This window comes from Amblyraja radiata, chromosome 19, assembly GCF_010909765.2.
Source record: "Amblyraja radiata isolate CabotCenter1 chromosome 19, sAmbRad1.1.pri, whole genome shotgun sequence".
Taxonomy (NCBI): Eukaryota; Metazoa; Chordata; class Chondrichthyes; order Rajiformes; family Rajidae; genus Amblyraja; species Amblyraja radiata.
In genome coordinates this window covers 1,144,459-1,282,988 of record NC_045974.1, presented here as the reverse complement: position 1 = coordinate 1,282,988, position 138,530 = coordinate 1,144,459, and the positions used below count along the sequence as shown (strand labels likewise).

Below are 138,530 nucleotides of genomic sequence, written 5' to 3'. Positions count from 1 at the left end.
AGGGCTGAATGGCCAACTCCTGCACCTATTTTCTATGTTTCTATGTTATGCAGTCATAGCAGCTGCAACATACACACACGCGCAACTTAAAGCAGAGAGAGTGTGAGACCATTGACAACTCCAGGCGTGTACACAAGAGCGCACCAAGAGTGTCTGTGTGAAGAGCGGGTCATGTGGGTCCAATCAGCACCGACCCACGGCCAGGAAGGACCACGAACGCCTCGGTTTTGCAGCGAATTGTGTAACTGAGAGCTGTCCATGGTGACTACTAGACTAGTTCTCTCGGCAAAATTAAAACATCATTGACTAAAACAATAACAAAAAAACAACTGCCTTACAATGGTACTTATGGAACTTCGGAGAGACAATGCTTTTTAGCGATTCTCTGAATAAGGACATCACAATGAAGAAATAAAGAACTGCAGATGCCGGTTTACGCCAAAGATAGACACAGAGTGCTGGAGTAACTGAGTGGGACATGCAGCATCTGTGGTGAACATGGATAGGTGACGTTTCGAATCGGGACTCTGTCTGAAGAAGGATCCCAACCCGAAACGTCACCTATCCATATTCTCCACAGATGCTGCCTGACCCGCTGAGTTACTCCAGCACTCTGTGTTGCCGTCTACTGTCAATTATTTCTGTCTAGACATTGACCCTTTTTTTAAACTGCGCTGTGAACATATATAATGACTGTAAAATGCAATCTATCTCGATTAATTTAACAAAACATACAATCACCCAACTACCCCGTAACGACCTGATTATTAATTTATACAATGTAAGGCATGCTCATAATTGACATATTGACTGGTTATCGATGCTTGGTCTCTCTGGCCCACTACTACAGGAAAGAGATCATAGAAACATAGAAACATAGAAATTAGGTGCAGAAGTAGGCCATTCGGCCCTTCGAGCCTGCACCGCCATTCAATATGATCATGGCTGATCATCCAACTCAGTATCCCGTACCTGCCTTCTCTCCATACCCTCTGATCCCCTTAGCCACAAGGGCCACACCTAACTCCCTCTTAAATATAGCCAATGAACTGGCCTCGACTACCCTCTGTGGCAGAGAGTTCCAGAGATTTACTACTCTCTGTGTGAAAAAAGTTCTTCTCATCTCGGTTTTAAAGGATTTCCCCCTTATCCTTAAGCTGTGACCCCTTGTCCTGGACTTCCCCAACATCGGGAGCAATCTTCCTGCATCTAGCCTGTCCAACCCCTTAAGAATTTTGTAAGTTTCTATAAGATCCCCTCTCAATCTCCTAAATTCTAGAGAATATAAACCAAGTCTATCCAGTCTTTCTTCATAAGACAGTCCTGACATCCCAGGAATCAGTCTGGTGAACCTTCTCTGCACTCCCTCTATGGCAATAATGTCCTTCCTCAGATTTGGAGACCAAAACTGTACACAATACTCCAGGTGTGGTCTCACCAAGACCCTGTACAACTGCAGTAGAACCTCCCTGCTCCTATACTCAAATCCTTTTGCTATGAAAGCTAACATACCATTCGCTTTCTTCACTGCCTGCTGCACCTACATGCCCACTTTCAATGACTGGTGTACCATGACACCCAGGTCTCGCTGCATCTCCCCTTTTCCTAGTCGGCCACCATTTAGATAATAGTCTGCTTTCCTGTTTTTGCCACCAAAATGGATAACCTCACATTTATCCACATTATACTGCATCTGCCAAACATTTGCCCACTCACCCAGCCTATCCAAGTCACCTTGCAGTCTCCTAGCATCCTCCTCACAGCTAACACTGCCCCCCAGCTTAGTGTCATCCGCAAACTTGGAGATATTGCCTTCAATTCCCTCATCCAGATCATTAATATATATTGTAAATAGCTGGGGTCCCAGCACTGAGCCTTGCGGTACCCCACTAGTCACTGCCTGCCATTGTGAAAAGGACCCGTTTACTCCTACTCTTTGCTTCCTGTTTGCCAGCCAGTTCTCTATCCACATCAATACTGAACCCCCAATGCCGTGTGCTTTAAGTTTGTATACTAATCTCTTATGTGGGACCTTGTCGAAAGCCTTCTGGAAGTCCAGATACACCACATCCACTGGTTCTCCCCTATCCACGCTACTAGTTACATCCTCGAAAAATTCTATAAGATTCGTCAGACATGATTTACCTTTTGTAAATCCATGCTGACTTTGTCCAATGATTTCACCACTTTCCAAATGTGCTGCTATCCCATCTTTAATAACTGACTCTAGCAGTTTCCCCACTACCGATGTTAGACTAACTGGTCTGTAATTCCCCGTTTTCTCTCTCCCTCCCTTCTTAAAAAGTGGGGTTACGTTTGCTACCCGCCAATCCTCAGGATCTACTCCAGATCATCATGCTAGGTGTAACACTGAACCCAGACTTTAATTTGAGTGAGATCTTGAGATGGGAGAATGCTGGAAACACTCTGTGGCGAGAGGAAACAGAAGCGGAGCCAAACACAAAGTGCTGCAGGACCTCTGCGGGCTAGGCAGCATCTACGGAGGGAATGGACTTTCAGAGTTGGGAACCAGGAAATGATATCATTGTGGCAGGTTTATGATCTTTCATCAAAACGATTCCGTTTTTTTTGTACATGTTGACTTCATAGACTAGTCTCCAATCCCATCAGGCACAGGTTGGTTGGCTGACTTATCCTTGAGGTTTGTTGCAACGTTACAATAGGAGAAGGCTGAGCGAACAGAGGTGGGGTGGGGTGGGGTGTGTGTGTGTGTGTGGGGGGGGGGGGGGGGGGGGGGGGGTAGAGGTCGGGGCCACTCTTGCAGTGTTCAGCAAAGTGGTCGCTCAATGTGTGCTCGGGTTCACGGATGTAAGAGACGACAGTGAGGTCCTGCCGTGTTTACTGTGTACCGCTGCACCGTGCGGTCATTTTGAAACCAATTTTTCAATTGGCAATTGCCAACACCAACCCACCAACATTTTCCTCGTGGGTTTCAGAAACAAACCACCAGAGGTTAGGAGGCATTTCACAACCCGGTGTCATTTTGTGAACCAGGGTGTTATTTTGTCTTAGAGCTCTGTCCAAATAACCTCCAGTGCTGAAGGGCTTATTTTGTCAGTAGCTGGTGTTACGAGGGTTTTGGAGATGTGCTCCTGACATCAGCTGCGATGCGTTGTTGCTGTTTAATGCATGGAGTGCGCGGCGGCGCCAGCGGTGGCCGAATATTGTTAGCCACAAAATGCTGGAGTAACTCAGCGGCAACTCTGGAGAGAAGGAATGGATGACGTTTCGGGTCGAGACCTGAATCTGGCCGGCAGTGGTGGGATATGTAGGTACAAGATGGTACAGGCTGATGTTTATGTTGAACAGGAAGAGCCATCCTCGTGTATCTGGCTCCCCCCGTGGTTCCATGAATGCAAACTTGGCGCATTTGCTGAGCTTGGCCACATCCGGAGTGGCTCTTCTTGGAAACTGTGTTTGGATGGTTGTTGCTGTTGTTGCCAGATGCTGTTGCGTGAGACCAAGGGGCAGCGGGTTGGCCAACATCACTGAGTTACCATGTAAAGCCAAGGACAGCGTAGTTTTCTCCTGCCTGCCTGGAATCGCATTAACCTGGCCACAAAGATACTTGTATTTAGTTCTATACATGCACAGCACTCCCGGCCGCAGCACCAATACTTGCACGTTCTGGATTTAGATCCACCGTGAATGGCTTCACAAGATCCCTAGCGACCTTCTGGTGTTGCAATATTTCACGTTGATGAGAATTCGAGCACACTTTACTTGCGTGAGCGGGTTCTGAGGTTACAATAGTGAGTGACATGAATGGAATGCGCGTGTTTTTCCACAATCTCTCGGATAGTTTACTCTGCAAGGCCGGAAGTTGAGGAGGGATATGAATATATAAAATGACGCGTTTAGATAAGGTAGATAGTCAGGACCTTTTGTTTCCTCCCAGGATGGAAATGTCTAATACTAGAGGTCAATAGGTGCAGGAGTAGGCCATTCGGCCCTTCGCGCCAGCACCGCCACTCACTGTGATCATGGCTGATCATCCACAATCAGTACCCCGTTCCTGCCTTATCCCCATATCCCCCGACTCCGCTATCTTTAAGAGCTCTCTCTAACTCTATCTAAGTAGCACTGTTGAAGTTGAGAGGTGTAGAGCTTAAAGAATATGTGGGGGTCAAGTTGATTTTTTACACAGAGGGTGGTGGGTGCATGGAACGAGCTGCCAGGGGTGGTGGTGGAGGCAGGTGCGATAGTGGTGTTTCAGAACCGTTTAGATAGCGACATGGCTATGCAGTGACTGAAGGGTTCTGGATAATGTGTAGGAGAGGAGTTTAGTTGAACTGGGCATGACGTTCTGTACGGACATTATGTGCCGAAGGGCCTGCTCCTGTCCGCTACTGATTATTGTATATATTTATGCAGCACTGGAGACGATAGACCAAGGAAAGGCTTTGTTAAAATTGGAGAATTTCATCAAAGATCTGTGAATATGAAACGACTGAGCTTCATCGCAGAGTAAGTCCCAGACCATTCTACCTGGGCACCGGGCGACTGGTGGACAGCACAGACCCGCTCTCTTTCTCGCCATCCGTGGTATTTGTGGTCATTTCGATGGGGGAACATGAAACCGTTCGCACAGTAGTTTCTCGATACGACGAGTGTTTCTGGTCTCCCACCGGTTGCTGAGTTCCGGAAACATGTAAACCTCAGGGTGAATATTTATCGTCGGAGCCCCTGAAATTCCTCAACCAATAACTCTATTCGCCCGGCTGAGTTACTGATATACTTGCTGAAGGGAATACTTCCTCCCAGCCCACTCTGCCAAGAGTCCTCGTGATTTTACACGTCTCCATTGAATATCTCCTTACGTTCCTCTGGTCCAAAGAAAATAATCCCTGCACGACCAATCTTTCTTGAGGAATTCCATCTTCACAGAATCAGCGTGAATGAATGAGTGTGGCGTGTCAGTGACTGCCCGGTGGGATTTATCAACACGTTCTGGCCCTTTGGCTCGGAACCCACATTCTATGGTCATTCGCGTGAATGTATTGACAGTAGAATCTCCAGATAAGGCTAAGTAAGACTTTCCATTCATTAAAAAAAACTCGAGCTCCATCTCAATGGAAGGCAAGTTGGTTTTACCAGGTGAATTCAGTGGCAGGGTGGGTAGAGACAGAACCATCTGGCAAAGCGAGGGGTGAGAAGGCCAACTACAATGCTGTCCCGATCTTACAAAAGTCATTCTAGCATGGTCTTGTCATTATACATAAGGTAGACACAAAAAGCCGGAGTAACTCGGCGGGACAGGCAGCATTTCTGGAGAAACGGAATGGGTGACGTTTCGGGTCGAGACCCTTCTTCAGACTGAGAGTCAGGTGAGAGGGAACGAGAGATATGAAAAAGTACATAGTACATTAATGGATATACAGAAAGACATGTTACAGCCAGTACCGATAATAAAGGAACGTTGGAGCCCACAATGATTTAATGCTGGCTATGGGGAAGGTGATAACGAGTGATACAAACATTGAACAACGTCTTAAGGGAAGGCTTGGCTGGAAGAGGAGGAGCAGTGAATGCTATAAGTATGTGGAATGGAAGCAACGTGCTAATGGTGCTTGCATTCTTGTCCGCTCACCAGCAAGTCCAAGCCATTGCTGACTTTCATATGGAAGCTTTCAAGCGGACTGGCCTGCGTCAACATCCACAAGTCAGGGACCCTCTCCCAACTTGCCCCTTCCCCAGCGCTAACACAAGCGCAACTGTCATTGACGTACACGAAACTCAGACGAGGAAAAACGTTTTCACCCAGAGAGTTGTGAATCTGTGGAATTCCCTGTCACAGAAGGCAGTGGAGACCAATTCACCGGAATGTATTCAAGAGTGAGTTAGATATAGCGGTTAGGGCGAACGGAATCAAGGGATATGGGGAGAAAGCAGGAATGGAGCACTGATTTTGGATGATCAGTCATGACCATATTGAATGGCCTACTCCTGCACCTATTTTCAATGTTTCTAATAATCATAATCTAGACCAAGCCATCCTGGCCACGCTCTAATTTCACTGACCATCAGGAAACTACGACCACCATGTTCAAGAGCAGATCCTTCCCAACAACCACCAAGCTCTTGAACAGACCCTCTCTCTAGCTCGCCATCGGTGGTATTTGTGCTCATGGAACGAGCTGTCAGAGGTAACTGAGGCAGGTTCTATAACATAATTTAAAAGGAATTTGAACAGGTACCTGGATAGAAATAGTTTGAGGGAAATGGGCCAAATGCGGACACGTGCAACTGTTGTAGATGGATCGTCTTGGTCAGCATGGGCAAGTTGGCTGAATGGCCTGTTTCCGTGCTGTATGATGCTATGACTAATCCCAACTATGAACTTCAACTGTTTTTGGTTGCACTAAAGACTTTGTTTTTTGTTATTCGCTCTAGTATCGTCGTTATTAATTTATTGATTTTTTGTTCATTGTGTTCCATTCACAGGTCTGTTATATTGCTGCAAGTAAGAATGTCATTGTTCCGTTGTCGGTACATCTGATAGTAAATCGCTTTTGAGATTCTAACATCTATTGACACTTGTATGTTCTGTCTGAGTTCTAGTTGCTCCCGTTTGGTGTGAGAATGTCTTGCTAACTCTTCCTCGTGAATTATACCCGGAAAGTTTCAACAAAATGTGCCCGTGTATCTGCAAAGTTGCAACAACAAACATAAAATAAATCCCAACACAACTGCAGTACTTATTTAGATATTAGATCAGAAAGAGAAGGCGGTCGCTCTTAATTTCCACGTTGCTGCCAATATACAAATAAAAGGAGCAAGTGTATAGGAAGGAACTGCAGATGCTGGTTTAGATCGAAGACAGACACAAAATGCTGGAGTAACTCAGCGGGACAGGCAGCATCTCGACCCGAAACGACACCCATTCCATCTCTCCAGAGATGCTGCCTGTCCCGCTGAGTTACTCCAGCATTTTGTGTCCTAAAGGAGCAAGTTCCTGGCTGATAGATTTTTCATGTCACTAGTCATGACGGGTGACTGCTTCAAACCGCAGCTTGGTCATGGGTGATTTCAATATGCAGATAGACTGGGTAAATTAGGTTGGTACTGGACTCCAAGAAAGGGAATTTGTAGAATACCTCCGAGATGGCTTCTTAGAGCAGCTTGTAGTGGAGCCTACCAGGGAAAATGCAATTCTGGATTTAGTGTTGTGTAATGAACCGGATTTGATAAGGGAACTCGAGGTAAATGAACCATTAGGAGGTAGCGACCACAACGTGATAATTCTAATCTGCAATTTGAGAGGGAGGAGGTGAACTCGGATGTGTCGGTATTGCAGCTGACCAAAGGGGTTTACAGAGGCATGAGGGAGGAGGTGGCCAAAGTTGACTAGAAAGGGACCCTAGCAGGGGTGATGGTGGAACAGCAATGGCAGGTATTTCTGGGAATAATCCAGAAGATGCAAGATATTTTAATTCCAAAGGGGAAGAAAGATTCTAGGGGGAGAAAGAGGCGACCATGGCTGACAAGGAAAGTCAAGGAGAGTATAAAACTAAAAGAGAAGGCAGATGACATAGCTAAGATTAGTGGGAAACCAGAGGATTGGGAAGCTTTTAAAGAACAACAGAAAGTAACTACAAAGGCAATTCGGGGAGAAAAGATGAAATACGAAGGAAAGCTAGCCTATAATATAAAAGAGGATAGCAAGAGTTTCTTCAGTTATATAAAGAGTAAGAAAGAGGCAAGAGTGAAAGATGGGCCACAGGAGGTGATAATGGGGAATGAAGAACAGTTTTCACAGTGGAAGTCACCAGCAACGTGCCTGAAATTCAAGAGAGTCAGGGGGTGGAAGTTAGTGGAGTGGCTATTACTTGGGAGAATGTACTTGGGAAGCTGAAAGATCTGAAGATGGATAAGTCACCTGGACCAGATGGACTGCACCCCAGAGTTCTGAAAGAGATTGTGGAGGCATTGATAGTGATATTTCAAGAATCACTAGACAGGAGATGTCCCAGATGATTGGAAAATTGTCAATATTACCCCGCTGCACAAGAAGGGAGCAAAGCAGAATAGTGGGAACTATAGGCCGGTTAGTCTGACTTCGGTGCTTGGTAAGATTTGAGTCCATTATAAAGGATGAGGCCAAAGTCAGCGTGGCTTTTTGAAGGGGAGGTCTTGCTTGATTGGCGGTGCTGGCTTGAAGGGCCGAATGGCCTACTCCTACACCTATTGTATATTGTCTATTGAGATGAGGTGAAATGTCTTTAGTCAGAGGGTGGTGAACCTGTGGAATTCTTTGCCACAGAAGGCTGTGGACGCCAAGTCAGTGGATATTTGTAAGGCAGAGATAGATAGATTTTTGATTCGTACAGGTGTCAGAGGTTATGGGGAGAAGGCAGGAGAATGGGGTTAGTAGGGATAGATCAGCCATGATTGAATGGTGGAGTAGACTTGATGGGTCGAATGGCCTAATTCTACTCCAATCAAATGATCTTATGACCTTCTTCTTCTTCTTGCGTATGGCGTGCACAGCCTAAAGTTGTAAGACAACTTGTTCTGTTTGATCTTCTGTTTGTGCATGCCAGGTTGATTGCATTTGTTGAAACAGGGTGGACCACGTGAAGGTTGCAATCTCCCACCCCATCTTATGACCTTGAGTCACTGTTACAGATCTCAAAAGCTGCACTTTAACGATGTTATCTCAACAGCGCTCATTAAAAGTAACCTACTCCGGAAAAAATTGGTTTAGTTCTGAAAATATAGCATTTAAAAACGCTTAAGGATTTATTCATGGAGAATAATTGCAAGAGTAATTGTGTGGTAAAATAAAATAACTGGTTAAAGGCTTGTTGGCTTCTTGCAAAACACTTATTGCTACAAATCCACGCGTTTCTCCCCTCCCCTCTTCCACTACCACCCAATAATAGTTATCATTTTAATACTGAAATCAAAACCATGAAATCTATTTTAGAGCTGCTGTTAATGTTTTGCTAAAGTAGTAAAGAACTGATTGTAGCTGAGGGGCACATGTGCACTTCACACTGTCAGTTCACCCGCGGCACTTGAGAACCTTCTCAGTTCCCATGAAGTGTGTTCTGTTGCAAGGGTTGTGTGCAAGTGACCATAAGATAGCTGCCTATAATCTTCTCACTGTGAGATAGATAACAATGAGAAACATTAAAAAAAAAAGAAAATGGGTGCAGGAGTAGGCCATTTGGCCCTTCGAGCCAGCACCGACATTCAATATGATCATGGCTGATCATCCAAAATCAGTACCCCATTCCTGCTTTCTCCCCATATCCCTTGATTCCATTAACCCCAAGAGCTAAATCTAACTCTCTTGAATACATCCAGTGAATTGGCCTCCACTGCCTTATTTGGCAGAGAATCCCACAGATTCACAACTCTCTGGGTGAAAAAGTTTTTCTTCATCTCAGTCCTAAATGGCCTTACCCTTATTCTTAAACTGTGACCCCTGGTTCTGGACTCCCCCAACATCAGGAGCATTTTCCCTGCATCTAGTCTGTCCAATCCCTTAAGAATTTTATATGTTTCTATAAGATCCCCTCTCATCCGTCTAAATTCCAGTGAATATCAGCCCAGTCGATCCATTATAGGCTTCTGTCTCCGTTCTATTCTTGCTTAGTCAAGATGGCCAAAAAAGATTTGTTACTGCACGTGGCTCTGCAGATGCTAGAATCCAGTGTAGAACCCAAAGGGTCAGGCAGCATCTCTGGAGGACATAGATAGGTGATGTTTCAGGTCAGGACCCTTCTTCAGACTCAGACTGTTTGCGGCAAAACAAATGGCCAGATTAGGTTGAAATTTCTCATCATCTGCTTTCTTCAGACATTCTTCAGAAAACAGTCAGAAGGGTTGCGACCCGAAACGTCACCTATCCATGTTCTCCCTGAATCGCTGAGTTACTCCGCTACTTTCTGCCTCTTTTTGTAAACCAGTAGTTCCTTCTGTCTCCATTCATCAGACATCACATGGATAGTCCCAAATAAAGTACTTCAACAGCACCATACGTGGTGTTATCTTCTGCTCATTGTGATGGTCAAACATGTTGGTTGAACTATTTGGCAGCTTAATAAAGAGTAAGGGGTAACGTGAATGTTTCCTCTATTCCGTTACCTCAGTGGATGTTAGCTGGGAGAAGCTAACAACAAAGCAAACAGAGATAAAATGTAGTCGGAGGCAGTGGGACTGGCCAGAGAACTGGGAAGAGGGAGGGGATGGAGAGAGAGGGAAAGCAAGGGCTATCTGAAGTTAGAGAAGTCAATGTTCATACAATGTTGGGTGTAAGCTACCCAAGCGAAACATGAGGTGCTGTTCCTCCAATTTGCGCTGGGCCTCACTCTGGCAATGGAGGAGGCCCAGGACAGAAAGGTCAGATTGGGAATGGGAGGGGAAGTTAGTGTTTAGTAAGCTGGAAATCAGGTAGGTTTAGGTGGACCGAGCGGAGGTGTTCAGCGAAATAATTGCCGAGCCTGCTCTTGGTCTCGCCGATATATAGGAGTCCATTCCTGGAACAGCGGATACAATAGATGAGGTTGGAAGTGCAAGTGAAACTCTGCCTCACCTGGATAGACTGTCGGGGTCCTTGGACGGAGTCAAGGGGAGAGGTATAGGGACAGGTGTTGAATCTCCTGCGATTGCAGGGGAAAGTACCTGGGGAGGGGGTGGTGTTGTTACAGGAACAGAGTCGCCCTAGTCCTCACCTTCCACCCCATCAGCATCGCATACAGCACATCATCCTTCGACATTTTTGCCACCTCCAACTGGATCCCACCACTACCCACATCTTCCCATCTCCACCCCTTTCCGCTGAGACCATTCCCTCCGCAACTCCCTGGTCAACTCGTCCCTTCCCACCCAAACCACCCTTACACAAATGTTCCCAGTTTGAGATTGCTCCCACCCAATTCCCAGCCCGCACCAATATTATGTTGGCTTCTAGACATTTACTTCATATTTATGGGAAAAAATCCTATCTAGACAGAGCAGGACTGTGTTTCAGAGAGAGGGATACTATATAAGCTGGACATTAATATTAGTGAGGAATGGGAACTGTCACCAAGCACAAACAGTGGAGCGATTAGGAAGGGTACAATCCTGCGTAAGAAAAGTGATAGAACATCCAGGATGTTATTAAGTACACCATTAACTGTTCAAACAGTTTCCTAAAACATACTACTACTTATGCTTTTATAGCTGGTTATTGTGGGGACAGGGAATATTAAGAGAGTTGAGTGAGCAAGAAATAATTCATACGTTTCAAGTTTCCAGTTAGGTTTTGCTTCTATTAGTTTCCTTTCTGATTTTTTGAAAAAGTCTACAACAACCCATACCGTGTTTGCTGGACAGCAGTGCAGTTGATAGAGCTTCTGCCTCACGGCCCCAAAGACCCAGGTTCGATCCTGACCTCGGGTGCTGTCTGTGTGGAGTTTGCATGTTCTCCCTGTGATCGCATGGGTTTACTCCAGGTGCTCTGGTTTCCTCCCACATCCCAAAGATGAGCGGGTTTGTAGGTTAATCGGCCTATGTAATTTGCCCCAGTTTGTAGGGAATGGATGAGAAAGTTAGACAACATAGCACAAGTATGAATAGGTCATTGATGTGAACTCAGTGGGCCGAAGGACCTATTTCCATGCTATATTTTTCAATGAAATCGATCAATAAAGGTATGGGCTCATAATAAAATCCACGGCAAGGAACTGTTCTTAGAGAAGCTGAGATCATGATTGGGTCTACAAGGAACAAAATCAAGGATGTTTAGGTACAATGGTGCCCAGAAAGCGTAGGCCTCATTAACTCTTCCTGTTTTGTAAAAATAAATTAGAATTTAGCTATATAAATTAAGGCCATGGAGCATGCTTTCAAAACGTTTTAAATGGGAAGTTTATATTAATGAACAGGAATGGCAAATCATCGTGGAGAGAGAACCAGCGTTGGAGAATGATGGGGACTGTTGGTACCAAGAGGAAATCCAATAGCCAACTAAACATTTAAGAACTTGTGTTGAACAGAAATGGAAGCAGGAAACAGGATACCTCCACAGCGCAGCATTCCCGCTTAGCTTGTTCAGACCTCTGGACGTGAATTCACATGTTTCTGGCTCAAAGCTGGAGACCACTGGGGCAATGCCAACACATCAATGAAATACTTTAAGAAGCCAGGACATAATGTTGAATTTGCTTTCTCAGAAATTGAATGGTATGTAGTTTGGTAGTTGCGCAAGGCATTCATGCATTTCATAGAGTATGTTAATGTTACAGATATCTTTCTTCACCATATTGTGACTTAAATTTTTTTTTAAAGCACCATTTGAATTTGAAGTTAGTCAATTATCTAACCAGAATTTATCTGAAAAAGTATCCAGCTGTTCCTATTCATATCTGTTGAATCTGCTGCATCCAAGTGTCTGAAAAAGGGTCTCGGCCCGAAGCATCACCCATTTTACTCCAACAGTTACTCCAGCATTTTGTATCTATATTCGGCGTAAACCAGCAATTGGAGTTCCTTCCTACACATCTATGTGTTAGCCATACATACAACTATTTTTTATTGAATTTGGACAGATCCTACCAGACTATGTCTCCCATCATTAGATAGTGGCAGAGCGATTTACACAGCTGAATTCACCTCGCAGAGGCACCAGTTTCATCCCAGACTTTTGGTGCAGTCTATGTACAGTTTGCAGGTTCTCTTTGTGATTGCATGACATTTTCCTAGGCACGCTGGCTTTTTCTCACATGCTAAAAGAGGTACCAGTTGGAAGGTTAGCTGGTTACTGTAAACTGGATCAAGTAAATTGGATGTAAGCATAGATGGATGGTTACTAAGTTTGCAAATGACACCAAGATTGCTGGGGCCTCGGACTGTGAGGAAGGCTGTCCAAGTATACAGCGGGATATAGATCAGTAACGCGAATCGTTTTCCTACTCTCATCCAAGTTGGCTAGTCCGAAAGGAAAGAAAAAAGAAATGTGTTTGATGCCAAGTTGACCAGAGGAGCTGGTGACAGGAAGATCTTCAGTCTACCATTCTTGTTGGAGCCTACTTCAAGATTGGTTGCCAACGCATGCTGAAGATCCCAGTCCATTGTAGAATTGCATTTGCATTTTTGGTCACATTATTTCCAGCCCTCCAAGTGGCTTTTCTGCCAGAATATTTGGCAACATTTAGGAGAAATGGCAGATGGTGTTTAATCTGAGCAAATATGAGGTGTTGCTCTTCAGGAAGTCAAATCTAAGGGGAACATGTACGATTGATTTAATGGCATGACCCTTACTGGCATTGACGTAGAGTGGAATCTCGGCGTCCAAGTCCATAACTCCCTGAAAGTGGCAACACAAGTAAATACCGTGGTAAAGAAAGCATGTGATATGGTTGGGGCTTTGAGTACAAGAGTCGGGATGCAGCTTTATTGGTCTCTGGCCAGTCGTATTGCATGCAATTCTGGTCATCCAATTACAGGAAGGATTTGGAGACTTTGGAAATGGTGCAGAGGTATTTAATAGACTTTTGGAAATGCACATGGATATGCAAGGATTGCCAGGGATATGGATTATGTACAGGCAAATAAGAGTTGGTCTTGGGATCATGTTTGGCACAGATACTGTGGGCCAAAGGGACTGTTCTTGAGGTGTACTCTTTCATGTTCTATGTAAGTGTATGTGGACCGCAGAGCAATTGGGGGATGAAGGGTGGAGTTGATGGGAAGTGTAGAGGAAAGGTGGGATTAACACAGTTGGGTGCTTGATGGCCAACATTAATTTAGTGGGTCTATTATTGTCCTCTATTATTCTGTGACATAGTTGGCACTCCCTGCCAATATCAAAGCTGAATATGGAAAAACTGTAACCTAAATGTTGCCAAATATTCTGGCAGAAAAGCCACTTGGAGGGCTGGAAATAATGTGACCAAAAATGCAAATGCAATTCTACAATGGACTGGGATCTTCAGCATGCATTGGCAACCAATCTTGAAGTAGACTCCAACAAGAATGATAGACTGAAGATCTTCCTGTCACCACCTCCTCTGGTCAACTTGGCATCAAGCACATTTCTTTTTTCTTTCCTTTGGGACTAGCCAACTTGGATGAGAGTAGGAAAACGATACACTAACAATTTGAATATCTCCATATCAGGTGCCAGCCACGCGCTGATACACAGATGCCAACCAAACTACAAAAAATTGGAAAGTCTTTCAGAGTCTCAACACATCGTAACATCTCAAAAGCAGCCTCAATTTCACATAAGATATAGAAAACATTGTGAGAAAATACATTCATAACATCATCTAATCAATGTAAGAATCTGTTAATATTAATAAACTTAGCACCCCTGAATAAATCACAGTGATTACATCTTCTCGCAATTAATCTTGGCCAGAATTATACTTTAGGCACAAACCAAAACATTTCCTATGAAATAGTATGATTCAACCATTTGTACGATTCAACCCGATTGGATCTTCATAGTGTGAATGTAAAGTTGGCACTGTAGATCACCTCCAGTTATGGAAAGTACCAAAGTTCCCTTATTATTCAAATCTGATAGAAAAGTGTTACGTGTACTATTAACTCTTGCTATACTTTATTGAAATGTAATGGGATGGAAGTTTTCTGATATCTGCCTTGTTTTCGCAAACAATTTAATGTCCAGTAAACAGCAGTGCCAATGTAGTTAGTAAAGAAATAAGTTTCTCTGTTTAATACAAAATATTTTAAATTAACGTGAAATGAACATAATTCTATAAATCAAATTCACATGATTTACAATCTTTGCTTTTAATTTTAATTGTGGTTATCTATTATTACTAAAATCTTTATTTTTAGTAGTTGTGATGTGAATCTAAATGTACTTATTATAAAAACATTTAGACAGAGTGAGTCATCATTTCCTGAGGGAGTCCATTGTAAATGTTTATTGTCACTGAACTTAAGTTATATTTAAAACAGTTTACTGAAGCATACAATTGAACATATTGAACTGGCAGCATTTAATATTTATTAGTTTAAAAATATAATTGGAAATGGGGAGGGTGAAATGCCCCAAGATATTATGTGGAAAAAAACTTAATAGAACTATTTTTTCCCTATAAAACCAAGGTGCAGTTTTAACCATAGCACAAAGTTTCCATCTGCTATGCACCTGTCTTACAGTACATTCATTTATGGTGTGTCACAATAGCAATAACATCACTTACATTATTGTGAGCAGGTCTAAGAAGTGAAAGGGTAAGCCTGTCAAAGGTAGATACAAAATGCTGGAGTAACTCAGCGGGTGAGGCAGCATCTCTGGAGAGAAGGAATGTGCGACGTTTCGGGTCGAGACCATTCTTCCTGACAGGGTAAGCCAGTCAGTTTGAAGAAGGGTCCCGTCCAGAAATGTCACCTATCCATGTCCTCCAGAGGTACTGCCTAAGGTACCGCAGAGTTACTCCAGCAATGTGTTTTTAAAGTGAAAGGATAAGTTCCTTAGTTCTTTTCTCAGCTTCTTATGCAGCAGGCTGTCCTAATTTCCACTGTGACTATTCGAGCTTTATTTAATACGTTTTTTTATATTTCTAAATTAAACGTTGTAATTGTGCCAGCTGAGCCAGAGGCCATGCAATGATGTTCACACTGTCACATTTGTTTTGATTTTGTACAATTAAAGTTAATGTAATAGAGAAATACTCTCACTGCATATTGCAGAGAAGAAACAATCATACTTTTAATTTAAAAAAGGTCAGGGATTTACACGCAATATTTGGTAACATTTGAAGATATTGACTTAATTGGTCTGCGTGGTAGCTGTTTTTCAGTGTAATCCAGTGGCTAATGATTAGAAAGGAGATCTGAAGGCAGATACATTTTTTTGATGTGGAGAATGACATGATGGTAGAGATTAGTGTGCTATCTAATGACTGCTAGATGCTAGGATGGTACAGTGCACAGCTGGGAGAGTGCTGATGCAATATATGGTCACCTTGCAATGTACCCAGCTGTATGATAGTTGTTGTGTTGAAACAGAGAAAGAATACAACTGGGTAGACCACCCAAACTGCTCCTTGAAACACACCAGGGCCCCAATTTCCCATTCTCTCTTTAAACTCACCGGAGCCCAGGTTTCCCCACACCCTTGAAGCTCCCCTGGTTGTTTTCCCATTGCCACTTGAAACTGTCCAGCTTTTTCCCCACATTCCTTTTTAACATAGGAAGCACTGGAACATGTCTAATTCTGTTGTGTAACATCTAAAAAATGGTGAATTATACAATGTGCATTGGAGTATTGTTAGGAATAACATCGTCTAGAACATCCGCCTGTACACCAACAAAGTCCCCAGCATGATGCAACATGAGGGACAACACACATACAACCTCAATCTCACCAATTTACCCTTGACAGGTGCACTTGCCCATGTCAATATTGTTGGAGATGGACGCTGCAATGTGTTATTGAGACAAAGTCCCATCTTCTCACCAAGGATCCCTGCAAAATGCTGTCTGGCACTACCATTATGTTGAATGGGACTGGCTCAGTCTGGCAGTCTAAATTGGGCGTCCGTGAGGGATTATGGACCACAAGCAACAGCAAAAAACGCTCACCAATTTCTAACTTCATATACCTCATCCTATGATCACTTACAAGCCGGGGGATCACCATCATCACAGAAGCCAGTCTGATTCATTTCAAGGGAAGCAGTAGTTGCTGTGGGATTAGACAACATTACGGTTGTAGTATTGAAGTCCTGTGCTGCTCTGGGACACTTACAACATGGCATCTGTATGACAATGTGGAAGATTTCCCAGGTATGTTCTGGTCAAAACTGTAGAGTAAATCCAAACCAGCTAATTACTGCCCAATTAGTCTACTTCCACTGGCTGTGCTATCAAGCAGCACACACTCTCTCAGAACTTGATCACTGATGTCCTGCCAGGAATACACGGCTTCAGACCTCCATACTGTCTTGGAACAAAGAGCTGAATTCCAGAGTTGAGAGTGGCTCCCCTGACATCAAGGTAGTGTTTATCCAAATGTGGCATCAATCAGCCCTGGAAAAACTGAAGTCAATGTAAACCAAGGGGAAAACAGTATAACGGTTGGAGACACCTGTTACTCAAAGGAATGACGTTGATATTTGGAAGTCCCAGGGTGTCCGTGTATTCCTTAGGGCAGTGTCCTCAGCTGGGGCATTTTCAGCTGCTCAATAAACCAGATTTGATAAGAGAACTTGAGGTAAAGGAGCCATTAGGAGATAGTGACCAGAATATGATAAATTGTAATCTCCAATTACAGTTGACCAAAGGGGACTATGAAGCCATGAGGGAGGGGCTGGCCAAAGTTGACTGGAAAGATACCCTAGTCAAGTCAAGTTTATTTGTCACATACACATACGAGATGTGCAGTGAAATGAAAGTGGCAATGCTCGCGGACTTTTGTGCAAAAGACAAACAACCAAACAAACTATAAACACAATCATAACACACATATTCTTTTACATAATAAATAATGGAAGGAAAAACGTTCAGTAGAGTTAGTCCCTGGTGAGATAGGCGTTTACAGTCCGAATGGCCTCTGGGAAGAAACTCCTTCTCAACCTCTCCGTTCTCACCGCATGGCAACGGAGGCGTTTGCCTGACCGTAGCAGCTGGAACAGTCCGTTGAAGGGGTGGAAGGGGTCTCTCATGATATTGTTGGCTCTGGAGTTGCACCTCCTGATGTATAGTTCCTGCAGGGGGGCAAGTGAAGTTCCCATAGTGCGTTCGGCCGAAAGCACTACTCTCTGCAGAGCCTTCTTGTCCTTGGCAGAGCAATTCCCAAACCAGATGGTAATGTTCCCGGACAATATGCTTTCCACCGCCGCTGCGTAGAAGCACTGGAGGATCCTCGGAGACACTCTGAATTTCCTCAATTGCCTGAGGTGGTAGAGGCGCTGCCTTGCCTTACTCACGAGTGCTGAGGCGTGTGATGCCCATGTCATATCCTCGGAGATGTGGACTCCCAGATATTTAAAACAGTTCACCCTATCCACAGGATCCCCATTTATCCTCAATGGAGTGTACGTCCTCGGATCCCTGGGTCCCTGTCACACGGGAGGCTTGGTCCCCCTCGCAACCTGTTCCCCCAACGCAATATTCCACCACTCACCCATAGCCCCCACGGGAGGCCTGGTCCCCCAACGCAACCCGTTACCCAACGCAATATTCCACCACTCACCCATAGCCCCCATGGGAGGCCTGGTCCCCCCTCGCAACCTGTTCCCCCAACGCAATATTCCACCACTCACCCGTAGCCCCCACGGGAGGCCTGGTCCCCCAACACAGCCCATTACCCAACCCAATATTCCACCACTCACCCATAGCCCCCAACTACGCAGGGACGGCTCATTTCCCCTCATCACCCAGCACTCCCTCCCCCTCCTCTTCACCCCCCTTGTTAAACTTTAAAAAAATCAAATTCCCTTGCCCTGCCCCTGTCCATTACAATGTTTCAAATGTAATGGGCAGGGGCAGGTCAAGAGAAATTGATTTTTTAAAAGTGAGAAGTTAAATTTTTTAAGTTTAAAATGTGAATAACGTAAAATATACCATCAATCTGAATGCAACTTGATGAAAACACACCACAGGACAATGGTGAGTAGGGTGGTCCAAAAATTGTAGCGTTATTGTGTACCGTTTTGGCGTAGTTCCGGGAGTACCACACAAACACTCACAGATATAGATACAAAAAAGATGAGAGTTTTGTATACATATATAGAGAGATACATAAGACAAAAACCATATATGCATAAAACATATGTATGAATTGATAGAACTGATTTATCAATATTGACATCGTAACTGACATTTAAAGCCACATTTTCACAACGCCAAAGAATTTTGAAAAGTCAACCCTATTTTTAAATCCATTTTGGATGCCCCTCTTTGGCCAAAATTTATGTTATCTCTACATTTCTCTGCAATCGTATGGCACTGGTTTCTTCTGAAAAGTTATCTTCAGCAATCCAAGGGTTCTGGAATGGTCTTCCAAAAACTTATTCTCCTCCTTCAAAATGTCTGTTGAAACATGTCACTTTACTTCTCCCATGCCTGGATTAGAATATTAATTTGATTGAAAAAATTAATCTGGGAATGCAAATGAATGTATTTTGATGAAGGTAGTGTTACTGGTCACAGTAGTTCCATTGGCATTCACTTGGTTGAATCCTGATTGTCTTCTGACACACTAGCAAGTTGAGATAAATAAAGTTGGGCGAAGAATCCGGGACTGGTCACTGATACTGACAGAATGAATCACCTTGGCTTATTGGCCATTTTTACCTGATTGTAATATAAATAGCATTAAGGCAGGATAAACATGCACGGAGGTGAGTTACTTCTTCTTATCGAGTCCACACACAAGATTAAAAGTTGTTCAGCCAGAGCTGAATACACTTCTCGGCATCTGCACACAATGGTGTCTATCTTGTCGCTTCTTGTGCGTGGTGGTGGAAAGATTGGTGGACACAAGGCCGCGACGTGAATGCTCTTTCCTTGACCCGGTGAGTTCCTCACTAGAATACCCAGCCTCTGATCTGTTCTTGTAGCCACACTTCATGTGGCCCGTCCAATTGAATTTCTAGTCAATGCTGATCTCTCACGATGAAGGGATATTTGCAATTATAATGCTACTTAATGTCAAGAACAGATGTAAGATTCTGTTTGGAAATGGTCATTATCAGGCACTTTAATGGTGAGACTAGCCCATGCTTGAATTCTGCTTTGGTCTTTCTGCATGCCAGCATGGATTGCTCATTTGCTGAAGAGTTGTAAATAGAATTGAACCTTGTCAATCATCAGCAAATATCCCAACTCTATCATTGATCTTGGAACAAAGATCCACCCCTGCAACGGACTGTTCCAGCTGCTACGGTCAGGCAAACGCCTCCGTTGCCATGCGGTGAGAACGGAGAGGTTGAGAAGGAGTTTCTTCCCAGAGGCCATTCGGACTGTAAACGCCTATCTCACCAGGGACTAACTCTACTGAACGTTTTTCCTTCCATTATTTATTATGTAAAAGAATATGTGTGTTATGATTGTGTTTATAGTTTGTTTGGTTGTTTGTCTTTTGCACAAAAGTCCGCGAGCATTGCCACTTTCATTTCACTGCACATCTCGTATGTGTATGTGACAAATAAACTTGACTTGACTAGGGTATCTTTCCAGTCAACTTTGGCCAGCCCCTCCCTCATGGCTCCATAGTCCCCTTTGGTCAACTGTAATTGGAGATTACAATTTATCATATTCTGGTCACTATCTCCTAATGGCTCCTTTACCTCGAGTTCTCTTATCAAATCTGGTTCATTACACAACACTAAATCCAGAATTGCCTTCTCCCTGGTAGGCTCCAGTACAAGCTGCTCTAAGAATCCATCTCGGAGCCACTCCACAAACTCCCTTTCTTGGGGTCAAGTACCAACCTGATTTTCCCAGTCTACCTGCATGTTGAAATCTCCCATAACCACCGTAGCATTACCTTTGCTACATGTCAATTTTAACTCTTGATTCAATTTGCACCCTATATCCAGGCTACTGTTTGGGGGCCTGTAGATAACTCCCTAGGATCGTTTTACCATTACAATTCCTCAGTTCTATCCATATTGACCATCCATAATCTCCTGATTCTATGTCACCCCTTTCAAGGGACTGAATTTCATTCCTTACTAACAGAGCTACCCCACCCCCTCTGCCCTCCTGTCTGTCTTTTCGATAAGACTTATACCCCTGAATATTCAGTTCCCAGCCCTGGTCCTCTTGTAGCCATGTCTCTGTAATTCCCACAACATCATACTTGCCAATTTCTCATTGAGCCTCAAGCTCATCCACTTTATTTGTCATACTTCGCGCATTCATATACAACACCTTGACTTCGGTATTCACCTTCACTTCACTGCTCCTGCCCTTACTCTCTTATCCTTTTTAGAACTTTCCTTCCCATTAATTTGGGAGTCTTTTGTAACTTTTCCTATTTCACTGCACATCTCGTATGTGTATGTGACAAATAAACTTGACTTGACTTGGTCTAGTATAGTCTAAATTTCATGTGGGTCATTGAAAACACAAAAAAATTGATAGTAACAAAGAAAATTCTGCATTTAAATGCCGGCTTAATGCATTTTATTTGCAGTGCATTTAGAACTACCTGACTGGGATGTCTAGTATCAGAGGTTACTGTTTCAAAAGAAATGTTTAGCCATTCAGGTTAGAGTTAAGATTTTTTCAAAGGGCAGTGAATCTTTGGAAGTTTGGAGTTTGAGGCTCAGTCGCTGTGCATTTTTAGGCTGAAGATTAAACATTTGGGGAATCAAGGGATTTTAGGGTGATTGCAGGAGGGTGACAATAAATAATATGTGCATGATTGTATAGTCGAGAAGGCACAGGGGTCGAGGTGGCCGACGACTAATGTTCTAATTATTTTTTTCATCAGAATTTGTTTGTTTGGTTCATCAACAGAATGGAGCAATTAAATAAAAATGAGTACATGATGAATTTAGCTTTTGCACATCCACTTTAAAATTATCGGATGACCACAGAAACTTTTAGCACAGAAGTAACACAGCTGATAGAGCTGCTGCTTCACAGCGCCAGATATACGGGCTCGATCCTGACCTTGGGTGCTGTCTGTGTAGAGTTTGCACGTGCTCCCCATGACTGCGTGGGTTTCCTCCGGGTGTTCTGGTTTGCTCCCACATCCCAAAGACATGTAGATTTGTAGGATAATTGGCCTTTGTAAATTGAACCCAGTGAGTACAGGTGTGGACAGGTGTGAACAGGTGTGGATTTGATCACTTGTTCACACTTATTCTATGTTATCCACTTTTGCAACCGTTCCCTACATACTCGGGGCACTTTACAAGGATCCATGCTGCAGCTCTAAACCAAAATAAGGAATCCTTTTAGCCTGTCATACCTATGTTGGTTCTTTTAAACGATGTTGCCCCACATCCCAGCATTTTATTTGTATATTAAATAATAAACTTGATGAAGGATTTTTAATGAAATTGTTATTTGATGATACAATTAGTTCCTACTATTAAGTCCATGGCAGAAAGATTAATTTAATGTCAAAGAATGATATTGAAACATAAAGAAAGCATTAATTTTATTACCATTCTGCATAATTCTTCTTTAATATTGCATTTAAATTGTTTCTGTAAAATAACTAACAACCACCTTGATTAAAAAAAGTTATAAACACATGCTCTGTCAAGCACAAGAATGTACCATTCAATGATTCTTTTAAAAAGTTATATGAAGCTTATTTTCTGCAAGGTTGCACAACCAATCGTCAGTGAGGTTTGCCAACCATAAGGCCTAAGTTGCTCTAGGATGAGGGAAAAGCTAATTTAGTGTAATACAAATATCACCTTAGGGGTAACTTTGGACAAATAGTTCTGCTAATAGTAATTTGAAATGTAATTTGCTTCTAGTGTGGACCTGAATTTTCTAGTATGTTGGATGCCCAAAGTAACCGGGCAAATCAGGTCACCATTGATCATGGAAGAAAGAGGGTGAAATTCAACATTAGTAGTAATGTCAAACCCGATAGAGAATTATTATCACATATTACACCCCACTAGATTTTTGTTTTCATTGATTAATGTGCAAATGACATGCTGATTTACTGTCATATTTCACCCCAAAGATTAAGAATTGTTTATAAACATGTCTTTACTTTGTAAGTTTTCATTTTTGAAAAATCATTCCTGTTTCTCAGTAACAACATCCTTCGCAAGTTTTGTTTTTTGATTGAATTTTTTGTAGAATAATTGTTTTCCATCATGACACCATCACTGATCCTGAATTTAATCAGCTGTCCCTTGACATGTTGGCAGCTTTGATCTATCAATTAAACAAATGATATTTTGCTGGGAAGGAGGAGAAATTAAGCATCATTAACATGTGCAGTTTAAATTAAAACTTAAAATAACTATTACTGTAGAGCAAATTAAAACTCCTCTGCTCAATTGCATTTTCTCTTCAGGTATCACAGATCTTGTCCTGCCAAAATTCCATCCAAAGAACAGGGATTTTCATAGGATGTCCCACCAATAGCCAAAATGAGAGAAATGATGACCCAAATTGGATTATTGTATCTTATAGGAAAGGTAATCTGAATAGAATAAAAACTTTTAACAAATGGGACATGGAAACAGGAGCACACTATTTAGCCCTTGAGACTATTTTGCCACAATATCAATGTCACAGATCAATGTGATCTGCTTTTTAATTCCTACATCTACTTGGTTTGGCTCCATATCATTTTAAATCCTTAACTTTCAAAAATCCATTGATTTTGCTCAAAAAAATTATTATAGTGCAGGTATCACCAGATTTTGTTGTTTAACAGAGAACATGTACCAGTTCAGCACTGGATCGGGCCTTTCACCTAACAATGTCCATGCCAAACAGGATGTCAAATTAAACTAATCCCCTAAGGCTGCACATGATCCATATCCATTATACCCTGCATATCCATATGCCTATCTAAAAGCCTCTTAAATGCCACTATCGTATCAGCTTCCATTACTACTGCTGGCAGCGTGCTCAAGGTATCCATCTCTGTTTGTGGAAAAAATCCTGCCTCGCACATCTCTTTTAAACATTCTCTCTATGATCTTTATGGCCCTCTAATTATTGAGAATCCACCCTGAAAAAAAAAGGTTCTGATTGTCTACTCTATCTATATATTTCTATCAGGTCTCCCTTCAGCATCTGACACTCCGGTAAAATCAATCCAAGTTTGTCCAACCTCTCCTTAAAGCTAATACTCTCTAATCCTCACAGGATTCTGGATAACCTCTTCTGTACACCGACCCGTCTCCACATTATTTCTGTATTGGGGTGACCAGAACAGCACAAAATACTCCCCCAAACACAACCTAACCAAACTTTTATAAAGATACAACATCACTTCCTGACTCTTACACTCAATGCCCGACCAATATGCCATATGCCTTTGGCTGCAGAACGGATGACAATGCAGGACATTTAACTTTAGGCTTAAGGGATGATAATATGGGACATAGAACATAGGTGTAGGAGTAGGCCATTCAGCCCTTCGAGCCAGCACCGCCATTCAATGTGATAATGGCTGATCATCTACAATCAGTACCCCGTTCCTGCCTTCTCCCCATATCCCTTGATTCCCTTAGCTAAGAGCTAAATCTAACTCTCTCTTGAAAACATTTACATTCAGGCTGAAGAAAGAAGGGATGACAATGATGGGGATGGGGGGGCATTGAGGAAGTGTCCCGACCCGAACCGTCGTCAAACTATCTCCCCCAGAGCTGCTGCCCGACCCCCAGTTACTCCAGAACCTTGTGCCTTGTTTTGTGGAGCAGCAACTGGAGAACCTTGTGTTTACGGTGAATTCTAGCGTTAGTTTCCTCACCGTTGTGTTTTACCACAGGGTGCCGAGGACAGCGTGCACTTCCGGGTCAGAGGGCGGGCCGAGTGCGGGAGGGCGAGCGCATGCGCGGACCGGCAAGTGGCTCGAGCGCAGGTTGTTGTCGATCGGCCGCTCGGCGCAGGTGAGGCGGGGACAGTGGGGACAGTGGGGACAGTGGGGACAGTGGGGTCAGTGGGGACAGTGGGGACAGTGGGGACAGTGGGGACAGTGGGGACAGTGGGCAGCACAGGCGAGGCCGGGACAGTGGGGTCAGTGGGGTCAGTGGGGACAGTGGGGACAGTGGGGACAGTGGGGACAGTGGGGACAGTACAGGTGAGGCGGGGACAGTGGGGACAGTGGGGACAGTGGGGTCAGTGGGGACAGTGGGGTCAGTGGGGACAGTGGGGACAGTGGGGACAGTGGGGACAGCGGGGACAGCGGGGACAGCGGGGACAGCGGGGACAGTGGGCAGCACAGGTGAGGCGGGGACAGTGGGGACAGTGGGGACAGTGGGACAGTGGGGTCAGTGGGGACAGTGGGGACAGTGGGGACAGTGGGGACAGTGGGCAGCACAGGTGAGGCGGGGACAGTGGGGACAGTGGGGACAGTGGGGACAGTGGGACAGTGGGGACAGTGGGACAGTGGGGACAGCGGGGACAGCGGGGACAGTGGGGACAGTGGGGACAGTGGGCAGCACAGGTGAGGCGGGGACAGTGGGGACAGTGGGACAGTGGGGTCAGTGGGGACAGTGGGGACAGTGGGGACAGTGGGGACAGTGGGACAGTGGGGTCAGTGGGGTCAGTGGGGACAGTGGGGACAGCGGGGACAGCGGGGACAGCGGGGACAGCGGGGACAGTGGGGACAGCGGGGACAGCGGGGACAGCGGGGACAGCGGGGTCAGCGGGGACAGTGGGGACAGTGGGCAGCACAGGTGAGGCGGGGACAGTGGGGACAGTACAGGTGAGGCGGGGACAGTGGGACAGTGGGGACAGTGCAGGTGAGGGTGGGGACAGTGGGGACAGTACAGGTGAGGCGGGGACAGTGGGACAGTGGGGACAGTGGGGACAGTGGGGACAGCGGGGACAGTGGGGACAGTGGGGACAGTGGGGACAGCGGGGACAGTGGGGACAGTGGGGACAGTGGGGACAGTACAGGTGAGGCGGGGACAGTGGGGACAGTACAGGTGAGGCGGGGACAGTGGGACAGTGGGGACAGTGGGGACAGCGGGGACAGTGGGGACAGTGGGGGCAGTGGGGACAGTGGGGACAGTGGGGACAGTGGGGAGCACAGGTGAGGCGGGGACAGTGGGGACAGTGGGGACAGCGGGGACAGCGGGGACAGCGGGGACAGTGGGGTCAGTGGGGACAGTGGGGACAGTGGGCAGCACAGGTGAGGCGGGGACAGTGGGGACAGTACAGGTGAGGCGGGGACAGTGGGACAGTGGGGACAGTGGGGACAGTGGGGACAGTGGGGACAGTGCAGGTGAGGGTGGGGACAGTGGGGACAGTACAGGTGAGGCGGGGACAGTGGGACAGTGGGGACAGTGGGGACAGTGGGGACAGTGGGGACAGTGGGGACAGTGCAGGTGAGGGTGGGGACAGTGGGGACAGTACAGGTGAGGCGGGGACAGTGGGACAGTGGGGACAGTGGGGACAGTGGGGACAGTGGGGACAGTGGGGACAGTACAGGTGAGGCGGGGACAGTGGGGACAGTACAGGTGAGGCGGGGACAGTGGGACAGTGGGGACAGTGGGGACAGCGGGGACAGTGGGGACAGTGGGGACAGTGGGGGCAGTGGGGACAGTGGGGACAGTGGGGAGCACAGGTGAGGCGGGGACAGTGGGGACAGTGGGGACAGCGGGGACAGCGGGGACAGCGGGGACAGTGGGGTCAGTGGGGTCAGTGGGGACAGTACAGGTGAGGCCGGGACAGTGGGGACAGTGGGGACAGTGGGGACAGTGGGGACAGTGGGGACAGTACAGGTGAGGCCGGGACAGTGGGGACAGTGGGGACAGTGGGGACAGTGGGGACAGTGGGGTCAGTGGGGTCAGTGGGGACAGTGGGGACAGTGGGACAGTGGGGACAGTGGGGACAGTACAGGTGAGGTGGGGACAGTGGGGACAGTGGGGACAGTGGGGTCAGTGGGGTCAGTGGGGACAGTGGGGACAGTGGGACAGTGGGGACAGTGGGGTCAGTGGGGACAGTGGGGTCAGTGGGGTCAGTGGGGACAGTGGGACAGTGGGGACAGTGGGGACAGTACAGGTGAGGCTGGGACAGTGGGACAGTGGGGACAGTACAGGTGAGGTGGGGACAGTGGGGACAGTGGGGACAGTGGGGACAGTGGGGAGCACAGGTGAGGCGGGGACAGTGGGGACAGTGGGGTCAGTGGGGACAGTGGGGACAGTGGGGACAGTACAGGTGAGGCGGGGACAGTGGGACAGTGGGACAGTGGGGACAGTGGGACAGTGGGGACAGTGGGGACAGTACAGGTGAGGCGGGGACAGTGGGGACAGTGGGGACAGTGGGGACAGTGGGGACAGTACAGGTGAGGCGGGGACAGTGGGACAGTGGGGACAGTGGGGACAGTGGGGACAGTGGGCAGTGCAGGTGAGGCCGGGACAGTGGGGACAGTGGGGACAGTGGACAGTGCAGGTGAGGCCGGGACAGTGGGGACAGTGGGGACAGTGGGGACAGTGGGGACAGTACAGGTGAGGCGGGGACAGTGGGACAGTGGGGACAGTGGGGACAGTACAGGTGAGGCCGGGACAGTGGGGACAGTGGGGACAGTGGGACAGTGGGGACAGTGGGGACAGTGGGGACAGTACAGGTGAGGCGGGGACAGTGGGACAGTGGGACAGTGGGACAGTGGGGACAGTGGGACAGTGGGGACAGTGGGACAGTGGGACAGTGGGACAGTGGGGACAGTGGGGACAGTGGGACAGTGGGGACAGTGGGGACAGTACAGGTGAGGCGGGGACAGTGGGACAGTGGGACAGTGGGACAGTGGGGACAGTGGGGACAGTGGGACAGTGGGGACAGTGGGGACAGTACAGGTGAGGCGGGGACAGTGGGACAGTGGGACAGTGGGACAGTGGGGACAGTGGGACAGGGGGACAGTGGGGACAGGGGGGACAGGGGGGACAGTGGGGACAGTGGGGACAGTACAGGTGAGGCGGGGACAGTGGGGACAGTGGGGACAGTGGGGACAGTGGGGACAGTACAGGTGAGGCGGGGACAGTGGGACAGTGGGGACAGCGCAGGTGAGGCCGGGACAGTGGGACAGTGGGGACAGTGGGGACAGTGCAAGTGAGGCGGGGACAGTGGGGACAGTGGGACAGTGGAGGTGAGGCCGGGACAGTGCAGGTGAAGCCGGGACAGTGGGGACAGTGGGACAGTGGAGGTGAGGCCGGGACAGTGGGGACAGTGGGACAGTGGAGGTGAGGCCGGGACAGTGGGGACAGTGGGACAGTGGAGGTGAGGCCGGGACAGTGCAGGTGAAGCCGGGACAGTGGGGACAGTGGGACAGTGGAGGTGAGGCCGGGACAGTGGAGGTGAGGCCGGGACAGTGCAGGTGAAGCCGGGACAGTGCAGGTGAGGCCGGGACAGTGCAGGTGAGGCCGGGACAGTGCAGGTGAGGCCGGGACAGTGGGACAGTGGGGACAGTGCAAGTGAGGCGGGGACAGTGGGCAGCGCAGGTGAGGCTGGGACAGTGCAGGTGAGGCCGGGACAGTGGGACAGTGCAGGTGAGGCCGGGACAGTGGGACAGCGCGGGTGGGACAGTGGTGCAGTGCAGGTGAGGCCGGGACAGTGGGCAGTGCAGGTGAGGCCGGGACAGTGGGCAGTGCAGGTGAGGCCGGGACAGTGGGACAGTGCAGGTGAGGCCGGGACAGTGGGACAGTGCAGGTGAGGGTGGGACAGTGGGACAGTGGGCAGTGCAGGTGAGGCCGGGACAGTGGGACAGTGCAGGTGAGGCCGGGACAGTGGGACAGTGGACAGTGCAGGTGAGGCCGGGACAGTGGGCAGCACAGGTGAGGCCGGGACAGTGGGCAGCGCAGGTGAAGCCGGGACAGTGGGACAGTGGACAGTGCAGGTGAGGCCGGGACAGTGGGACAGCGCAGGTGAGGCCGGGACAGTGGGACAGTGGGCAGCACAGGTGAGGCCGGGACAGTGGGCAGCACAGGTGAGGCCGGGACAGTGGGACAGTGGGCAGCACAGGTGAGGCCGGGACAGTGGGACAGCGCAGGTGAGGCCGGGACAGTGGGACAGTGGACAGTGCAGGTGAGGCCGGGACAGTGGGACAGCACAGGTGAGGCCGGGACAGTGGGACAGTGGGCAGCACAGGTGAGGCCGGGACAGTGGGCAGCACAGGTGAGGCCGGGACAGTGGGCAGCACAGGTGAGGCCGGGACAGTGGGCAGCACAGGTGAGGCCGGGACAGTGGGCAGCGCAGGTGAAGCCGGGACAGTGGGACAGTGGACAGTGCAGGTGAGGCCGGGACAGTGGGCAGCGCAGGTGAGGGTGGGACAGTGGGACAGTGCAGGTGAGGCCGGGACAGTGGGACAGCGCAGGTGAGGCCGGGACAGTGGGACAGCGCGGGACAGCGCGGGTGGGACAGTGGGACAGTGCAGGTGAGGCCGGGACAGTGGGCAGCGCAGGTGAGGGTGGGACAGTGGGACAGTGCAGGTGAGGCCAGGACAGTGGGCAGCACAGGTGAGGACGGGACAGTGGGACAGTGCAGGTGAGGCCGGGACAGTGCAGGTGAGGCCGGGACAGTGCAGGTGAGGGTGGGACAGTGCAGGTGAGGCCGGGACAGTGGGACAGTGCAGGTGAGGCCGGGACAGTGGGACAGTGCAGGTGAGGCGGGGACAGTGGGCAGTGCAAGTGAGGCCGGGACAGTGCAGGTGAGGCCAGGACAGTGGGACAGTGCTGGTGAGGCGGGGACAGTGGGCAGTGCAAGTGAGGCCGGGACAGTGCAGGTGAGGCCGGGACAGTGCAGGTGAGGCCGGGGACAGAACAAGTGAGGCGGGGACAGAGGGCAGCACAGGTGAGGCGGGGACAGAGGGCAGCACAGGTGAGGCCAGGACAGAACAGGTGAGGCTGGGACAGTCAGAACCCCTGCCATCCTGGGCCAGTCACTGCCTGAGGGTCTAAGCAGCTGTCAGCCTCCATCCAGTAGGGAGGGGTGGGAGCGCAGTATGGGTAGGTAGATAATGGGTAGGTAGATAATGGGTAGGTAGATAACGTTAGGTAAATAATGGTCTTTGCTTTGGAGTGTGAGACCCAGTGTTAAGTCTGAAGAAGGGTCTCGACCTGAAAAGTCACCCATTCCTTCTCTCCAGAGATGCTGCCTGTCCCGCTGAGTTACTCCAGCTTTTTGTGTCTATCTTTGGCCCTCAGTGTCTGGTGTCCTCTAATGTCAAGACAGTAAACATGACTAACATGCTGAAAAGATGCACAATGCTAGAGTAATTCAGGGGGTCAGGTAGCATCTCTGGTGAACATGTGTAGGTGACTTTTTGGGTCGGGACCCTTTTTTAGCCTGATGTGTTGGGTTACTCCAGCATTTTGTGTCTTTTTTTGTAAACCAGTATTTGCAGTTCCTGGGTAGACACAAAATGTTGGAGTAACTCAGCGGGACTACAGCAGCATCTCTGGAGAGAAGGAATGGGTGATGTTTCGGGTTGAGACACTTCTTCAGACAGATCATTCTACAGTTCCTGTCTACTGAGTAATATGATGGGCTGTTGAATGTTCTGCTTATGTTTTTCTATCAATATGCCAAGAACATAGAACAGTACAGCAAAGGAACAAGTCCTTGAGGTCACAATGTCCATGCTGAAAATGATGCGAAGGTGACCTAAACTCTGCCTGCACGTGATCCATATCCCTCCCTAAATGTGCTCCACACATCTAAACTTTGCCTCTCTCATCTTAAATCTATGCCTTCTAGTCTTTGGTAGTTCCACTGCCCTTAAAAGTTCCGAACTGTGTAGCTTAACTATGCCTCTGTTGTGATGCAAATTAAAATTTCTAATTTACTTAAACTTTATTTAAGCTTTAAGCAACTCATTTCTGTAATACACATCTTCAAAGCGCCTGGAAATTATCGCTGATTCTGCAGGCCTTGCCGGCCCGAGGCCCCGCACATGCGCACGCTTCAGACTCTAAATTTTTTTATACTTTCATCAAGTCTCCCCTCGGTCTCTGACGCTCCAGAGAAAACAATCGAAGCTTGTCCAACTTCATCTCATTGAGTATTAGAAATAACAAAGTAATTGAACATTTCACTTCTAACTACAATTCACTGTATTTTCTGGAGGACTGATTTACAATGCCTTTGAATCCAGAAGCAAAGGGTTGCGCTATGATTCGGCATTAATTTGCAATAAGACATTAATCTCCGTTTAATCAGTTTAGTTTATTGTCACGTGTACCGATGTACAGTGAAAAGCTTTTGCATGCTATCCAGTCAGCTGAAAGACAATACATGATTACAATCAGGCCATTTACAGTGTATAGATACATGGTAAGGAAATAACGTTTAGTGCAAGGTAAAGCTAGCAAAGTCCGAAAAGGATAGTACGAGGGTCACCAATGAGATCGATAGTAGTTCAAGACTGCTCTCTGGTTGTGGTAGGATGACTCGGCTGCCTGTTAACAGCTGGGAAGAAACTGTCCCTGAATATGGAGGTGTGCGTTTTCACACTTCTTTATCTTTTGCCTGATGGGAGAGGAGGGAAGAGGGAGTGGCCTGGGTGCGACCCGTCCTTGATTATGCTGTTGGCCTTGCCGAGGCAGCGTGAGGAATAAATGGAGTCAATAAAAGGGAGGTTAGTTTGTGTGATGGTCTGGGCTGTGTCCACAATTCGCTGCAATTTCTTGCAGTCTTGGATGGAGCAGTTCCCAAACCAAACTGTGATGCATCCTGATAAACTGCTTTCTACGGTGCATCTGTAGAAGTTGGTGAAAGTTGTGGTGGACTTGCCAAACTTCCTAAGCCTTCTAAGGAAGTAGAAGTCTTAAGTTCTAAGGTCTGAAGAAGTGTCTTGATCCGAAACGTTACCTATTCCTTTTCTCCAGAGATATTGCCTGATCCGCTGAGTTACTCCAGCTTTTTGTGTCTGCCTTAGGTATATAAACACGGTGTTCAGTAGATACCATAATAAACAATAGAAAGTATTTCAGTAAATTTTAAAAATCAATATAGTGCAAAAACAAAGTCCATAATCCCTAGGTACACAAAAATGCTGGAGAAACTCAGCGGGTGCAGCAGCATCTATGGAGCGAAGGAGATAGGCAATGTTTCGGGCCGAAACCCTTCATCAGACTCATAATCCCTAGTGCAATCAAGGCAGTTCGTAGTTGCTGTTACTCAGTTTGCCTGTACCATTTCCTTTGGCGGTTTGCCCATAGAGCAACCACCCTCTGTGTGAAAAATATTCTCCTCTGATCTCCTTTAAATTTCTCAACTTAAAGATGTGGCCTTCAGTATTGGACTCCACAACATGAAGAAAAACAGTACCTACACATTTCACAACTTTATAAAACAGTGTTAAGGTCAACCCTCATCTCCCACGTTCCAGTGAGAATAAACACAGTCTATCCCTTATTTTTAAGGCGGAGATTGATAGATTCTTGATTAGTAAAGTTGTCAGGGGTTATGGGGAGAAGGCTGGAAAATGGGGTTGAGAGGGAAAGATAGATCAGCCATGATTGAATGGCAGAGTAGACTTGATGGGTCAAATGACCTAATTCTGCTCCTAGAACTTTTCCCATATCCCCTTGTAAATTAAGCCCACTATTCCAGGTAACATCCTGGTGAATCTCTTCTGCACCATTTCTTATGCTACCACATCCTCCTTGAAGTGTGACAACCTGAACTCCGAGCCTGACCAACGCTTTGTACAGCTGCAACATGATATCCCTACTCTTATACTTAGTGTGTCGGCCGATGGAGGCAAGCATGTCAAATGCCCTTTTCACTGCCCTTTCTACCTGTGTTGTCATTTTTAGGGAGCTCTGAACTTGCACTCTGAGGTCCCTCTGTATATTAACACTGAATGAAGTCTTCAATGCGTTGGTAGTTGTGGGAATGAATGGTTGGAGTTGTGATGGAACATCCATTAATGATCTCTTTCGTCTTGGATGATGTTGGGGCTGCAGTTCTCTAGGCAAGTAGGTAGTATTTCACATTCTTTATAGATGTTATAAGGTATCTGCAGGATGCCCAATGTCTGTATGATGATGATGATGATTGTGATGATACTTATACCGAGCTCGAGGCTCTGACCTGACCTCATCCGCGGTGGTGCTGATTCTACCCTGGAGATCCGCCCCACCGCTGGGACTTTAACCACTCGCTCTGCACCGGCTTCTTCATAGGCTGCGGCGCACTGTGCAGCAAGTCCTCCTCTGTCATTCGACTGCGGCAGTCGAGTTGGACCTGCTCGCTGGGATTGTCCCGGCCCCGCAGCTCAATGGGAATATAGACTATTTTCTAACTGGGGAGAAAATCCAGAAATCAGAGGTGCAAAGGGACTTGGAAGTGCTGGTGCAGGAATCCCAAAAAGTCAATTAGAAGTTGAATGGATGTGGGGGGGATGTTTCCAATAGTGGGAGAGTGTAGAACTAGAGGTCATAGGCTCAGAATTAAAGGGTGTTCTTTTAGGAAGGAGTTGAGGAGAATTTTTTTTAGTCAAAGGTTGGTGAATCTGTGGAATTCTTTGCCACAGAAGGCTGTAGATGCCGTCAATTGATATTTTTAAGGCAGAGATAGATAGATTCTTGATTAATTCATGTGTCAGAGATGGGGAGAATGCAGGAGAATGAGGTTAGGAGAGAGATAGATCAGCCATGATTGAATGGCAGAGTAGACTTGATGGGTCGAATTCCTTATGACCTTATGAATCGGTAGCAAGGAAGGCAAGTGCAATGATAGCATTTATTTCCAAGAAAACTAGAATACAAAAACAGGGATGTAATGCTGAGGCTCTAGAAGGTACTGGTCAGGCCCCACGGAGTATTGTAAGCACTTTTGGGCCCCATATCTGAGGGAGGATGTGCTGACTCTGAAGATCCAGAGAAGGTTTACTAGAATGATCCCAGGGATGTATGAGTTAGCATATGATCAGCGTTTGACGGCACTGGGCTTGTACTCGCTGGCGTTTAGAAGGATGAGGGGGGGACCTCATTGAAACTTATCGAATAGTGAAAGGCTTGGGTAGAGTCAAGAGTGTTTTATTGTCATATGTCCCAGATCGAACGATGAAATTCTTACTTGCTGCAGCACAACAGAATATGCAAACATAGTATGATATGACAAACGCGAGAGAAAAAAGAAAAGCTCAGTGTGTAGATATACACATACTCACAACGTACCCATATACACACACACACACACACACACACACACACACACACACACACACACACACACACACACACACACACACACACACACAAACACACACACACACACACACACACACATTATATATATATATATATATTTATATATATATATACACATACGCACATACTCAAAAAAACAAACAGAACAGTGTAACAATAATAATAATAGCCTATTGTAGTTCAGAGCCTATATGAGGTTGTAGTGTTAATAGCCCGATGGCTGTAGGGAAGAAGATGTTCATGAATCTGGAGGTTTCAGGTTCCTGTACCTCCTTCCCGATGGCAGTGGTGAAATGTGTGTGAGGCCAGGGTGGTGTGGGTCTCTGATGCTGGCTGCCTTTTTGAGGCAGCGACTCCGATAAATCCCTTCGATTGTGGGGAGGTCAGAGCGGGTGATGGACTGGGCAGTGTTTACAACTTTTTACAGTGTTTCGCGCTCCCAGACATACAAGTTGCTGAACCAGACAATGATGCAACCAGTCAATATGCTCTCTACTGTACACCTATAGAAGTTCAAGAGAATCCTCTTTGACATACTGAATCTCCGTAGTCTTCTCAGGAAGTAGAGGCGCTGATGTGCTTTTCTTATAATTGCATCAGTGTTCTGGGTCCAGGAAAGATCTTCGGAAATATGCACGCCCAGGAATTTGAAGTTTTTGACTCCCTCCACCATTGATATAAACATGATTTGGGGTCCTCATCCTTCCACTTCCAAAGTCCACAATCAGTTCCTTGGTTTTACTGATATTGAGAGTCAGGTTGTTGTGCTGGCACCATTTGGTCAATCGGTCGATCTCACAACGGTGGTGTCGTCACTGAACTTCCTCCAGCTTTGAGCGGAAGTCCCTTTTGGGTTTTTTTTATGGCCTTGCCATGGTCATATTTGGACTTCTTATAGACCTCTGCGTCACCAGACCGGAATGCCAGGGATCTGGTCTTAGATTAGATTAGATTAGATTATTTAATGACCACACAGTCAAGGTGGTGGAATTCAGGTTCAGTACAGGATGTTACAAGGTAGGCTGATTCCCGTCAAACATAACATAAAACACAACATCATACAGTATACAGTACATGCATGGGGAGGATATGTGCTGTTGTCATAGTGTGTTCAGAATTCGTATTGCGTGTGGGTAAGAACTGTTTTTAAATCGAGATGTCTTGGCGGGCAGTGAGCTGTAGCGCCTTCCTGATGGCAGCAGGTGGAAGATGTGGTGAGCTGGGTGGGAGGGATCAGAGATGATTTTCTTCACCCTTGACACGGACCGTTTGTGATGGAGTGATTCTATTGATGGAAGGGGAGTGCTGATGATTTTGGATGCTTTGTTAACTATGCGCTGTAATTTATTACGTGAGTGAGTGTCTAATCTGCTGAACCAGACTGTAATTGATGAAGTGAGCATGCTTTGGATGATGGCTGTGTAGAATCGGATTAGGAGGTGTTTCCTTACTCTAAACTTCTTGAGCTGGCGGAGGAAGAAGAGTCTTTGGTTGGCTTTTTTTATAGATGTGATTTGAATTGATTTTCTATTTGAGGTTATTGCTTATGTGAGTGCCAAGAAATTTGAATGAGTCAGTGGTGGATATGGGTTCGCCTGAGATGAGTAGGGGGGTCTTGGGTTGTGCCTTACGTCTGAGATCAATAATGAGTTCGTGTGTTTTTGATGTGTTGAGTAAGAGTCTTCAGAAGAATGTGGATAGACAATAGGTGCAGGAGTAGGCCATACGGCCCTTCAAGCCAGCACCGCCATTCAATGTGATAGAAACATAGAAAATAGGTGCTGGAGGAGGCCATTCGGCCCTTCAAGCCAGCACTGCTATTCATTGTGATCATGGCTGATCATCCCAAATTAGTACCCCGTTCCTGCCTTCTCCCCATATCCCCTGACTCCGCTATCTTCAAGAGCCCCATCTAGCTCTCTCTTGAAAGTTTCCTGAGAACCGGCCTCCACCGCCTTCTGAGGCAGAGAATTCCACAGACTCACAACTCTCTGGGTGAAAAGAATCTCCTGATTCATCCAAGGCTTCTGGTTAGGAAACACTCGGAAGGTTTTTGTAGGAACACAGTCCTCCACACATTTCCTTATGAAGTTTGTAACAGCTGTGGCAAATTCATCAGGTCTGTTGCCGAGTCCTTAAACATTGCCCAGTGGACGTGGAGAGGATGTTTCCATTAGTGGGAGAGTCTAGGACCAGAGGTCACAGCCTCAGAATTAAAGGTTGTTCCTTTAAGAAGGAGATAAGGAGGAATTTCTTTAGTCAGAGGGTGGTGAATCTGTGGAATTTGTTGCCACAGTAGGTTGTGGAGACCAAGTAAATGGATATTTTTAAGGCAGAGATAGAGAGATTCTTGATTTGTATGGGTGTCAGGGGTAATGGGGAGAAGGCAGGAGAATTGGGTTAGGAGGGAGAGATAGATCAGCCATCATTGAATGGCACAGTAGACGATGGGCGAATGGCCAAATTCTGCTCCTATCCTTTCTGACTTTATGAGTGTCACGGCTCGCTGCTTGCTGGGTTTGTGTGATGTGGTTTTTACGTGCTGCGTGTTCTTTGAGTAGATGGGAAAGTGGTTGAACATTGTGCGGTCATCAGTGGGATCTCCTCACATCTCAATTTATGATGGGGGGAGGTTCATTGATGAAGCAACTTAAGTTGTGTAGAATGGGCTGGTGATTTTAATTTGTGAACAGATAGGATGAATAAGAAGGACCCCTCACCATTGCTGCACCCAGTGCTTTGTAGTGGAGGCATCAAGAAAAACTCCAGCGATTATCCTCGAGGCATTCCTGGTAAAAGATTCAGTACTATGGAATTTCTCAATTATTATTGAGGTGCAGATTTTCTTCTTGTTTCCTCTCATGAGCTGTTTACTTGTTCATATTTCTGTTCTAATGTTTGGATTAGTGCATTTGAAAAAAGAGCATAACCAGAATTTCTTTTTGGAAACATTTAGAAAATTCAAAATAACTTTTTAATGGTTTAATTAGCTCTGATTATCCTTGTGGGTTGATTAATTTGATAGTGGATGAAACCAAACAGTTGAGTACTTGTTCAAGTTAAATAAATTTCAGTGCCACAATCAGTTCAAAACAAATGAAACATTGTCAATGAGGCATGGGGGATTGAACATTTTAATTAATATTTTTAACTGGCATCGCTTATAAGAAAAAAAAAGTTTATGATACTGTAATAAACCAAATCAATTTGACCATTGCCACTGTGAAATAAGGCCAAAATCTTTGAGTACATTAGAGAAATGCATTGTCATGTCTTTACAAAACACAATGCCTTCTCATAGTTTGTTTAGTTTAGAGATACAGCACGGACACAGGCCCTTCGGCCCACTGAGTCCGTGCCAACTAGCGATCCCCGCACACTAACATTATACTACACACACTAGGGATAATTTGCGATTATACCAAGCTAATTAACCTACAAACCTGTACGTCTTTAGAGTGTGGGAGGAAACCGGAGCACCTGTACTGCTACGCCACCATTTAGTTTTTTGTGGCATTATTGTAAATATTATTGTAAACGTGATGTTTTGATTACTGTAGGTGCAAGGTGAAGGATGGACGATGATGAATTCGGAGGATTTGAGGTACGTGTTAAAATATGCAGTTCTATATTGAACCTTTTTCTTTGGTTCGGCATTGGGAGTGTACCTTTAATAATGGGTGGTACATTGTGGTAGAGTACTGTGATTTGGTTTTGGAATTGTGTTTTAAATTCAATTCGGACAGATGGGAATAAAAATCTCAACTAGCTTAAGGCCATGAAGATTTAAATATGATTTTGGCAGTCTGACTGCAGTTCTCAGAAGAAACTGGTACACAGAATTGCTTTCACATTTGCTAGAAAGGACCTCTTTGGCTGTATCCAGGACCAGGTGAATGGTAATTTCTTAGGGAGTGCTTATAAAGACAAACAAATGTTTTTTTATCATGTTTCTTATATGTAAGAATGTTCCTGATACTATATGATGTGCTTCTTAGCTGGTCTTGATGTGAACTACTTTTCTTTGCTTATCAAAGGACCCTGGGGAATGAAAACCATTTCTCTTTTATTGAATGCTGTTGGCATTAGTGTGCAGCAGTTCAAAAAGAGCATTGTTAAAATCTTTCTTCCTCTGATACAATGACATCATTACAATCCCATTCTCTTGTGTCTTGTTCTGGAATCTTTTGTTTCTTGTTTGCAAATATTAACTACCAGGTTAAATCTCTAGTTTTTAGACAATTTTAGTGTGGCTCATACATAATTGTAATTAGCTGAAAATGTCCAAATTTAATTTCTAGAGAGAAGAACCCTTCATTCGTTTAGATTTGTCTGGATTCTAAACTTGGTTTCAAGGAGAAAAGGAGAATATGCCAAAATATACAGCATATTTACAAGAAAAGTAGCTTTTTCATCAACCCCTCATGTGCATTGTAGAGGCCCTTGTTGGAACTTGGACTTGGAACAGAGCTTTTCACAGAGCTTGCTGAAACAGTACCAGCACCTGACCAATCAGGTTCAACTTTCTGGCATTCACTGTGCATTTAATTTATTTACTGAAAGCTCAAAACAAGACTGATGGCTTTTGTGAGCATGAATAAATTGTTCTTGAGTTTTATCCTAGAGTCCATAGTCTCCTTGTATAGTTGTACCTTGCATTTGAATAATATGCTCAGATTAAACTTTATCATTTACTATTGGAATGTAAAATAAATAAATCTAGTCGATGGAAGCATTAGCTTTTCAGAAGTGCTTCATGGACTGGGGACTTTGCAGATGTTTCTTCTTTTCCTCTCCATTCTAAGAAGCTGGTTAATTGTCAAGGCCAACTCAGCTTACACCTATTAACAATGTACAGACCACAGACTAACTGTAGTCTTATTGGCTTTCATGGCTCAATGCAACATTTCGCAATTAAACTACCAGGTACTATTTCTATTCTGCACGGCCTCAAGCTTTGAATATATGTGTTAAAAATAGTGTGGCATGAAAATGTAACCATTAAAGTGCAAGACTAAAGTACCTCTCAGTGCTTTTTGCATTGTTGAATGTTCATTTCTTGGGATACTAAGATCTGTTCTGAGAAGCTGCTTGGAGGTTGGGTTGGAAGCTATACTTTCTCTTGCGGTTGGAAGGGTAGAAGGTTTGTTTCATAATGACTAATGAGCAACTCTGTTCAAGGATGAAACATCCCATCAAGATATGACTTCAGAACATTTCTATGCCCAACACTATTCAGATGGACATTTTTATAAAATAGGTTCCAAGTCGGCCCCAAGCTTGCTTCAACCAACACTTTCTCATCTTTCATTTGGATTTGCCTTTTTATTCTTCACAAATTCTGATGACTATTCATTCTTTTATTAAATATATTTAGGAAATAAGTTAGTACTGCCAAATTAAACTCTGCTTTTTTAAACAAAATAAATGCTCAGGCAGCAGAGAACTTTGAAGATGGTGAAACGGGAACACAGTCAGTCTCCCCAGCCATTCCTTGGGCAGCATTTACTGCAGGTAAATAAAACCTATTGATCCATTAACTCTGATTTGGAAATCTGTTTCAAATAGAATGTGAATTTCTTTCTTTCTTGGAAAATGGGAAGCTGAGTAACTTTCTTGGTAAAATATATATGAAATGTGAAAGAAGGGTTCATTAGATTTAAAGTGGGCAATCTGTCAGATGTATGTAATTAGTGTTAAAATATAGCTTGTGTTATCTTATAGAACAATACAGCACTGGAACAGGCAGTTTTGGCCCACAATGTCTGTGTCGAACATGATGCCAAGTTAAACTAATCTCCTTTGCCAACACGTGATCCATGTTCCCTCATTCCCTGCATATCCATTTCTGTATCTAAAAGCCTCTTAAACACCACTATCGTATCTGCCTCCACTACCACCATTGGCAACATGATCTAGGCACCCATCGCCTCACATGTCCCTTTTAAACTTCCTCCCTCTGACCTTAAAGCTATGGCCTCACGTCTTAGACATTTTCCCCCTCTGAAAAAGGTTATGTCTGCCTACCCTATCTATGCCTCTCCTAATTTTATATACTTTACCAGGTCTCCTCAATGTTAGATGCTGCAGTGCAAAATAATCTCAAGTGTGTCCAACCTCCACATGTAGCTAATACCCTCCAATCCAGGTAAATCTCGCTGCACCCTCTCCAAAGGCTCCACATCCTTCCCCCAGTAACCAACTTCACTTAATTCTCCAAATGCGGCCTAACAATAGACAATAGGTGCAGGAGTAGGCCATTCGGCCCTTCGAGCCAGCACCGCCATTCAATGTGATCATGGCTGATCATCTCCAATCATTACCCCGTTCCTACCTTCTCCCCATATCCTCTGACTCCGCTACCTTTAAGAGCCCTATCTAGTTCTCTCTTGAAAGTATCCAGAGAACTGGCCTCCACCGTCCTCCGAGGCAGAGAATTCCATAGATTCACCACTCTCTGTGAGAAAAAGTGTTTCCTCGTCTCTGTTCTGAATGGCTGACCCCTTATTCGTAAACTGTGACCCTGGTTCTGGACTCCGCCAACATCGGGAACATGTTTCCTGCCTCTAGCATGTCCAAACCCTTAACAATCTTATATATTTCAATAAGATCCCCTCTCAACCTTCTAAACTCCAGAGTGTACAAGCCCAGCTGTTCCATTCTCTCCGCATATGACAGTCCCATCATCCCGGGAATTAACCTTGTAAACCTACGCTGCACTCCCTCAATAGCAAGAATGTCCTTCCTCAAATTAGGGGAAACTGCACACAATACTCCAGGTGTGGTCTCACTAGGGCTCTGTACAACTGCAGAAGGACCTATTTGCTCCTATACTTGACTCCACTTGTTATAAAGGCCAACATGCCATTCGCTTTCTTCACTGCCTGCTGTACCTGCATGCTTACTTTCATAGACTGATGAACAAGGACCCCCCCAGATCCCGTTTTACTTCCCCTTTTCCCAACTTGACGCCATTTAGATAATAATCTGCCTTCCTGTTTTTGCTACCAAAGTGGATAACCTCACATTTATCCACATTAAACGTCATCTGCCATGATGCATCTGCCCACTCCCCCAACCTGTCCAAGTCACCCTGCATTCTCATAGCATCCTCGTCACACTGCCACCCAGCTTTGTGTCATCTGCAAATTTGCTAATGTTACTTTGAATCCCTTCATCCAAATCATTGATGTATATTGTAAATAGCTGCGGTCCCAGCACCGAGCCTTGCGGTACACCACTAGTCACTGCCTGCCATTCTGAAAGGGACCCGTTAATCCCTACTCTTTGTTTCCTGTTTGCCAACCAATTTTCGATCCATGTCAGCACTCTACCCCCAATACCATGTGCCCTAATTTTCCCACTAATCTCCTATGTGGGACCTTATCAAATGCTTTCTGAAAGTCCAGATACCCTACGTCCACTGACTCTCCCTTGTCCATTTTCCTAGATACATCCTCAAAAGATTCCATAAGATTAGTCGAGCACGATTTCCCTTTCGTAAATCCATGCTGACTCGGACCGATCCTGTTACTGCTAACCTAAGTTTTATAAAGCTGCATTGTAACTTCCTGCCTCTTAAACTCAATGTTCCAACCATTCAAGGCAAACAAACCATATGCCTTATTTTCCACTCTATTTACTTGTGTTGCCACATTCAGGGAGAAATGCACTTGGACCCCAAGATCCCTCTGTACATCAATGCTGTTGAGGGTCTGACTATTATCTGTATATTTCTTCCTTACATTCAACCTCCCAAAGTGCAACACATTACCCCTTGCTCGGATTAAACCCCATCTGCAATTTCAGTGAAACAACTGCACTAGATGTTCCTAGTCTTACTACTCAAGATAAAAATCATATTGTTCATGGTTCTGTGCAGTTATGCATGCATATGTCTATTTGCTCACATTTCCTTGTTTACATGTTGATAAGTGGGGAATGTTTCTGTTTTTTTTTAATTGATTGCTAGGTGCCTGCAGCTAGTTTTAATCTATTTTGCACATGGGAATCGCGAACTACAGTTTGTATGTATTGATGTGGACACTTTTACCGTTATCAAATTGACCCATTTCTCAGGATTAAAAGTGAAGAATTAAAAAAGTGTTTAGAAATTGCCAAAATACGTTATGTAAATGTGAATATTACTTGGCGTGCCTAGATAAATCACTATGCTAATTAAGGTATCGAACTGTTTAATTGATCTACTAACTGAGAATGACAGTTTAAGTAAGTCCTCGGAAAGATGTTGTCAAGCGGGAAAGGGTACAGAGAATATTTGCGAGGATGTTGCCAGGACTAGAGGATCTGAGTTATGGGGAGAGGTTAAGTAGGCTGGGACTCTATTCCTTGGAGAGCAGGAGGATGAGGGGGTAATCTTATAGAGATGTATAAAATCATGAGAGGAATAGATCGGGTAGATGCACAGAGTCTCTTGCCCAGAGTAGGTGATTAGACGACCAGAGGACATAGGTTTAAGGTGAAGGGGAAAAGATTTAATCGGAATCCGTGGGGTAACATTTTCACACAAAGGGTGGTGGGTGTATGGAACAAGCTGCCAGAGGAGGTAGTTGAGGCAGGAACTATCCCAATGATTAAGAAACAGTTAGACAAGTACATGGATAGGACAGGTTTGGGAGGGATATGGACCAAATGCAGACAGGTGGGACTAGTGTAGCTGGGACATGTTGGCCGGTGTGGGTATGTTGGACTGAAGGGCCTGTTTCCACACTGTATCGCTCTATGACTAAGAAGGTTCGCAGATATGAGTTCAAGGGTTCGTTTGTGTGATGAAGTATGGATTAGTTTGGCTATATTTAATACTGGTGTCAATGTTGAAATTAATGTTTAATGTTAAAGAAAAGCCTATCTAGTTATCCGCCTCAAGAAGCATGGCATGGGTCAAAATTAAATTAATGAAGAATATTGCAATGAATGTTGTTGATACTGTGGGCTGAAATAGTTATTATTGGAACAATTTCAGATATTACTGAGTGAATACTTATTTTCAGCATGAGCAATTTTATGCTGACTTTGTATCATTTGAAAATACAGGTATCAAGCAAACTTGGCATTGGATTTTTTTTGTAAGTAATGATATATTCCAAAAGTTAACTTGTACAAACAGTGAACAGGATATTTTGATCGAGTATCAGCAATATTGAATTCCAATGAAAAATGCTCCAGGGTTGCATGTGCTTAGTTTAGATTTATGTAATATGTAGATCTTTAGGAGTTGATTTGATTTACTCACAGGGGGAAAAGGAACATGAATTTTGAATGGAGATATTGAAGAGTTGAATTCTGGAGTTGTCACCTGTGTAGGTTTGTGGCTTGACTGCGATTTGAGATGTTGTGCAGGGAAGCATAATTAAATAAAGCTGGAAAGAGTGCAGAGAAGATTTACGAGGATGTTGCCGGGACTCAAGGGCCTGAGCTATAGCGAAAGGTTAGGCAGGCTAGAATTTATTCCTTGGAGCGCAGGAGCCTGCGGAGTGATCTTATAGAAGTGTATAAAATCATGAGAGGAATAGATACGGCAAATGCACCAAGTCTTTTGCATCAAGAACTAAAGGGCTGAGGTTTAAGGTGAGGGGCAAGAGTTAATAGGAACCTGATGGGCAGCTTTTTCACTGAATGGATGTTGGACATATAGAGTAGGCTGCCAGAGGAGGTAGTTGAGGCAGGAATTACAACAGCATTTAAAACACATTTGGACAAGAACATGGAGAGGAAAGGTTTAAAAGGATATGGGCCAAATTTGTGCGAATGGCACTAGCCTAAATGTGGCATCTTGTTCAGCACTGATGAATTGGGCCGCAGGACCTATTCCTGTGGTGTATGACTCCAGGTCTAAATGTATTCCTATAATATTGGTCTGTTGGTTTTTATTTAGCAACGTGAGTTTATTGATTACATAAGAGCATGCTGTGAATGAGCTTGTTGGATTTCACTTCATTCCGTGATCCAGGACCCACAGTCTTCCACATACTTTTGGATGAGATTTTCTCGATAAGCCATTGCAATTAAAGGACGTGCGAAACTCTATTTATTTGCTGCTGTTTAGTTGTAGTTTTGTAGTAGTTTTAATGTTGTAACAATATATGTTTTTATCTCTCTTTTATATTATTTCAGTATTCTTCCTCCATTGATGTAAATCCTCTTATATCCTTACAATTGATAATCCATTCTTAAATAGATTTCAGACATGGTAACAAGTAAAGTTTTGCACTCTTGCCTGAAACAGTCTTTCCATGTTAAATGTTCCTTGGAGATCATAGCTTTAACCCATAGTGTAATGTATGTTGAATGAATATAAACAAATCAGTTGGATCATGTGTTAGCTGTAGTTGAAATAACAGTTAGGAGTTCCAGGGTGAGGAAAGTTTGACCAGTAACCTTTCATGATCTTTTATTCGCTCCACATTGAGATCCGGGATGTGGCATCAAACCCAGTTTCCCAGGGTTCATATTCTTCATAACTGCTCCTGGACGTAGTTATGTGGTGTATCCATCACAAGATAGCAGGCAGGCAGGCAGAAAATAGGGACATTTACAATCAACCTTCCTGAAAGTAAACCTGTGGAAAGCAACTAGGACCTGCGAGGACCAGCTAGCAGGAGTATTCTTTAACCTCTCTCTACTCCAGTCTAAGGTTCCTATCTGCTTTAAAAAGACCACCGTCATCATAGTGTCAAGGAAAAGCAAGGTAGCATGCCTTAATGACTTCCGTCTGGTAGCTCTGCCATCCACCAGCATGACATTAATCTGAAGAAGGGACCTAAACCAAAGTGTACCTGTCCATTCCCTCCACAGATGCTGCCTGATCTACTGAGTTCCTCCAGCACTTTTTGTTTTTTCAAGATTTTAGCATTTGCAGTTCCTTGTGTTCCAACTTCTGTACTCCTGACTAATGAAGGCCATCGTGCCAGAAGCAGCCTTCATCATGCTAAATGTCTGCAAGGAGGCTTTCAGGGAACTATGTACTTGTACTCCAAAATCCCTCAGCTGTCCAACACTCCCCAGGGCCCCACTGTTCACTTTGAACACTAAACTAATGGCCCATAGCATATTGATTTCAGCCAAAAGCATTGTATCCATTGCCTGTGTTATTGTGTTCTATGGATAAATGCCATTTATATGCAGGAAATTGATATTAGAACACTTTTATCATTTTATTGTCATCCAGGTAAATTGCCATACTGCTCAACTAATATGTTTGTCACACAGTGGCTCTTTGCTTGGTACATGAACTTCATAGGTGGAATACACATTCTGATAGTCAAATAGTTCAAGGAATTTTGTAATATTAATATTAAAGCATCAAACATTTACTTATATAAAATATACAAATACTTCAGCACAGAGATATTATAGAATTGCTTATTCCGTTACTTTAAAACAAATTTCCGCAAAGATGCAATGATGAGAAAATAGTTTTCTGGAGAGGGGTTTCTGTTCAGTTTATAGGTTACCAAGTGGGCAGTTTTATTTGAGTAACTGATCATTGTTAATTGAAGTAAAACATATAAATTGAATACTGGTTAGGCTCGGAAAGTGCGAAGAGAAACAATTGCTGAGCTTTACTTACCTATTGACATTACAATTTTGCATTTCCAGCAACTGTAATATTGCATTGAGTTTTTGTCTGAGTTTATTTATAATAATAATAATAATAATAATAATAATAATAATAATAATAATAATAATAATACTTTATTGATCCCCTCAGGGAAATTCAGAAATTCAGAATTCAAAGCAAAATAGTTGATGTTACAGCTGCAGATACAGTAACTGGTTTTCTTTGGTTGCAAGATCAACTCCATAGTCCTAATGATGTCAAGGGAAGTAGATGCAGGAACTGTCGGGGGAAATTGATAATAGAATAGCAATTCATATTTTTTGCTATCCTTGTTGCATCAGTATCCGTGTTCTTCACAGAAAAAGAAACGATGCCAGTCCAGTCATAGTATATGATAGGGCTATCCGGTAGCCTGCTCAGGAGTGTGCTCGCTCTCTCCTGCTTTGTGCTAGAGATCATCACCTAATATCACACATATGGGTGATCACATATAGTATAAAAATATCTCACAATGTCCTATTGTGGCAGCAGTATAAATGTGCTTCTAAACAAACGATACAAATATTTTGCGCAAAGTACCTGCTCCTTCCCAACCCACTCTAGATAAGGAGTGTAAAAACTCAGCTTGGCTCAGGTGGTGGTAGACATTAGACTTTGGAGATGCAGCGCAGAAACTGGCCCTTCGGGCCATCGAGTCCTCGCTGACCAGTGATTACCCCATACACCAGCACCATCCTACACACTGGGGACAATTCACAATTTTATCAAAGCTAATTAACCTATAAACCTGTATGTCTTTGGAGTGTGGGAGGAAACCGGAGCACCCGGTCACAGGGAGAACGTACAAACTCTGTACAGGCAGCACCCGTAGTGAAGATCGAACCCGGGTCTCTGGTGCTGTAAGGCAGCATCTGTACCATTGTGCCGCCCCTTGTACTTGTGCCTAGAGTTAGAACACTTTGTTTCAATCCCCTCTCCAATGCAGAAATACTTAATCTTGACTGATACATCAGTGAAATATTGACTGTAAGAAGCTCTGTTTGAATTTGAAACATTAAACCAAAATCCAATGTGCTGGTTCAGTTGGAAATAAATAATTTGATGGTGCTGTTTTAAAAAGAGCAGGGACAACTGGTATTATAGCCAACCTTCATTCAACAAATGCTACCGACTATTTCGCCGTCATTGGAGTTCATGGAACAGCGGTGTGTGCTTTGGGATATCCCAAGGGGATGTGAGGTGCTAGTTCTTTCGTGTATCAAATTATTTTCTAGATTTTCTTGTCCCTTGCAGTCAATTTAGAATGAGGATCATGGAATAACACACTCTGATCCTATTTCACTACTTCTCTTGAGACTTACTCGAGGAGAGGTCTTGGCTAAGGATTGAGGCTGTGTTGGCTTCAATTTAAGAACTGGATTTGAAACAGCTGCCTGGAATATTCATTTTGCTGTGCATTTAAAAACTCTCATTGTTGTATGTGTATGAAATATGTGTGTGAATTTGACTCTTCAGTCAGCATGCCAGCTTCTGTACATGGATTTGATATATCCGTGCTCATTATCCTTCCTGCATATAAAGTATTCCCTTTCCCTTTGAACCGCATTGTTTGTTTTCACTGTTTGAATGTGCAGTAAGATAATCTACCCCGTGTAAGTTAGATTGTTGCAAAGCAACCCTCTGGATCATGACCCCAGCAGTGAACATCAGTCCGTACTGACTCTCTGGGCAAGAGAACTCCCAGACACTGACCTAATTTCCTCTGACAATCTTGGCAATCAATGCTGCTCCCTGCTCTCATTAAAAGCTTGATATTCAACAGCTTTGATGTCATCTTCCACCCTACTTGCATTTTCACGTGACCTATGTATGATTCTTCCCTTTCTCAACTTCCTCAGGGGAGCAGTTAATGATCAATTATAGGCTTTCAGACTTCCCCAGCTCTCATGATTGTACCTCCCTGTGTCTCTAACTCTGTCAGATCTGATGATAGTCTCAGCACTAGTGTTTCCGAGATGTTTTCATTCTACCTTAACTCTGGTTATCCCTTTCAATATACCTTCTTTCACTGTCGTTTCTCTTGCCCAGAACATGCTGAGCTTGTCTTTGTCATCAGCTTCTGATTCCCCGCATCGACTGTGAGCATCATCTATTAAATTAGATGAGTTACATATGTTCTACTTTCTGTCATCACCAGACACATCCCTTCCCATTTCAAAAATGATTCTCTTGTTCACCCTTCCACCTTCTCCCTTTGTCAATGCACTTTCTAGTGAAACTACAGCGCTTGCACTTTTATCTCTCCCCTCTCACCATCCAGGAACCCATCCCTCTTTCCAGATAAGGTGTATGTAACTTGTACCTCATTCAATTTAAAATACAGCTTAGGAATGAGTGGTGGTGTTCTAAGTGGATGTGATTAACTGTGAGCTGTGTATTAAAACAGATGAGGTGTAGAGGTTCTGCTTTAATTCTCTCTCATACCCACTCTGGCCACTCACACTGTTTCATTGAAGCCCAATGTAAGCTTGAGCAACAGTCTCTCATCTTCCGATTTGGCACGTTCCACAACCTCAGGACTTGACATTGGATTCAGCAGTTTTGGATAACCAACCTTTCCAGTTTGTATCAGAACTGGCAAACAGTTCCTTTCTCCACAGATTCTGGCTGACCTGATTTTTACAGCTTGCGGCAAATTTGATGCAGAAACAGTACCTTCAAAACTTTGTTTCTCCGAGGTGTATTTCTTTTTCTTCCATTTTCATTTGTCATTTCCTCTTCACACGTCCAACTAGATCAGCTGTGATAAGCAAGTCTTGGCACTGCCATATCTTGTGTCATACAGTCTCTCTTAATTTCAACCCCATCACAGATGTTCCCTTTGTTCTCTTCACATCTTTCCCCCTGTTCTGTAATTTTAATAGATTCATAGAGAGTCATGGAGTCATACAGCACAGAAACAGGCCCTTCGGCCCAACTCCTCCACGCCAACCAAGATGTCCCATCTAAGCTAGTCCCATTTGTCCACGTTTGGCCCATATCCCTTTAAACCTTTCCGATCCATGTACCTATCCCAGTGTATTTTGAATGCTGTTTTAGTACCTGCCTCAACTACCTCTGGCAGCTTGTTCCAAATAGTTGCCCATCAGGTTTCTATTAAATTTTACCCCTAAATTCCCTGGTGTAATAGACTATGCATTCACCCAATCTATTGTATATACCTCTGTACGATCATCCCTCAGCTCACTGCATTCCAAGGGATAAAGTCCTAAGCCTGCCCAACTTCTCCCTATAACTCAGAATCCTGGTTGCATAGTCATTAATCTTCTCTGCACTCTTTTCAGCTTATATAATAATACATAAATAATTTATTACTTTTCCCAAATCTGATGAAAGTCATCAACCTGGAATGCTGACTTTTTATTTAAATCTCCACAGGAACTGCTTGATCTATTTTTCAGTTTTTTATTTAAGCATGTTAGATTGTTATGCTTAGTATTTTCACATTTGTAGTAACTTGAAATATGGAACAAAAGTCCTATTTCTTGCTAATTTCCACCATGTAGATTTAACTGTAATTAGCGGAGATTTTCAAGTGGGCCTCTGATTCTGTACATTTTGAGAAACAGGTGACTGAATTATCAGTCAATTTTGAAGTTTATGGACATAGAAAAGACGTGGTAGTGTTCCATGTTGTCCTCTGTGGAGCCCTTGGCTAATGTTAGAATCTTTAGTTAACATCCGTCAGCAGGCTCACTGTTGCCTGGAACAAACTAAAATCTACCTTGGAGAAGGACATGAAGACTGGGGAATTTAAAAGGTGAACAGTGATATCCTGTAACATTTTTTCATTATGAAAGAGGAGTTGTTGGCTCTGTGGAGGCACATGAAGAAGGATAAATCCCTCGGGTCTATCCATATATACCCTCAAATATTGTGGGAAACAAGGAAGAACTTGAACAGAAGAGTCAGGAAGTCATGGTGCAGCTTTATAGCTTAGTTCTATTGGCACTTGTACTGAGGTACAGTGCAAAGCTTTTGTTTGTGTGGTATCCAGTCAATGAAAAGATTATACATGATTACAATCAAGCCGTCCCCAGTGTACAGATAAAGAAAAAGGATTTTGGTTAGCCCGCATTTGGAGCATTGCATGCAGTTTTGGCTGCCCCAATACAGGCTTTGGAAAGAGTGTAGAGGAGGTTTAGCAGAATGATGCCTAGATTAGGGGATATTAGCTAATGGGAGCAGTTGGGCAGACTTGGATTGTTTTCACTGGAACGCTGGAGGTTGCGAGGAGACCTGATAGAAGTATATAACGTTAGAGGCATAGATACGGAGGACAGACAGAACCTTATTCCCAGAATGGAAAAATCAAATACTACAGGGCATAACTTTAATGTAAGAAGGACAAAGTTTAAAGGTGATGTGGGTGGCAAGTTTTTTTTTACACAAACGGTGGTGGGTACCTGGAACATGCTGCTGGCGTGGTGATGGTGGTAGATGTGAGTGTGGCATTTAAGAGATTTTGGATAGGCACATGGATTTGCAGGGAATGGAGAAATATATATAATGTGCAGGCAGCTTAGAGTTGATCTTGGCATCATGCATGGCACAGACATTGTGGGCCGAAGGACCTGTTCTTGTCCAGTGCTAAATTGCACGAACCCTGGCAGAAATGTTTGTATCTTCCATAGCTCTGGGTGAGGTAGCAAAAGCAGGGAGTGGCATTATCGACATGGACGAGCAAAGGGCCTATTTCTGCTGTAATTATTATGGCTCTAAGAAATAGCATGAAAAAGATTGTCTGTTTTACAACTGTTAGTATTTAGAAGATAGGTTAGAGAGAATGAGTGTGACCTTTTTTGCATCAAAAATATCACCCAAGTATTAAACACAAATGTAGCTGTTGCAATGCTTTGGTGCCTTACATCATGCCTGGACAGATGAACCATTCCAAGAAATCATTAGGAAAGGATGAAATGTTAACTTTCATCACTCTATTTGATATATTGCTTGCCCACTGGGATATGATGTAATGGACTTGTTATCAAGTTACATTTTGACACTGGAGCAAATCTTTTAAATTGGAACTTCAATAAAATCTACTCAATGCTTCAATTATGTACAGACAAGGTTATGTTGCCTGTAGCCGCTTATGTGTGAAATATCAGATGCCAATGTGCTTAGCGATTTTAGTTGCATTCATTAGGTTATTTTATTTTAATTTATCTGAGGCTTTACAATGTCACTGGATATATTTTTGTCTTAGGGCCAGGAGTGGAGTTGGGCCAAAGAAATCCTCCAGAAATCCTCATCAACCAGACAACACAATCATCTGGAAAGAACACTTCAGAACCTGCCCTCTTTCCAGATATTGAGCCTTACTCCGATTTAAGAGTTGAGTCAATGGAAAACGCCACAGCAGAACAAATTTCATCACCAGAAAAGGTAGAGTGTTTAAACTACTACTGAATATATGACTGAATATATAACTTCTCAATTATAATTTTTTTCTCAGTTTCTGGATCTCATCGTTCAGTGATATTCAAGTGGCAGATTGAAAGACTGAGTAGGATAGAGGGATACATGGCATCCTCTTTTTCTCATGTCATCAATTTGCGCCAATGTTTGTTTTTAGATTATCACTGCATTGTAAAAGAAAATGTAGGGCTTCAAGGTAGTGAGTACTGAGTACATATGTTTAAACATACCACCTAGAACAGTGCATTCAGTCCACTATGTCCATGCTGAATGTGATGTCAAGATAAACAATCTCATCTGCCTGCTCATGAACCGTATCCCTCTGTTCCCTGCTTATCCACGTGACTGTCCAAAATACACCACAATACTTGGTAGTGCGTTCCAGGCACCCACCACCCTCTGTGTGTAAAAGAAAAATAAATTTGCCCCACACACCACCTTTAAACCTTGCCCCTTTCCTTTAAAGATGTGCCTTCTAGACTTTGACATTCTTCTCTCATTATTTTATATACCTATCAGATCTCACCTCGACGTCTGGCAGCTAGCAGAGGAAATACTCCAAGTTTGTCCAATCTCTTCTGATAGCTAATACTTACTTATCCAGGCAGCATTCTGGTAAACCTCTTCTGTACCATCCCCAAAGCCTCCACATCTCCTTATAATGGGTAGTCCAGAACTGCACGCAATACTACATGATAATTCTAGAGGCATTTATTTAAACTAAAAGTGTAAGTGGTAATACCATTTCAGCATTTGTCAGTGAATTTAAAAAAAATTTAAATTATTACTATGTGGTTTGTATTTTAAGTTGACTATTAAAATAGTTTTTAAACTTGTATCGCAGGTTCAGCCAACGTCTCAACCACCACTTGATACTGTTGAGGCATCAGCAAATTTGCAGAAAAAGGATCCTCGACAATCTACAGATAATCTTGCAGAACACACAGTGCCCATAGAAACACATAAAATTGAAGTTAATTCAAAAGAAACACTGGAAAATATGGAGCAAAAGCTTTCAGCTGCTGAGAATGAAAAGCTTGAAATGAAAAAGGTACTTTAATGTGCATTGTGTGTTTTTAAAGTGATTGGCACAGTTTATTTGCAATATTTCCATCGCTAAATAGATTTTGTTTTACACAGGGAATATGTCTGACCTTTCATTGACTTGTTATGTGTTCCAAAGATTTAATGCAGGATATATAAACGGAAATATAGAAAATAGGTGCAGGAGGAGGCCATTTGGCTCCATCGAGCCTGCACTGCCATTCATTGTGATCATGGCTGATTATCCACAATCAGTAATCTGTGCCTGCCTTCTCCCCAAATCCCTTGATTCCACTAGCCCCTAGAGCTCTATCTAACTCTCTTTTAAATTCATCCACAAATTCACCACTCTGGGTGAAAACTTTTTTTCTCATCTCAGTTTTAAATGGCCTCCTCTTTATTCTTTGACTGTGGCTCCTGGTTCTGGACTCCCCCAACATTGGGAACATTTTTCCTGTATCTAGCTTGTCCAGTCCTTTTATAATTCTATATGTTTCTATAAGATAACCTCTCATCCTCTAAATTCCAGTGAATACAAGCCCAGTCTTTCCAATCTTTCCTCATATGACAGTCCCGCCATCCCGGGGATTAACCTCATGAACCTACGCTGCACTGCCTCAATAGCAAGACTATCCTTCCTCAAATTAGGAGACCAAAACTGCACACAATACTCCAGATGTGGCCTCACCAGGGCCCTGTACAACTGCAGAAGGGCCTCTTTACTCCTATACTCAAATTATCCTTATGAAGGCCAACATGCCATTAGCCTATCTTGTGTAGCCTGTGCTATTATGTGCAAATAATATGTGCCTGTTAATGATATGGTATATATTCATTACTTTTCCCACATACAACCACAAATTATATTCTTGTATTTTAATCAGAAGTTTTATCAGCAGACCCAATGTGAATCTGAATATCACTACCTTTTCAGGGTTGGCTGCTGCAGGCGTGGTGTTTATCTACACAAATGTAATTATTTTGTGATCGGACTATTAATTAAGGTTGGACACCATCCAAATTCCTTGACTGGCTGCAAAATGAAGTGATTTAGTTTTGTTTTGTTTATTGTCATGTGTCCGGAGGTACAGTGAAAAACTTTTGTTGCGTGCTATCCAATCAGCAGAAAGACAATACATAATTACAATCGAGCCATTTACAGCGTACAGATACATGATAAGGGAATAACGTTTAATGCAAGATAAAGCCAGTAAAGTCCGATCAAAGATAGTCCGAGGGTCTCCAAAGAGCTAGATAGTAGTACAGCACTGTTCTCTGGTAGGATGATTCAGTTGGCTGATAACAGCTGGGAAGAAACTGTCCCTGAATCTGCGTTTTCATACCTTTTGATAAGTGATGTTAATGCTGTGCTCCTAGTTTAATGAAGCCAACAATTTGTAATTGTAATTGACAGTGTTTGCAAATGACAGTGTTTGCATATTAAGGTCAAATTTGATCAACCATGTTAGTCATGTTGGTACAATGGAGAACATTGTGATCAAACGAGGCTTTAATTCCAAAAGGACTGTAAACAAATTTCAGAAGGCATTAATGGAATCATGCCTATATTGTCTCACCTATTTGATGTATTACTTTAACAAACATAAAATAAGTAAACTAATTTTCATTTATTTTATGCAAAATATTTTTAATGTTCTCATTTACCAAATTACTTCAACTTTTCAAAGGCATTAGCAGAGATGTTTGGGAAGTACTCAAAATTAGAGGAAGATTATTTACAAGAGAAAAAGGCAGACGAAGTTTCATACCAAGACGACTACAATCAACTCCAGGTAATTGATTGTTTGAGTTTACCCATAATGTTGAAATTGTAAACGTATGCAGTTTGTACCGTATGGACAAGTCCGACATTTATCATGATGCATGCAGATTATCCTTGCTGTTGCTTTGGCATTTCAAAATGGTATTTGCCAACTAGAGGAAATGTTTCAGCTAGGTAGGTGCGTACAACTTTTCAATTTGTGTGTTTTATATATACAAACATATATATATATCCCCGAACACAATATTCCACCTTTCCACCAATTCCAATATTGGTGGCCTGGGGGGGTGGGCTTTCTGGAGCGCTAGTATGAGTGCTGTGGGCTGAAGGGACTGGTTTCCAGAGGGCTAGTATGGACATTGTGGGCTGAATGGATTCTTGGGCTGGCGGCTCAGTCACTCAAGCCTGTTGTGCTGGCAGCTCACTCACTCACGGCTGGTGGGTTGGCAGTTGACTCACGGCTATTCCTTGAAATTCCATTTCAAGCAGGGTGCAAGGCCACTAAAGACAGCGAGTCGTGACCTCTCCCTCCTTCATCTTGCAGAGACTGAGCCACACCCACACTTCTGGGTTTTATAGTCCCACCAGAAGGGGCGTGGCCTTCATGGCATGATTGACAGGAGAGAGAATCTCAACATTTTTTAAACACTAATAACTCTTTTATTTTTCATCGATGGGAAAAATCCTCGGCACCTGATGAGCGGAGGGGGACTCAGAGTAAGATGGCCACAAATCACAGACGTACGTGGTAGGGTTTTTTCTAAAATCAATATGAAGCGCAAACTTTTTCAAACAAAAAAATCAAACTTTTCACTTTAAAACTTGCCCTGCTTGTTGCAATGTTACCAAATGACAGAACACCCAGCGCAATGAGAGATTTGTTACATTGTTGGGGAGTGGGATAGGAGAGGAGGGGGGTATGGAGGCGAGAGGGGTTATGGAGGGAGTGACTGAGGGCAGGGGAAAGGGGAGGGGAGGAAGAGAGGGGAAAGAAGAGGGAGGGGGAGGGGAGTGCTGGTGGATGAGGGGAAATGAGCCGCGCCTGCGCAGTTGGGGGCTATGGGTGAGTGGTGGAATATTGGGTTGGGGGAACGGGTTGCGTTGGGGGAATGGGTGAGTGGTGGAATGTTGCGTTGGGGGAACGGGGCCCAACGGGTCCCTCTTGGTCTAGTTATTAATAAAAAGGATGATATGAAAGGTACCTGAAGTACCATAAGAATGAGGTAACTATAACAGTTGTTGATTTTACCAAATGATATTCTATTTTAAAACAATCCACTTTGCCATTGTTTCCAGGTATTAGAATAGCAAAGCTAATTTCTGCTGCATAAGGAGGCATTTGGTTTGCATGCTTTATCGTGGCTGTGTATATTCAATCACTGCGAGCAGAGAGCTCCTTTCCCTCGGCATTTAGCCTACAAATACCTCTGTAGAACAAGTCTTTTGGCAAACACCTATCGTACCTCCGCATTAGACATTAGTATAATTTTGTTGACAGCAGGGATACAACACTTTTTCACTGCCACTGTTCCTTCTACAAATAGGCAGTGCTGCTCCAGTCCTGACTATAGCAGTTTTGTCTTCATATACAAAAGCAAAAAGCAAGGAAAATAACATTTGATGCATCATTTCTGAGAATTTCAAATTTCTATTCCGCGGTTATCAACTGCTGTCTCATTAAAACTGCATGCAAACTTTGTGAATTTCTATGCCTTGTTTCCAAGTTACTCCATCTTACGAACTGTAAATAACTCATTGGTTTTTTTTTCTGCTTATCATCTGAATTGAAATTTTTGTATTTTAATAGTCTTGCTCTAGTTCAAATCTGGTCCCAAATAGAACAGAATTCGCTTTGCACACATCTGGTTTCAACTCGGTAAATGTGCGTTCTGTTCGGGACTCTATTAAATTATGCCCCTAAAGCCAACAGTCCAACCATGAGTGCTCTCAAGGAATATTTATAGTAACTTATCATTTCACCGACATGTGAAGATGCAAGAATGGCTGCCTGCCATTTAATTCTGTATTGGAGGCCAATAGTTAACATAGAACAGTACAACACAGGATCAGGCCCTTTCACTATGATGTCTGTGCTGAACGAGATGCCAAATAAAATAACCACATCATCCTGCTCATGATCCATAATCCCTCCATTCCCTGCATGTTCGTGTGATGCTAATGTTAAAATGAATGTTTTAGGCTTATGTTTATTATTGTCACGTGTACCAAGGTAAGATGAAAAACCTTGATCCAAACAGATACTATGCATTAATACAATCGTCAAACTCGTACAATAGATAGAGCAAAGGCGAAGATACAGAGTGCGTGTAATTGTATTTTCTACAGGTGTGCATTGAAAATATTGTAATTGTTGGCCATCATGCAGTATCTTTATTGAGCCACAGTAAATGTAGTGTTGAGTACCATAAATCTGAACCATTATGAGGGTGGATTAAACTCTTACAATGAAATTTTCACAAAATTACTTAAGATAAAACTTGATCCTAACACTGAAATTATTCTATTCGGATGAATGGAAGACGAGAATAAACTGAATATGTTTCAAAAAACTTTCCTTAATTATGGTTTAATAACGGCAAAAAAACTTATACTTACATTTTGGAAAAATACATCGATACCAACGCTTAAAATGTGGATTTCAAACATGTCGGAAAACTTACATCTTGAAGAAATGCGATTCCTCCTAACAGACAAAGTAGACCAATTCTTAAGGATTTGGTCTCCATTTGTCGACTCCTTACAAGCATATGGTGCAACACAAACGTAGAAACGATCCGTTTCAGGATTGGGTGAATGGTGGTCAAGAATAATAAATAGCTATCTCTCCTTTATTCTTCTGCTTTCTACCTCTTCTTCTTTTCTTTCTATTTTCTTTCTTTTCTCCTTTCCTTTTTCTCACTTTCTGGTATCACACACATCTCTATTTCTTTTCTATTCTCTTTCTGTCTCCTTTTTACTGTTAAAATTAAAAAATTAAAAAATAAGAAGCTGTACATGAAATGTAACATGTCAATATATACTAGGTATCTACGGTACCATATTATTGTACTTACTTCTAATAAAATTTAAATTAAATTAAAAAAAAAAAACTAACAATTTCAACCTCATGATTTGTTTTGCATTTCTACCACCTCATACCAAATTAAATCTATAGCCAGCAGTTCAACTGTATGCTGGCATACTGTGAAAGTGAGGTAGCTGCCAAAACTTTGCAAGGAATTGGATTAGATTATTAACGTAGTAAGGTCTTGCTTTGTACTGACAAGTGGATAATTCTATGTAGCTACAAATTGTATGTAACTTCAACAATCTTCATAATTCTGCACTCTGTGTAATAACATTTAAATCTGTTTAGAATTGGCACGTTAATTATATAATTTTAATTTTTTAGGAAAAACATAAACAAGAGTTAGAAGATCTTAGAAAAGCTGGCCACGATGCTCTTAGCATTATTATTGAAGAATTTAAGGTTGGTATTGTTCAGACATAATTAAAATTTAAAACTTATCTTTCATAAGCTGAAGTATAAAGTGAATATAGACTTAATTGTTATAAATGTATAGAGTCATGCAGCACGGAAACAAGGCCTTTGGCCCAACTCATCCATGTCAACCAAGATGCCCCTTCGAAGCTGGTTCCAATTGCCAGGATTAGGTCCGTATCCCTCAACCTGTCTTATCGATGTACCAGTCCAAATGTCTTTTGTGTTGTTATTGTACCTGCCTCAATTACCTCTGGCAGCTCATTCCAGTTACCCACCAGGTTGAAAGTAAAGACAAAACTTGGGACAAATATTAAAAGTGCAATTCATTACTAAGTTGAAGGAATCATTGGCACAGCACAAAATTATATTTACAGGAAAAACAGTTCCCCATATAAGGTTTGGCTTTACATCTTATTTTGAGATGTCTTAATTGTAATGAGACATATTTTATTTGTCTAACCATTTTGCAGAGTTTTGTGTAACTTGCCCCAAATGTGCAAATTTCAATTAATATTGCTTTTGGAGGTGTATAAATTCATGAGACGAATAGATCGGGTAGATGTACAGAGTCTTTTGCCCAGAATAGGTAAATCGAGACCACAGGACAAAGGTTTAGGGCAAAGGGGAAAAGATTTAATAGGAATCTGAGGGGTAACTTTTTCACACAAAGGGTGGTGGGTTTATGGAACAAGCTGCCAGAGGAGGTAGTTGAGGCAGGGACTAAAGTTTAGTCCCAAAGTTTAAGAAACAGTTAGACAGGTACATGGATAGGACAGGGTTGGAGGGACATTATTCCAGAACAAGGGGTCACAGTTTAAGGATAAAGGGGAAATCTTTTAGGACACAGATGAGAAAAACATTTTTCACACAGAGAGTGATGAATCTCTGGAATTCTCTGCCACAGAAGGTAGTTGAGGCCAGTTAATTGGCTATATTTAAGAGGAAGTTAGATGTGGCCCTTGTGGCTAAAGGGATCAGGGGGTATGGAGAGAAGGCAGGTACAGGATACTGAGTTGGATGATCAGCCATGATTATATTGAATGGCGGTGCAGGCTCGAAGGGCCGAATGGCCTACTCCTGCACCTATTTTCTATGTTTCTATGACATGGACTAGACACAGGCAGGTGGGACTAGTGTAGCTGGGACATGTTGACCAGTGTGGGTAAATTGAGCTGGAGGGCCTGTTTGGAGAGAAGGAATTGGTGACGTTTTGGGTCGAGACCCGTTTTCAGATAATATCTCGACCCGAAACGTCACCCATTCCTTCTCTCCAGAGATGCTGTATGTCCCGCTGAGACAATGTAGCTTTTTGTGTCTATCTTCGGTTTAAATCAGCATCTGCAGTTTCTTCGTCCAAAATAAAGTACAGGTCTCTTTTCAGGTAGAAACATTAATAAATGTGCCATTTTGCTCTATGCTCAAAATATTATCTGTTTTAGTTAAAAATGCAAATATTTGTCCAAAATAAGTTTCTTGATTCTCCCGTGCACAACTGAAGGCATTATCTTCATAGATGTTGCTTGACTAGCTGAGTTCTTCCAAACTCTCTGTTTTTGTTGGCCATTATTTTCATAAGTGCCCCATCTGCTGGTGTGTCTGGGTATTGTCCATTTAAGGAATGTATCGATGCAACATTGCCAATGCAAGCATTTATTTCAAGAGGGCTAGAATACAAAAAAACGGATATAATGCTGATGTTCTAAAAGGCCCTGGTCAGGCCACATTTGGAGTATTGTGATCAATTTTGGGCTCCATATCTGAGGAAGAATGTGCTGGCCAGAATGAGGGGGCACCTCATTTAGATGAATGAGGGGGGACCTCATTGAAACGTTCCGAATGGTGAACGGGTTGGATAGAGTGGATGTGGAGAGGATGTTTCCACTAGTGAGAGAGTCTAGGACTAGAGGTCATAGCCTCAGAAATAAAGGACGTTCCTTTAGGAAGGAGATGAGAAGGAATTTCTTTATGGGGCGAAGGCAGAAGAATGGGGTTAAGAGGAAAGATAGATCAGCCATGATTGAATGGCAGAGTAGACTTGATAGGCCGAATGACCTAATTCTGCTCCTATCACGCATGACCTAGTGAACATTGGGTTTTGAATGTTTTCACTTGGGTCATTTGTTTAACATTGCAGGTAAGTCTTTCACTATGTTGATTCCAATTGCTTAAACATTATCTTTTTTGGATAGTTGTTCGGCAGTAAGTATAATGCAGCAATATATATCTGCCAGTCTATAAGCGTTAAAGGAGAGGCAAAATGCTAATACGCCCTACACAATATTATTTCAGTCTTAATCTTGTTTGTCAAACATCCACTTGTAGCTGTTCCACTCAGTAGGGGACAGACAGTTCACAACATCGGTAAGATCTGTGATTGGACTCTCCGTCAAATATGGCGGTAAGATCTGTGATTGGACTCTCCGTCAAATATGGTTAATTAATTAATTCTTAAAGCTGTTCTTAAATTGCTACATTAAAGATATTGCAATTCCTGTTCCTGGAGCAAGTTGCTACAAAAGCACTCTTCCCAGAGGCAATGTGAATTACTCGGCTTCACAGATGTAATACTTCATACCATTTAAATGTTCCTTTGTAGATATGATCTCTGAGATACATAAATGATAACATTGCACCATATTTTGTGCCATTCTGTACCTTGTGCTTATAAAATCTGATCCAGTTCATATCTTACAATAAATGCAATTAATTATTAGAAATTCTTTTCAGCAATATTTCCCCGAGTTGTCTTTGTGGCTATTTTCACAGTTATAAAATTATTGCAAATGTGGATTGGATAGAAATAACCAAATAGTGATTAGGTATCATATATTTGAAACAAGACTAGACACGGATATATTAGGAAATCTACACCAACCTATACTAATCCCACTTATTTTCCTTATATTCTCATTAACTTCCCTCTAACTCCACTGCTCACCTCCACCTGGCGGGATTTTACAGTGGATGATTAACCTACTAACGTGCATGGACTGTGGGAGGAAACGGGACCAGCTGGGAGAACCTACGCAATCACAGGGAGAATGTGCAAACTCCTCAAGGACGGCACCAAAAGTCAGGATTGAATCCATGTCGCAGAAGCAATAAGGCAGCAGCTATATTGGTTGTGGCATTATGCTGCCCAATTCTACCATGTTGACCTGGTTCCTGGTCTCAGATGGAACATCAGACCCACCAATGTGGTGCACTCCCCAATGACCTCTGACTAAGGCTTACAAGGTAGACAAAAATGCTGGAGAAACTCAGTGGTGAGGCAGCATCTATGGAGCGAAGGAAACAGGCAACATTTCGGGTCGAGACCTTTCTTCAGACTGACGTGAGGGTGGGGGGGGGGAGGGGGGGGCGAGAGCTGAGATGGGGAGGAGAAAGCTGGGACTACCTGAAATTAGAGGAGTCAATGTTCATACCGCTGGGGTGCAAACTGCCCAAACGAAATATGAGGTGCTCCTCCTCCAATTTCTGGTAGTCCTCACTCTGGCCATGGAGGAGGCCCAGGACAGAAAGGTCGGATTCGGAATGGGAGGGGGAGTTGAAGTGCTGAGCCACCGGGAGATCAGTTTGGTTATTGCGAACCGAGCGGAGGTGTTGTACGAACGATCGCCAAGCCTACGTTTGGTCTCACCGATGTAGAACAGCTGACATCTAGAGCAGTGGATGCAATAGATGAGGTTAGAGGAGGTGAAGGTGAACCTCAGCCGAACCTGGAAAGACTGCTTGGGTCCTTGAATGGGAGTCAAGGGGGGAGGTAAAGCGACAAGTGTAGCATTTCCTGCGGTTGCAATGGAAAGTGCCAGGAGAGGGGGTGGTGCGGGTGGGAAGGTACGAATTGACCAGGGAGTTACGGAGGGTGTGGTCTCTGCGGAAAGCAGACGGGAGGAGATGGGAAGATGTGGCCAGTGGTGGGATCCCGTTGGAGGTGGCGAAAATGTCGGAGGATTATTTGTTGTATGTGACGGCTGGTAGGGTGGAAGGTGAGGACAAGGGGGACTCTGCCCTTGTTACGAGTGGGGGGGATGGGGAGTGAGAGCAGAGTCACTGGGTATAGAAGAGACCCTGGTGAGAGCCGCATCTATAGTAATTGTTAGTTGGAGGATTACAGTCCTGTTGGAGCAGGAATGCTGATAGACTTTTGTGCAAATGTGGGGGGGCAATGATGTGTCAAAGAACTTGGAAGGTGAAGAGGTTAGAGCAGGATCGAGGGGTCAAAAGTATTTCTATTTTGCAAAGGAAGAGGAGCAGTTGTACTTATATTAGCTAACATCGACTGAGAGAGCAAGTTGCTTGTTCTGTGGTTTTGTGGGAATGTTGTGAACAAGAAGAGTACAGAGAACGAGGGGAGATGAGAGTAATACATGAGAGAGAAAGAGAGAGAGAGAGAGAGAGAGAGTGGGTAAGGAGTGTGAGCCAAGCAAAGTTTGTGAAATTAGCATTGAAAAAGGAGAAGGCTTAAAGTAAACGGCTCATAGTGGGGAAGACAAGCTGGATCTTAACTTTATTACTTAGGATCATCTTAGAATAGTGAGCAGCTTTGGCAGAGGAAAGCTGGACTAGAGTGATTGTATATGATGATAAATTATTAAACCTGTTGTAGTTTATCTCCTTTTCTTGGGTCGGACTGGTGAGTCCGTGGGAAATTTGGAGGCGAGGTGAAGCATTGCAGTGACAGAGGTTGAGAAGTAGATTGGTGCTTGCCAAATTCATTTCTCCTGGATCTAATTGATCATTTAAAATCACCCGTGTCTGTCAGGACCATAATACTGTCCTTTCTAATTTGGTTTAATTTAGAGGTGAAGCCTGTAAACAGGCCCTTCACCCACTAGGTCCATGCCATCTGTAGATTACCTGTCACGATCCAAAACATCACCCATTCCTTCTTTCCAGAGATGCTGCCTGTCCCGCTCAGTTACTCCAGCATTTTGTGTCTTATCTTCAGTTTAAACCAGCATCTGCAGTTCCTTCCTGCACCTGTTTAGACTAGTTCTACATTATCCTATTTTCCTATCCACTCCGTGAGCACGAGGGGAAATTTACAGCGGACCAATTAGCCTACAAACCTACAAAGCCGCACGTCTTTGGGATGTGGGAGGAAACCAGAGCACCCGGGCGAAACCTATCCGGTTACAGGGACAACGTGCAAACTCCCCACAGACAGCATCAAAGGTCAGGATGGAACCCTGGTCTCTGGCAATGAAAACCTGGTTGTAGCACTTTCAACTTCTTCCAGTTCAAAATGTGATGAATATCGTCCTTTAAATTGTCCTTTGGAGAGATGCCGTGTAAATCCAGGAATGTAAATTCTGTCTACATCCTGCTTCCACTTTTAATGAAAGTACAATTGAGTCACCGAGTTGGAAGGAAGCAAACATAATATTTTTAAATTCGTCACGTTTTAAATTGAACTTGTATGCATAATCACTACCTTGTGACGTTAATAAGTTAAAAGGTCAGATTTTAAAGTTAGTTAATTTCCTGTCACCAATGAGATTATTGAACAAACAAAATGCATAGAAAATCAGCATTGTTAGAACTTTCCATTATGCATAAGCAATTATCTTGAATCACCCTGCTGCACACTTCTGCCTCAAACGCAAGAATTATCTTGAAAAGCACTGCTGAGATTAAGGTTCGGTGAAATTTCTTTACTCTCATCAAGTGGTATATCGCAAATGCCATTCTTTTTTACATTACAGCATTTCCTCTTTGTACAGGTCTTTTAAGACTATGAAACTTAGTATAAATGTGAAGTTGCTTGTTGAGCTGGCAGTTATGGAGTCATTGATACAGTGTGGAAACAGGCCCTTTGGCCCAACTTGCCCAACATGTCCCAGCTACACTAGTCTCACCTGCCCACAATGGGTCTATATCCATCCAAACCTGTCCTCTACATGTAAGTTATCCATTTGCAGTGCTAATAATAATAAAACACTGACTTGCTAACTGGGGTCACTGTAGAATCACTGGAGAAAGGGCATGGGACATAGGTCACTGTACAATCACTGGAGAAAGGACATGGGACTGTGGAATAGGTTTAGCGCTGGTTTCTGGGATATTCGTTTTTCGAAATAGAGTTATAGCATCACACAGCACAGAAACGGGCCCTTCAGTCTAACTCCTCCATACCGACCAAGATACTCCGTCTTAGCTGGTCCCGTATCCCTCGTACCACTCTCTCCTGAGACCTTAACACAGTTGAAGATGTGTGCTGAGCTGCTTGCAACCGGGGCCTGGGATCGGTGGAATGGGACTTGTTGGATACATCACCACATTGAAGGAATACTAGATATGCATTGCAGGATTCTTTCCAGAAGCTTTTGAGATTTGAAACTAGAGAGAACTAGATATCCTGACAACACAACAGGTAAAGATTAAATGATTAAATACACTTTATTGGGAGGAGAAGGAGTTTTATAGGAATTAGCAAGATTTGCTAAGTATTTAACAATATTTTAGTAACAGATCTGAACAGCCCACTAGACAACTGGACTTTATGATTGAGATCCAGACTATCATACTCATTAGATTCATCATTCTGCACCAGTCTAGATCATAGCACAATAACTGCATATTATCTGTGCACTTTCAGGTTCATTTCCATCACTGTCCCACTGAAAAAACGGATCTGTATGGTTATATTTCCAGCTTAAAACATGAAACATAGATTCCTGTTTTTTTCCACAATTAGTAGATTGGAAATCATAGTCAGGGAGTGTGTAATTTCCTGAAATGCACATCTGGCTCATACTAAAATTTGCTGACTCGTGTTATCTTAATAAACATTCCTATATATAAAAATTGGCTCTCAAATGTCCAATCCTTTTTGCATGTTTTAAGCTTTTCCACGTATAAACTTTGTGCCTTGTAATGAAATTGAAGATGAATGTAAAGATTTAAGGTAATTGAATTTTTAAAAACATTTCTTCAATACATTTCCAGAATTGCTGTTCTGTCCCAAAGGTAACAAAGAAAGAACACAATGTACATGGCCTTGGCACGTCCAAAGGTCTTTGCAGCCAGTGAAGTACTTTTGATGTGTAGTTGCTATAATATAGGATATGCAACAGCCAAACTGAACACGCGGTCCCACAAAAATATAAAGAATAAATGACCAAATAACTTGGCCCAGACTGTTCTGGATTTTGCTGACAATACCACAGTGAGCATTGCAAGTGCCAGCAAGTTTAGGGTATGCAGATGGCCCAAATGCTGGTAATTTTTCTTTGGTTGTGTTCTGGATTTATATTCAGGAATCTGCTCTTGTTTCCTGTACAAGGTTAGGCAGGTGTAAGATCTGCTAGCTCAGTCCTTAGAATGGAGAATGTACAGCTTTGAGGAAGCTGCTAATGCTCTCCCTGCCTGGTGGAACTTGTCCTCACCCTCAACAACTTCTGTTTTGACTCCTCTCATTTTCTTCAGCCCAAAAAAGGGTCCCGACCTGAAACGTCACTGATCCATGTACTCCACAGATGCTCCCTGACCCTCTGAGTTATTCCAGCACTTTGTGCCTTTTTATTGGAAACCAGCATCTGCAGTTCCTTGTACCTCCTACTCTGCAATGTCTGATCTAATGCATTAATAATTGAGAATGAAATGGCCATTGGTCTTAAATTCCCTGTGCTTTCATAATATACTGCCATAAGCTCTTTCATATACGCCTGAAAGGATACAAAGCGTTTTTGTTTCGTATCCCATCAATGAGTCAATACTTTGATCAATACCACCTTCCATCAGCAATGCATTGGGAATCGAAAATGAACTATAGAAACATAGAAACATAGAAAATAGGTGCAGGAGAAGGCCATTCGGCCCTTCGAGCCTGCACCGCCATTCAATATGATCATGGCTGATCATTCAACTCAGCATCCCGTACCTGCCTTCTCTTCACACCCCCTGATCCCTTTAGCCACAAGGGCCACATCTAACTCCCTCTTAAATATAGCCAATGTGGCCTCAACTACCTTCTGTGGCAGAGAATTCCACAGATTCACCACTCTCTGTGCGTGGGCGTTAATTGGATTAACTATGGGCGTTAATTAGATCAACCTTTAGATTCAAAGGTTTAAGTGCTACTTGTAACATCCTAAATTATTTGTTTCTAGATGAGTCTACTGAGTCTAGTTGGTTTTCATTATAAGCCAAGGGTGTGCATATTCAATAACAATCATGAATAAAACAAATGAAGTGATCAGGCAGTGAATTTCAGCAGTGATCAAGTATGGCCACAGGAAGAGTAAGATGCATGTTGATGGATAATTAGTTTAGAATTTTTGAAGTGTCATTAGTTACCTTGTCTTTGTTCATTGGCAAACATTTTGGTGTTGGTTGAAATAGACAGTTATCAGCAATGATTATTGGATGATCAACAAACTTAATTTGGATACGTTTAATTTGGAACTAAGCGATGTTAAATTTCTATTTATTTTTGCCACAAATGACCAACTTTAGTCTTAAAAGCATTTTCTCTGCATAGTTGGGAGCTCACATTTACTGCACTAACCACTGAGTGGGGTTGCCAGTTTGGTTGGACAAGTAATAACGAGGTCTCTTGCCCATGTCAATATTGGTGGTTGCATTGGACAGATTGGTCAGTTACTAAGCTAATTTTGAACCACCTCTTAAAGGTAGTACAGAGAATAAAATCTGCCTTTGCATCTTCCTGAGACATTGATAAGTTGCTGTCAATTTATGAAGAAATGTTGTGTCTCTTCCAGACGATTCAATTTATAGATCACCTTTAAAGCTCTTTGTTACTGCTTCCTGCACTTTTTGGTATGGTTTCATGAGAGTTAATGGAATGCAGTACTCATTACTGAATTCTGAAAAAAAAATTGAAATATCCTAAATCTATTCTGAAAATATTATTAATCTTTACTATGTTGTTCAGCATTGTAAGATCTCATGATCAACTAAGTAAGTGTGCTCCTGTGCAAAGATCATGTTTGTTGTATTTTTATTTCTAAGTAGTAATTTATGTTTTTTTTTAGTAAATAATTAGTTTTGCTGCCTACAATTTAAAAAATCTATATTATAATTTCAGTATTATCTAAAGAATATGAAAAATAAACAAACGAACAAGAATTCTGAAAGTAAAGATACAGTAAGGTCTGTGTAATAATGTGGTCTGGAGGAAATTGAAGATAGATTTAAGAATTAAAATGTAGCACCGGGTGGGAGAGATCAACCATTGTGTGTTGTTCCAATCATTGTTCAGGCGATTCTTTTCCTGTTGATTTTATTTCATATTTGCTGTTTTCAGTTTTCTAGGATAGTTTATTATGGATCATCTGTGCGTATGTTAACTTGAAATTCAATGTATGGTTGAATCTTCACGTGTTCTATATGTTGGCCTTATACCTTGGATTGATGTTATCTCTGATCAATTTATGTCTTATTGAGATGTATAAAATCACGAGGAGAATAGATGGGGGCCAATGCCCTGAATCTTTTTTCTCCAGGGTAGGTGAATCATGAAACAGAGGATAGAGGGTTAAGGTGAGAAGGGCAACATTTAATAAGAAGTTGAGGGGTAACTTATTCACACAGTGGGTATATGGAACGAACTGCCGAAGGAGATATTTGAGGCAGGTACTATAACAACATTTAAAAGTCGTTTGGATAGGTTTAGAGGGATACTAGACTAAGTGGGACCGGCTGGGTTCCAGTCACACGGGAGGCATGGTCCCATTCATCCCAACCCAACCCATTCCCCAACGCAATTATCCACCACTCACCCGTTCCTCCAATGCAATATCACACCACTCACCCGTTCCCCCAATGAAATATTCCACCACTCACCCATAGCCCCTAACAGGCAACGGCTCATTTCCCCTCATCCCCCAGCACTCCCTCCCCCTCCTCTTCATGTGTGGGAGGGGAGGGAAGTCGGGAGTGTGGCGGGGGGGGGGGGTGTGTGGGAGGGGAGATTGTAATGTGGGCCGTGATGGGTATGGTTGTGTACGCGCGGGGAGGAGGGGTGTGTGTGCAGGGGGGAGGGGTGTGTGGGCAGGGGGATTGTGTGGGAGGAGGGTGTGAGGGCGGGGGGATGTGTGGGAGGGTGGCTTGTGTGGACGGGGTGGGCAGGGGGAGTTGTGGGGGGGAAGGGTGGGGGGTTGTGGGGGGGAGGGGTGTGGATGGGGGGGGGTTGGGGTAGGGTTTGTGGGGGGGAGGGGTATGGGGGTTGGGGGGGGATGGGTGTGGATGGGGGGGGTTGGGGGGAGGGGTGTGTGGGTGGGGGGGGGTTGTGGAGGAGAGGTGTGGGGTGGGGTGGGCTGTGGGGGGGGAGGGGTATGGGGGTGTGTGGGCGGGAAGGTTGTGGGGGGAGAGAGCTCGGAGAAAAGACGGGAAGAGACATGGGGAGATGGGGGTATCAAGGGGGAGAGTGGCAGGAGCCAGTGAGAGGGACCAGAGGGGAAGGGGCTGGAGGAGCGATGTGGACTCTCAGAGGGCGCAGGTCGCTGGTCGTTCTCCTCCTCCAGGATCAGAGTCTCCGCTCTCCGTTTGGCGACAACTCCGACTCCGGGCTGGGATGCTTCCGGTCACTCCTAAAATTGGAGTGTTGGAGACCTCCGCCGGCCATCAAGAGCGTCCCTCAGCTCCAGTAAAGACGCGATGGCGCAGGAAAGGGCGTGTCGTCCCGCGGAGTGACAGGAGAAGAGACCAATCAGCGCGGTGCTGAATGGCAGGAGTGGAGATCGATCTGCGCACGCGCGGTTTTTAAGATTTTTAAACCTTGCTAACTTTTACATTATGCCACCAATTGGAACGAAACTTGGTGCACTCGCAGCACAGGAGCTATCGCGTACCGTTTTTGCGCAAATAGAAAAAACGCGCAAACTGGAAGATCAGAGTTTTAGTTATGGATAGGTAGATAGATAGACAGACAGACAGACAGACAGACAGACAGACAGACAAAACAGGAGCAGGCTGGGACTCGTGTAGATGTGGCATGTTTCCATGCTGTATGATTCCACGACTCGAGGAGTCTATGTTCATTTCCATCAAAACACCAAAGGAAGACCATGTTGGATTGATAATTTTTAGCCATATGTTGGTCTGATCAATATTTTTAATCGGACTTTATTTGCCGGTACAACTCTGGTCAGCAATCTTCTTAATGTACTATATTCTACATTCTGTCCTGACTCTTCCGTTTCATATGTTACTACATTTTGGTTTATATAGACTTTATACTCGTGTTTCAAACATGGTATGTACTGCAATCTGGATTTTGACCTTTCTCAATACTTTATATTGGTTTAATTTTTATTTTATCCTTATAAGTAAAACTTTAGTTCTAATCCTGTTGAATGTGAACCTTGCAGAGACTGTACATGTTTAAGCAGATGTCCTTTCCCTTTGAAATATAAGGCACAATTTAGAGTTCTTCCTAATAACCCTTTTAATTTTTAGTGAGATTTTTGTAGCACTAATTTAAAGTTGCAATGTAATGAATCATCAAGGTTAGGAATAATAACATTCAAAGCAATCTAACCTTTTAGTTGATGCTGGTGAATTTTTGTGTGCCAACCAAATGGACCTAATTTTGTTCAGTTCCTCAATGGACATTTGTCCTTGTGGTTGTGGAGAAAAGTGAGGTGTTTGGAAAATATTCTTAGTAGGTTTCTAGCCTGCAAGACTAGACCAACTATTCTGTAGAATCAGTTTGGGGATTAAATTGTCTCACTTTCTTGAAAAATAGTAACTCCAAACTGGGACTTAAGACCCTACAGAATTTGAGTCCATTACTATGGTAATAATGGTGGAAAATGATCATGCACCATCTCTCAATTATGCAGACACATTTATCATCTGACATCAGCTGCAAAAAATCCTGGAAATGCAGCAGTTGGCAGGAGGTTGTGGAATGACTATTGAGCTAAATATCCTCCCTTGCCTAAATGGCCCTTCGAGCCAGCACCGCCATTCATTGTGATCATGGCTGATCGTCTCCAATCAATAACCCGTGCCTGCCTTCTCCCCATATCCCTCGACTCCACAAGCCCCTAGAGCTCCATCCCTAACTCTCTTAAATCCATCCAGTGACTTGGCCTCCACTGCCCTCTGTGGCAGGGAATTCCATAAATTCACAACTCACTGGGTGAAAAAGTTTTTTCTCACCTCAGTGTTAAATGACCTCCCCTTTATTCTAAGACTGTGGCCCCTGGTTCTGGACTCGCCCAACATGGGGAACATTTTTCCTTGCTTTTCTCTTTTTGACCAAATTGATAACCTCTCTCGCCATCCAATGTTTCCCTTACCTTGACATCTTTGTCCCTCCTTCTTACCAGAATATGCTTGTCCTGAACTCTGATCAGTTGCTTTTTAAACTACTTCCACATTCAGATGTGGACTTGCCTGATAACAGCTGCTCCCGATTTAGTCCTGGAGGGCAACTCTGGAGGACTTGGATAGGTGATGTTTTGGGTTTAAATAAGCACGGCTATTTGATATTGAAGAAGAACAGGCAAAGGGAAAAGGAAGGGCTGTGGCATTGTCAGTATGTGCCATAGAGTGCCATAGGGGGTATCGCCTCAGCGCAGATGGAGAAGAGGAGGAAAGAGACTGCAGACCTAAGACTTTTGCCTCCATCACAGTGAGGAGATGCTGGGTGGACTCACTGTGGTGGATGTTAATATGTGTTTATTGTTGTTTTTATTGTATTGTATGTATGACTGCTGAAATGTCGTTCAGACTTCGGTCTGAATGACAATAAAGGCTATCTATCTATCTATCTGTCTATCTATCTATCTATCTATCTATCTATCTATCTATCTATCTATCTATCTATCTATTTATCTAGAGGGAGTACAGAGAAGGTTCACCAGACTGATTCCTGGGATGTCAGGACTTTCATATGAAGAAAGACTGGATAGACTCGGCTTCTAAAATTTAGAAGATTGAGGGGGGATCTTATAGAAACTTACAAAATTCTTAAGGGGTTGGACAGGCTAGATGCAGGAAGATTGTTCCCGTTGTTGGGGAAGTCCAGAACAAGGGGTCACAGTTTAAGGATAAGGGGGAAATCTTTTAGGACCGAGATGAGGAAAACATTTTTCACACAGTGAGTGGTGAATCTCTGGAATTCTCTGCCACAGAAGGTAGTTGAGGCCAGTTCATTGGCTATATTTAAGAGGGAGTTAGATGTGGCCCTTGTGGCTAAAGGGATCAGGGGGTACGGAGAGAAGGCAGGTACAGGATACTGAGTTGGATGATCAGCCATGATCATATTGAATGGCGGTGCAGGCTCGAAGGGCCGAATGGCCTACTCCTGCACCTATTTTCTATGTTTCTATTAAGGGACGAGGTCAGTACCAAAGTGATAAAGGATTTTAGATCCAAACATGAAATTAGCCTTGGTAAAACTAAGAGCCGCAAAAGGACAAAGGCATTTGTAGGAGTTGTCTATAGATCTCCATGGAGCAGTGGTGATATCAAGCAGGGACTGAATGATGTATGCAGCTAATGTTATAGCATATAATGTGTTCAAATAAAGTGCATTAAATGTGTGTTGGGGGTGATAATAGAAATAACATTCAATTGTCTGGAAAATCTACAAATTTTAGAAACCAAGTCCCAAATATGCTGGATTATTGGAGTTTTGGTCTACTTGCCATAAAGGATATACAATAAAGATTCATCAGAATGCTTTATAAGTAGAGATTAAATCAATTGAGTTTATATTCCAGAAGGAACCAGAGGCCAGAACCAGGTGCCACAGTCTAAGAACAAAGGGGAGGCCATTTAAAACTGAGATGAGAAAAAACTTGTTCACCCAGAGAGTTGTGATTTTGTGGAATTCTCTGCCACAGAAGGCAGTAGAGGCCAATTCACTGGATGAATTTACAAGAGAGAGTTAAATAGAGCTCTATGGGCTAGCGGAATCAAGGGATATGGGGAAGGCAGGTACGGGCCACTGATTGTGAATGATCAGCCATGATACAATACGATACGACACAATATTACTTTATTGTCGGAGCAAGTCTGAAATTTGTTTTGCACCGTAGCAGCTCCATTTACAGGATCACAGAAAAGACAAAAGAGATGAGAGAAGACAAGCATTAAGACATCAAGACAGGACCCAAAAATACATATATTCAACATTATAATAACAGAAGACAACATGTGAGGCCCATCAGCATGCATTTGATCTGGGATTAAGCAGCGTATTTAGTTTGAGATTGACTGGTGCACAAAAGAATGCTTCAGTCTAACCTTATTAAATTTTGGAACCCTATATCTCTGGTTTGATGGTAACATATTGTACTCACTGTTCAGAACGTGGTTGGGGTCAGAAGAAATGTTGTTGGTCATCCTTAGTATGTTTTTATGGTAGGATGATTCATACAATTTCTGAAGTGGTTGACCTACAATCTTTGAGCAGATTTGTAATTGTTGGTACACAAAATTGCTGGGGAAACTCAGCGGGTGCAGCAGCATCTATGGAGCGAAGGAAATAGAGCAGTTTTGATTTTGAAGTAGCAGACAAACTCTTGTACCATGCAATGTTACAATACTGTAAAACACAAATTATCACAGCGGTAAAAAATAATAAAAGGATTTGTCTACTTGCTCCGAAAGATCTAAGTCGGTGGAGAAACCAGATTCTTTGTTTTGTCTTATTGCAAATCTTATCAATGTGGTCATTCCATGATAACTGATGGTCTATCGTTACCCCCAAGTATTTAAATGAAACTACCTGCTTGATTTTTTCATAATGGATAATAAGAGAAACTTTATGAGAGTCAGATGGTGAACCAAATACAATCTCTTCCGTTTTCTTTGTGTTAATCTCAAGGCCATTATTATCAGTCCACTCGACCAGTTTGTTCACGCCGAGTTGGTGCAGTCCAGGGTTGTCTGAGTTACTTAACAGAGATTATAGAACTGTATCATCTGAGTACTTTAGAATATATTGATTCAGTGTATCTGTATGACAATCATCAGTATAAAAGGTAAACTGCATGGCTGAACTCACACAACCCTGGGGGGCCCCGACATTGGTTGTGATGGCAGATGAAAGGGTTTTATTCACCTTTACAGTCTGTACTCTGTTAGTGAGAAAGGAATCATACCAATGAATCAGATAGGGATTCAGTTCCTGCTGCACCATTTTTGACACCAAGATGTCTGCTTGTATCGTGTTGAAAGCTGATGAAAAATCTAGAAAGAGGGCTCTTGAATAGGTGTTGGGTTTGTCTAAATGTTTAGAAATAATATGAACTAAGAAGGCAACAGCATCTTCCGTGCCACAGCCCTGCGTATAGGCAAATTGATATTAATCGAGTTTATTGTTTGTTGTACTGATGAAATGTCGGAGCTAAATTTTTTCTAGAGATTTCATAATCACCGAGGTAAGGGCTAGGGTCCGAAATCCTTACGTTCTTTCGGCAGTGAATGGCGGTGCAGGCTCGAAGGGTCAAATGGCCGCCTCCTGCACCTATTTTATATGTTTCTATGTTGCTATATTCACCAGAGTTTGGAGATATGAGATGGGATCTAATTGAAACATAATTCTGAAAGAGCTGGGCAGGTTGGAGACGTGGGCATTATTTCCCCTTACTGCGGTGTTTAGGATGTGGGGTTATATATAGTCTTAGTTTACAGTAAAAGAGGTTTAGGACTGAACTAAAGAAAGATTTCTCCAATCAGAGAGTGGCGAGTGTCTGGATTTTGCTATCATAGAAGACTTCAGTGGCCCTGTCACTGGATACAATTAAGAAGGAGATGAATGCAATGGGTATTAAGGGGTTTGGGGTGCAATTGGGCCTGTGGTATTGGAATAGCTAATCAGCTATATTGAATGGCATGGTAAAGGCAAAGGTCAGAATGTCCCTCTTGCCTTCCCATTCTCTACGTTTCTACGATTTAGTTTTTGCAAAATTACTTTTAAATGATGAATCTGCCTTGCATTTTAATGTGCACAAATCTGATATGATTTCATATGAATGGTACAAAAAGATGCTTCCAGTTATTATTTCCTGGTTCTTGTCAATCAACACTGTCATCATTCTATGCAATCCCTGAAATTTGGGATTTAGTTTCAGTTTTCAGGTATTTTGTGATTGATGTACCCGTGACAGAAAGAAATGTGAGATATCTACAAGGTGAAATAGCACCAACTTATCAAATCTTAAAATTAAAGATCATACTTCACGAAGTAAAGGTATTAAACACTGCAGGGAATGGGTGAGAGGTGTTACATCCTTCAGAACTGTATCCTTGCATGATGAAGTATTTTCTGAGCTTCGGTACAGTTGTGGTGCATCTGTCTTTTTTCCCCCCTAAAGTCGGAGTCAGGGAGTGGATCTGCTTGGGATAGTCTACTTGCTCGGCTACACCCACGCAGCGGGGTGTCAGCCTCATTGCCTTTCATGCTCCACTTCTCAGAATTTCCATCTGCTTTTACTTGACGTTTTTAACATCACGTTGGCCCATGGGATTTCACAGCATGCAGGTTTAATGTGTAGAGGATGTGGTATTTGTCAGTTAGAGAAATATGTCTGGTGGTTCTTTCTTCAGCATGTTTCATTTGCCTGCATTCTGTGTGGTCCGTTTTAAGTTCACTAAATCGAGCCCACTTTAGTCAAGTGAACCCAGTACCTTCCCAGCTGCCTGCGATGTGTCTGGATTTGCAGGAGGTGCAGTCTTTGCAACGGGAATGCTGACTGAGATACTAGGAATGCAGAAGTATCCATTTATATTAGACTGAATTTTGTTACTTCATGTTGACTTTTTATAATTCAAGTAAACCATAAGTATAGTGATCATTTCAGAAAGATGTGAATTTAATTGTAATTTAATTTTAATTTTAAGTTGACTTAAATTGGAAAACAGTTTGGTGTATTCAGATGCTGTTTAACTTGGCTTGTTCTTTGTTCAAGGCATTAACAAAGTCTGCTGTACTGCAGCAGCAAGAAACCAGCAGAACATGCCTTCAATCAGCCATAGAAAAACAAATGCAGAAATGTGAAGAGCTGCTCAATGTTCAGGTAATGTAGCTCAGAACACAGCCCCTTTTTCCTTGTTGTGACCAAATGACTTCAATAATCAGTTGTGTTCAAGCTTACAATACACTTCATTTATTATCGTGCTCATTTATGTTTCAAATTTCTCATGTGTTTTTTCAAGAGGTTTGTTAAAGACAGTTAATAGCTTACAGTGGTCGGTGACAAGACACATTTGCCTTCATTTTGCAAATAATTAATGGAAATTAGGTATTGAGGAAATTTGCATCGATTTGATGTGTTTATTGAATCACACCATCTGTGCAAGTCCAGTTTACGTTGATGCATTTGGGTCTTTTGAAGGGACAATTTCCCTCTGGCTTCAGTAGAAGAAAAGAGATGGGAGTGTATTTTATATTGCACCTTACACATCTTCGGCATAATCCAAACACTTCAGTCTGCACAGTACCTGTGAATAACTATTACTGTTGTAATGAAATGTGGCAGGGAAGTCCACAAACAACACTGAGATAAGAAGTTAGCTACGCTGATTGGGAGATGTTAGAGAGAAATCTGTTTAAGAAGGAACTGCAGATGCTGGAAAATCGAAGGTAGCCAAAAGTGCTGGAGAAATTCAGCGGGTGCTTCGGGTTTCGGCCCGAAACGTTGCCTATTACCTTCGCTCCATAGATACTGCTGCACCCGCTGAGTTTTTCCAGCACTTTTGTCTACCTTAGAGAGAACTCTGATCTTCACATGTTATTACAGGGTCTTTTATATGCCTTTTTGAGAGGGAAGGTGTTTGACATCTCTTCTGAAACAAAGCTGCCTTCCCTCACTACTACTCTGACCTGTCAGTTTAGATTATACACTGGTCTCAGGAGTGTGGCCTGAACCACAACCATCCAAGTTGTGTAAGAGTGCCATCACTGAACCAAGACTTGCAGTAACTTGGCGCAGAGTGAAATGATTAAATGTAGTTGATAGATTGAAAGATACAGCATGGAAACAGACTCTTTGGGGCATGCTAAGTCCATGCTGTTCAATTCAGTTCAGTTTAGTTTATTATCACGTGTACCGAGGTACAGTGAAAAGCTAGACACAAAATGCTAGAGTAAATCAATGGGACAGGCAGCATCTCTGGAGAGAAGGAATGGGTGGCGTTTCAGGTCGAGACCTTTCTTCATTCTCAAGAATGGTCTCGACCCGAAACGTCACCCATTTCTTCTCTCCAGAGATGCTGCCTGTCCCGCTGAGTTACTCCAGCATTTTGCGTCTATCTTGCATCTGCAGTTCCTTCCTATAGTGAAAAGCTTTTTGTTGTGTGCTGACCAGTCAGCAGAAAGACAATACATGATTACAATCAATCCATTTACAGTACTGACCATCGAGAACCCGTTCACACTAGCTCTATGTTATACCAATTTTGCATCCACTCCCTACACATCAGGGGCAATTTATGGAGGCCAATTAACTTACAAACCCTCACGTCTTCGGGACGTGGGAGAAAAGCGGAGCGCCCTGCAGAAACCCACCTGGTCACAGGGAGAATATGGAAAATTAATTCACACAGCATCCGAGGTCAAGATCGAACCTGGTTGTCTGGCGCTGTGAGGCAGGAGCTCCACCCGCTTGTATTTAGCTTGTCTGTTGATCACATTAAGTTATTTTATTTTCTACTCTCATGACATCACCATATAACCATATAACAATTACAGCACGGAAACAGGCCATCTCGGCCCTACAAGTCCGTGCCGAATACTTATTCTCCCCTAGTCCCATCTACCTGCACTCAGACCATAACCCTCCATTCCTTTCCCATCCATATGCCTATCCAATTTATTTTTAAATTATAAAATCGAACCTGCCTCCGCCACTTCCATTGGAAGCTCATTCCACACAGCTACCACTCTCTGAGTAAAGAAGTTCCTCCTCATGTTACCCCTAAACTTCTGTCCCTTAATTCTCAAATCATGTCCTCTTGTTTGAATCTTCCCTACTCTCAATGGGAAAAGCTTATCCACGTCAACTCTGTCTATTCCTCTCATCATTTTAAAGACCTCTATCAAGTCCCCCCTTAACATTCTGCGCTCCAAAGAATAAAGACCTAACTTATTCAACCTTTCTCTGTAACTTAGTTGCTGAAACCCAGGCAACATTCTAGTAAATCTCCTCTGTACTCTCTCTATTTTGTTGACATCCTTCCTATAATTGGGCGACCAAAATTGTACACCATACTCCAGAATTGGTCTCACCAATGCCTTGTACAATTTTAACATTACATCCCAACTTCTATACTCAATGCTCTGATTTATAAAGGCTAGCATACCAAAAGCTTTCTTTACCACCCTATCTACATGAGATTCCACCTTAAACAGGTGGAGGAATATTATACAAAATGTTTCCTACCTTTCTATTCTCGACCAATGGTGAACGATATAAACAGTGACCATGTTTAGAATTCTGGGACAATACAGTCTCTCATATTTCAGACTTTTGCCCTCTTAAGATTTCCTGCTACAAAAACCTTTTGGTGGAGGCGCAGGGCCCAAAAATCAGTCTTCATATTTCTCTTTCAATGAACTTTGTCACTTTGCTTCTTGATTTGCCCCATTCTATGGTATGTTATTTGCATCTGTGACGTAGATTGTTGGAGGATTTCCCATCTAAAGCAACAAACCTTCTGCTAAAGTTGTACAGACCAGTCCTACAACATTTTAAAACTTAATTTATTCTGGAACTGTAAAAGAAAATTGCTTTCTCACTTGGGTTGGCAGTGAACAATGATCTCCATTTTCTTTAATTAGTTCTCATTTGCTTTTGACTTTGAAGACATTCTGCATTGTTGATCAAGCCACTAAACAAGAAACATGATTATTTATGTAGTATGGCTAACACATTATAATCATCTTTTAACATGTTGCATAGCTTGATTTAATAAACCTGTTTAAACAAGAACATTTCTTTGTAGGTGCAATAATTAAGAGGGAGTTTAATGGCTATATTTAAGAGGAAGTTAGATGTGGCCCTTGTGGCTAAAGGGATCAGGGGGTATGGAGAGAAGACAGGTACAGGATACTGAGTTAGATGATCAGCCATGATCATATTGAATGGCGGTGCAGGCTCGAAGGGCCGAATGGCCTACTCCTGTACCTATTTTCTATGATTCTATGTAAAGTAGTTTTGGATAATAACATTTATGAGGTTCTGAGCAGGTTTTTGAATTTGCATGGGAATATAAAATAATCTCTAAAATTATTACACAGTTGTTAAAATAAAAACAGCAAAGTTAACTACCTAATGGCTGAATGGTTCGTTGATTTTAACAGCCTCAATGGGGTTTAGTTTACTCTTAAGTAGCTTTCAAATAAAGCTCATCATTTTTACAATTGAACCATGAGAAATTCATCGAAAGAAATTCACAAGTTTGTTCAATGAACATTTAATTTAACAGAAACCGAAGGAAAATAAATAGTCGTATGAAGGTTTCAGAATTTTAAGAAGGGAGGGGTGTGGTTTCTGAGTTGCTTTTTTGATTAGGACTTGAAGGTTTTTCAGAAATGACTCTAACCTGGTTAGGGTGTGGCAGCAGGCTTGGAAAAGACAACTTGATCGATAAACTATACCCATAACAATGGCAAATCAAATAGAAAAGAAAACATGTTGAAATAGGTAATGAAGAAGTGGAGAACCTTGTGAATATTAGACTCCATCCTCAACATGTATCATCCACGCTAGAGTGCAGCATGGGTTTGCCAGAATGTTGCATGGAATCTCAAAGGTAATATTGGAGGAATTATATAAACTAGAGAGATGCAATGAACTGCAGATGACGGAATCTTGAGGAATAACATGAAGTGCAGGAGCAACTCATCAGGTCAGGCAGCATCTCTGGAGAACATGGACAGGTGATGTTTCAGACTGGGTCACTTCTTCCAACTCTGAGGAAAGGTCCTGATGTAAACAGGTTGTTTCCTGGAGAATTTGAAGATTTCAAAATGTGAAGAAGCTGGTGGAGCCTTTGGGGAGATAATTTCTGCTGATTGTTGGTGGGAACAGGAGATGACAAGTTGGGAAACATAAATCTGAAAATCGCAGCAGAGTGATTGTGAAAAGGTTGTAGAAATTTGGAAGTCCAGCTCTCAAATGGAACAACGTGCGATTAATACATTCTTGCTGTGAGAATTGGAAATGATGGAAATTTAATGTAGTGTAGTTACTGGAGCTGCAGATTAGCCAGGATTTCATTGAACAGTGAAATGACCACCAACCTTAGCCCATTCCTAGACCAATCTTATTTATTGTTACCCTTGCCTGAAATGATGTTAACTGCAACAGAATTATTGAGCCGTTGGTATGTTAATCAGGGAAATTGAATATATAGCTGACGAAAGCATTTTCTCATCAGTTTTGAGGCACTTTTCCTTCCTGACTGTAGACTTTAGAAATACAACGCCGAAGCACGCCCTTCAGCCCACTAGGGACAATTTACAGAAGCCAATTAACCTCCAAACCTATGAGTCTTTGGTGTGATGGAGGAAACCGGAGCAGTAAACCCTTGCAGTTATTTTCCATAGTCAGGATGGAACTCAGGTGTCTGGCCCTTTAAGGCAGCAATTCTACCGCCCTGACGCCAGCAATTGATGCACCAAATTTCTTAACTGATGCGGTTCTAAAACTCTAGTTATATAGGCTATTGCTGTCAGAGCACTTGCAATGAATCTTGTGAGTCAATTTGGCTCATCTGCACCATTGTATCATAAGAAGGTTGTGTCACGATGTTTGAAGTATTTCGACTAATCATCTATTACCAGAACTGCCACTCTTTTACTGACATAGAACTATTTGTGTTTTTTGCTTCCTGTCTGCTATTTTTAACATCTATACCACTTTTAAGTGGGTTAACAGGAATTACAGGATGTGTCATTTTATGATCGACCTCCTAATGGTATAATATAAATGCGAACTCCAGCTGACTGTGGTGTTTGCAGCTAATCGACCACTTATTTGTCCATCGTTTCTGCCGCCTCTGCCCCTGTTTTACTTTGATGCACGGATTTTTACATTGCATCAGAGCAGCTGTTAGATAAACTGATATTTTTAGCACACATTCATCTATGCTGAAAATGGTTAACTATTGTCTGACATTAAACCAGATCCCCTTTTGGAAAAGATATAATAATAATAATAATAATAATAATAATAAATACTTTATTGATCCCCTCAGGGAAATTCAGATGTCCAGAAGCCCCCAACCAACAAACCCACAGATTCAAAACGAACGCAGACAGAAAATACAGAGAATACAATGTGGACACTACCTGAGAGCAATAAATACTTAAAAAGACCAATAATTAACAATTAAAAATTAAAAATTGCAAAATGCATCCCCCTACAGCCTAGCGGTCCGAATTATAAAATCTAATGGCTGCAGGGGTGAAGGATCTCCTGAACCGCTCCGTTCTACAGGGCAGGGAGAGGAGCCGGTTGTTGTTCCGAGTGCTCTTTTGACTCTCAAGAATTACATGGAGGGGATGCCCGGGGTTTTTCAGGATGGCCTGCACCTTGTGCCTCATACGCCTCTCAAGCACATCCATCCCAGAGTCTACTCTCCCCTCCAGCACTGAGCTAGCTCGTTTAACCAGTTTGTCCAGCTTCTTGTTGTTTTTTGCACTAATGCTGTTGCCCCAGCAGACAACAGCGTAGAAAATAACGCTTGCAACCACAGTGTTGTAAAACATGTGCAGCATCTCATTACACACATTGAAGGATTTGAGCCTTCTGAGGAAAAAGAGTCTGCTCTGGCCTTTTTTATAGAGGGAATCAGAGTTGACAGACCAGTCCAGTTTGTTATCAAGGTGCACTCCAAGGTATTTATATGTCTGCACCACCTCAATGTCAGCCCCTGCAGTGTTGACAGGCTGAAGGGGGAGCTTGGACCTGCCAAAGATGCATAATCACCTGATATTTGGATTATTGTACAAAAAATATTCAAAATCAGTGTTATGGCGTAAGGCAGCAAGGCTCAATGTGTGCAGTATTCAAATCGTTTTTGTCCAAAAGGAGAAAAATAATAATTTGCTTTTATTTTGTCAACATTTCTCAGTGAACATTCATGTTTGCTCATGTCTGGATTGAGCATGGTAAATACTGGTTTTAACTCATGGCTTTACATCTGCTAAATGCTTACCTGCTCTGCCAGAGGATGTAGTTGAGACAGGTAGAATTTTGGAAGTACAGTGTATTATAAAAAATCTTTAAGAAATATTGGCAACTTTCATTCTTCTTTAAATTGGCATCTCTGTTCACTGAAAGATCACAATTTCCTCCTCTTTTCCACCCTTCCTTCCACTGTTCAAGGAACTACAAGGATGCTAGTTTATACCAAAGATAGATACAAAATGCTGGAGTAACTCAGCGAGACAGGCAGCATCTCTGGAGAGAAGGAATGGGTGACGTTTCGTGCCGAGACCCTTCTTCGGTCCGCAGAAGGGTCTCAACTCGAGTTGTCACCCATTCCTTCTATCCAGAGATGCTGCCTGTCTCGCTGAGTTACTCCAGCATTTTGTGTCTACCACTGTTCAACTTTGATTGTAGCCAACTTTACATTAACATATTTTAAACCAGCCGCTTCCTCTTATAATGTCCCAGAGCAGCTCCTAATAGAACAAATGCCAATGCAGATAATTTCTCATGCTTGCAAGGTGCAAGAATATATATGAGTGGTAATAGGTGCCTTGATGAATTATTTCCAATTTTAATGATCAATATGGGTCATTGAATTTCTATAGTTTGTATTTTGTTTTAATTAATATTTAATATTGTATTCCATTATAAACGTTGTCTTTCATCTAACCAAAAGAATGTTTCCATATCTCATTGCTCTAAAGATAAAAGGTCTGCCTTCGTTGAGAGGAAAAGTCTGGTATGATTTACTGGAAATAGTAAAACCAAATAAATGGTTCTCTGGAGTGTTTTGCAGACTCTAAATATTAGAATGTGTTATGATGAAGATTGTATTGACAGCTGCTGTTCCACATGTGTTTAACTTGGAAGTGCCATCTAAATACAACTTGTGTTATACAGTACAACTCTCAGAGAATTTTGAGCAGGATTTATAAAACAAAGCTGAAAGAATAAATAGTTACTTGCATTGCTCTTTATAACATGGTCTTTCTAACAATTGCTTTGACTTTATTGCGCCACATAACGCTTATGAAATAAAAAGCCAGCAATCTGGTCCCTTATCTGTTCCATTTTCCCATTCTGCCAATGCTTTTGTCAGTTTCTCAGTAAGCAACAGGTTGAGAGGATGACAGTGAGATTAGGCTGTGGCATGGATAGAAAAGACTGCAGCTTTGCACCACTAATGTCTTTGAAGGCAACGACAGTTCATAACTAACCTGTACTAATCCATATCATGAGACTGACTGCAAAATCTAAAGAGGTGAATATTGACTTCAACCACTGGTAGAAATAATACAGTATGATGCTAATATAAACCTGGGGGAAGGTGCTCTGTTAAACCAATGATGAATCTAATATTCTGTACAAAAGGGTGGGTGAGTCAGAGGGTAGTGAATCTGTGGTCTTTTGGCAGACCAGGGGTTCCCAAGCTTTTTCGTCCCCTTTACCTCTGGCAATTTTTAATAGCACATAACAATGTTATTTCACTTATTTATGAACAACTAATGATGACCAGATACCGGTATACCAGAACCAAACACAGTCAGTCAATGAGAACAAATATGTACACATCCAGAATCAACAAATTTACCCCCTGGGTCGGTGAAATTTACCCCAGGTTGGGAACCCTTGAGCCAGAGAGTGATGAATCTATGGAATTCTTTGCCACAGAAGGCCGTGGAGGCCAAGTCAGTGGATATTTTAAAGGCAGAGATAGATAGATTCTTGATTAGTGCGGGTGTCAGAGGTTAAAGGGAGAAGGCAGAAGAATGGGGTTAGGAGGGAGAGATAGATCAGCCATAATTGAATGGCGGAGTAGACTCGATGGGCCGAATGGTCTAATTCTATTCATATTCCTTTTGACCTTATGGGTGCGGGGGGTAACTGGACATATCCTAAACCTTTAGGTTCTCCGGAAAGTTCTAATCAGTAATAGAGAAGCACTGAAATAGGTGGCCACAGAGCTCAATTACACGTGATGTCCCAAGGACCCTGCAAGAGGTTTACTGATCAGTGTCCTTCGGAGTCCATGTGCCAATGAACGCACCGCCATATTTACACGCCACTCCTACATGGGTTTCCTCCCATATCCCAAAGATGCTTGGGTTTGTAGGTTGATTGGCCCTAGTGTGTAAGGTGTGGATGTGAAAGTGGAATATCATAGAACTAGTATGAATGGGTGATTGATGGTAAGCAATCTCCATCAGTCATCCCTCCTTCTTAGCAACTTAACCAGGCATGGGGCCTGGTTGATGAATCAGCGGGCACTGAAGATGATGCTGAGCCAGATAGTGGCTCACTTTCCTGCCTGACTCGGGCCAGTATGGAAACTGCAGGGTAATTTATTGATGAAATATGCATGGTTACTGCTGATTGAGAAGATATAGAGGATATCAACTAAGGGAGGTGGTCAGCTTGAGCGTATGGATGTTCAGGAACATAGCTAAATAAAACAAGGAAGACCACAAGGTACTGAGAATTTTGCAGAAAGTCTCAAGATATGTAAGAAGGTGCAAGGGTAAAATTGAAATTGGGAAGGCAAAAAGAGTGAAGGAAAAAAATATGGGTGGCAAAACTAAAGAAAATCTCTCAAATGTTTTATAAATACATCAGGAAGATTACAAGAACCCAGACAAAAATCTAATAAGTGTTTTGATAGCAAGGAAAATAGCGCCAAGCAGCATGGGTTGGTTATTGGTTGGCTGTGCACAAAGGTGGCGTATGAAATTCATTCTGGAGAGATGAGATTGACTGCTTGAAAGCAAGGGAATAAATGATAATTGGCAGAATATTAAGTAGTGTCGGATATCGCAACCAGAGAGCAGTCCTGAACTATTATCCACGTCATTTGGAGACCTTCGGACTATCTTTGATCGGACTTTACTGGCTTTATCTTGCACTAAACGCTATTCCCTTATCATGTGTCAGTACACTGAATGGCTCGACTGTAATCATGTATTGTCTTTCCGCTGACTGGCTAGCACGCAACAAAAGCTTTTCACTGACTCGGTACACGGGACAACAAACTAAACAAAACATTTGGATGTCCACTAGTTAGAGAAGGTAATATAACTTGGAAAATATATTAAAAAGGCAAGCAGAAATCAAGTGTTAACCTAAACAGTTTAAAAAAATTATCTAGATAACTACTTGAAAAGCAATAGGCAAGATTGTCTTCAAATTGCAAAATCACGTAGCATGTAGTTTTGGGAGACACCTTCTTAGGAGGTTATTGTAGAACTGCTCATGAACTGTAGCGGTCAATATACAGAAGGACACAAAGTGCTGAAGTAACTTGGGTTAGGCAGCATCCCTAGAGAACATGGATAGATTATATTTCGGGTCGAGATGCTTCTTCAGACTGATTATGGGGAGGGGGGGAGGGGTGTAAAGAAAGCTGGAAAAGGGGGAAACAGGACAAAGCCTAGCAGGTAATGGGCCAACATAGGGGGGAGGGGGGTTGATAGGCAAATGTTTGGAATGAAGGCCAGAGACAAAAAGGGAAGAAGGTGTGACAAGTTTGAAGCATTGCGCATTCTAAAGCCAGAGAGAAGAAATTGGCAGGGGTGAAGGTTGGTGGGGGGAGGGGAGGGGAGAGAGAAATGGGTGGGAGTTCAGGTTGGGCATGGTGGAGGGAAGGTGGGGGAGAGTAAGGGGGTCAGAGTTTGTCAGAGGTTACCTAAAATTAGAGAGGTCAGTGTTCATACCGTTGGGTTATAAGATACTCAAACGGAATATGAGGTGCTGTTCCTCCAGTTTGCGTGTGACCTGTCTCTGGGCCCAGGACAGAAAGGTCAGTGTGGGATTGGGAAGGGGAGTTAAAATGGTTAGCAACTGGGAGATCCAGCAGGCTTTGGAGACTGAGTCCGACGAAATTTGCCCCATTATTGTCATTAACCTGGTTTTAGCAATAATGTACATGTTCTGCATTCCAAGCACATGATGGCAGCTTATTCCTCAAGGCAGAAACTAAACTTGAGAAGTTATATGAAAAGTTCCTCCTGATCTTTCACTTCACTTCCCTTTTCCAGGCACTTTGCAGCTAATTTTATTGGTTGAGGTTGCTAGTTGGAGGAGAGACAGCAGGAGTTAACACAAGATTCGAGAGTTAGAGAGGGGAAGAGAAAATTGGCAGAAAAATCCTTATTTCCTTCTACCTTTGTGCTTTTTATGGCTCTTTCCTTTAGTTCTAGATCTTTGCTTATATTGACGACTGAAGAAGCGGTAGTCAACCACTATTATGGCAATACCAGCTGGGAGGAATGTGCAAATTATTTTGAATGTGAGGCATCAGAGCTGGTCAGAGGACAGGTGTGTTGTCAAAGTTTTGGAGAACCACCACTTTCTGCAGAAATGTTTCTTCCCTCACCTGAGCCTTGTTGCGTAATAAATACCCTGTTGTGCTGGCAAGTGCTGAAAAGAAAACCGAAATGGTTAAGTGACATTTCAGTCTTAATGTATTTGGTAAAAATGCAAAATAAAAATATTAGCAAAGGTTTCATGTGGGCTGTGGGCTTCACCGCCCAGGAATGTGTTTTTTCTGTCATCCAACATAAGTTTTATAGTGATTTTCATATTGTTACTCATTCATTAGGAAACAAACGGGATAAAAAAACGTATTATGACCTTCATACTGAACCTTCTACTTCCTTAATCTTATCATGTATTAAATATGTTTGTTTGTTTCTGATCATTATCTCTATTAATTTCTTGCCTCTCTATGCCAATGAATATGAAGGAGACATTGAAGCCTAGACATGTTTAATATTCTTAAAGCTCAAATATGATATTACTTTACTAGAGGTCTTAATTTATTTAATGGGACGAATATGTACTGAATATAATTTGAATAATTATGCCTGATTTTCATCCTATTGATCAAGAGGAACATGACAGTAAATAATGATGTTCTATGTTAATCACCTATCACATTGACCTGATATTAACATACCTTAATTAGGTTACAATAAGTTGCCATAAACCTCAATTACAATCTTCTGATTCTATGCCATTATCCGAAATTTGTAGAATTCCACGTTTAAATAAGAAGATTAGGGCACGGTGTAAACAACAAATCCTGACAAAAATGTTGTTTGAACACAAAGGTTTTGTTGCTTTCCCTGCTGTGCGAGAGATCTGGATCTGACTGAAATACAAAATGGCCCAAACAGTTATTTTTTCCACATTCCTTTATGGAGTAGAAGTACTTGGTCATAGAGTCATACAGCATGGAAACTGGACCTTTGGTTTAACTTGCCCAGGCCGACCAAGATGCCCGACCTGTCCCCATGCCCTTGTTTGATCCATATGCATCTAAACCTTTCCTATCCATGTATCTGCCCAAAAGTATTTTATATGTTACTATACTATCTGCCTCAGTTACCTGCTCTGGCAGCTCGTTCCATATATCCACCACCCTTTGTGTGGAAAATGTTTCCTCTCAGGTTTCCATTTAATCTTTCCTATCACACCATAAACCTACATCATCTGGTTCTTGATTCCTCTTCTCTGGGCAAATGACTCTGTTTATTCACCCTATCTATTCCACATGGTTTTATAGTTATTTTTCAAGAATCACAATGAAAACCAACCCCTTCAATCCCACCTAACAAATCTCGAAGTGCCTCTCCCTGATCCACTGCTGGCTTTTCCAGGGTTTGGCCACACAGCTCCATCCACCTTCAGCCTGCAAGTAGTGGGAAATGGTAGGGCAACACAATAACAAGGCTCATGGAGGGCAATTGAAATCTACTTAGAGTCAACTCCAGAGTTGTTGGCACATTTCCTATTTTGAATAAGCTGCTTTTATAATTTAAGATAATAATTTAATACTATACCTGGATCTCCCTTTTGTGTGGTGCTGCTGACACTGCCAACTATGTGACCTTACAGCACGAGCATTTGGTAGAATTACTGGAAAAAGAAAAAAGTGCACAGCAACTCAAGATAAAAGAAACTTTGGATGAACAAACAGAACTGCACAAGGTGAATTTTCTGGTTCTCTTCCAAAAGAATTTCAATGTCATTCGTGTCCATAAAATTAAAAATAAATTGAATATTCTGATGAATTATTTACAGGACAGACTTGAAAAGTGTCTGGATGAGGAAAGGATAAGAAGCCAAGAGGCAATGGATAAAGTTGTACAGGTATTTTAATAATCAGTTTTGCCGGACAAATTACCTGTTTGTTAATTCTCTCTCTTTTAAAGAAGAGAGATGCCCTTCTTTGTAAATCTTTCTTGATACATTCCAATATTGCATTAATTTATTGGATATAATCTTTCCCTGCTACCAACTATCAGAAACCTCTCAAATTAATCTCTCAAATTTATAATTTTGACTATCTATCTATTGATATCTAGCTAACCTATCTATTGATATATTTTGCACAAATAAATACAATTTCTGTTTTTAGTTAATGATAAAAAATGTAAGTTTTAATCATATAACTATTAAATCTCTGATCTTGGATGTGGATGTGTATGCATGTGTATTTATTTGTTTGTGTATGATCACATCTACTTCGAAAAATGACGCCCTTACCTTAATTTTTTTACATATTCTTGTAGAGTTTCATCTGGTGGAGTCCAAAATTGTCTTACCTGAAAAATCAATTCTTTATTTCCCGAGATATTTATGAAAAAGTTCAAAAATTTCAAAACCACTGTCTTTGGCTGATGACGTGATGACGTCACAATGGCTGCACGTTGTGTTCACGCGCTGCGAGTGACGTCGCCCGGACGCACCGCTCGCAAGACCTTTGAAAAAACCCCGCTGTCTTCTTGCTCCCCCGGCCACCCGTTCTTGGGTCCTGACTGCAGCCTGCACCCGGGAGCGAGGTTCGGGAACCAGCACTCCCGTCTGACGACGTGCCCCCCCCAAAACCCCTCAAACTCAACCCCACTCCCTCTCTGCCCCCTCACGCTCCCTCTCACCCTCCCCCATCTCCCTCCCCCCCTCTCTCTCCCCCCCTCTCCCCCCTTCTCTCTCCCCCCTTCTCTCTCCCCCCTCTCTCCCACCCCCTCTCCCCATCCTCTCTCCCCCCCCTCTCTCTCCCCCCCTCTCTCTCCCCCCCTCTCTCTCTCCCTCTCTGCCCGCTCTCTCTACATCCCCTCCCGCTCTAGACGCACCTGCGAATTGGGGGCTATGCGTCAGTGGATAGGGCGGGGATAGGGTAAAAGGAGCCAATGAATAATATTAATATAATATCAAGGGGGGTGGTTAGTGTGTGTGATTCTGATTCGTATCTCATATAGATAAGTAAGGGTGTCACGGATTATAAAAAAGAAGGCAGGAGAATGGGGTTGGATCAGCCATGTTGAATGGCGGAGTAGACTCGGAGTCTGCTCCTATGACAAATTAACTTATTCTGGAATCCACATCAGTTGATAAAAAGTCTATTCAAATGAACAGATTTGCAAATAAAGTATGTTATGGAAGGTTGAGACGGTGCAGTGAAGTGCCACTTTATCGAGTTGTCAATTGCAAGGTGCAACAGCATTTGCTTACTGATGTAGCTGTGTAGTTATTGACTTTTCAGTAGTAGTTTATCTTCACCTCTGGAGGGAAAGGAATGCTTTGATGTGGTCAAGCCTATAATTCTTGTGCCTCGCACCAAATGGCCAGAATTAAAGTAAACTGGGAAAGGCCTAACTGTGTCACTAAGTCACCTGTTCTTGTAGATATACCCAATGAAATGGCTCAATATTGCAAGTGTAGCTTGGCTTGATGGTCCTAGAGGCAGATGTACCATCATCCAATACAATCACCCTTCTCTGTAACATCTCATTTCTATGTAAACCTACCACCATTTCTAAATGTTCCAATAATATTCCCTTTAATAACTATATTCTGTTCTCTATTGATTCCTTCACTCTATCCATTGTACTTGAGATTGGTTTGATTGTATTTATGTGTAGTATTATCTGATCTGTTTGGAAAGCATGCAAAACAAAGCTTTTCACTGTACCTCGGTACACGTGACAATAATAAACATGACCCTATTTTATTGAAAACAATGGATAACATAACTGAGGACAATGAATGTTGTGTGCATGTTGGTTGCCATTAAATAACATCATTACATTTGGAACGTGCTGGTCATTTACATGCATCAGAAGAAAGTCAATTATGTATCAAGATTAATCAGAAAAAATGTCAACTTTATTTTAATTTTTATTCGATGCTGCAGTATTGTTGTCATCTGTTTTCTGTAGTCCTTTGAAGATTTATTCTTCCCTTGAAATTGTAGACCATCTGTGGTTGCCAATGGCAGCCATTTTCCAAACATTGCCACTGTAACAATATTGTAACAAGAAAAATTAGCATTATTGGCAAGGAATGCTATAATAGCAAGGACAACAATATTTCTGAAGCATCTCCTTCCAGCTTTGTAATCCAATTCCTGTTGTAGTTGGCAGATTTAATCATTTTTCAACACACAACATTTGTTAGTTTCTCTGATCTTTTATTTAGTATATGGCCATGGATTTTTATGTGGTATTATATTTGGTTTAAATATCTTTTGATTTTTTTTCTTCTTAAAATCCCGTTTGAACAATGGTCTGTTAACACAGGCAGAAAAGGAAATCATTACTGAAGCTGTTTTGAAAGCTGTGCAAGTGGAGAGGGAAAGGATGGAAAGGATCCAGATGGAGAAAAGAGAACTATGGGAAATTGAGCGTGGCAAGGACCAAGAAAGGTTGGAGCAAGCCATCCAGGAGGCATTACAAGAGGAGAGGAACAAAAGCCAGGTGAAGTATGAAGTAGGCACATTCTGGAACTGCTTATGCGTCATTTGTTTATGGGTCTTTTTCTGGTTGGCTAGATGCAATGAGCAGTGTGCCACAGGGATCGGAGCCTGGACCCCATCTTGTTACCATTTATGTAAATAACTTGGATGAGAGCACTAACATTATATTGGCTACCTTTGGTGATGGCACAAGGTTGAAACGCAGGTAGCAAAGGTGACAAAGAGGGCCACAAAGGGGCAAGTAAGTGGGCAAACATCTGGAAATAGAGGTTCCAGTATCTGCAATTCCAGTGTCCACTGGAAAGAGACTCTTACATGGGGACAAGTGAAATTGTGCATTCTGTCAAGAAGAATAAGAAAGAAGCACATAATGTAAATAAATGTTCAGTGGTTAGAGCTCAGAGTCACAGAGCAAGCTTAGTGTGATTGTATTGAGATGCAGATGCATCTCAATACAATCTTTTCCTATTTACATATAACATATAAAAGTACAGACACAAAGTGCTGGAGTAAGTCAGCAGGTCATGCAGCATTTCTGGAAAATATAGATAGTGACGTTGAAGAACTGGACTATAATTGTTATGCTTTCATCCAAGTCATTTGCTGCCTGACCCACAGAGTTACTCCAGCATGTTACATCTTTTTTTTGTAAACCAGCATCTGCAATTCCTTGTGTCACCATAGAAAAGCACATCACAGTAACAGGCCCTTCGACCCATAATGTCTTTGCCAAACATGATGCCAAGATAAAGTAATCTCCTCTGCCATATCCTCCCCCCATTCCCTGCATATCCATGCACCAATCTAAAAGCCTCTTAAACCCCACTATCGCATCTGCCTGCATTTATACCTTTTGAGTCACGACAGTGCTCTGCCCTAACATCCCATCCATTATATCAACGCTTAAACACTGCAAACTACAAAAGAACAATCTTGTTCTATTAATTCCTACCTGGTGATTTATGAAACAGGCATTTATCTTTGTAAATGTGGATATTCAAAGCAGACAGAATTGGTCCCAATTCTGCTTCACTAAACCTGCTCTAGTGAATGACAGAGTTGGCAAAAAGGAAAGAGCTTGATCTTTTCAATATATATTGACACTTGAAACAACAGACACCTTGGAGGCTTACCTGAACGTTTGATTTTTATTTCTATCTGCTGATAGAACTCCACGCCAGTAATAATCGTCAGTGATGCTGAATTTACATGTTCATCTCTCCAGCTTTTTATAAACCAGCTGCAGCTGCCTCACACTTCTGTAACTACCAACCTTTCCTTCTTGGTCATGGAAGGAGCTGCTCAGTGGCATGACAGAGCTCCTAGAGTGGAAGAGTGAAGGGAACGCAGAAGAGGGAGGGTAAAGAATAGGAATTTGCAGTTACATGAAAGAAAAGGAAGGTTTTGTTGAAGAAACGAGTGAAACTTTATTTTGCATTAGATCAGATCATACTATAGATTGATAGTATCAAGCCAAACTCAAGTATAATAGGTAGAGCAAGGTAGAAGTTATAGAGTGCAGAATATAGTTCTCAGCATTGTAGCGCATCAGTTCCATAGACACAATTCAATGTCCACAATGAGGTAGAGGTGAATTGGGCAGTACCCTAGCTCATGGAAGGACTGTTCAAAAGCCAGATAACAGAGGAGAAGAAGCTGTTTCTGAATCTGTGCTTCGCAAAGACCGAAAGTTGATGCATGTTTCTTTACAATATCTGACTGTGCGGGCATGGAAGAACACGAAACTCACAAACAGAACAAGAGAGCACGTTACTCAACAGCAGTAAGGCTTGGACAACTTACCTACATCAAGAGCGGAAGCTGAATAATTTTCCTTTCTGCTGTCTTCAACATATCCTGAGAGTTTTGTGGCACCAATGAATCTGTCCTCTCCCTGCCCAACATGCCCAGCATCCCTGCGATCCTCAAGCAGAAGTGCCTCCGCTGGCTTGGACATGTACACAGGATGGGAAATGGACGCAAACCCAAAGATGTTCTATACGAGGAGATCGCTATTACAAACAATTCTGTTAGGTAAAGAAACATTATACCAGGTAAAGTAAACAGTTTGGGTAAGGCCCCTCTCCTTGACCAATCACAAGTAACAGTGCGAAGATCATGCAACATAGTCTGCAGCATTATTGTAACCCATCATTTCCCAACCAATCCCAAGCATACATTTGCAACAGGACCTAGCTCCTTCTGCAAAATCTCATACATATTAACACTTAAAGGCCATCTGGACATCAACCTCCATTCAACATCGTCCCAGGCTACAGACACTCTGGAGCCATGATACTCATGGTCTTTGAAGCTTTTGTAAAAGATGACAACAGGTTTTACAGGAGCAGAAATCCTCCATTTTGTCATGCACCCAAAATGCCTGATATTATCAAGGACGGGGGGGGGGGGGGGGGGGGGGGGGGGGTGGGTGGAGAGAGGAACTCCAGGTGGGTATGACGCGCCTCCACAGCATGAGGTTCAAGACCTTGAAGGCCAGGCGCCAACACCACAAAATGGTCAATGGCAACAGCAACACATCCCCAATCCAACAACCAGAGACAACCTCACCTGTGAGAGCTGTGGGAGGGTCTGCCTGTCAAGGTCAGGCCGAGTCAGCCACATCAGGAGATGCAACCACAGATGAAACATTCCCCTCTCCATACAGGACAATATCATCTCTCGCAAACTAGAGATTATGCTGAGATTGGTTGGGAAATGAGCACTGATCTAAAAACCAAAAACATTCTCTCAACTGAACCGACAATAAAACGTCAGCCGAACAAAAATGTCAAATGCTACACATTGGTGAGGGACCAATGCTTTATCTCACCTCTTATTGCAAGTCATAGTCATACAGCATGGGAACAAGCCTGCGGTCTAACTTGTCTATGCTGGCTAAGATGCACAATAGACAATAGGTGCAGGAGTAGGCCATTCAGCCCTTTGAGCCAGCACCGCCATTCAATGTAATCATGGCTGATCATCCACTATCAGTACCCCGTTCCTGCCTTCTCCCCATATCCCCTGACTCCGCTATCTTTAAGACCCCCTATCTAGCTCTCTCTTGAGTATCCAGAGAACCGGCCTCCACTGCCCTCTGAGGCAAACACCATCGAAGCTGGTCCCATTTGCCTTGTGAGAGCTAGTAGTAATCCTCATGGTACATTTCAGATAGTCCTCAAACCCAAAATAAAACATTATTTTTCTGTCCTCTGTCCATATTTTACCTTAACTCGCTCAGACTTTAACAGCCTGTGATGCAGTACCTTACCGAGCACTTTGGGGCATTTCCACTTATTTTCCAATTAGTTATGGTGACTGGACACTGTTTCCTGTTGGAAATAATTTTTGAACTACTTTTCTGTAGATTTGTTCTCTGGTTTCTTAATTTTTCACAATGGAAAGCCAATGAGCCTCACATTGGCCTTACATCGCCCGGCGTGGCTTCAACGGCTGCGGGACTTTGCTAGCGCCCGCCGGGGGCTCCAACAACAAGACCCGGAGCGCGGCCTTGCATCACCCGGCGCGGTGTTAATGGCCGCGGGACAATTACCATCGCCCACCGGGGGGCTTTGACTCTGACATCGGGAGGGGAATGGGGAGTGCAGGGGAGACATACGTTTTTTTGCCTTCCATCACAGCGAGGAGGAGATGCGCTGTGATGGATGTCTGTGTAAATTGTGTTGTGTCTTGGGTCTTTTTTTCATGTGTGTATGACTGCAGAAACAACATTTCATTTGAGCCTCTATGAGGTTCAAGTGACAAATAAATTGTATTGTGTCTTGTATTGTGTTGTAGAACTAACTGTGAATGGACACAATTCTCCAGACATGTCGGCTATGTTCTGTTTAATACCAGGAATATATTTGTTTTGTATGTGAAATTCCACCAGTTGCAATGATTTGAGATATTACAATCTCCAGTCATTTCAGCTCAGTTGTCATTTGTGCTACTATGATAACAGCAATTCTCAAATTTGTTTACCAATGTGGGGAGATGAGGTGATTGCAATAACAATTCCTGGTTGATTCATTCCCTTTTTTTTTTAACCCCATCAGGAAGCCATAAGGGAAACAGTAAATGAAGAAAGAAGTAAAAGTAAGAAAGCTGTGGAGGAGACAGTTCAAAAAACCAGGGAGGATATGGCCAAATATATCAAGGAGCAAAAGAGGGTAAGAGATTCCACCAAATAGGCAATGATTTATGACTTCTAACCATCATATTAGATTGTATTAGTTGAATGATCTAAATTATTTTGTACAACAGACTTTGGAATACAGTCAAGATACAGAGATTTCTGCATAGATTTTTTCCCTTTAGAGGCAGATACGATAGTGGCATTTTAGAGGCTTTTACATAGACACATGCACCTGTCGGGAATATTTCATAGTTCTGTTTTGTGACACGTTACAATAAAACACTCTTGACTCTTAGAATTGAGGGATATGGATTATATGCAGGCAGAGTAGATTAGTTTCCCTTGGCATCATGTTCGGGACAGACTTTGTAGCTCAAAGGGCCCTTACCTGTGTTATTCGGTTCTGTGTTCTAACAAGGCAACCTCCCCACAGAGCAATTTACAGTACAGTGCCATCGTAATATAGACTGTTGTGAAATTTAAGTGAGCAGTAGTGCTTAATCTGTGCAAAAGATAATTCTTAAGGAAAATAAAAAATGTTGGTTACAAAGTGAAGTTGCTCCAAGCAATTATTTAAATCCAGGTATTTTCTCTCTGTCTCATTGAATAGAGAATGCTCCTGTACCAAATATGCCTCTCCAGCATATCCAATCCTCCATTGTTTTCTCTGATTTTGATTCCACAAACAGATGTGTTATTCAGTTCTCTTATTAGTACCTTGGACTTGGCTTTTAGAATTTTGTAAATTATGGCCATCACTTCCGTGGCATCCCGAGGAGACTGGCTTTGGCAAAAGGCAAACATCTTTACATCTGCAACAAACAAAGTAAATGCTGGAACAGCGCAGTTGGTGAGACAGCTTCTGTAGATGAACAAGACGATTTAATATCTTAGGCGAAACCACCATCAAGACCATCGTAAAATGGGTACTTTAATAGATTTTCAAAATTAAAGATTCCAGATAAAATAAGAGACCCTGCCAATTAATGTAATTTTCTGGGCATTTAATGGTTGATCTTTGATTAATTCTGACTGAGGCTTTTCCCTCTGAGCATCTCTTCATTTTATTTAGTCATAGAATCATGCAGCACAAAAACATGCCTTTTGGCCCAATTCACCCGTTCCAACTAAAATGCTAATCTATGTAAATTAATTTTTCTGCCCATATCACTCTATTCCTGTACATATACCAACTAGTGATAACTAATTGTACATCAACTAATGACTAATATACCTGTACAAATGATTTTTAAGTGCTATGATTATTCCTGCCTCTACTATCTCCTCTGGCAGCTTGTTTTATATACCCACTACCCTCCTCTAGTCATTTTTTCAAATCTTTCCCCTCTAGTTTCAGACTCCCCTATCGTGAGAAAAAGACAAACCATTTAACTTATCTATGTATCTCATAATTTTATAAACCTCGACAAGTTCACCCCTCAGTCTCCTGGGCTTTGCTGAGTACAGTCCTGGCCTATCAAATCTCTCTGTGTAACTAATGTACCACACTGGTGAATACAGTCTGCATTCTTTCTAGTGCTACCAAAGCTTACTGTACAATGACCAGAACTGCATCAATATTCCAAGTGTGATCCAACCAAAGCTTTGCATCGCTACATCACGATGTTCCAACTCTTATACTTAATATCCCTACCTAGTGTATGTAGGCAAGCAAGCTGAATGCCTTGGAGACATTGTCTGAACAAAGGTCCCGACCCAAAATGTCATCTTGTCTGTTTCCCTCCACAGATGCTGCCTAACCCGCTGAGTTCCTCCAGCACTTTGTTTTGCTCAAGCTAAATAACTTCACTATCCATGCATGTTGTGATCAATGAGCTGTGAACCTCTGTACCTCAATTCTTCAAAGAATCCTGCCACCCATGTTCTCCAGGGATTCTAGGATGAGTTACTCCAGCACTTTGTGTCCTTTGTTGTAAACCAGCGTCTGCAGTTCCTTGTTTCTACACTCACTGCATATGTCCAGTCAGTATTAGATGACCCAAAATACATTACACTCACATCAGTGTGGATTAAATTCCATCAGCCACCGCGCTGCCCAACATTGCGGGATCTTTTAGAAAGATATTAAATGCTTAGAGGATTGGACAGGGTAGATGCAGAAAAAATGTTCTCCATGTTAGGGGAGTCCAGAACCAGGGGTCACAGTTTAAGAATAAGGGGTAGGCCATTTAGGACTGAGATAAGAAAAAACATTTCCACCCAGAGAGTTGTAAATCTGTGGAATTCTCTGCCACAGAAGGCAATGGAGGCCAATTCACAGGATGTGTTCAAGAGAAAGGTAGATTTAGCTCTTAGGGCAAAGGGAATCAAGGGATATGGTGAAAAACCCAGAACGGGGTACTGATTTTGGATGATCAGCCATGATCATATTCAATGGCAGTGCTGGCTCGAAAGGCCAAATGGCCTATTCCTGCACCTATTTTCTTTTTTTTTTTAAATGTTTCTCATTGTTACGTATCTCACAGTGAGAGGATTGTAGGCGGCTGTCTTATGGTCACTTGCACACAACCCTTGCAACAAGAGCCCACTCCTGCACCTATTTTCTATGTTTCTATTCCAGCTGATCGACATCCCACTGTAACTTTAAGCAACTAACCTCACTACCTACAACATATATTTATATAATTCATTTACTTTTAAATTATCCATGTAAATATATCTATGGGATTTAAGATTAATTTGTTCAGTACCAACGGAGTGTCAGGATTATTAGGATTTAAAAAAAAAAATTTTGGAGAAACTATGGAGCGAAGGAAATAGGCAACGTTTCGGCCCGAACCCCTGAAGGAAATAGGCAACGTTTTGGGCCGAAACCCGGAAGGGTTTCGGCCCGAAACGTTGCCTATTTCCTTCGCTCCATAGATGCTGCTACACCCGCTGAGTTTCTCCAGCATTTTTGTCTACCTTCGATTTTCCAGCATCTGCAGTTCCTTCTTGAACTCCAAATCCAGCTTTACTGATTTAACTCAACACCTGTGTATTCCAGTACTTTGTCCAATTTACACCATGATAAAGGTGAGGATTTTAGCCACATCTCTGCTCACTGAACATCAATCTCATCCTTGTCCGTCTTATTTTCCACGTCTAAAGTTTGTGTGCAATCTGGATGTGCTATGTGGGGTCACCTGCCCAGTAGAAATTGCACTTCACAGTCAAGTGGTTGTACAGGATGGATTGAAAAGAAGGCAGACAGTAGATTGTGTTCATTACCAGTATGATGCAATGTTACTGGCAATGAAGCATTTTTCCTGATGTGCTGTAGACAAGGAGCTCACCATCTTACACCCCGAGCAGCTGTGTCAGAAACTTGGCTTATAATGTTAGGCATGTGCCAATCCACTTAAACCCATTGGAAAAGATAAGGGTATGAGTGGGCTAGATTGCGTTTAATGAGATGATGGCTGACCTTTGGCTAAACGCATAACTGCTTTTACTAAATATCCCTGAATATCTTTGGGTAACAACAATTGTCAGCCTTAGATTTAAATTAATGATTGATGTAGCCATTTGTGAATGTTTCATTTTTTTGTCACCCTTTGCATGCTGAAGAGTTTCCTTTTGAAATAAAAGACACAGAGTGCTGGAGTAACTCAGCGGGTCCGCAGGGCAGTAGCTCTGGAGAACATGTACAGGTGCCGTGTTGGGTCGGGACCCTTCTTCACTAATTGTGTTGTGGGTAGGGAAAGAAAGCTGGAAGAAAGGAGGGGCAGGCGAAGCCTGGCAAGTGATGGGTAGATGGGTGGATATATAGGTGACAGGGTGGGGGGGGGGGGGGGGTTAAAAGGCAGATAGTTGGACAAAGGCAAGAGCTGAAGAGATAAAAGGTGTGAGATAAGGATTGTAGGCTCTGAATTGTGAAGCTAGAGGAAGGAATGTAGGTGGAAGGCGGATAGGAGGAGCAACAGATGCGAGCCCAGGTGGAGCACAGGTGGGGGGGGGGAGAAGGTAAGGTAAAAGAAAGGGTGGGGGGGGGGTAAGAGGGGGGGAATTTGAGAATTCTATGTTCATATTGTTGGGCTGTAAGCTATATGTGCAATATGAGGTGCTGTTCCTCCTTTTGAAGAAGTGCTGTAATTCAGACAACATTTCTCTTTTCTGTGCTGGGCACAAAACCCTATTAGTCCGATTCCATGCTGGTTTATTGAAGCCTGAGAGATAATAAAACTAGACAGGCAGACAAGGAGTTGGGGAGCTTTTGAGAATGGTTTAATTGGTTGAAATAACTTGCAGTAACATTATAAAAATGTAATATTGTTAAAAGAATGAAAATTGGCATTGGTAATGAGGAAATCCAAAGTACTAGTTAAACTAATGATCAAAATATTCTGTGATCAGTTTGAGCTATAATGAAAGAAAGTAAAAGAATAGAAGTAAATTAATATGTTCATAAATTATACCTTGTTGGCTTGCTTGCTTCATGTCAAAGAGTTACTCTTGATAAGAAATATGAAGTTACTCTTGATATGAAATGAGAGATATGAAGGCGCTCGACATGGATGTGGAGTCCTGGGAGAGCCCTGCAGCTGACCACACGAGGTGGAGAGGTACCCTGAACCAACATCTCAAAACTGGGGAAGAGAAACTGTTGAAGGCAGCGGCAGACAAGCGGGCTCGCAGAAAGGAGCTCAGCAACTTCAACAAACCAGAGACCACACACAATGTGACCTTTGCGACAGAGACTGGCACTCCCGCATTGGTCTCTTCAGCCACAAGCGCCGCTGCTCTAACCGAGGTTTGGAGCAAGCAGCCAACAACTAGGATGTATCACCCATGGTCAGTCATGACCGAGGGGGGCCTATGAACCCTTTTTGTCCTCTCTGTTAGAATACTAGAAAAGGTAACTATACTATAATGTTATACGATAGACATAAAGTGCTGGCTTAATCCTGTGGGTCAGGCAGCATCTCTGGGGAAAAAGAATGGGTGGCGTTTCCTTTCAGAATCCTTCTTCAGACTCCAATGGTGTTTATTGGCTGGAAATATCTCTCAAAAAAATGGTTTCTTTTTAAAAGTGAAGATTTTTCAAACTTTTTTTAGCCACGGTGTGCTCAGCTTTAAGATATTTCAAGTTGGTTTGAGGTTAGAAGAATTTTATTTCCTATCTTTTATTGTTATAACACATCTTTGTACCTGGCAAAGGTAGATTCTTAAACTATTATCCGAAGAAATAAATATTTTTAAATGTCTAGATTACACCATATGATATAACATTCTGGTCATGATAAGAGAGGCTCCAAAGCAGAACTCTAAACTCACATGAAGAAGTTTCATCTACTTGTTGATAAATTCCACATGGAACTCCAAGAGAAACTTTGTTATCTGGAGTTGTTTGAATGTGTTCTGAAAGTGTTTAATATGATACCAAGTTCATGGAGGTTCCAGAGAATCTTGAAGATGAGAGAGGAAAAGGGATAATAGAACGTGTTGATGGATTTAGTTGAAAAGGCCGGGAGGAGGCTATTGTAAAAACCTGATCAAGTATAGATCTGTGTGGCTTTCCAGCCTGTTTCACTGATAATAATATCAGATTCCAATTTGGTGAGGCGTTTTAGTTTTAGCTTGCTTCAAACCCTTCGCCTGTTCTGTGGATACATTTATTATGTAACGTTCTACAGCTCTAGTTGTTTCCAATACTAAACCACTTGGAAATTGATGCCATAAATAACATTGCCTTGAATAGTGATTCAAATCCTCTATATATTTCCACACTACGTGCACTTAAACCTATGAGGACTTCTGCTAACTTTTTCAGTTGATTGGTTCTGTTTTATAAGTATATGTTGAGTTGCATGATACCAGAATAACTCAAGGATAAAACCAAATGCAGAAGTGCCAAAATGTAATAAAAAGTTACAACTATTTGTTGTGTAGCATGTGTGGAGAAAAAATATCACACATTCACCTTTTCCTCGGGTTGTTCTAGAGTGCTTTACAACTTATAACTTCTGAAATGCATTCCTTATTTAGACAAAGATACAGAGTGTAATGATTGGAAGATATTTTTTATTTTGAAGTGTTGTTCTTAAGGTTTTGCAAGGGAGAGGATGTTATACTTTAAGATGGCATGTGGTTCTTGTTTGCCCTTCCTGAATCCTGCACTATAGCTGGCTAGGTATGTAAATTATGCTTCACCCACTTCAATGTAGGACTTTAAATAGATAACATGGTACTATGTGTCAATGACTTGGGTGTCTTTAGTTTCTGGATGTTGTATTTTGTTTCTGGAAGTTGTACTTGCTCACCACTCTTCTACAGTGGTGCATTTAGAAGAGCTGTTGCCTCACACACTGTGACGTGGGTTCAATCCTGAACTCGGGTGCTGTCTGTGTGGAGTTTGCACATTCGCCCTATGCTGTATCTCAATCATTTGGCATGGTTGAAAGTGAAAATGTAATGAGTGCACAGAATGAGAGAAAGGAAGTTTAAATTAAAGATTATATCTCATAATGTATCATCTGGGGCATTTTTGCTCAACTGGAGTATTTTGGGTAGTGGTGGAGGAAGTATCTTAATAGTACAGAAACAATTATTTTACCTGAAATTAACTTATTTTTTTAATAAGCTGTGGGCATCTTTTGAATATAGAGTTCACTTTCAATAAATTGATTTTGGGAATAAATACTGTAATAGATTGCAAACAGAAAATGCCAATTGACCCTCAGCAGATTAAGCAATGTTTGTGGAAACTTCAGCAAACAGGGGATCAAATTCACAGTTTTTAAAATAATACATTTACTTACATAATGTACTTTTTGCTTTTCCCTTTTCATTTGCTGTCATTTGCAGGCAAATATCACGTAACCATGTTCGTGCAGAGTGCCAGAATTAAGGCAGAAAGGTTATTCATGTTTAGCCAGAAGCGGTACTGATTTAAGTGTAGTTTGTTGATTTAATTTGATACTTGATACAATCTAAGTAAATTATTCACTTTCGCCACACCAGCGGCCAATAATTACTACATCACCTGGCACCGTTCACTTCAGTCCTGGTGGTTATTGGATGATAGTAATTCTCATATAAATACGCAAATTCCTGAATGACACAAGATATGCTGCGTGTTTTTTGAAGTAATCAATTATTGTTTCACTAATCTCAAAAGGCCACTGCAGTGAAATAAATTGTTGTTCAAGTTTTTAGATTAGGCTGTTACTATATTTTAACTAACCATTTGGTGGTAACGGTTCCTTTGGATTATTTATTGAAGGTGTCCAATGTTAATTCCAGGCGAGACCTGCACCTCCTCCAATCTTGTCTGTTGCATTCGGTGCTCTTGATGTGACCTCCTCTACATCGGAGAGACCAAGTGTAGACCAGGCAATCATTTTGGTGAATACTTATGCTGCGTCTGCTGAGGCCTGCTGGATATCCTGATTGGTTCCCATTTTAACTTCCCTTCATATTCCCACGCTGACATTTCTGTTCTGGATCTCCCCCATTGCCAGACTGAAGCCACACACAAACTGGAGGAACAGCATTTCATTAAGTTTTGATTCAGATGTATTATTATCACATGTACTGAGGTACAGAGAATAGCTTTGTTTTGCATGTCATCCTAACAGATCACACCTACTATAGGGGTGGGAGATTGCAACCTTCACGTGGTCCGCCCTGTTTCGACAAATGCAATCAACCTGGTGTGCACAATCAAATAAGATCAAATAGAACAAGTTGTCCTACAACTTTAGGCTGTGCACGCCATACGCAAGAAGAAGCCACCTACTATACATAAATATAATCAAGTCAAATTCAAATACAATAGCTAGAGCAATGAGGGAAATGAGAGTGTGTCTTCTGCTTGGGTATCCAACTCATGAACATTGAATTCTCCAATTTCAGATTAGTCCCCTTTCATTTACTCTCATCTACTTTCTTCCACCTCCCCCATGCCCTTCTTTCTTTGCACTCTCCCTGCCCCGTCACCCAGTTCCTCCATCTAGGCATTGCCCCACCAGGCTGAGTGAAGATGCTGCACAAAGTAGTCCCATGACCTGCATTTGATTTTTCTAATGCTGGGGAGATCACATTATGAGTAACAACAGCCATACGTTGGGCTGGAAGTAGAGCCGCCGCTTCACCCGCATGAATGTTTTGGCCGCTGAATGGCGAAGGGAAGTTTTACATTACCCACGAATGCATCGGAAAGTGCCATAATAAGGGGGATGGTTCTCTTTTCATAAAAATAGGATGGTGATTGCTGCAAGGAACTTCAAGTCAAACGTCGACACAAGGAACTGCAGATGCTGGTTTACAAAAAAAAGACCCAATGTGCTGGAGTAACTCGGCAGATCAGGCAGGATCTCTGGAGATCATGGATAGGTGACATTTCAGGTTGGGAAGAAGGGTCCCATCTCAAAACGTCACCAATCCATGTTCTCATGAGATGCTGTGCGAGATGCGCCGTGTTATTTCAGCATTTTGTGACTTCAGGTCAACGTTCATTTATTCCGACTGAATCGTGAAAAGCATGTGGACCTTTTATGTTAAAGAAACCTGGTGCAGCTCATAATTCACGCACCTGGACAAGTTTACTAACTGCAGATAATAGTCTCAAACTTGTGTGCTTAAAGATCGTAGAAAATTATGAATGATCTTCGCTCTGTGGCAAAATATATGAGCACATGAGATTTGTTTACTTTTCCCCATCAGTAGTTTGCATTTTCTCTCTTTTCCGACCACTTTTTCTGAAACCTGGAATGATTTATTGGTAGGAAAGAACTGCAGATGCTGGTTTAAATCTTCAGTCTCAAGAAGGGTCTCGACCCAAAACGTCACCCCTTCCTTCTCTCCAGAGATGCTGCCTGTCCCGCTGAGTTACTCCAGCATTTTGTGTCTACCTATGATTAAAAGTAACTCCCTTTAGCGGGACATGAGTTTTATGCTTCAAAAGAAAACATGAGCTTGTCTTTGAGCTTGGTCACCATCTCTCTGAGAATAAACCTTCTTTGTCTTTGTTATCGTATAGTCGGCATGTGTCCTGTCATCATTGCAAGCAGCAGATATTTCTGTTCAGGCCAAGCATTGGCACCCTGAACATTTTTATTTTGTAAAATGGAATGTAATTGGCATTTATTAATTGTGATAGTTCAAGTCTTATGTATATTTGGCAAAAATAAGGTATGTCATTCAGAAATCCATGGGTTTAATAATTATCGTAGTTGGAATCATGGTGGATTCAAGCTCTGTGAGACTTGTATGGGGAGAGAACCATCGTCTTGTGTTTCTCCTGACAGCTGCCCATTGATCCCTGTTGAGAAATATGTGTGAACTTCTGTTGACTTTTGCCACGAACATCAAACTTGCACATGATGAATGACCACCTCTGAGGTATTGAAGGGCTGCCAACACCTGTAGAACTGTAACCCATCAAGCGTCCGTGCCAAATGGAGAACAGAAAATTGGGAGGAAATTCAGTACAAAATCACATCATTAAAGGTCTTATTTTGGAAGAGAATTCTCCTTCTGTTAAAAGCAACTCGAAAAAGATTTTGAACAAAAATGTACTTGATGTGAATATAATGAATATAATGATTTAGCTATTGAGTTATATAATTGCACTTGCTTCTATTTAATAATTTTAATTAGTAAATAAAAGGAAATACAATTACAAAAAAAAAAGAATTAATTACATTCACATCAAAAATGGCAGAGCTGACGGGCACAGCTGGTAGAGTCGCTGCCTCACAGTGCCAGAGACCCAGGTTAGATTCTGACCTGTGTGGTGTTTGTACATTCTCCCTGTCACCACGTGGGCTACCGCCAGGTGCTCCGGTTTCCTCCTATTTCTCAAAGACTTGCAGGTTTGTAGGTTAATTGACCTCCGTAAATGACCCCTAGTGTGCAGGGAGTGCGTCAGCGTAGAACAAGTGTGAACGAGTGATCGATGGCCGGCGTGGACTCGGTGAGCTGAAAAGCCTGTCTCCATGGTGTTAAAAACTAAATTAATATTCTCATCTGAGAGACAAACATTTTGTCAGGAGAGGTTAAAGTACTGTGCAGTAATGCACAAATGATCTGTAAAGATGATCATCGCTTGTAGTGCTATCAGGTATTGCCTGGTCTACCTGTTGGTGCCATGATGATTGACAGCCATTCACAGTAAAACCAGGGCATTGGTGGAAGGTTCATAAGTGATCGGAGCAGAATCAGGCCATTCAGCCCATCAAGTCTACTCTGCCATTCAATCATCGCTGATCTATCTCTCCCTCTTAGCCCCATTCTCGTGCCTTCTCCCCATAACCCCTGACATCCATATTCATCAAGAATCTCTGCCTTAATGTGCATTGACGGGCTCCACAGCCTTCTGTGGCGATGAATTCCATAGATTCACCACCCTCTGACTAAATAAATTCCTCCTCATCTCCTCTCTAAAGGAACTTTCTTTTATTCTAAGGCTATGGCCTCTGGTCCTAGACTCTCCAACTCGTGGAAACATCCTTCCCACATCCACTCTATCCAGGACTTTCACAATTTGGTCAGATTCAATGAGGTGTCCCCTCATCCTTCTAAACTCCAGTGAGTAGAGACCCAGTGCTGTCAAATGCTCATCATATGTTAACCCACTCATTCCTGGGATCAATCTCATAAACCTGCTCTGGACCCTCTCAAGCGCCAGCACATCCTTCCTCAGATTATGGGGCCTAAAATTGTTCACAATATTCCAAATGTGGTCTGACCAGCGCCTCATAGAGCCTCAGGTTAATAATATTCTGTACAAAACTGTGTTTATACTTTCCCAAGAGTAAGTTTAATGGGAATGTGAGCACCGGAATCTGCCACCAGCAGTCGGTCCGATTCTTTTTTAAGTTGTAAAGTGAAGGTATTAATTTCAGTGTTCTCAAAACAGTTTTCTTTTCCTTTAGGTTACAAAGAAATAACAGCTTTAAAGTCTTAATGTTTCTTTTTATTGGCATGTATATGTTAAATTTCAAATCATCAGAAAAAATTAAATCACCAAATCCTTTCTAATGTAACAACTACTCTACAAAAGGTTCCCCGAAAATCTTATTCTTTGATTACTCAATTTTTATTGCTTCAGGGAGGTTTTCATCAAGTGTTGAAAAATATTTTGTAAAATTAAATTGCTGAAATGATATAGAGCACTTGATACATAAAACATTTTCTAAAGAAATTCAAAGCAATTTTTTCTGATATACAATTAATATTCTTACGAATCTGAGAGGATTTCTTTTCATTCAGAGTTAGTGTTATTTTCTTCTGCAGTGTTAGTGCAATGCTAACATAAACTAACTAAAATATCTGGAAAGTTATTTTCCAAAGTGATGGGCGGATACAGGTGAGGAAGGTTTGTGATGGGCAGATGGTTGAACTAAGGCCATTGATGAAAAGACAAAAGATGTGAGGCAGGATAGAAGAGGTACAAATTGTAAAGCCAAAGGAATAGATGGGGGGGGGGGGGGAGGGGAAAAGGAGAAAAATTATGAAAGACACGGTAGTCAGAACCATTTTCCCCAGGGTAGTAATGTCAACAACTAGACTGTATAGCTTTAAGGTGAGAGGGGCAAAGTTTAAAGGAGATGTGCGGGGCAAGTGTTTTTCTACACAGAGTGGTAGGTGCCTGGAACGTGCTGCCTGGGGCAGTGGTGGAGGCAGATACAATAGTGGTGTTTAAGAGGCTTTTGGATAGGCACATGGATATGCAGTGTATGGAGGGATATGGATCATGTACAGGCAGATGAAATTAGTTTAACTTGGCATCGTGTTCAGCACGGGCACTGTGGGCTGAAGTGTCTGCTCCTGTGCTCATTTCCTGTGTTCTATCAATTAAATTGCACTCCTTTACACTGTTAGTTAATACTGCAAATCCAACATACAAGTTCATAAGTTATAGGAGTAGAATTAGGCCATTTGGCCCATCAAGTCTACTCTGCCATTCAATCATTTCCCTCTCAACCCCATTCTCCTGCCTTCTCCCCATAACCCCTGACACCCGACAAATCAAGAATCTGTCAATCTCCTCCTTAAAAATATCCATTGACTTGGCCTCCACAACCTTCTGTGGTAATAAATTCCACATATTGCCCCCCCGTATGTATCAAACAAACATCTCTTTTAGGAATCCGTTTTAAGCACTTTGATTTAATATTATACATTTATTTTTGGCCGTTTTGCTGCAATGAAACTAACAGCAGATTTACAGCAATCTCTGTTTGCAGTGAGCTAGAGGGCCTGTGCCTGTCTGTGTTCAGTGGAGTCTCTGTTCCTGCTTCAGTGATTCAAGGATACTTTATTGTCACATGTACTTGGGTACAGTGAAATTCCTTTTGTGTAAAGTTCAATTAAAAAATCTTACTATACATAAACAGATCTAACCAGGGAAAGGATCCAGGTAGCAATTGCCTGAGTACAAGTGCTGGAGAATCTCAGCAAGATAGACGGCTGCTGTTGTAATGCAGCAATAAATCAAGGACCATGATTGACGAGGGTCCACAGAAAGCAACGGATAAATATGGGTGGTTCTGGGCTGGAAAGCTGAGGGTCTCTGTATGCATAAGTCGTACAAAATAAACAATAAAGCAGGCAGGGCTCAATTAGTCAGCCTCCCTTTCACACCTCAATGTTTATTTTTCTCGGGATTAAAATAACTAGCAAAGTTAGAGGAAAAGAAACTCATGACAAAAATATAAGAGCCACCCTTTGAACACCTGTAATGAGTTCTGGAGGCAGGGGAAGAAAATGTACCAATCATGAAATGATCCATGCTGTGCCACCACGCCTGGGTCCAGGAATCCAGGAAAACACCAGACTAATAAAACGTTTTAAAATCTTTCAGTAAAAAAAGCACAAGCAGCTGAAATGGCACTTGCACTCGAGCTGCAGGGGCCTGCAGTCCAATCCGTTGCTTCACCTTTCAGATGCATGGCAACATAAAACTTCCTCTGCCGTTCATGTAATAGCCGTTCAGTTCATGATGTGAGTATATAATAACCCTTTCATTTGACCTTCCATCATGGCTCTAACGATCATTGTCTAGGATGCTGGTTTAAACCGAAGATAGACACAAAAAGCTGGAGTAACTCAGTGGGACAGGCAGCATTTCTGGAGAGAAGGAATGGGTAATGTTTCGGGTCGAGACCCTTCTTCAGAATTTACTGATTTGTTCTTTGTTAATCTAAATTTAATCCATATAACAAATTATACATTAATTTATTGCAAAACAATCATGTTAGCAGACACCTTACTCTTTAACCCTCTTTCTCCTCCCCCTGATGCATCATCAATTTTTGAACACTATAGTACAGTGGATTAGCATAGATAAACCCTATTACTTGCAAAACTCTATTACAAGAAATTACAGAATTATTATGGCAGCATTGTGGTCGAGCTGGTAGAGCCACTGCCTCACAGCGCCAGAGGTCCAGGTTCGATCCTGACCTCGGGTGCTCTCTGTGTGGAGTATCCACGTTCTCCCTGTTTCTTTGTGAGTTTCCTCCAGGTGCTCCGATTTCCACCCACATCCTGTTTCCGTTATCATAGTTACTTTTTTGCATATCTTTCATTCATTGTTCTTTATCTCTCGTTTATCTTATCCCTAACTAGTCCGAAGAAGGGTCTCAGCCCGAAACATCACCCATTCCTTCTCTCCGGAGATGCTGCCTGTCCTGCTGGGCTACTCCAGCTTTTTGTGTCTTATCTTTCATGTAAGACGTGTGGGTTTGCAGGTTAATTGGCCTCTGTAAACTTCCCCTTGTTTGTAGGGAGTGGATGCGAAAGTGGGAATACATAGAACTGGTGTGAACAGGTGATCGATGGTCAGCATGGACTCGATGGGCCGAAGGGTCTATTTCCATGCTGTATCTTTCAATCAATCAATCAATCAATCGATTTCAATACAGGAGGTCATTTGAGTCTGTGCAGGCTTTATGTTGGAAGAGTCCTGTCATGCTGGCACAGACGTTGTGGGCCGAAGGGCCTGTTCCTGTGCCGTGCTGTTCTATATTTTAATACCGCCTCCTCATCCTCTCCCCATAGCCCTGCATGTATTTTCCTTTCAAATCCTTTTTGAATGCTGCCATTGAACCTGCTTAAAATACTCCTTCCAACAGCCTAATACCTACTCCAACCACTTGTTGAATAAAAATAGTTTGCCTTCATGTCACATTTGGTTTGCTTGCCTATCTTTGGTTCATCAACTTCTTGTTCCCTCTGCCACTGGAAACACTTTCTCTCCACTTACTCTGGACACCCCAAGTATTTAATTACGTCCTCGGTACCCCACGTCACCTGTTCAAGGGAGAACAACTCCAATTGATTGCAAAAAGATGAAGTGAGTCTTCTCAATTAAAGAAAAAAATGGATCAAAGTGGATTTATTGGTATTGATGTTGGCTTATTATTGTCACATATACCAAGATACAGTGGACCCTCCAGGCAAATCATATACCATACATGACCAGTCTATCCAGGTAGCTTCATTGCTTAGAGGCTGCAGATGCTGGATTCTGGAGCAAGAAACAAACTGCTGGAGAAACACAGTGGGTCTGTGGAAGGTCATAAGTGATAGGAGTAGAATAAGGCCATTTGGCCCATCAAGTCTATTCTGCCATTCAATCATGGCTGATCTATCCCTCCTAACCCCATTCTCCTCCTGCCTTCTCCCCATAACCCCTGATGCCCGTACTAATCAAGAATCTATCTAGTTCTGCCTTAAAAATATCAGCTGACTTGGCCTCCACAGCCTTCTATGGCAAGGAAAAGAATGGTTGACATATCGGATTGAGAATCTGCATCACGGTTATTACTCGAACTTGTTTGTTCTTTTCCCAACCCCTTTGTGTCTGTTGTGGACGCAGTCTGGGCACAATACTCCAGTTGTGGCTAAACCAGTGTTTTATAAAAGTTCATTATGATTGCTGTGTTTTAGTACTCTGTCTGTCTGTGCTGCCAAAGCCTTCTGTGAATTCTCTTCTTTTTTTTTTTAGATATTGAATTATTTTGGCATATTTAACCTCAGATCTCTGTGTTCTTCTGCTTCTTTTGGAAGTCTGTCATCGAGATTATATTGCCCATCCTTATTCTTCTGACCGCAGTGTAACACTTAGTTTTTTTCTGCATTGACCTTGACACGTAACATGCTTGGCTATTCCACCAGGATGTGTGGCCTCTTGGAATCTGTTCCTACCGTTATCAGAGTGTACAATTCATCATTTTGTAACATCTGCAGATTTGGAAATTGTGCCATGTGTACCCAAGGTGTAGGAAAGATGATTGAGAAAACCAATGGTCTTCATGCTAAGGCATGTAGAACACTACTCTACACTTCCTTCCATAAAACAACTGTTCACTACTACTCTCTTTGCCAATTTTATCAGGATGCATCACAGCTTGGTTTGGGAACAGCTCCATCCAAGACCGCAAGAAATTGCAGCGAATTGTGTAGGCAGGCCAGGCCAGGCCATCACACAAACCAACCTCCCGTCCATTGACTCCATTTATACCTCATGCTGCCTCGGCAAGGCCAGCAGCATAATCAAGGATGAGTCACACCCTGGCCACTCCCTCTTCTCCCCTCTCCCATCAAGCAAAAGGTATAGAAGTGTGAAAACGTACACCTCCAGATTCAGTGACAGTTTCTTCCCAGCTGTTATCTGGCAACTAAATCATCCTTCCACAACCAGACAGCAGTGGTAGGATTCTTCTTCTTACCACTATCTACCTCTTTGATCAGACTATCGGACTATCCTTGATCAGACTTTACCTTGCACTAAACGTTATTCCCTTATCATGTATCTATTGCACTGATTGTAATCATGTATTGTCTTTCTGCTGACTGATTAGCATGCAACAAAAGCTTTTCACTGTAGCTCGGTACACATGACAATAAACTGAACTGACTGAACTGAATTTTCTCTCCATGTTGCTACTGCCCCGGAGCCTTCAATCTTCATTACAAGCCTATTATGCCGCATTTCGTCAAATGCCTTTTCAAAATCTATTAAGTGTCATCGGGTCAATCCAGCATGAAAACAGCCCAACTTGTCCATGTCCATAAGGTGCTACATCTAAGCTAGTCCAATTTCCCCACGTTTGGCCCAGATCGCTATACACCTTTCCTATCCATGTACCTGTCCGAATGTCTATAGTACCTGCCTCAACTACTTCCTTTGACAAAGTCAGCTCTATTTCTCTCGCCATCTCACTCTTCATACAAAACAAAAGTCTATCATGTCATGATTTACCTTCAGCAAATCCATGCTGGTTTACCATCATCAACAATTGTCCAAATGAATGTTAATCCTGACCTTGGATATTGTTTCTAAGAGTTTGTCCACCATTGAGGTTAAACAGATTATTGTGCTCTTTCAAAAGATAGACACAAAATGCTGGAGTAACTCAGTGGGTTTGGCAGCATCTCTGGAGAGAAGGGATTCATGTTACATTGATGACTAATTTCCCCTTTTCTTTGGCTGGGTAAACCCAGCAGGTGGTTTCCTCAAAAATCAAATAACTGCAGATGTTGGAAATCTGAAATAAAAGTAGGAATGCTGGAAGTACTTGCCAGACCAGACAGCATTCAGTACAAGAGAAATAAAGGTAGCATTTCAGGTCTCCAAAAGCAGAGATTAACCATTGACAGTTATTGTCACTTCATTACTGAGAAGCAAACATAATCAATAGTATCTCTCATTCAACGGTGAATACCCTGTTTCCGACTCTTTCTCATTCAGTTCTGCTATGTAGCGATGAAGTGGGGCTCAGGCCTACTTCAAACCTTGGTTTGGGAACATTTCTGTCCAAGATATCAAGAAATTGCATAGAGTTCTAGGTGCAGCCCAGTCCATCACACAGTCCAGATTCTCCACCATCGACTCCATCTACTCAGAAAAGAAGCCAACAGAATCAAAGACTTGTCCCACTCTGGTCGTTCGTTCTCCTCCTCCCGTCCAGCAGAATTTACAGAAGCTTGAAAGCACGCACCACCAGACGCAGAAACAATTTCCCCTCTGTTGTCACGTTTCTGAACTGTCCTTCCATAAGCTAGGGGACTGTCCAATTCACCTCTACCCCATTATGGACATTGTGTATGAAACTGATGTGCTACAATGTTGAGAACTATATTTTGTACTCTGTATTCTCCTTGGCCCTATCTATTGTACTTGAGTTTGACTTGATTGTGTTTTTCTATGGTATTATCTGATTGATTAGCCTGCAAAACCAAGCCTTTCACCGTACCTCAGTACACATGACAATAATAAACCTAAACCAATTCACCATCCCAATTACTGTATCGATTGTAGTGGGGAAGCGTGGAGTTTGTACACTTTGTGGGGAGGTAGAGAAAGTGTGGAGTGCTGAACTCGGCACAGCTGTACCTGTTGAAAGGCAAATCCTCCAAAAAAAAACGCTTGGTGTCAATCCTGAGGAGTCTTTTAGAAATTCTAGAAGCCTGCAGGGACAAGGGATAAAAAAACCCTAAATGCTTGTAGGAAAAAATGAAGTCATCCAGTGAAAATGAATAACTGTTTCGGGCACTGGGAAACTATCCACAAATACCACATAAAATGACTATAGTGAAATTAGAAAAGTCTGACAGCCTGCATTTGCTGCAGGCCCACATAGCAACCTGGCAAGCTCTGTTGTCCAACTGCTATAACGATATTTGAGATTCATATTCTACCATTACTTTTAAAATTTACTTCTAAGTGCCAGACTTTTCATGTGCCATTATTACTTGTGTAAGCATGTTGGATTTGAAGTTCTTGTCAACCGGATAATTAGCCCAATTTTATCTTCCTACAAAAGCCGCATGATACTATTTTAATTAAAGGGTAAATGTAAAGAGGCATCACTAATCCAAGATGCCAGTTTGAGGTTCTATGGATTTAAGTTTCAGTTCTCCAGACAGTAAATATACTTCTGTTAAATGTTTTATCTCTTTACAGCTAAAATGGCACATCCCCCACAATGTCTCAGACGATAAAGGCAATTAATATTCATTTTCTTATTAAACTGACTGCAGCTATTCCAAACTCTTAAGTTTTTCTTGTATTGTACACCTGCGGACGATGCAGGTGTTCAGCTCTCAAGTACAACACAACCCTTTGCTGGTTTGATCTATTTGGTTCATAAAATGCTCAAGTTTTGTAGGGCAAGTCTTTGTGTAAGGTTGCCATCCCTAAAACCTCAATAACTTTGTGAAGTGGTTCATGTGATTCCAAAAGTGCCCTTGATCATCCATACACAGTGGAATAGCAGTTTTAACAATCTTTTGAGTCAATTAAATTGAAAGTCTTAACCCTTTGATCAGACAAAGATTTGCCTTTTTGAATGTGGGCTGTTCTTAAATGATTGGCCTTTGAATTGTGACACTGATAACACAATTTGGGATTTACGCATTCCTGCTATCCAGAGATGCTGTCCGTCCAGTTGAGTTACTCCAGCATTTTGTGTCCATCTTTGGTGTAAACTAGCATCTAATTCCTTCCAACACATTTTGTCTGCTCCACTTCGAAAACTCCTCAAGGTATGTTTACTTTGAAGAAGTTTTTCTCCTCTCTCTGACGAGAATTTTGCAACATCCTCCTACTCCAGCATTTTGTGTCTATCTTGGGAATTCCAAAAATTGTTTCTCGTAGATAATCTATATTTCAGTTCTTGCGTTGATTGTTTAGTTTTAAAAAATAGTTTAAAATTCAATAGTTTGCCAGGTTCCAGTCTTCTGGAAATCTTTTCCAGTGAGTGGTTGAGTTTCAACAACCTGGAAGCATTCAGATGTGGCCATAATTGATTTCAGCCAGAGCGATGGTGAATTGTAGTACTATCTATTCTGTTTCTCCTAACATTAGAGAAGAGAAAGTGTGAAAGGTTTCTTGCTCTTTGTTCAATCTGCTGTCTTCTAATGGTGGTAGATGTGAATGCTTATTCGAAGGATTGTAGCTGGCCTGTGGTTGCTGAAACCTAATAGCCTGTTAAAGCATTGGGCCAGAATTCACAACTTCCCTCACCAAGACTTTGGAAGTCGACCAGTACCTATGTAATGGTACCCAATCCAAAGAGCAAAGAAAAGTCATTGGAAGCCAATTTTTATGAAGGAACTTACACTAAGATATTGTGCAATAGGTATTTGTGTATTACATGTTTATAAGAATAGTCAGGTGCTGAAGACTGGGGAATGTTATAGCTAAAGTCAGTTTATCATGCAACATGCATGCCATTGTGCATTCATCTGCATGACCAACATTTTAATCTCCCCTGACAATCATGTGGTCGAGTTGTAATATTATAACAATGGATTATGACGCTGATCACGATTATCCAAAACTGCTATTTAAAGCAGAACAATACAGAAGCAACGTTATGCATCATGCGACTGATAATGTTGCTTTGGGATTGTTCTTGTATTGCAAAATCTAAAGAATATTGTGCTTCAAATAGCAGTTTTGGTTAATTGTGATTTGTTTTGGATTTGCAATTATTTGCAGTGAGTGAAATCTTTCAAAACTTAATTCTCCTCATCACCGTTAAACAGTAGGCGACACGGTGGCGCAGCGGTAGAGTTACTGCCTTGCGGCACCAGAGACCCGGGTTCCATCTTGACTACGGGTGCTGTCTGTACGGAGTTTGTACATTCTTCCCGTTAGTTTTCCCCAGGATCTTCAGTTTCCTCTCACACTCCAAAGACATAATTTATAGACTAATTGGCTTGGTATAAACGTAAATTATAGGAACAGCATCTCATATTTCACTTGGCAGCTTACAACCCAGTGGTTTGAATGTTTCTTTTATCATCGTTACTTTTTTGCATATCTTCCATTCATTGTTTTTTATCTCTCCACACATCACCGTCTATATCTCTCGATTCCCTTGTCCCTAACCGGTCTGAAGAAGGGTCTCGACCCGAAACGCCACCCATTCCTTCTCTCCAGAGATGCTGCCTGTCCTGCTGAGTTACTCCAGCTTTTTGTGTCTATCTTTTGTTACTTAATAACCCTGGCTTTTTGCAAACCCTCCCAAAAGTTTGAGTGGTTTTCTGTTGCACCAGAATGCTGTATGTTACTTTGTATTGATGGTTTAACTTGCTGGTGGCATCCGTTGTGCTCTGTTTTCATACATGTGTTTAACATTTGGTTGGTGTTGTGCTTTGCTGCAGTAGTTCATTGTGAATATTCTTCTCCTGCAGATTGACCAAGTGGCTCAACAGCGTAACCTGACCAGTTTGGGGCTGTTTCTATCGTGCGCACAGAAGCAGTTGTCTGCACTTTTGGAAGATATGCCATCAGCTGTAAAACAAGACACTGAATAACTTCAAGATGATTAAACAGATGAAGCAAGAAAAACAAACACAATAACACAATAATCCTGGCACCACCAGTTATGGTTTCTGTGTGTTTGGAAATGCCATTCCTGTTGTGCATCTTGGTTTAGAATGTGTGCATTCTGTGTATATTACTTGCAGGCCTTCAAACAAGATACTCTTACAATTGTACAAAAATAATTATGAACATTATTGGCACAAGATTATTAAACTGGCTTAATAAAGGAAGTAACATTAAACATGAACATTAATTTACACGAAGGACACAGTTATGTTCACATACCATTATGCGTTAGCTTTCTAAGTATTGTAATATGGGACATAAATACCTGTATGATACTGGAATTGCTTTCCTCAAACTCCAGGTATATATTTCATAATTATAGTTGTCACTTGCCACAACAGAAGGGTTTTGGATAATGGGAACTTTAAACCAGTTTGAAACAATCTTGTGCATCTTCCATGAGAAGAATAAGGTTTTCTTAATTTTGTATTATCTGCTGAGAAATAACACTAAGCTTTATGGGCTCCTGCTTCACCTTATTTCTTTGCTACTAAGAAGTTTACCATATGCTTGTGCACATCGAAAAACATAGTTAGAATTGTTGAGTTCTGAATAAGCTTATCACAGCAGCATATAAATTATTTTAAATGAAATATTTAACGAGAGCTTGGGATAATGAGAAATGATCTGATTGAAATGCTTCCCTAATTGAAATGCTGTTTCGCCTGGAGTATCTCGAATTGTGAATCATAATTTGAAATTAAGGTATTAGCTATATAGGTCTGAGATGATAATTTTTTTCACTCATGCTTATTAGTCATTAGAAGGGACACAGGGAATCTATGAATCTATATATCTATATATATATTACTAAAACTCTCATCTTGTTTGTTTCTATGTCTGTCTGTGAGGAGTGTGATCCTGAAATTACGCCAAAGCGGCACACGATAGCACTACAAATCCTGGCCCACCTTACTCACCATTGCCCTGTGGTGTACTGTTGCAAGTTTCGTTCACATTGATGGTATATTTTACGAGTTATTCACATTTTAAACTTTACAAAATCAAATTTGACATAATATGATGTCACAATGTGATCTCATTTACATAAACTACCCGTCAGCAGTGTTCCAACCCGCAATGAGTTCACAATAGGATCTCATTTACATTTTTAAAAAACCTCCCTTTTAAAAAACACAGCAGCGTTCCACCTCACAATAACGCCAAGGGGAGAGGGAGTGACAAGGTATGGAAAATGAGAGGGAGGGAGTTGTGAGGGAGGGGAAAGAAGAGGGAGGGGGTGGGAGTGCTGGGGATGAGGGGGAATGGAGGAGGATAGGGTAGGAAGAGGGAGTTGGGGAGGGTTGCCATAACATAGACACAACGGGGATCTCTGGCATCACAACGGGAACCCATCAGCCGTGCCTGCGCAGTTGGGGGCTATGGATGAGTGGTGGAATATTGCGTTTGGGACCAGCCCTTCCGTGTGACAAGGACCCAGCGGGTCCCACTTGGTCGAGTATCTATCTATTACTTGGGTGAGTGCTGGAATATGGGGGAATGGGTGAGTGGTGGAATATTGCGTTGGGGGATCAGCCCTTCCGTGTGACAGGGACCCAACGGGTCCCACTTGGTCTAGTATATTACTAAAAGTCTTGTCTTGTTTCTATCTATGTGATCTGGGACCTTGGCCAAAACGGTACACGGTAGAGCTAAAATATTTGCACCACCTTACTCACCTTTGTCCCGTGGTCGTTCCTATAAAGTTTTGTTCAGATTAATGTTATATTTCACAAGTTGTTCATAATTTTTTGCTTATAAAATTCAAGTTTAAGAAGAATTTAACAGCTAAATTCTTGCTGGCCCAGCTTGCAACAAAGTTACAACCGAGGAACACTCAGTCCTTCCAGCAAGTTTTTACACTGACCATCGAACACCCGTTCACACTAGTTCTATGTTGTCCCACTATCGCGGAGGCTGAGTAATGTTAAAAGGCAATTGAGTAGACATCTTGGATGTTCTCCACCCCCTCTTATTCCCACCCCATTCAACCTCCATGTAAATTTGGCAAGCAGGGATAAACACGATGATTAGATCATCTTTACAAGGCTCACCGTATTGCAAAAACATGGTTACAGGTTCAAATACTAACAAATTGTACACCTCCTGTCAGCATATCATTCATCACAAATTCTTTCAATGCTTCAGGAATATCGAACACATGGAAAAAGGAAAAAAAGTTGACACTTCAGTTACATAACTGAGTGATAAAGTATGGCAGAAGGAAATGTATTAGGCTGGAGAACATAAGAAATGTTGTTTAAGAATCTAACTTAATTCATAACAAGTGCTGAACAGATGACCGGTACATGAGGTTTATTAATGATAACAACCAGAGGTAGAAAACAAATGACATCTGGCTTGTCTGAAAATGCCCAGAACGTTTCAAACCTCAAACATATTGTCAAAGAGTGACAGGTTATTTTGTATTTTGTTCTTTTAAAAGAGAGCAAAGGACAAAGGATAAATGCAGGTATAGCAGCCTTTTTCTAATAATAAGCTGATAACCACAAACAAACAAATATGAAGAGTGCTATTAATTATCATTTAGCATGCATTAATCAAACCCTATATGTTTTGATTTGAGTAAAACACAAAGTGTTGGAGTAACTCGGCGGGTCAGGCAACATCTCAGGAGAACATGGATAGGTGAATGCTTTGGATCGTGACACTTCGTTAGACTCTGAAGATGAGTCCCGATCCGAAACGTCACCTGTCCATGCCCTCCAGACTCTGAGGAAGGGTCTGAGAAGGGGCCCGAACTGGAACATTGGTTTATCATGTTCTGTAGTGATGCTGCCTGACCCGCTGAGTTACTCCAGCACTGTGCGTTTTACTCAAGATTCCAGCACCTGCAATTCCTCGTTTTGATTGGCAGTTGAATGCAAAATTGCCCCTGACAAAGCCGCAAGTTTAATGTCGGGCAGGTGTATGCTTGACAAATATTGATCTCTGTTGAGCTTGGTGCTAGGTCTTGTTTACAATCTTTAGTTGAGGCTAAATACTTGAACATTGAAAATAGGTGCAGGAGTAGGCCATTCGGCCCTTCGAGCCTGCACCGCCATTCAATATGATCATGGCTGATCATCTAACTCAGTATCCTGACTTGCCTTCTCTCCATACCCCCTGATCCCTTTAGCCACAAGCGCCACATCTAACTCCCTCTTAAATATAGCCAATGAACTGGCCTCAACTACCTTCTGTGGCAGAGAGTTCCAAAGATTCACCACTCTCTGTGTGAAAAATGTTTTTCTCATCTCGGTCCTAAAGGATTTCACCTTTATTCTTAAACTGTGACCCCTTGTCCTGGACTTCCCCAACATCGGGAACAATCTTCCTGTCAACCCAATCTAGTCTGTCCAACCCCTTAAGAATTTTGTAAGTTAACAGAAACAGAACAATTCTGTTATCATTTACAGAGAAGAATGGTGTTAACAGTTGAAAAGGTCAGAGGAAAGTTGGAAATTAAATTCGGAACCTTTAAAAGAGCAAATGCAGTCTCTCTTCAGTGAATTTATATAAAGGCAGAAATGGGATTTCCTCTTCTTTCAGAAGTTCAGGACCTCTGTCTGAAAGGATGTAAAGACACTTTTATTGCCTTAAAAAAATCCATAAAGGAGCATTTTATTGTAAACTCTAGATCAAGAACTGCTGTGTATGTCTTGACTATAATTTATATAATATTCATATATTGTTTTAATGTAGGGATTTCCTTGGATTCTCCACAAGAACATACGATTAAACATTGATCAACAAACCAAAGGTGATCAAATTTCCATCCTGGTACCTCAGAGAGCAATGCATTCCTTTAATAGAAAGGCATACATAAGGCAGAAATCCTTCAACATGTTAAACCTCCTGAAACCTGAAGCGACACACCAATGCACTAAATGTGTGCATCTTGATGGGAGGTGTCATTATTCAGCTTGGACACTAACTAGGATCTCATCCTCTGACTTGGTTGACATAAAAAGATGCATCTGACAATTTGATGGAGTTTGCACCTTGTCCTGGTCAATATTAATTTCTCAGCACTGTTTGATCATTACATTATGTTTTAAGTTGGCGATGTGTGAATATTTGCTCCTGTGTTTCTTAGATTGCAATAGTGACGGCTGTGAATCAAATGGTACCTGTACTTCATTTGCGTGAAGAGATTGGTTAAGTTGGAGACACGACTGGGTAACGTACTCAGAGAATAAGTATATATATCATAGGATGAGTAGACACAGCCATGTACTCTTGTCCGTACCTTCCACCCAACGTTCTTCACATTCAGTGATATTATTCTCTGTAATATCCATTAGCTCTGCGCCTACAAGAGATGCAGTACCATCTCTTTTATCTCCTCTCCTCACTTCCAAATCCTCCATTGAAGTCATCAAAGGTTTACCATGTGTTTAGAATGTAAGATATTCGTACAACAATTGGAAATATATGATTGCTGTCAAACGTTGAAATAAAAAGGTAAAATGAAAAACACTTAAAAGATTTAAAGTTTAAACATGCTTGAACTCAACTAATTCGATAAATTCCCTCAATTATTTCTATTGAATTTGTTGGCCGCCTTGGTCATTTGGTGCAGATTCTCCAGATTTAGCCCTAGAGAATTGTTCCGTTTACAATCCTAGGATGCTATGCAAACATTGGAGCACTGGTAATTTTCTGGTGATGAAACGTAGAAACGTAGAAAAATAGGTGCAGGAGCAGGCCATTCAGCCCTTCGAGCCAGCACCACCATTCGATGTGATTATGGCTGATCATCCCTAATCAGTACCCCGTTCCTGCCTTCTCCCCATATCCCCTGACTCCACTATTTTTAAGAGCCCTATCTAGCTCTCTCTTGAAAATATCCAGAGAACTGGCCTCCACCAGAGGCAGAAAATTCGACAGACTCACAACTCTCTGTGTGAAGAAGTGTTTCCTCGTCTCCGTTCTAAACTGTGGCCCCTGGTTCTGGACTCCCCCAACATCGGGAACATGTTTCCTGCCTCTAGCGTGTCCAAACCCTTAATAATCTTATATGTTTCAATCAGTACCCCGTTCCTGCTTTCTCCCCATATTCCTTGATTCCGTTAGCCCTGAGAGCTAAATCTGACTCTCTTGAAAACATCCAGTGAATCGGCCTCCACTGCTTTCTGTGGCAGAGAATGCCACAGATTCACAACTCTCTGGGTGAAGACGTTTTCCTCAGTGACGCCTGCATTTCTTGCTGGAACAAAGGCAGGCAGTTTGGTGCTGAAGTGATGAACTTTCCCATTAGGTTCTTGCCCAATATTGTGGCTTCCATACAAATGCTGATGATTTGAAAATCATTTTGCTGAAATGTAATTCTGAAGCGATGATATATGGTATTGATTCTTTAAAAAAGCTTTCATTTCCCCACCCTAATTAACAGTTTAATTCAATGTACTTCACTGTTACCTGTGCATTAGTATTTAGTACTCCAAAGACGTACAGGTATGTAGGTTATTTGGCTTGGTGTAAATATAAAAATTGTCCCTAGTGCGTGTAGGATAGTGTTAGTGTGTGGGGATCGCTGGTCGTTGCGGACCCGGTGGGCCGAAGGGCCTGTTTCCGCGCTGTATCTCTAAACTAAACTAAAATTATATCCTTTGGAAAAGATTGCAACGTTACTTATGAATTGAACTCAATTTAGACTGCATTCTTTTTCTTAAAATAGACACAAAATGCTGGGGTAACTCAGCAGGACCAGTCCAGCAGAGTTTCTCCAGCATTTTATGCCTATCTTCGGTGTAAACCAGCATCTGCAATTCCTTCCTACGCATTATTGTTCTTCTTTGATGGGCGACATTGAGTATGTTATGCTGTGCACCCTTCCAAATACTCATCTATTCTGGTGCCACTGACATAACAATTTAGCGACTTTCATGATGTTTACTGAGTTTTATGATATTACCTGTTTTGTAAAAATAGAAATGGACTAAAGAAAATCCAATTGGGCAAGAATTAAAGATGTTCATCGATCAAATGGACTAATTAACTGCAGTGTTGCTTTCTTTGTTTTGTAGCATATGCTTTGTTCGTTTTGTGCAGCTTTCTAGTACAAGGAGATAGCTGGAAGACATGCGTGTTTATTTAAGAAATGAAGCAACTAGAAGACTGGCAAGTAAGTGTCTCTGGCTGCAGGCAGAGGTGAGAGCAAAGCTCAGCTTTGCCACACATGGTTTAAGACAAACATCACCCACTGTGCTCAACTATTTTTAGAAACCAATTGAAAACTATTCATTCTTCACGTTATTTAAACTTCCTGTTCCAAGGTCCACCAGACACTAGGCATGAGGTGGAAAAGTAACATGCCGTGACCTAGACAAGTATGTGAACATGGAGCTGGTGAAAGGGTTCTCCCCTTGTGTCAACATATGCACTCCAGCAGTCTGAATTGTTTGCTGTTAGGGGAACATTTGATTTGGAGTGACAAATCCCAAAATAAATACTTGTATCATGTTAGGAACTACAAACCTAACTTCCTGTTTCTTCGTTCACTCCTCCACCTTCATTCAACCTTCTTATTAATGCTCAGCTCACTTTTGAATTTGAGGCCCAAAACTTGGAAGTAACCTGCTGCATGTCTGACTTGTGATGTTTACTAGAGTTGCCTCCAATGTGCAGGTTGTTGCCAGGTCTGGAGTTCCTCAATTTCAGATGACATGCCTCATTACAGGTGTTATATGGCTGAACTTCCAGGTAGAATAATGCATTGAGGTACTGTTGTGAGTGCAAATTACATTAGTTCAGTCAATTTCCTCATCTGTCATAATCAGCACAACTTCTCCGTTTGGAATTTCCCCTCTCAGATTATCCTGATCATGGTCTTTCTTATCAGAGTTCCAGAAAAGCACAAATTCTATTATGTTTACCCAGGGTGGCACAGCGGTGGAGTTGCTGCGTTACAGCGCCAGAGATCCGGGTTCGATTGTGACTAAGGGTGCTGTCGGTATGGAGATTGTACCTTCTCCCTCGGGCGCTCCGGTTTCCTCCCACACTCCAAAGACGTGCAGGCTTGTATGTTAATTGACCTCTGTAAATTGCCCCTGGTGTGTCAGGGGTGACTGAGTAATTGGAATAACATAGAACAACTGTGAATGGGTGATCGATGTACGGCATGGACTCAGTGGGCTGATGTGCCCGTTTCCAACCTGAAACTTTCCGTTTCGGGACATATGACAATGAAACAGTCTTGGCTCGATAACCTGGTTCTAGGGTAAAGGCCAGATTTACCTAGTCTGCATAATTACGTAATTAGATGTGGAATGACAGACAAATAACAGAATAAAATAAATGCAGAAGAATGTGAAAATGACCATTCTCGTAGGAAGAGCAATAAGAGGCCACGTTAACTAACAACCATACAGCAAGGAGGGTTGAGGAAAAATGTGAACTGATTTTGAAGATGTCGGAGCAGGATGAATAGATGCTCAGCTTGTGATTTTTAAACAGAAATTCAAAGTACAAAAGCCCTATCTAGCTCTCTCTTGAAAGTATCCAGAGAATCGGCCTCCACCGACCTTTGAGGTAGAGAATTCCACGGACTCACAACTCTCTGTGTGAAAAAGTGTTTCCTCATAGAAACATAGAAATTAGGTGCAGGAGTAGGCCATTCGGCTGATCATCCAACTCAGTACCCCGTACCTGCCTTCTCTCCATACCCTCTGATCCCCTTAGCCACAAGGGCCACATCTAACTCCCTCTTAAATATAGCCAATGAACTGGCCTCGACTACCCTCTGTGGCAGAGAGTTCCAGAGATTCACCACTCTCTGTGTGAAAAAAGTTCTTCTCATCTCGGTTTTAAAGGATTTCCCCCTTATCCTTAAGCTGTGACCCCTTGTCCTGGACTTCCCCAACATCGGGAGCAATCTTCCTGCATCTAGCCTGTCCAACCCCTTAAGAATTTTGTAAGTTTCTATAAGATCCCCTCTCAATCTCCTAAATTATAGAGAGTTAGTCTTTCTTCATAAGACAGTCCTGACATCCCAGGAATCAGTCTGGTGAACCTTCTCTGCACTCCCTCTATGGCAATAATGTCCTTCCTCAGATTTGGAGACCAAAACTGTACGCAATACTCCAGGTGTGGTCTCACCAAGACCCTGTACAACTGCAGTAGAACCTCCCTGCTCCTATACTCAAATCATTTTGCTATGAAAGCTAACATACCATTCGCTTTCTTCACTGCCTGCTGCACCTGCATGCCCACTTTCAATGACTGGTGTACCATGACACCCAGGTCTCGCTGCATCTCCCCTTTTCCTAGTCGGCCACCATTTAGATAATAGTGGGTTTTCCTGTTTTTGCCACCAAAATGGATAACCTCACATTTATCCACATCATCTCCTTCACAAAGGCATGAAGAAACTTAATATAAGACAGCTCGAGTATTGTCCAGTTTGGGAGGTAAGATTTCTGAAGGTATGAAACTAATATTAAAAAGGGTGCAGAAGAAATTCAGTGGAATGCTTCTGTGGAGGATGAACGACGTGCATGGATAGATTGAAGAAGCTTGGGTTGTTCTTGGAACATAAAGGTTTGAGAGGCAATCTCATAAAGAGATTTAAAGAGTCCAGACTGAGTAAATGGAGAGAATTTTAACTTTGGTGCAAGGATCACGAACCAGAAGTGAAGGAAGACAGAAGAATGACAAAAGAACTGAAAATAATGTGAGTAAAAACTTTTATTATGTATGATGGTAACGGGTTCAGTCTTGGCTTTCAACTGAGGCGTGGATGAGTAATTGAAAGGAAAATCTTGTCGACCTGTGGGAAAAGGGTGGGGAACTGTGACTAGCCTCTTGGATAATACTAGCATGTCCTCTGACCTGTTCAAAATGCCAACCTTTCTGCTATGTGTAGGAATGAGCTGCACAAGGTTGACACAAAATGCTAGAGTAACACAGCGGGACAGGCAGCATCTCTGGAGAGAAGGAATGGGTGACGTTTTGGGTTGAGACCCATATTCAGATTGATCAGTCTGAAGATGGGTCTCGACCAGAGACGTCACTAATTCCTTCTCTCCAGAGATGTTGCCTGTCCCGCTGAGTTACTCTAGCATTTTGTGTCAAACTTTCTGTTATGTTCCCTTTTAAATAGAAGCATTTATATAGAGACACGGAAACGGCAGATGCTGGTTTATTAAAAAGAACACACAGAGTGCTGGAGTAACTCAGTGGGTCAGGCAGCATCTGTGGAGAACATGGATAGGTGACGTTTCACAGAGTGCTGGAGTAACTCAGTGGGTCAGGCAGCATCTGTGGGGAATGTGGATAGGTGACGTTTCAGGTATATAGACCCTTTCATGAGGCATTTACACGGGCATTGGCACAGAAGGCCATTGAAAAGGGTAGCGGACATACAGAACATTTCTGCTCGTGTATTCGGTTCTATTTTTCATATTTTGGTATTGGTTGCTTTGTGTAACAGCTAAACCGCATGAGCCTGCATCTGCAGTGTTGGGTTTAGTTTTGGTCCACCTGCTACAGGAGAGATGCCGTCAAGCTGGAAAGAGTTCAAAGAAGATTTTTACGAGGATGTGGCCAGGACTCAAGGGCCTGAGCTGGAGGGAGAGAGGGTGGTCTTGCTAATATTGAGAACAAGGGTGTGGTTGTGGCACCATTCCATCAGATTGCCATTCTCCTGTGCTCAGACTCATCATTCGTGCTGCAAGGGTGGTATCGGCATCACGGGCAAATTTAAAGATGCCCTTGGAGCTGTTGAGAATTGAGCAGGGGACTGAGCAAAATGTTCTCAAATGGATTAGCAAATGGTGCTCGTGGGATGATATATTTTTGACGAAATAGCTTAAGAGATGTATTGAGAGGCAGTAGCTGCCGTAGATCCCAGTGCAAAAAGTGACTCTTAAATACTTAAAAACATGAAAACTAGCAGAAATAACATTGCGACCGAGATTTGTGCTGAGTTCTGTCAGTGTTATTGCCGTGAAATTGGATCTCATCTGTTGAGCGAGCTGTGAACACCAGTGAGGGTTCCTGAGGCAAGAATTTGGACGGGTTCAAGTAGTCCTGAGAGAGATATGATGTGGATAGGGACAGGGAAGGAAGTGAGATATCCTGGGGAGAGTTTGAACTGGAGAGGGGCGAGTCCTGGCTTGCAGTGGGTTGATGTATTGTCGAACCAGAAGGGACCTCTCATGATGTGATGTTAAGTACACACAGAGAATAGAATAATATTGTATTTTTCATCAACAACCTTCCATTTTGTGGATCTGAAAATAACATGCTCTGCCTATTTTGTGAGGAGTTTCAAGTTGTGGCCTAAAACAAGTGTTAGGTCCCTGATTTGCATTTTGGCATGCACCTAGTCTTTCATCAATACTCCTGGTATGGTCTCAGTTTCCATTGCATTATATAAAACTGCCAGGAGAAAAATCATGATCTCAGAAAAATGGGCTTCATCTACCCATGTACTTCATTTGTTTAAACTACTTGCAAGCCAAGAAAAATTAACTATGTTCTCGATATTACATAAAACAACACATTGGAAATATTAAAAACTCTCCCAATCTCCAAATTCTGAAGGCTGTAAATTGCTTGTGCTTTGCTCTTATCGTTGATGGTGATCAACGTTCCAATTGTTCCCCACGACAATTATGATTTTATATAAATCTGCAGCTTTTGACAGCAATGGGCGAGGTCAACAATATGGGACTTATGTCAGCAATGTGTTCCTTCCATTGCTATTTTTTCGACAGAATACAGGTGTGACCGACTCCCCGAGCTTCTGTTTCTATCTGAGGCCACCGTGTTTCTATCTGAGAAAGGCACCAAAGAACATTTCCTTGTAAGGTGAAGAAAAAGCACGACAGATTCCATCCTCTCTGCGGATCGATGATTGAAGGAAATTATGATCTATAATGAGAATGAATTAATTAATACGTTTATTGGCCAAGTATTCACATACAAGGAATTTGCCTTGGTGCTCCGCCCGCAAGTGACAACATGACATACAGTGACAGTTTTGGAATGACACATAAAACATTAAGCATTAATAATAAAACATTGATTAAACATGTAATGAGAAGACGTTTGTTGGAGGAACACGGCAAATTCAATGGTTCATGGTACCTTATTGTCACGTAGCTAGATACAGTGAAATACTTAGTTTTGCGTACAATTCAGTAAAACCATACCATACATAAGTACAAAAGTGCAACGTGAGAATAGTAGACTTCACCGTGGCACGACATAGTTGTCACATGTCCGGTGGCATCTGGTGCCTTTCAAGTTTGAAGTTCTTAAAAGAATGGAGACGTACCCTGGCCTTGTAGGCCTGTTGCCCTGGAGGCGGCATTGGGTTGGAGTTGCAGGGGACGGCCAGGTCTGGTGGTAATGTCGATGTCCCCACAAACTCGTGTTCCAGAGAAAACAATCCAAGTCTGTCCACCCTCTCGTTGTAGCTACTACCCCAAATACAGACAGCATTCTGGTAAACCACCTCTGCATGTTTTCCACAGACTCCACACCTTCCCTGTAATGGGGCGACCAGAACTGCACCAATACTGTAAAGTTGTATCATCACTTCCTCTACTCAATGTCCTGGTCCAGATACTGGTTTATACCAAGATAGACACAAAATGCTGGAGTAACTCAGTGGGTCAGGCAGATTCTGGAGAAAAGGTATGGGTGACGTTTCAGATCGGGACCCTTCTTCAGACTGAAGAATGGTCCCTACCGGAAAGGTCACCTATCCTTATTCTCCACAGATGCTGCCTGACCCGCTGAGTTACTCCAGCACTCTATCTATCCTGCTATAATCTAGGGTACTGCCCGATTCACCTCTACCCCGTTGCGGTCATTGGACTTTGTCTGTGGAACTGATGTGCTGCAATGCTGAGAACTATATTCTGCACTCTGTACCTTCCCCTTTGCTCTACCTGTTGTACTGGAGTTTGACGATTATATTTATGAATGGTATTATCTGATCTGTTTGGATGGCATGCAAAACAAAGCTTTTCACTGTGCATTACGTCTCAGTACATGTGGCAATAATAAACTGAGAACTAAATGACAGAAATAAAAATCCATTACGTTAAAATGAGAGGTGAAGATTAATAACCTGCTGAAATAAAAAAGAATTCCTCTCTATTAATTATTATTTCATTTTTAAAATGAAGGCACAGATTTATATGAAGTAATCATCGGAATGGAACAAAATTGCTCTGCTGGTCATAAACCTTAAGAGCAAATCTCAGGCAATTTACAACTTTCAGATGCTGGAGATTGTGCTGGGTTATAACATTTCCAGTGTGTTGCTTCATGTAATATAGAGAACCCAGCTTTCTTGGCTGGCAAGTAGGATAAGCAAATGAAGTACTTGGGGCTATGGAGCCCATTTTTCTGAGATCATGATTTAACCTGGCAGCTTTACATAATGTAATGGAAACCGTGGCCACACCAGGAGTTTAATGAAAGATTAGCTATGCATCGTAAAGCACCACCTTATTGTATCAAAGGTAGAAACAAAATGCTGGAGTAACTCAGTGGGCGAGGCAGCATCTCAGGAGAGAAGGAGTGGGCGAGACCCTTCTTCAGATACGTTATTGTATCATGTCTTTTATGGGAAAGGTACCTCTGTGAATTTCGGTTGGCGTAAAGCTGGGTCTTTAGCAGCATCACGCTCCAGAGAAGGATGTTTAGGAGGGGACACTTGAGCCAACATTGGACTATCCAGGCAGATGTAGGGGTAGCTCTGGGTTGTCCAGGCTGATATCAGGGCAGAATATGGAGAACAACACCTGGTTAACTGGCAATTATTAATTGCAGTGCATGAATGAAAACAAAGCTGTTACTGTACTGCGGCCGTTTAAACTACTTCACACTGAGCTGCAGCGTTAGCTTTAAAGCACATTTATTTGCCAGAATGTGTAAAATCTTTGTCATGTTCCTGGATTTAGTTCAGCCCAGGATGATTGTGAAAATCACACTGCTATGAACGTGCCAATGCAGAACATGGCTTGCTTCCAGAGTCCTGGAAAATGATGATAAGGCAGTACCACTCCTTCACAGAGGGCTCTGTACTTGTTAAGTGGAAAAACAACAGTAAGTGGAGATACAGCCTGCGTTTCTTTATTGTTCCAAATCTCTGTCTAGTGCCCAGTGGTGAGATTCTTTATTTCCAACTTTCTCTGCACTTGGATTTCACATCCACTAGTTTTTCTGAAACGACTGCCTTTGTATTCAGGGTGGACAAAAATGCTGGAGAAACTCAGCGGGTGAAGCAGCATCTATGGAGCGAAGGAATAGGTGTCGACCCGAAACGTCACCTATTCCTTCGCTCCATAGATGCTGCCTCACCCGCTGAGTTTCTCCAGCATGTTTGTCTGCCTTCGATTGTTCCAGCATCTGTAGTTCCTTCTTAGACCTTTGTATTCAGATTCAGGGACAGTTTCTTCCCAGCTGTTATCAGGCAACTGAACCATCCTACCAACAACTAGCGAGCAGATCTGAGCTAATATCTACCTCATTGAAACTCCTCGGACTATCTTTAATCAGACATTACTGGACAATATCTTGCACTCAACGTTATTTCCTTTATCATGTATCTGTACACTGTGGACGGCTCGATTGTAATTATGCTTTGTCTTTCTGCTGACTGGTTAGCATGCAACAAAAAGCCTTTTCACTGTACCTCGGTACATGTGACAATAAACTAAACTGAACAGTTAAATGTTGACCAATACTGTGTATTCTATATCCTGCACTCTGTTTCTTCCCCTTTATCTATTGTACTTGAGTTTGAACTGATTGCATCTATGTTTGGTGTATTTGATCGGTTTGGATAGCATGCAACAAAACCTTTTCACTTACCTCAGTACATGTGACAATAATAAACACAACAGCTCCACAGAGTATGACGCTGTCCACTGCTGGTCTTTGCCCCAGCGTTGTCTGTAGGATCACCAAGATTCATTTCATTTCACCATTTACAGTATTTGTTATTGCTGTGAAATTGGATCTCATCGACCTATCAAGCCATGAACATAGAGTCGTACAGCGTGGAAACAGGGCCTTCAGCCCAACTTACCCACACCAACCAACATGTCCAATCTACACTAGTCCCACCTGCCTGTGTTTGGCCCAAATCCTTCCAAACCTGTCCTAGCCATGTACCTGTCCCAATGTGTTATGAACAACTACTTCCTCTGGCATCTCGTTCAGATATCTCCACATATTTATCATCCTTTCTGTAAAAAAAGTTGCCCCTCAGTTTCCTATTAGATCTTTCTCTCTTCAGCTAAACCCATGACCTTTGGATCTTGTTTGCCTTACACTGGGTAAAAGACTGTGCATTTATGCTATTCCTCGCTTGATTTTGTACACTAAGTCTACATTGAATTACCGATTTATAAAAAACAGTAAGTACGTTATTAGGTGGAATATGAATAATCAACTTTTACAGGTACAATTCAAGGTCAGGCTACATTCTGATGTCGTTTTGTATTATCACATTCTATTAGACATGTAGAAGGTGCCCTCTAGTGGAAATGCAAAATGCCTTCCCAAGCATTTTGACGTTTGACTGATGATACCAATGCTATTGGAAGCCTCTATTGATACAAGGCCCCCACGAGGCCGCTTTAATTTTTTATTAATGCATCAATGGGGCTGTACACAGTAATTCTGATTTTGAGCAAAAAAACCCCAAACCATTGGAGGGAATCAGCGGGCATGCAGCGTCCATCGAGTTTAGACCTTGCTCAAGTCTGGAGAAGAGGGGAGATAGCTCGTAGACAGAGTGAAGGGAAGGAGTGGGGCAAGAGCTGGCAAGTGAAAGGTGGATCTAGGTGAGGAGTGGTTGGTTGGCAGATGGCTCAGGCCCTTGAGTCCTTGAATCCTGGCAATGTCCTTGTAAAGTTTAAATTAGAGAACAAAGATCCTTATTGAAAGATAAGAAGAGGTCCATTCAGCCCACTATCGTTCTGCTCGCTCCCACCAGTGCGAGTCACAACCCCCTTCTACTGGTTTGCTTGAAGCCCTCCAACTTATCAGCTCCCATCTCCATTGTCTCCCATGTTTATTTTTGGCCACAAAAGCCAATTAAACTTCCAGCCCATCGTTAGAGTTTGGGGGAAAGCCCAGGTACCAAACCCCTTTCTGTCATGGAGAGGGCATGCAAATTCCCACAGACGTCACCTGAGATCAGGGTCTAACCTGGAACCTTACAGCTATGAAGCAGGCAGAAATGTCAACGTGCAGAGGGCAAAGCTTTAATGTGAGTGGGGAAAGTTTAAAGGAGATGTGTATATAGATGCGGGGCGAGTTGTTGTTACAGAGGGTGGTGGGTGCCTGGAACACTCTGCCAGGGATGGTGGTGGAAGTAGATACAACAGTGGCATGATAAAAGCTTTTGAATAGAAGCATAGATCTGCAGGGATATGGACCATGTGCGGGCACAGGAGATTAGTTAAACATGGCATCATATTCAGACAACTTCTTGAAGACCAAGGGTGGCAACTGGTACCGCAATGGAGATCAGTGGCAACATGTGTAACCAGCGACTGATGCGGGCAGCACGGTGGTGCAGCGGTAGAGTTGCTGCCTCACAGCGCCAGAGACCTGGGTTTGATCCCGACTACGGGTGCTGTCTGTGCAGAGTTTGTACGTTCTCCCCGTGACCTGCGTGGGTTTTCTCCAAGATCTTCGGTTTCCTCCCACACTCCAAAGACGTACAGGTTTGTAGTTACTTTGCTTGGTTTAAAAGTAAAAAATTGTCGCTAGTGGGTGTAAGACAGTGTTAATGTGCGGGGATCGCTGGTCGGTGCAGACTCGGTGGGCTGAAGGGCCTGTTTCCACGCTGTATCTCTAAACTAAACTAAACTAAACTAAACAGATGTTAAACTCACTATGAAGAATGTGGTGTGAGAGCCTATCTATTTTATTTAAATCATGCCAGCTTGTAGTTGCTTGAAGATTTGTTATCAGACACACTCTTCAATGTCTTGGCAAATTTAAAGTAGAAAGTTGCACAATTTCCAATCTATGATGTGGTTTGATTTCAATGTAGTTTTATTGGATGGCTCTTTATTGCTACCATTATGATAGGATGCTGTGCACATCAATAGGACTGCAGTCCTGCAAGTCTATTGGTGAGGTTTTTAAATGTCTACTTCATGGCATTACTCCAAAGTATAGGTGGAAAGAATTGGTCTATAATCTGAACCAGTTTCCTACCAGTATAATTACACAAAACTCCTCTTACACTCTCTCTCTCTCTCTCTCTCCAATCAACATGAAGAGAATTTATGTTTATTTATTTAAGTCATGGGGAGATTGCAACCTTCACGTGGTCCGCCCTGTTTTCGACTAATGCAATTAACCCGACGTGCACAAACAAATAGATGTAGTGTTTTGTTAGGCTGTGCACGCTGTACGCAAGAAGTCATTGACTATGTACTGATATAGTTCCCTGCTGAAACAGATGTAGAATGGCAGTCTTTCCTAGTTTCATTATTGCTTCTAAATCTGCAGAATGCTGTGATTTTAGCCTTTTTTAAATTTTAATTGGTTATTCAGTGATATAATTAATGTATGTTTACATTGAGTATCCAATTGCAGCTCTATAATATGGTAGCCAAATTCATGCAGTGTGTATACAGTGTGTATAGTGTGTATATAGTGTGTGTATAGTGTGTGTATAGTGTGTATACAGTGTGTATAGTGTGTATACAGTGTGTATAGTGTGTATATAGTGTGTGTATAGTGTGTATAGTGTGTGTATACAGTGTGTATAGTGTGTATATAGTGTGTGTATAGTGTGTATAGTGTGTGTATACAGTGTGTATAGTGTGTATACAGTGTGTATAGTGTGTATATAGTGTGTGTATATAGTGTGTGTATAGTGTGTATAGTGTGTATACAGTGTGTATAGTGTGTATATAGTGTGTGTATAGTGTGTATATAGTGTGTGTATAGTGTGTATAGTGTTTATATAGTGTGTATACAGTGTGTATAGTGTGTATACAGTGTGTGTACAGTGTGTGTATAGTGTGTATATAGTGTGTATATATAGTGTGTGTATATAGTGTGTATATAGTGTATATAGTATATACAGTGCTTGGCCCACATCTATTTTTGCTTTACATAAATGACATCCATGGAAAAAGTCGCACGTACGACCAGACTATTCGCTGATGATTGTTTGCTGTACCGTCCAATTAAGTCAGCTGATGATGAAGATGCTCTCCAAAAGGATCTCGATACTATGGTTGAGTGGTCACAACAATGGGGCATGCAGTTCAACCCTTCCAAATGTGAGACCATGCGTGTCACCAGAAAGAGGAATCCAGGAGAAACATCTTACAATATACTTGGTGCCACCCTTGAAGAATCCAAACAAACCAAGTATCTTGGCATCAAATTGCAGAATGATCTGCGTTGGAATGGTCAGACTCATCATGCAACGGTGAAAGCAACAGGTGTCCTAAACTTTCTGAGGCGCAACTTTCATCATTGTTCAACTTCTGTCAAGGAGAAGCTATACATCACCCTCGTTAGACCTCATTTGGACTACGCAATTGCAGCATGGGACCCATACACAAATAAAAACATTTCTTCCATCGAATGTGTCCAAAGACAGGCAGCTCGATTTGTTACTAACACCTATGAGAGAGAAGCGAGTGTCACCAAACTTCTGAATTCTCTGGTCGGGGTGGAACCCTCTCCAAGACAGACGTGAAGCTCACCGTTTGACCTGTTTTTACAAAATGTTAAATGGTCAGCTCGACATAGATTACAAGACCTACACCAAACCCAAACCAATTAGGAGCAGACGAGGGCATTCGATCCAATTTGTGATCCCAGCTACAAAGACAGATGTGTACAGCAATTTGTTCTTCCCCCGCACAATTAAAGCATGGAATAATCTCCACCCAACTATAGTTACCCAACCAGATGCAACTAAATTTAAAGTAGCTCTTTCTTCCCAATAACCCTTTCTGGCTTAAGCCCTCCCTTCACCACCTCCAGTTTAAATTCCATTTGGAATATTTTGGAGGACCAAGAACCAAGTGTGTATATAGTGTGTATATAGTGTGTATAGTGTGTATATAGTGTGTATATATTGTGTGTATAGTGTGTATACAGTGTGTATAGTGTGTGTATACAGTGTGTATATAGTGTGTGTATATAGTGTGTGTATATAGTGTGTGTGTATATAGTATGTGTATATAGTGTGTGTATATAGTGTGTATACAGTGTGTATATAGTGTGTGTGTATATAGTGTGTGTATATAGTGTGTGTATATAGTGTGTGGCTGTTGTCGTTTACACTTCGGTTTATTATTGTCACTTGTACTGAGTTACAGTGAAAAGCTGGGTTTGCTCGCTATCCAATCAAATAAGACAATACTATATATAAATACAATTGAGCCAAACTCCAGTACAACAGGTAGAGCGAAGTGGAAGATACAGAGTGTAGAATCTAGTTCTCAGCATTGTAGCGCATCAGTTCCAGAGACAAAGTCTAATGTCCGCAATGGGGTAGAGGTGAATCATAAGGTGACCTAGCTTATGGAAGGACCGTTCAGAAGCTTGACAATAGAGGGGAAGAAGCTGTTCCTGAATCTGGTGATCTGGCTGATCTATCTCCCTCTCCTAACCCCATTCTCCTGCCTCCTCCCCATAACCTCTGACACCCGTACCTTCTGTACCTTCTACCGAAGGGGAGTGGGGAGAAGAAGGAATGACCGGGGTGGGACAAATCTTTGATTATATTAGTTAGTATGTGTTTACTAAATAATACTTCTCCATTTATCTCATCCAAAATGTCAAAAAAATATTCCAGCTCATCCTCTTTGTGACCCTAGCTCATAGATGTTTGTAGACCCTGTTGGATATCTTCAATCCCGTTGGATAACTTCAATCCCGTTGGATATCTTCAATCCCGTTGGATAACTTCAATCCCGTTGGATATCTTCAATCCCGTTGGATAACTTCAATCCCGTTGATTAATATCGTGTCACACATTGTTATTCAGAAAACTAAAATCATCTGTTCTGAATGAGAATATTCTGTCCTGCACAGGTTAAAGGAAGATTAAATCAGTTCTGATAAATCATAATCAATATTCACTTGTTGGCAAGGTTTAGGACATAACTTTTTCCAGCCACCGGATTAGGGTGATTCCAAATCTGGATCGGAAAGCAAAGTCTGATCCATAATTTTATTAATGCTATAACGGTTGATATGATATTTGTTCAAGATAATAAACTTAAATGAATGAAAATAAGACACAAAGTGCTGGAGTAACTCAGTGGCTCAGGCAGCATCTCTGGAGTATTCTGCAGCAAACCACGATCTGTAGTTCCTCGTGTCTACATTTTAATGAATCAGATATGTGTTTGTGAGCATATAGTGCAAGATGCGGGAAGAAGTAACTCATTGGACTATCTCAACAGCCTTTCCTCGTGCTCTCTGTTGATCTGTGGACTTCTGAACTTCTCGCCTGTTCTTGCCGCACTCCAGATAGACTACCCTGCAATTTCTTCACAATTAGTGTGTTGAAGTCAAGGACTCAATATTAAAAACAAACTTCTGCGGATGTTCAAAATCTGTAATAAAAAGTGAAATGGCTGGAAATACTTACAGTAGATAACGCAACAGCTGAGAAGAGACAAAAGCAGGAAGTTCCGGAGATTGGTGTCTGAACTCGACGATGGGTAGAATTAGATTAGAGGCTGATTACTCCAGCACTTTGTGCTCTTCTCAAGTTTCCAGCATCTGCAGTTCCTTGTGTCTCTATTGAAATGCCTACGATGGCAGATGAAGGGGTCAAGAATCATCAAGAAAAATCAGTGTGGATTAACCTAAAGGTTGCCAAACAAAACTATTATTTGAAACTACTCGGGTTCCTAAACACATTATTTGGCCATGTTTTTTTGTAGATTAATGAAGCTCCCTTCTATTCCAGCAGGATAAGGGGCACAGTCAGAAATAACAGAGGTAAGGCTTTAAGCAATCTCAGCCCACTTCACCAATTGATAGTGCTTCTGTCCTGCCTTATTCTGCCTTCAAGGAAAAGTCTTCAAAAATCTAGTAGTGACAGTCTAATTTAGGTCATAAGATCATAAGGAATAAGAGTAGAATTAGGCCATTCTTTAGCTTGAAGTCGACTCAACCATTCAATCATGGCTGATCTATCTCCCTCTCCTAACCCCATTCTCCTGCCTCCTCCCCATAACCTCTGACACCCGTACTAATCAAGTATCTAACTATCTCTACTTTAAAAATATCCACTGACTTGGCCTCCACAACCATCTGTGGCAATGAATTCCACAGATTCACCACCTTCTGGCTAAAGAAATATCTCCTCATCTCCTTCCTAAAATAATGTCCTTTAATTCTGAGGCTGTAACCTTTAGTCCTAGACTCTCCCTCTAGTGGAAACATCAGTTTACTTTCTAACCTGTCCTTTTCTCTTTTCTTTCTATTTTGATAATTTTGTTCATTTATTCCATACGTAACTCAGTGTTAAAGTATTTATGCTTAACCCAGTAACCACTGTTTTTCCCATATCAACTGTTTGCATTCCGTGTCACTGCGTTTGCTTGGACTTCCCAATGAAGGTCTCTCAGCTAAACTAATGTTGCACTTGCCGGCTCCTGAATGTAACTGCAAACACACGGGAAATATCCTATATTATTTTCAATGCGAAGTGCAGGCTAAATGGCAAGTACTTTATCAATACCGACTCTCAGAGTTACACAGCCAAAAGCTACACTATAGCTGTGCTTTGTTCAATTGCTTTCTTTCCACATTAGTAAAACTAATAAATTAATTGGTGCAGGAAGCGGTGGTACAGCCAAAAAATATATATGTATTTAAAAGCAAGTGTATACCCAACAATAGCAGTTCCTGGATTACATGTACCTGAGCTTTAATTCCTGGAAAAAGCCATTCCTGATGAAAGACACAGGATCCAAATTCAAGAAATGGCATCATTCTTTAGTTCTGTTTCTTTGAAAGTGAACCAAAGGTGACCACAAGAGATTTTAAAATGCGTTGAAGGAGTAACGTTCATCTCTGGCAGGGTGCAGAGGCAACCTACACTGCTCACCGGCCCATTCCAACGTTTACATCTTGGGTGGATTACTGATTGGCTGGGACACAAGCCTGGCCTCCCACCACTACTCCTGCTGCAGACGGCTGTACTTGCGATATTTCCCACTAACTACGGGGGCAGTTCATTGCCAATGACGTACTTTGCAACTTGCATGAGACTTGCCCACAGCACACCATTACTAACTAGGTAATGAAAGCCACCCAAGGTCAAATGGCATGGCCTTGCAACTTTTGTTTCAAACAGCTATGGAACTGTACAGCAGAGAAAAGGCCCTTCAGCCCACCTTGTCCATGCCAGCCCAGATGGCATGTTGGGATAGATCCGTTGTCCTACATTGGGCCCTTAGCCCTCTAAACCTTTCCGATCCATGTATATGTACAAATGTCCTTATGCAACTAATTGCAATAAAACACACAGGCAACATTTTCAAAGCATTTTTTTAAATTGTTCTGTCGCATATGGAAAACTACAAACCTTATCTAATTGCTTACAAAAATGTGTTTAAATTCAGTTTTCTGTGTTGCTGTTTATATTTCTGCAGTGGCCAGACCCATGGGGCTGGGATGAAGGCCAGACCCATGGGGCTGGGATGAAGGCCAGACCCATGGGGCTGGGATGAAGGAAGGTAACTCAGTAGTGAAGTGGTTGGGATTGAGGAACTGTTGATGTAAAGTGTCGGAGTGTTTGCTAAAGTGAAGCTCTTGTCAATAGGCCGTAATCTGAAGGAGTTGGCTGCCAGAGGCACCTGTGGTCACTGAATATTCATGGACATGCAGCGTGCAGCCATAGACCTGTACGTTACATTAAGGAGTGTTGTGCTAAACTGCTCTTGAGCGGTGCAGGGAAGTTGAAGGATTACCTGACTACAGAGGCTGCTCAACAAAATGTTTCTGCTGGCATTATCAGCCCGTTCTCCAGTCATGCCCAGATTTGTAATGAAGATTAAGTGTCAAGTTTATACCAACTAGCTCTGCCAGTCAGCGGGCGATGTATTGGCCGGGCCAGGACAAGAAGGCTCTGCAGACAGTAGTGCGTTCGGCCGAACACACTATGGGAACTACACTCGCCCCCCTGCAGGACCTATACATCAGAAGGTGCAACTCCAGAGCCAACAAGATCATGAGAGACCCCTTCCACCCCAGCAACGGACTGTTCCAGCTGCTACGGTCAGGCAAACGCCTCCGTTGCCATGCTGTGAAAACGGAAGGTTGAGAAGGAGTTTCTTCCCAGAGGCCATTAGGACAGTAAACTCCTATCTCACCAGGGACTAACTTTACTGGACTATTCTATAGTTTTTTTTTAATTGCTGTTTTTTCCCTTTTTCTTTCCACCCATAATATGTAATATGTGAATATGTGATTCTGTTCCATTCTGTTTGTAGTTAGTTTGAATGTTTGTTTGTCTTTTTGCACAAAGTCCGCGAGCATTGCCACTTTTCATTTCACTGCACATCTCGTATGTGTATGTGACGAATAAACTTGACTTGACTTGACTTGACTTGCATACATTTGATAAGGTGCTGTGCTTTTAACTATCACTGATGTCACTGAGTGTGGCTTCAAAGCTAAGAAAATGAATGGTTCGTCAGTAGGTGTTGCAACGGGTGCAAAGAGTAACATAACTTGGAGATGGCTTACTTAGGAAGATAAAAGTGTGGCAAGATACATTGATGTGTTGCAGATGTGATGATGCATTCTGAAGAGTGGTCCCGACCCGAAACATTGCCTGTCCATTCCCTCCAGAGATGCTGCCTGACTTGCTGAGTTCCTCCAGCACTTTGTGTTCATAAGTACATAAGTGATAAGAGGAGAATTAGGCCATTCGGCCCATCAAGTCTACTCCACCATTCAATCATGGCTGATCTACCTCTCTCTCTTAACCTCATTCTCCTGCCTTCTCCCCATAACCCCTGACATGGATACTAATCAAGAAATGCTCTACTCAAGATCCCAGCATTTAAAGTTCCTAGTGCCTACGTGCTGCCGACATTGCTCCCCTGTGATATCTGGGTAGGAACGATATTGCCTGGAGCACCCTTCTGTCTACTGCTGTTGATTTGGCAGGGCCTTTGCCTTTCACTTTCCTCCAATGTCTTCTTTCCCTCTCCCTCTCATCCTCCTCCAAAGGCCAGCGTTACCAGACCACCCATGGCTCCAGTCGACCTGTTTTGAAGGCAGCCAAAAACAATGCAGCAACAGAAAAAAAAAGTCTTCTTAGAAGTCAGAATTGAGTTTTAGGTCAGAAAGCAGGCCAAGTGCTTAAATATTAATCCCGTCTTAAAAGACAAATCATCAAATACTCTGCCTATGATAGAACATAGAACAGTACTGTGTAGGAAAGAACTGCAGATGCTGGTTTAAATCAAAGGTAGACACAAAACGCTGGAGTAACTCAGCGGGACAGGCATCATCTCTGGCGAGAAGGAATGGGTGATGTTTCAGCTCGAGACCCCTCTTCAGACTGATCAATGGGTGATGTTTCAGCTCGAGACCCCTCTTCAGACTGATCAATGGGTGATGTTTCAGCTCAAGACCCTTCTTCAGATTGATCTACAACAGTACTGATATAGAACAGCACAGGAACAGGCCCTTCGGCCCACGATGTCTGAGCTGAACATGGTGACAAGTTAAACTCATCTCTGCCTGCACGTGATCCATATCTCGCCAGTCCCTGCATATCAATGTGCCTATCTAGAACCTTAAACACCACTGTGGTATCTGCCTCCACCGCCACCCCTGGCAGCACGTTCCAGGCACCCACTGTGTAATCAACTTGCCTGCACATCCCTTTTAAACTTTGCCAATCTCACCTCAAAGTTATACCCTCTAGTCTGTGACATTTCCACCCGGAGAAATAAAGTTCTGATCGTCTATACCGGAAACATCATTTTATACTCTACTATCAAGTAGATGAACACTTTAAATGTCATTGCGGAAGCACCCTCCTGTAAGCAGTGTGAGAGTGTACGCTGGTGGCCTCGGGTTTGTTCCAGTGGTCTATGTGCAGCTTACTTTGTAGTTTACAACCACCTTCCCAACCAGTTCCTTTCCTTCACAGTTACATTGTCGTAACCTTGTACAAAACACATACAGGATGTTAGGAGAGGACCTTGTACGGGTGTCAGGAGTTATGGGGAGAAGATTCAAGATTCAAGAGAATTTATTGTCATGTGTCCCTGATAGGACAATGAAATTCTTGCTTTGCTTCAGCACAACAGAACATAGTAGGCATTGACTACAAAACAGATCAGTGTTTTGTAGTCAGTGGGGGTCATGAACAGTGGGGGCCATGAATGCCTGCCAGCCAGGGTGGTAATGGAGGCAGATATGACAATGGTGCTTAAAAGACTTTTAGATAGGTTCGTGCAAATGCAGGGAATAGAGGGCAGGAGAATGGGGTTAGGAGGGAGTTAGACCAGCCATGATTGAATGGCGGAGTAGAGTTGATGGGCCGAATGGTCTAATTCTACTCCTATCCCTTATGACCTAACACAAAGTGCTGGTGGAACTCAACGGGTCTGGCAGCATCAATGAAAGGAATGGATGGACAAGGTTTTGGGACTCTTCTTCAGACTCATTATATTAGGGGGGGATGGATAACAGCCTGGGAAGTGATAGGTGAACACAGGCTGGAGATGGATAGGAGACATAAAGACAGTCAGATAACATTACAGGGAAGATGTGGGGGCTTTGGAGAGTGTGCAGAGGAGGTTTACCAGAATGCTGCCTGCATTAGAGAGTTGCAGCTCTCGGGAGAGGTTGGACAGACTTGGATTGTTTTCTATGGAACGTCAGAGGTTGAGGGGGGACTTGATAGAGGTGTATAAAATTAGAAGAGACA

At 42.5% G+C, this 138,530-nt stretch overlaps 1 protein-coding gene and 1 long non-coding RNA gene across 12 annotated transcripts; one reads left to right on the top strand and one right to left on the bottom strand.

The window, feature by feature from the left end:
* Positions 1-22,133: 22,133 nt before the first annotated feature.
* Positions 22,134-24,461, bottom strand: LOC116983655. Its single transcript, XR_004414776.1, has 2 exons — positions 24,206-24,461; positions 22,134-22,854 (listed from the first exon to the last, which is right to left on the bottom strand). It is a non-coding gene; the product is annotated as an uncharacterized LOC116983655 (long non-coding RNA).
* A 3-nt stretch (positions 24,462-24,464) lies between these two features.
* Positions 24,465-114,062, top strand: ccdc91 (coiled-coil domain containing 91). 11 transcript variants are annotated; one of them, XM_033037405.1, is made up of 14 exons: positions 24,473-24,545; positions 27,954-28,033; positions 37,373-37,416; positions 39,248-39,326; positions 50,663-50,841; positions 51,719-51,925; positions 53,607-53,711; positions 57,114-57,191; positions 74,102-74,209; positions 86,243-86,335; positions 86,429-86,497; positions 88,927-89,103; positions 93,164-93,277; positions 113,401-114,062. In XM_033037405.1, exons 3-14 carry the CDS (start codon positions 37,387-37,389, stop codon positions 113,521-113,523), a joined length of 1,362 nt encoding a protein of 453 aa, XP_032893296.1. In that variant the 5' UTR covers positions 24,473-24,545; positions 27,954-28,033; positions 37,373-37,386; the 3' UTR covers positions 113,524-114,062. The 11 variants fall into 11 exon arrangements, with proteins under 11 accessions (XP_032893294.1, XP_032893303.1, XP_032893296.1 ...); XM_033037404.1 differs by having other exon boundaries at positions 24,478-24,545; positions 27,954-28,013; XM_033037403.1 differs by lacking the exon at positions 27,954-28,033 and having other exon boundaries at positions 24,465-24,545.
* The last annotated feature ends 24,468 nt before the right edge of the window (positions 114,063-138,530 follow it).

What these genes read in the sequence shown, in the direction of transcription:
- ccdc91 (XM_033037403.1), top strand. Translation starts at nt 37,387, where the DNA reads ATGGACGATGATGAATTCGGAGGATTTGAG. An exon ending in ATGAATTCGGAGGATTTGAG is followed by an intron (nt 37,417 to 39,247) that starts GTACGTGTTAAA and finishes ATAAATGCTCAG; the next exon opens with GCAGCAGAGAACTTTGAAGA. An exon ending in CAATGGATAAAGTTGTACAG is followed by an intron (nt 86,498 to 88,926) that starts GTATTTTAATAA and finishes CTGTTAACACAG; the next exon opens with GCAGAAAAGGAAATCATTAC.